The sequence below is a fragment of the Helicoverpa zea genome, chromosome 20, assembly GCF_022581195.2.
Source record: "Helicoverpa zea isolate HzStark_Cry1AcR chromosome 20, ilHelZeax1.1, whole genome shotgun sequence".
Classification (NCBI taxonomy): domain Eukaryota; kingdom Metazoa; phylum Arthropoda; class Insecta; order Lepidoptera; family Noctuidae; genus Helicoverpa; species Helicoverpa zea.
The window spans coordinates 2,545,592-2,662,696 of record NC_061471.1 but is presented as its reverse complement, the minus strand read 5'-3'; the positions used below and the strand labels follow the sequence as shown (position 1 = coordinate 2,662,696).

The window sequence follows — 117,105 nt, the reverse complement described above, 5'->3', positions numbered from 1 at the left end:
CCTTTAGCCGGAGCGACAAAGTAAATTTAATTTAGAACGTCATGTGGAGTGTTTGTGAATATCATGTCTGTGTTCGGAAATTATTTATTTATTCCTTTATTTCAGGCAACTAGTTCCCATAAAAATAGAAATACACATATTTCATTAACTGTACTTATAAACTAATACATAAAATTATTCATAGCAATATCATCATCATCCTCCGAGCCTTTTTCCTAACTATGTTGGCGTCGGCTTGCAGTCTAACCGGATGTAGCTGAGTACCAGTGTTTTACAAGGAGCGACTGCCCCATTCTGACCTCCTCATTTCCTCAAACCCTCAACCCAGTTACCAGGGTAACCCAATACTCCTTGGTTAGACTGCTGTCAGACTTACTGGCTTCTGACTATCCGTAACGACTGCCATCCGAAACACAGTCATCAGTGTCTAGAAAAGTTGCATTGGTACTTGCCTGACCTAGAAGCGAACCCGCGCCCCCTTAAGAAGTTGGTTCTTTGCCCACTAGGCCACCACGACGTCAATATCTATAAAAAATAATCAGCAGACTGGCCAGGGTTCGTGACGTCACCAATTGACGCCATATTGTGCTGGAGTGTCATGTTGAAACAAGTTGCGTGACGTCGCGAGCACTGGCTTCAGACAACTTAGCACTCTGGTATTAAAAATAACAATCTATACTAAAATTATAATGCTGAAGAGTTTGTTTGTTTGTTTGAACGCGCTAATCTCAGGAACTACTGGTCTGATTTGAACAATTCTTTCGGTGTTAGATAGCCCATTTATCGAGGAAGGCTATAGACTACTTTTTATCCGGGTTCGTGCACAGGTCCCCACGGGATGCGGGTGAAACCGCTGGCAGAAGCTAGTTTCTTTATATTTGTAATTTTTGATGACTGTTTTGTCGTTTAATTGATGCTTTGATCTACCTAAATAAAATTATTCAATGTTATTACAAGAAAGTTAAATGGATGTTTACATGCAATGGAATGAAATATTTTTTGTAATAACATCCATTTAGTATTTAAAAATTTTTGTGTGATAGGATTTTATCCTCCTTTCAACTTTAGGATTCTTTTGTAACATTCTGTATTTCTCCACTTCTGTGTGTCTTCTACTCATAATGTTAGTTAAAAACTTAATTTTATGTTAATTTAAAACAAAACATACCAATAAGTTATTTCTGTGCCATACCGTGAGAAATAGCGCAACAGCGATTTCTATAAACCCAATCCAACCTATCAGCTATAATGTTTAGGATACTGTTGGAGCTGATCCGCACCTTACTCACCAGGGTTGCAGCCCGCTTTCGCATTGTTGCATAGAAGAAATCTACATGTACATCAAACATCGCTACAGAAACAGGGCAGCCCCAGCAGCATCCTAAACGCACTATTACACTGAACGTGGAGACCGCTGTAGGACTTCCGCGTACATCTGGGCCACAGGCTGCAGGTGTAAAATATCGTGCAGTAAGCCCGAAAGAGAGTAACTTTTATTTCTGGCGAGCAAATCTGCGGACCAGCATGTTCGCTCTAATCGAAAACGCTCTCCGCTCTCGTTCTACATCAGCATCATCTTTGAGATCGGGGGTCAAGTATATATTTGAATTTGTGTATGTATAAAGGGTTTTTCGTTTAATTTTATTACTGGTATCGTCCACCGCTCTCAAATACCATAATCTCTGATTTGCTGCTATTAGAAATCAGACCATGTGTTCTGGCGTACTCTTCACACTGTGCAATAAGCCGTCAGAGACCACAAACCGAGGCACTCAGGAGCACCTTATCATCCGCATAACTTATATGGTTTACAGAAAAACCGTCTATAAAACAACCGACTCTGGTACTGCTGAGCTCCTCGATCATCTCATTCATGTAAAGGTTAAAAAGCGTGGGTGAGGTTAACCCCCTGCCTCACGCCGCATTCCAACCCATAAGAATGACAGAAGCCCATCGTACGTTATTGACCTGGTTTCCATAACATTCATATTTATTTAACACAAAAGTGTTTTGGTATTGCTTAAGCCTCAAAGAGAATGTGAAATGAAATAAAACAACAGTGACTATTATCTTAGAATTTAATTATATTTCTTCTTAAAATAAATATAAAAACATTATGTACAACTGGTCTGAATAATTTACATCTAAATAGATCCTAGGTAATTTCTACCATAGCGCTTGCAATACAGTACATATAAATATCACAATAATACTGCTCTTGAACAGAATTGCTGAGCTGGGTTCCTCACAATCTTCGTTGTGGGGCACTTGGTTGAAGTACGGATTGTGAAGTTCCCGCATGTTCTGTTCGAGTTCGTTGATGACGGCGACGCCTGAAGCTGGCATTGTTCTGTCAGTGCTCAGCTGCCATGCACGAACTGTGAGAGTAAATTAGATGCATTGATAAATAATTAGTTGAAAATCATGAAAGGTTTTAGTAGTCGTAGGAAGATTTGCCATCAACTGAGCTAATAAAGGATAGTTCTACAAGGTGTTGATTTGCATTTGTGCCATAGTTCAGGAGGAGGACATACAATACGTAAATAATCGATTGGAATTACAGTAGATGGGAAATAACTAATATGCACTGCTTTTTTTGTCATTGTAATGTCGTGGTATTTCCGAAGTAATCCAATTTTATGAATGAAATTTATGAGTGATCGTTGCGTATGCTTTGTGTTTGCGTTTGTGTGAGGGTGCAGCACGGTTTCAACGCCAGTAACATACGCGCCAAATTAAATAAGGCTAGATGACATTTACGGAATTCTGAAAAAAAAAATAAAGAAAAAAAAATACGTACCAATTTTTTAATTGATTTGGGTCGAGAATCATTAGCATAATTACCTCCTTGAATATGGCACGGATGCAAATCAACAGCTTGTATTTTAAGATTATCTACTGCATCACAATAGCTTAATTGGTAGAAGAAAATCACCATGTTGATGAACAACCTACCTCGGCGTCGTGTGCCAACATTTTCGCAAGAGTACGCGAGGGCATATTCGTTGTAGTTAGTCGCCAAAATGTATAGATCCATCTCCGTTGATTCTGAAAATGAAACCTATTTATAGCAAATGTTTGGAAAAAGCCAAAAATGTGCTTATAAAAATATTTTACTTACCACCTGAGTTCGCAGCAGGAATTTCTATAGTGATTTTTCCACTTCCGTCGGTAGAACTGACCCGACCTGTATAGTCCGTCGTCGCTAATTCTCCACCAACGACATCGAAGTCAGTAATATCCAGGTTACTAGTTTGTTCGTTAACTCTCAATCTAGTGCCACTGCAAGACCTGCCCTGGACTGAGTCGTATCGCCGGATGTGATACCAAGTTCTCGCAAACTGAAAATAATGTAAGAGGACATTATTGCAATAACTAAAAAGTTTGATTCTTCGCAATTTGCAGAATACGATTTTCAAACACTTACAGCAGTTACATTAAAGTTTTCAACGCCTTTAATAGATGTATCACAGCTTCCAGGCAACAGAATGGATGTGCCAAGTCCATCAATCACTGGTTCCGGGTAATAGAAGCAAGAATCGTCAGTCTGACTTGTTTCTTGGTAATAGGTTTGGTTGAGGCCCTGCGTGTCGCTGATCACGTCATCCATGATGTCAAGAGCGGTTGGGCTTAATGTGCCAGTTCTACTCAGTTTCCAACTGCCAACTGTGAAAAAAGACAAGCAGGATTGTAGAGATTTTGAACAATTATTTTAAAAAAGCTATTTAGCTTACTAGCTTCAAGTTTTTGAAATCAGATTTGAATTGTTTTTATTATCTTACCTTGTCTTCTTCCCTCAGGTAGGTTTGTGCAAGTGTACACAAGAGAATAAGTTGTATAATCTGTTGCGAGTACGTAGTAGTCTGAAATTCTGTTCTCTGCAATAAAATATTGTAATCCATTTCATTAAACCAGAAATATGTTAACTTATAATTCTTAATTAACATTAGTTTACTCTAGCATTATAAAATAATGCATGAACTAAAATATTTCGTCTCAGTGAGCCTAGTATTAATGTAATTTAAATTCTTACCACCACCAACGTTGAAAGTGACTCGCAGTACTCCAGATCCGTCGTTACTGGCAAGTACACCTTGGCCTGATATCGTTGATAAAGCCTCATTAACCACTTGGCTGTTGACTATAGAGATGGAATTGACACCATCACTAGAGTATGTGGCTCGGTTACATTGTCCAGTTTGAGCTGTTTGTGGGTATCTGGCCACTTCAATCCAATCTCCGAGATACTGTAAAAACAATGGATCAATGCAATTACCTAATATCCCACATACATATTGTTACTTCGTAAATTTCATAACAGCCGTGTTACACGATTAATTAGGTAGAATGTAATGCCATTTCAATTATGTAGTAGATCTGCTTCCTTACATTAGCAATACTGAAATTAGGCATTCCGGTGATAGATTCGTTACAAGGTCCAGGCAACACGATTGTTTCTGGGTTATTGAACTCAGGATAGTGGAAACAGTCTGCGTCAGTTTGGCTCGTGGTCTGGTAATACATTTCATGGAGCCCCTCTGTGTTAGCGATGACATTATTAATAGCATTATTCGCTTGCGGAGACAGTTCTGTGGTTCTACTCAGCTTCCAACTGTTCACTGTAAATAAATTTTCATTTAATTTCTGGTTGTCATATGTATTAAAACACTAACTGCTTCCCACACTTAGCTACCGTATCGATAGCAAACATGAATTTCTTTATAAAACATATTTATATTATTAAACATTAATAACTTTAAAGGTTTTGTCATGTAAGCGTTAGTTGTAATTGATAAAGTAGCTACAAAATTAAATGTTTCGGTGTATTACCTCGTCTGTTTCCACCGTCTACGTTTGTACAGCTGTACAAAAGGGCATAGTTTATGTAGTCTGTTTCTAGAACGGAGTACTCTGCTCTTCTGGTCTCTGTAATTTAAAGGTTACATTCACAATTTTTTTTTTATTTTATTCTATCAATACAACACTTACTTAAGGTTACTCTTATAATACGCAAGCACCTTTACTTCTGCTTTTTTGTTCTTATCGGGGTTGCTTTTTCGAATGCTGATATTTCAATAAAACTAGACTCTTTTTGATTATCGATCAATCAGCGGATTTATAATTTTAATCACTATGCCAACTAGTTCTAATAATTTGATTAGAATATAACGACTAGTAAATTAAATTTTATAATAGTCTTGGTACACGATTAATTAGGTAGAATGTAATGCCATTTCAATTAATATGTAGTAGATCTGCTTCCTTACATCAGCAATACTGAAGTTAGGATGTTTTAATATTTTCATTAAGATTTACAAAAATTGGTGAGATTTTAATGTTAGGGCTATTAATAAATAACTTACCGTCACCAACGTTGAAGGTAACTAATAGGTCTCCGTAGCCGTCTTGGCCTACAAGTGTAGCTTGGCCTGATATCGTAGCTAAATGCTCATTGATTACTTGGCTGTTTTGCACGTAGATGACATCATTAAGAGATGTGTATACGCCACGGTTACACTGGCCTTGCTGTGATGCTATTGGATATCTGGCGATTTCGTTCCAGATTCCAAGATACTAAGTAAAAAAAACCATTAAAGTAAATTAGTAAAACGTTTTCAATTTTAATCATTCAATCCGCGATGTAGAGGCAGTATATTTAAACAATCGTTGTGTTAAGTGGGACAGGGATATGTATTTAGTGAAACAAGATAGGTACTTACCTCTTTTGTGTTAAAGTTAGGAATTCCACGAATAGAATCATCGCAGGGTCCAGGAAGTATGATACTATCGGGAAGTTCATCGTGCACAGGATAGTGGAAGCACGCTGAGTTATCTTGTTTCGTGTATCGATAGTAACCCTCAAAGAGATCAATATTTTGGCTCACAAGCTCATCGATAATAATGTTTGCAGCTTCAGATAGTCCTGCTCGGGAGCGACTGAGCTTCCAACTGTAGACTGCAAACAATGATTTGACGGTAAACATCTAATAGAGAATTATAAGAGTAAGATAAATAACGTGGTATGAAATAAATGTTAGTTACTTTGCTTGCTGTTGGCGTCGACGTTTCTACAGCTGTATGCAAGAGCATATTGGGTATTATCGGTGGCCAATATGTAGATACTGTTGAAGGGAACTGAAATAAACAATGTAATGATTATTTAGGACAAAATTCTTGCTAATTTTTGAATTTAGAAATAATTGGAAGCTTCGTTTTAAATATGCAAATGACCATTAAGTTTGCTTGATTAGCCGTCAGTTGCACAAAGCTCCATTAAAGTTAAAGCTTCTTTAAATCTATTGCTGACTCTTTCTTTGTCAACAAAATAAAAAGATTTCATGAAGCTTTAATTTTAATGGAGCTTTGTGCAACTGACGGTATAGGTACTCGATTCATAGTAAAATTACTTATACAGGAAAATACTTTAGAGAGTATATCGTGGAACTTACCTTCACTGCTTTCAAACCTAATGACACCTCTCCCCGTGGCATCAACTTCGGCCACTTGATTTGTGCTCAACAATGCTTCCTCAATCACGCTTGTTTTAATTACATTGAAGCCATTACCATTCGTTAAATATTCGGTAGCCGTACATTCACCATTTTGTAGAGTAGATGGGAATCTAGCTACCTCATGCCATACTCCAGAAAACTAAAAACATTTAATAGATATCATTGATTAGAATTTAAATTATCTGCTATTAACGATTTATGGTTTCACTACTCACCGCGCTAGGACTAAATGACGTAACGGCTGGCACTTCCAAGTCAGGTAGACATTGGCCATTTAAAATGACGTCACCACCATTGTTGTCGGGGTAAAAGAAGCAAGATTCCTCAGAATGGCTTCTTGGGACATAGTAACGTTGCTCAAGCACTTGTACACTGTTGATTATTTCGTTGATTACTGGTGCAGCGGCTGCTGGCAGATACGGCGTTCTGCTCAATTTCCAGCTGTAAACTGTTCAAGCAAAAATTGATATCCCATGTTCTAAAATAGTAGCTCTTATTTGTATAACATTTTTTTCTAAGTTTTACCTGCTCTTGATTCTGAATCAATGTTTCTGCATGAATACACCAGGGAGTAGGAGTCATAATCGGTGGCCAGTACCCAATATTTAGTAGTGACTGCAACAGAAAATAGTTATATTGCAGTAAAACTCGTTGGAATAACGAACACAAGTGCACTAAAGACAAATATAATGGTTTCTACCTGGACCAGAGCTCAGAGTGAACGTCACATCGAATTTAGCAGAATTATCGGTAGCAGTTTGAGTAGCAGTGCCTGTCGTAGTCTGTAATACTTGGTTCACGACTTGAGTATTTTGAACAGTAATTGTTCCATCGGTATTGGTCGTGTATGTTACGGTGTTACAAGTACCAGACTGGAAGCTCGTTGGATAGGATTCAATGTCGTACCAGGTGCCGGCGTACTGTAGAAGATGAAAATATTTATTCTTGGATCGGGAATTATTGTTTGACCAAAGCTAATACACAGGCCCTATGAGAAAATCTTTGAGGCCAATTCGAGGATCAGCACATTTTTAAAGTTCATAGTTTAAACTCTAGTTAGGTATATATTTTTTATCACTTGTTACGTATGTCTAGTGAGACAGGATGTAAGTTGACATACCCTATCGGCATCGAAATTAGCAACAACGGGAATGTTTTCATCGCACTGTCCAGGGAACACAACAGTAGTGTCCTTATCAGGTTCGGGGAAGTAGAAACAGCCAGTGTCAGTCTGGTCCACGGCCTGGTAATACCGAGCATCAAGAACATCCACGGAGTTCATTATCTGGTTGATCGAATGAGTTGCATAGTCTGACAGACTGTCCCCCCTGCTCAATTTCCAGGTCCAAACTGAATAAGTTAAAATACAATATTGTTAAAATATGTGAAAACGCTGGACAATAATACCAACAATCTGATGTGTTTAGTCCTCAGTCCTAAAGCAGACTTACCTCTCCTGAGATCATCGGGTAGATTGACGCAGCTATACACCAAAGCATATGAGTGATAGTCTGTGCCCAAAATCCAGTATTCTACAGGTGTTGCGCCTAGAAATTAAATAAACATTTTTATTGTAAATCAAATTTAATTTAAGGCAGTGTTTTTTTTTATTCGGATTTAATGAAGTTAATAAATACCATTAGGGAAAGTAACAGTGAATTTTCCGCTTCCATCACTAGCTAATACCGCTGATCCTGTTATACTATTAAGCTGTTCTTCGACTACTTTTGTATTGTACACGACTACTGTGCCGTCATCATTTTCAGTGTACGTAGCAGCATTGCACGTTCCTTCTTGGAAATCAGAGTAATATGATTCAATTAATCGCCAACGACCCATGTACTGAAAATAAAAAAATAATTACATTTTGTCCTATTCAATTTTCAATTCTATGGATGATCCATTATATACCTCTAATTTTGCTTACCATAGAAACGTCAAAGTTCTGAACGACCGGTATGTTAGCGTCACATTGACCAGGGAATATAACAGGATCATTGGGGCCCAGAACGGGGTAATAGAAGCAAGCGCTGTCTGTTTGTGGGATGTCCTCGAAGTATTTATTCCTCAGTACATCAACGGCTGCCATTGCGTTGTCGATAGCCAGAGAGCCTGCAGCCGACAGTTGTCGACTTCTGCTGAGCTTCCAACTCCAGACTAAAATAATTAAAAAAAAAACACGATTACAATCAAATGTACTGTGGTAAGGCTTTCTGAAGCTATCGTAAAGTGTCTCAACTTACTTTCTCTCTGATCGCTGTTGATGTTCCTACAACTGTATACCAACGCGTAGTCAATGTAGTCCGTGGTCAAAATCCAGTAGGGTACCGGAACTGTAAATGAAGAAACAACGTTTAATTTACATTAACATACATACAACAACATACACTATGTACGGCATAAAAATGTGTAAAGCTGCGGTTACCTGGCGGTCCCATATTAATAAGGTTGATCTGCAGTTTTCCACTACCATCATCGGTAGCAAATGTCACTACTCCTTCTGCTGTGAATAGTCTTTGATTTATGACACTAAATGAATTTAACTGCATGCTTGTAGGTGACGTAACCGTGAACACCTCCCTGATACACTCGCCAGGTTGGTTATCCTTTGGATAGGAGGTAATCTCATGCCATGTGCCTTGGAACTGAAAATCAAATAGTTTTTTTAATAGACTCAACTTAGGCACAATAGTGGATGAAATACTTAATATATTTTGTAAATCTTACGCGATTCAGGTCAAAGTTCGGGACCGCTGCGATGTTATCATCACACTGTCCTGGGAAGATAACCGCTTGTCCTGGTTGTGGGTCAGGGTAGTAGAAACAGCCTTCAGGAGACTGATCACGATTTACGTAGTACCTCTGATCTAACACTTGGGTGTTACTCATAATGTTGTTAATAGCTGTTGCGGCAGCAGTAGATAACGACTTTGTTCTACTGAGTTTCCAACTAGACACTGGAAATTAAACAATTGTTATGATATTCTATTATCTTTCTTTTTTACCAGCGTTAAAGGTGTTATTTTATAAACGTCAAGCCTACCTGTCATGTAGTCAGCGTTCAAGTTTGTACAGGAATAAACAAGCGCATACGAATCGTAGTCGGTATCTAACACCCAGTAATCTGAAGTAACTGCAATCAGAAAGCAAAAATATTTGAAGTGTAAAGGTTTTTGCCCAGAAATAGATCCTGTTTGTTTCGTTCCAAAAACTTACACTGGTTATTTTGTATATTGAATGTAACTTTTAGTTTCGCACTTCCATCAGCAGAAGCTGTTGCTAGCCCAGTGATAACGTCCAGCTTCTGGTTGACGACGTGAGTATTGGTAACAGTAACCGAGGAGCTGTCGTACGGAGCGTAGAAAGCGTTGGGGCAGTCGCCATCTTGGAAAGGCACGGGATATGATTCAATGTCGTGCCAAAGCCCTTGATACTGAAATAAATATTAAGTTACAAATATAAATAGATAATCCCCTGATATTTTGAACTCAAATAGGCATTTTGAAAGCAACAGTTGATGAAAGTGATAGTAATTTTGAGCAAAGCTGATTTCACACACTTACCCGGGAAACATCGAAGTTGTTAACTACAGGAATATTCTCATCACACTGTCCACGGAACCTAACCGGAGTATTTCCGTCAGGCACAGGGAAGTAGAAACAACCCTCGGGAGTGCGATCCACAGTATAGTAGTAGGGCTGATGCAAGACTTCGATGGAATCCATGATTTGATTTATTTTGTCGTTTGCAGCTTGACTCAGGGTGTTGGTGCGACTGAACTTCCAACTCGTTACTAAAGACAAACAACATTTGTTTAGTACATAATCACGTCGGGTTTGACGCTTCTATGGAAATTGATATTTTATGCGATTTACCTCTTCTTTGATTGTTAGCCATGTTGACGCAGCCATAGTACAGTGCGTACGAGTCGTAGTCAGTATCGAGTACAAAGAGTTCATACGTCCGGGGTCCTTGAAAGTAGAAATGATTTGATTATTGTTAACGCATTGATATCCAGTAATAATATTATTATAATTACTTTATAAGATTTGTGTTAACTCTTTGTAATACTTACTCGATGAGTAACCGAAAGTGAGTTGTCCACTTCCATCGGTACTAGTAACAGTAGCAGTTCCCGAAATAGAACCCAGTGCCGCATTGACGACCTGTGAGTTGGTGACAGCGAGGACGTTGCTGGATTGTACTCTGTATTCAGCCACGTTGCACGTTCCACTTTGGTATCGGGACCCGTAGCTTTCAATAAGACGCCACTCTCCAGCGAACTGTAAAATGACATACATATAATGATATATAATTGGGAACTTCTTTTTTATTTAGTCTTTTATTTCACGGGCTTTTCATCTTGGAACATGCCAGCCCCGAAATGGTAATAGAAACATCCGCCTGACTTGTAGCTGGTTGCTATGTAAAGTGCAGCTTCTACTCCTGCATTAAAAGTCATAGCTATTATTTGTCGTTGAAGGTTACATACTTCATGTTGCCCTTGGAGAAATGAAATGAAATCGTACCCGTGTTAAATCGAAGTTGGGTATTCCTCTGATGTTCTCATCACATTGGCCCGGAAGAACGACATCTTGTCCGGGTGTAATGTCAGGCAAGTGGAAACAAGCAGCATCAGACTGGTCAATGTCTTCGAAGTATTGATTCCTCAGCACATCCACGGCCAACATTGCTTCGTCGATAGCCTGGCTACCAGCAGTCGACAGCTGTTGAGTTCTGCTGAGCTTCCAACTCCAGACTAAAAGAAATAAAAAATATCGTAAAAGTTTACTCAGAACACAAAAAGACGGAACAAGGACATAAGTTGTAATAAGGCTTTCTGAAATATCTTTGAAATGTCTTACTAACTTTCTCTTTGTTCGCTGTTAATGTTTCTACAACTGTAAACCAACGCATAGTCATTGTAGTCCGTGCTTAAAATCCAGTAAGGCACCGGAACTGTAAACGAAAAACAATAAAATATGAATTTATCAACTCATTTTGGTAAAAAATATTCCATGTTTAAACAAGATTTCATTACCTGGTGGTCCCATGTTAATAAGGTTAATTTGCAGTTTTCCACTACCATCATCGGTAGCAAAGGTGACTACTCCTTCTGCAGTGTATTCTCTTTGATTTATGACACTAAATGAATTTAACTGCATGCTTGTGGGTGACGTAACCGTGAACACCTCCCTGATACACTCGCCAGGTTGGTTATCCTTCGGATAGGAGGTAATCTCATGCCATGTGCCTTGGAACTGAAAGTCAAACCGTATTTCTTAAACTGCACTCAATAATGAATTGAATACCTACTAGATTTTGTAAATCTTACCAAATTCAGGTCAAAGTTCGGGACCGCTACGATGTTATCATCACACTGTCCTGGGAAGATAACTGCTTGTCCTGGTTGTGGGTCAGGGTAGTAGAAACAGCCTTCAGGAGACTGATCACGATTTACGTAGTACCTCTGATCTAACACTTGGATGTTACTCATAATGTTGTTAATAGCTGTTGCGGCAGCAGTAGATAACGACTTTGTTCTACTGAGTTTCCAACTAGACACTGGAAATTAAACAGTTGTTATGATATTCTACTATCTTTTTTTTTTACCAGCGTTGAAGGTGTTATTTTATAAACGTCAAGCCTACCTGTCATGTAGTCAGCGTTCACGTTTGTGCAGGAATAAACAAGCGCATACGAATCGTAGTCGGTATCCAACACCCAGTAATCTGAAGTAACTGCAATCAGAAAGCAAAAATATTTGAAGTGTAAAGGTTTTTGCCCAGAAATAGATCCTGTTTGTTTCGTTCCAAAAACTTACATTGGTTATTTTGTATATTGAATGTAACTTTTAGTTTCGCACTTCCATCAGCAGGAGCTGTTGCTAGCCCAGTGATAACGTCCAGCTTCTGGTTGACGACGTGAGTATTGGTAACAGTAACCGAGGAGCTGTCGTACGGAGCGTAGAAAGCGTTGGGGCAGTCGCCATCTTGGAAAGGCACGGGATATGATTCGATGTCGTGCCAAAGCCCTTGATACTGAAATAAATATTAAGTAACAAATATAAATAGACAATCCCCTGATATTTTGTGCTCAAATAAGCATTTTGAAAGCAACAGTTGATGAAAGTGATAGTAATTCTGAGCAAAGCTGATTTCACACACTTACCCGGGAAACATCGAAGTTGTTAACTACAGGAATATTCTCATCACACTGTCCACGGAACCTAACCGGAGTATTTCCGTCAGGCACAGGGAAGTAGAAACAACCCTCGGGAGTGCGATCCACAGTATAGTAGTAGGGCTGGTGCAAGACTTCGATGGAATCCATGATTTGATTTATTTTGTCGTTTGCAGCTTGACTCAGGGTGTTGGTGCGACTGAACTTCCAACTCGTTACTAAAGACAAACAACATCTGTTTAGTACATAATCACGTCGGGTTTGACGCTTCTATGGAAATTGTTATTTTATACGATTTACCTCTTCTTTGATTGTTAGCCATGTTGACGCAGCCATAGTACAGCGCATACGAGTCGTAGTCAGTATCTAGTACAAAGAGTTCATACGTCCGGGGTCCTTGAAAGTAGAAATGATTTAATTATATTTAACACATTGATATCCAGTAATAATATTATGTATTATAATTACTTTATAAGATTTGTGATAACTCTTTGTAAAAACTTACTCGATGAGTAACCGAAAGTGAGTTGTCCACTTCCATCGGTACTAGTAACAGTAGCAGTTCCCGAAATAGAACCCAGTGCCGCATTGACGACCTGTGAGTTGGTGACAGCGAGGACGTTGCTGGATTGCACTCTGTATTCAGCCACGTTGCACGTTCCACTTTGGTATCGGGACCCGTAACTTTCAATGAGGCGCCACTCTCCGGAGAACTGTAAAATGACATACAATTATAAATAATTGGGATCTTCTTTTTTATTTAGTCTTTTATTTCACGGGCTTTTCATCTTGGAACATGCCAGCCCCGAAATGGTAATAGAAACATCCGCCTGACTTGTAGTTGATTGCTATGTAAAATGCAGCTTCTACTCCTGCATTAAAAGTCATAGCTATTATTTGTCGTTGAAGTTTACATCGTTCATGTTGCTCTTGGATAAATGAAATGAATCGTACCCGTGTTAAATCGAAGTTGGGTATTCCTCTGATGTTCTCATCACATTGGCCCGGAAGAACGACATCTTGTCCGGGTGTAATGTCAGGCAAGTGGAAACAAGCAGCATCAGACTGGTCAATGTCTTCGAAGTATTGATTCCTCAGCACATCCACGGCCAACATTGCTTCGTCGATAGCCTGGCTACCAGCAGTCGACAGCTGTTGAGTTCTGCTGAGCTTCCAACTCCAGACTAAAAGAAATAAAAAATATCGTAAAAGTTTACTCAGAACACAAAAAGACGGAACAAGGACATAAGTTGTAATAAGGCTTTCTGAAATATCTTTGAAATGTCTTACTAACTTTCTCTTTGTTCGCTGTTAATGTTTCTACAACTGTAAACCAACGCATAGTCATTGTAGTCCGTGCTTAAAATCCAGTAAGGCACCGGAACTGTAAACGAAAAACAATAAAATATGAATTTATCAACTCATTTTGGTAAAAAATATTCCATGTTTAAACAAGATTTCATTACCTGGTGGTCCCATATTAATAAGGTTAATTTGCAGTTTTCCACTACCATCATCGGTAGCAAAGGTGACTACTCCTTCTGCAGTGTATTCTCTTTGATTTATGACACTAAATGAATTTAAGTGCATGCTGGTAGCTGAAGTTACTGTGAACACCTCCCTGATACACTCGCCAGGTTGGTTATTCTTTGGATAAGATGTAATCTCATGCCATGTGCCTTGGAACTGAAAAGCCAAATCGTTTTTTTAAATTCCACTTTGATACAATAGTGAATGAAATAACTAACGGATTATGTAAATCTTACCAGATTCAGGTCAAAGTTCGGGACCGCTGCGATATTATCGTCGCACTGTCCTGGGAAGATAACTGCTTGTCCGGGTTGTGGCTCAGGGTAGTAGAAACATCCCTGCGCGCTCTGATCGCGAGGCAGGAAATATCTCTGGTCTAATACTCTAATGTTGCTCATCACATTGTTGATAGCGTTTGCAGCTGCAGTTGGTAGCGTTCTTGTTCTGCTCAGTTTCCAACTTGTCACTGTAGGATCAAATTTAAATATTGTACATCATTTGAAACTAAATTTTTATTTATTTATTTACTTATTTATTTATTTATATAAAGGAAGACTAACAGTAACTAAATCATTCAATTACAGTTGAATGTACGAATAGTTTTTTTTTATTTGTTACCTACCTTGCACATACTCATCGTCTATGGGTCGACAGGAATATACTAGTGAATACGAGTCATAATCCGTAGCTAAGACCCAGTATTCCGATGTCACTGAAAATTTAATAAAACCCTTTAATAATTTATAGCAAAAATAATAATGTGCATACACAATTTTATCCAACTCGTAATTTGGATCAACGCGTTTGTGGTTCGGTTCTTACCATCAGTACCGCCTATATTGAAGGTTGCTTTGAGTTTAGCACTTCCATCTGTACTGGCTTCGAGTACAGCATTACCCCTTATAGACACCAGCAACTGATTAACTACTTGAGTATTGACTATAGTCACGTCATTGCCCTCAGAATACGTGGCTGTGTTACATGTCCCATCTTGGAAGTCCCCGGGGTATGATTCGATATCATACCAAGTACCCAAGTACTGGAATGAAAGAATAGATTTAGACTTAAAGAAGGACATCATTGAGGAACTACTACGTTTATTTGTGAACTCATGTTTTAATAAATGTTTTAATTTTCACTAACTTACCCTCTGCGTATTAAAACCCGTTACTACAGGAATATTTTCGCATTGACCTCGGAATCTGACGATAGAACTCGGGTCGGGTGTAGGGAAGTAGAAGCATCCAGTATCGGTACGGTCCACATAGTAATAGAATCGATTGTTTAACACATTTATACTGTCTATAACCCGGTTCATAGAGTCGATGGCATTTTGGCTCAGAGTATTATCACGGCTCATTTTCCAGCTGTAAACTAATAATATTATATAAATATTTTCGTTTACTGAAAAATTTCTTAAAATATTATAAATACCTATATGCATTTCTTAGTTTGGTACTTACCTCTTCTTTGATTATTGTTGATGTTAACACATCCGTATCCAAGAGCATATGAAATGTAATCCGTAGTGAGTATTTTAAACTCGAAGGATGCAGATTCTGAAAAGAAGTACAAACGTATAGGTACCTCTATTATGTACAGGTATTTGATAGGTATATATTAATCTTCACAGAATTCTGTTCAAGGGATACCGGAAGCTCTTCAATTCAAACTTACGACTGGGGAAGGAGAAAGTAAGCTCTCCTGTTCCATCGTTGCTAGAAATAGTAGCTGTTCCAGAAATCTCAGCGAGCTCTGCATTTATGACTTGCGAGTTGACAACACTTAGAGTTGTAGGGTTTTCCACGGTGTAACGGGCTACATTACATGTGCCCACTTGGAAGTCGGAGCCGTAGCTTTCAACGAGACGCCAGCGGCCAGAATACTGTAAATAGAGTCATTGAGTATCACGCCCGAAAATATATGCAGTATGTGTAACTAAAACAAGATCAATTTGCTTACTTTTGTGATGTCGAAATTCGGAATTCCTCTGATGCTAGTGTCACATTGTCCAGGAAGTATGACTGCCTCACCACGTTCAAGTTCAGGTAAGTAGAAGCAAGCTTCATCGGACTGATCAATTCTTTCAAAGTAAGTATCTTGTAACACAACGTTACTTGCTACAATACTCGCAATAGCTGTGTTCGCTGCTGCTGACAACTGCTTGGTTCTGCTAAGTTTCCAACTCCACACTGAAACGTTTATATTTGTTAAGAAATGACGATTCTAATTTTCAAGATGATATTAATTTGTGAAATATCTTTACCTCCTCTAAAATCTGAATTTAGATTCACACAAGAATATGCGAACGCGTAGTCAGTGTAATCCGTGTTGAGGATCCAGAATGGTATGGTTTTAGCTGAAAAAAAAAAACAACAGTTACAGAGTAGTGTTATATGGGTAAATGAAGAAAAGTATGTGAACCAGAAACAAAATTTTTCGTACCTTCACCATTGACTGTGATAGTAGCTGTCAATCTCCCAGCGTTATCCGTAGCGCTGGCTCTAGCTACTACTCCGTTTATGATTCCCAGAAATTGGTCGTTGACCGAAGAAGATTCCAGATTAAGACGTGTGTTATCGAGGGGTGTGTATTGATGATTGATGCAATGTCCTGACTGTTCTGCTTTTGGGTATGATTGGATCTCGTGCCATACGCCAAGGAACTGTAATAAATTGATTAAGAATATTTATCCCACGCTACAGAATATTTTCGAAGCAGATCCCGTGAAAGACGAGTAAATAAAAACTGGGACTTAGAGTTGTTTTTTTTTCTAAAATATCAAACATACCCTCTGCAAGTCAAAGTCTTGAACTACAGCGATATTCTCATCACACTGTCCAGGGAACACAACTGGGACACCAGCTTGGGCTTCAGGGAAGTAGAAGCATCCCTGTACTGATTGGTCCATGGTTTCATAGTATCGTGAATCAAGAACTGATACAGTATTTATTATGTTGTTTATTGCAGTTGAAGAGGCTGTAGATAGTGATTTTGCTCTACTCAGTTTCCATGAGCTCACTGAAAAGGATACGAAGTATTAGATATATAGTTACGATTAAAATTGCATACTTGTTATAGAGAGAGGAATTTGATATTACTTGTATGAAACTGACGTTAAAATTCTATCTCTAGTAAGTAAATCAACAGATAAACTGTTGGAAACGGCTGTTAAAAGTTTGAATAATCTCTTAGAGATCAACTGTTATTAGAATAAGATGTTAAATGTTTCAAGTAATAAAAAATCTGGGCATAAGAAAAAAGCATGGCCAAATACTCTACCTTGCATTTCATCAGCGTTTAGATTGGAACAGCTATATACCAAGGCGTAATTGTCATAATCAGTATCCAGCACCCAGTAATCACTTGATACAGTTTCTGTAAAAATTTAAAAAACGCTATAAGTATATTCCTAATGAACACACACAAACAAAAAACAAACATTCAGAGGGCTTTTCAGCCAGTCTTTGCCACTGTTTTTTTTTGTTTGTAAAACTTACGATCGCTTCCTGGAATGGGGAATGTCACAACGAGCTTAGCTGATCCATCAGACGCCGCAGGTACACCCACTGCATTCACAGTATACAACCTCTCATTGTTAACTTGAGTGTTAACCACGGTGACACTGCTGCCCACTAATTCGTAATCAGCATTACTGCAAGTCCCGCTTTGGAAGGCCGTTGGATATAGTTCGATGTTGTGCCATAATCCCATGTACTGTAATGAACAATAATGGTCAACGATTTTTAATACAATAAACTTCTCTAGCGCTATAAATTTTTTTGTTCAATAAATTAGAGTGAGAATTAGTTACAGTTCAGTGTAACATTTACATTTCGAAGTAAATGTTCTCATATTTTCATTGAGAACTATTCTTTCAGACTATATAAGTATATAAATTAAACTCTAGGAGGATCATAAGAAGTGCTGTTCATTAAACTTACTCTTTCAATATTAAAGTTCTGCATAGCTTGAACGTTAACAGATTCACACTGGCCTCTGAACACTACAGGCTGATTAGCCACGGGTTCAGGATAAAAGAAACAGCCTGCATCTGACTGGTCAGTTTGCTTATAATACTGGTAATTGAGATCCATGTACGAGTCGACTACTTGGTCAACTGTTGTTTGAACGGTTTGAGGCATTACTCGTGTTCGGCTGAGAATCCAGCTGTAGACTACAAGAAAAATAACATACAGATAAATAGGTAATCCTTATAAATCCGAAAGAGAATGATCATGTTTTCACATTAAAATGGTTGAATGAATTGACTTAATTTTCGGACTGGTGATAGGTGGGATACTGAGGACGGTTATGAGATCCATTTTAGTTGAACAACACCATCAAGTGTGTGCACATTTACATTAATGGAGTGCTAAGTAATATGCAAAGGAACTAACCTTGTTTGTTGGTAGGACTTGTATTAATACAAGTATAAGCAACTGCATAGGTGTCATAATCACTGGCCAAGATCCATAAGTCCTGTGGTGTATTAGCTATAAAAAGAATTTGATAAGTATCAGCTCATTTTCAAAGCATACCGAATTTCTTCAGATATTGCTCGTAAATACTTACTAGCTCCAGGAATATTTAGCACCACAGATAATTTGGCGCTATTATCAGTACTGCTGACTGTTGCATGTCCATCTAGAGTGAGCAGTTGTTGGTTCACTACCTCACTATTGACTATGTTGACCCCTTCATTAGACCTGCTAAACTCAGACCTGACGCAGGCACCATTCGTGTTAGGAGTTTCGTAGCTTGAAATCTGGTGCCATAAGCCTGAAAACTATTGTATGACATTAATAACGATTGAACATTTTTGACTTCAAATTGTCTTTAATTATGTTCATTCAATGAAACACTTAAAACTTAAATAACAATATGATGTTCTCATTTTAAAATATTGCTAAAGACAGATTTTTTTTTTATCATAGTGTGTTAAGTGACTAGTTGTTTAAGTAGTTAAATTAGTAAGTATAAAGCATATACTTACTCTATCTACGTTGAAGTTTTGTAGCACAGGAAGAGTTGGGTCACATTGTCCTGGTAATATGATAGGTTCACCAGGTTCAATGACTGGTAGGATGTAGCAGGCATCATCACTATGATCAATAGTTCTGAATTCTGATGATTGGATACCAAATGTATTTAAAATAGTTGTGTAAATAAGTGCAAGTGCCATTTCGCTGAATGCTCTTTCTCGTCCAAGTACCCATATGTGAACTGTGAAAGGAAAAGGAGGTTATTATGATTTCCATAACCGTTCCATTATAATAAAATGCTGTTGTTAATAGATATATTGTACTAAAATGGTACTTACTTCTCCTTTGTAGATTTGAGATATTTTCGCAGGAGAATGTAATGGCAAAGGTTGAGTAGTCTGTTGATCGTACCCAGAAGTCGATGGCTGAAAAAAGGGCGTTTTGTAATTAAAATTAGATATAAATTATCATAATCATTATCAGCCTTTTCACTGTCCTGTAGGGTACGGGACCTTTTCTCATACAGGGAAGAAATTAGCGTAACCATGCTTGATCAAGAGAGATTTGTGATTTCAGTGTATAAGATAAAATAAAGCTCATTTTTACAAATGAGTTCAGCTTAGCCGATTTGTTTACGCTTTTGTGATAATAATTGTAACAGCACAATGAAAAAAAAAACTGAGTTTAGTTATAGGTAGGTAATATTTCCAATCGCTATAAGAATCGTAAAAAAAAGTATTAAATACTTACGATTTTCAAAAGATGATATCGACAACTTGAGTTTAGCGGTATTTCCATCTTGAGTAACTGTGCCTTTTGCTTCTTCGTGGAAGTTTCGGTTGACAGATGAATGTTTTATATTCAGCACATTATTTTCGTTTGCTAGTTCATATAATGAACAGTCACCGGGTTGATTTGGGTTATCCAAACGGGATATTTCATGCCAGGTGCCTAAAAACTGAGAAAATAATACGAATGTCAAAAGTAGTCGTACAGGGATAGGTAAGACTAGATGTTGGTCTTACTAGACGAAGTTTAGAGAGTTGAAGAGTGATTATTTTCGTCATAGTAGTCTGTTAACTAGACTCAGTCATACGAGACGTCCAACCAACAAAGATTTTAGAGCTGTACGATTTTTTATTAAAATTCTCTGAGGACACTCTTAGGCACTTCATTACTTTTCCTATCTGGTCCTTTGATGGAGGTATGCTGTTATGATCATCATATCAGCCAATTGCCGTTCACTGCTGAACGCAGTCCTCCCCCAAAATAACAAAATATTGCGCAAATTGTAATTGATATTGGATGTTACTTTACAAACAGAAAATGATACATACAATGTGTAAATATCTAACTTTTTTTTCCTTAATCGTATTATTATAAAGTTAATTATCGTTTGAATTCTACTGACATAATTAGACATTCATAAGATGTTACGTTTCCGCTCGCACTATATGGATTACGAAGATAAGGCAGTATAATCTATTAAATTAAATTAGGCCTTCATTGACATAACTGAAATAATCTCTTAATCCCCTTCTGTTATCGTTCAAATATTTTATTTGGCGTTTAGATAGATTACCTATATATCTGTTAATTTGTTCTAGAATTACCCCATGCACACAAATCGTGCTTGACAACTTTTATCTGCTCTTCGCGCTCCAGATGGAAAATCTATATGCCTATAGCGTTTCCATCTTCATTTCATTATTTCTATTTATTCATTAAAGATCCATTTATTACCTTTGTAATATTAGTATCAGTAAAATTATATAGGTAGCAACGAGATCTCATATCTGATACGATTAAGGGATGACGTGAAAATATTATATCGATTTAATCTAATGTACGTGAATAAATGTAATTGGGAACGAAGATATAACAGTTGCAGGTGTTATGTTTTAGTGTGCTCATATTATATGGTACCTACGCCATTTAAGGAAATAATAAATTATCTTAATACAGCAACGGTCAAGTCTAAGCATGGCCTTTACAAGTTACGGTTACCGAAGTTTTGTAAAACTTGCCTTATTACTTAGTTCCTTAGTAGAACGGGACAATTCTTGTAGTTCTATTGAACTACTTGTAAATTTTCTTATTGTGTGTAAAGAGAACATTAATGGCCTTACTATAAAAAATTTAACAACTGTTTTACACTTGTCTAAAAAAAATGTATCTCCAAAATGAACCTTATGTCAACGTCATAATTTGACATTTTTTTAGACAAGTCTTAAACTGACGTTAAAGAGTTTTTGTGGTAAGACGCTAAAAGTTTACTAATATTTTAATTTTGTTATGCTTTCAAACCTTTTGTTATAAAAAACTGAAATATGATCGGTATTGATTCTATCCCTTCTTACTTTCCATTTGATATTTTACAATTGTAATTTTATTTGAAATTAAAATATGTATGAGTAGATAATAATGCTAATAATGCTACGATAAGTGATATAACAAGTGAAAAATAAAAATGTAAGGATCATTCATCATCTTCATTAGAATGACATATCATTAAAAACAATAACACTTGGTATAAAACTTCTTACACTTTCGAGGTCAAAATCTTCTTGTATCGGCACATTTGCATCACACTGTCCAAGTTGCACTATTTGTCCTACACACACACTTGATAGTCCAAGCAGACTAAAAACTAATATAATTAATTTTGACATCATAGGATCATAGTTATGTCCTGTCACATCACAATTGCCAAACTAATCAAATAATTATTTATCTGTAAAATTTATATAAAATCTTATCTATTATTTATTTATCGTCACTTTAATCGCAACAAATTGTATTGTCAAATTAAGTTTGGGGCTAAGACATAAAATGGCGGTCACCAACTTATTCTTAATAAGTTGTACATATCTACTTTCCTGCTTTGGGTTTTCTCACATCGTACATCGTAAACAAACTGAAGACAGTTTCATTAAAAGTACTAGAAAATTGAAAAAACAAAAAAAAAAGTTCAAAACGCAATTAATTAAAAGCGGATATTGCGCTTTCGTATGCATTACATTTATCAAAATCCTGTGATGGATGCACGATTACAATAAAAAAAAAATTATCCGTGCCCATATTTGATAAGTTTCGGTACCAAAAAAACAACAATTTGGACACACCTACTAATTTATTTTTAACATGGAACGTACATCATATTTTTTCTAAATATTAGGACCGGAATACCCAGTGGCATTGAACTTGTATGATTTAACACTCGGAAAATAAACAAGCGGCTACCTACGTGTTGCTAACTGGCCATACCTCCTGTGAGAGACTTCACAGTCGAGTGCAAACTTGTACAGTCAATATTTACTCTGTATTATGATTTATCTGTTATAGAATTTAAAGCAATTTCTTGAAAAAAAAACAAATGGTTGGAAACATAGATTCATACTTCCAAGAAAAACACTCCTCTCCTCTATAACTCTATAATATAATTTCATCAGATTCTGGCGAGTAGGTAGGTACTATTTTGGGCACCTAAATAAAAGGAGTTAATCGTACCTTTCTCGAAAAATAGGTTCTATGACAACCAAATATTTTTTCTAATCGGCTTAGCAGTTTCAAAGATTTTTTTTTTGACCTAAATGACTTTCAATTCAATAGGTCAAGTCGTAATCAGACAAATTAAAGAATGTGCGATTTGTGCCAATAAAATAATTATTAGTTTTGTATCCTGTCAATATTGACATTATCTTAATTGATGACAGGTATATGAAACGGAACACATGATTTATCATCTTTTTATATATAGGAAGGTATGGTATAGGTATAAGAGCAAATAATCTTGTCAACAACATGAATAAAACAGAAATCTATGGCCTTAAACTGACGTTTAAAAGTTTTTGTGGTAAGACGGCTAATGTTCCAAGTAGTTTTAAATTAGGTTTTGTAATTAGACGTTTCTATCGAGAAGTTTGAGAAAGCATCCTGAAGTGAAAGAAGAACTAACTTAGGACTTCACATAACAGTTGAAAATGAGAAGATTGTAAATAAAGAACTAAAAAACCTTGAAGGAACAAAAAAGTAAATTTCCCCAATTTACAATCTAATTACTTTCACGATTTTCCACAGACACAACAACCGAACAACTCTAAAAAACATTGTAATCTAGTTACATAACAGAGTTGATTCAAAACGTCTAGAAACGTCGTGGGGTGTTATTGACTCGGCTCAATTGGCCGCCAAATTGTAGAATCACTCTCTTCCTCTAAACTTTCCACGATGCCCCGTGCACATGATTCGTAACGTGTCCACGCTGTTCTTACGGAAATTTTATAATACACTAGTTGTTCCACGCGGTTTCACCCGCGTCCTAAAGAAAATTCACACCCAGAGGTAAAATAGTATATGCCCAGTACAGTACAGTAGGAATATACATACATATTTCTTAGGTTCTATGCTATTTCTGTGTCAAATTATAGAATCAGGTGTTAATTTGTGGAAATCCATAACAGAAAATGTTGGAAAAATATGTAGCGTTAATTTCCGCTTGTTGACGAGTCAACATGTCCTGAAGAAGCTTCGAGGAGAAGCGAAACACGTGTCGAACACGTAGGTATCTAACGCCTCGATTTACTGTCTCACAGAAATTAACGCTACAACGATTTTTTATTTATATTTACATATTACAATGCATATAAAAACTATCCTAGTAAAACAAAAAAAAAGCTACATGTTTTTCCTAACATTTTATTTTATTTATGTGTTCCAAGTGCTTAATTCATTTAGGCGAAAAAGTGCCACAGACAGGCAGAGCTACTTTTGCACTTATAACTTTAGTAACGATTTGTTGTGACGGAAAATATGAGTGATGGTGATTCAATAGTGTATTATAATATTAGGGACTGCGTTGGTTATATTATATTTGTTAGGGTCCTGGTGGCTTAGTAACAGCGGTTTGACTGTCGATCTATGCATTTGAATGGGTGGTGGTAATAGATATTATTATTTCAGCACTTTTATGCAAAGAGAGAACGTTCAGGTTCAGTATTTCGTAATTTTAACAGTTATATTAATTCTGTGGTGTTAAGGCAAAAGGGGATAAGTCAGAAAATGTGAAAAATGAGTTAATTACACAGTTGGGTACAAAATTTTACGAACTATCATGGTAAAAAGGAGATAAGTCAATATAATGTATTTTATTTCGTGAATCTCAAATAAAAAATACGAGTCTAGTCATAAATAGCAAAACCTAAAAAGTAAAAAAGAGTTTTGTCTAGTTATCTTCTTATTGCATACGTGATCCTTTACTTATAAAATTAGGTATAATGAGATAAGTCGACTTGTGCCTAAATTCATATTCGTCGTTCCGCGTTAGTTGCATTTCGCGCGCGAAGTTGACGTCTTTTTACTAGTGCAACGGTGCAAAAAATCCTTAAATTATGGTTTACGTGGGTAATTTGAGTGTTGAAACCTACAGAAATGAATAGGATTAACAAGTTCGATTTAACGTAAGTATGATGGATTTAAAACCTTAAAATTATGAGCTGATTCGGATCTGGAGGACAACCAGTATGGTTTCCGTAAAGGGCGTTCAACAGTTGACGCTATACTGCTTCCTCCACGCATGCGCGTGAGGGTCCTGGCGGTCCTGGCGGAGGAAGCAGTTGACCGGGGCGAGGTGGTTTTGGCGGTGTCGCATGACATCGCTAACGCGTTCAACACCCTGCCCTGGAATATCATAAAGGAGGCGCTCCGTTATCATGGAGTGCCAGGGTACCTCCGTCGCATAATCGGGGCCTATTTATCCGAAAGAGCTGTCGTGTACCCGGGTCGAGAAGGATGGAGTCGTCAGAACATCTCTTCCTCAGGGGTCGGTTCTCGGCCCTCTCCTGTGTGGAACCTTGGCTACGATTGGGTCCTGCGCGGTGCGCTTCTCCACGGCGTCAGCGTGATATGCTACGCTGACGACACGCTAGTCACAGCACATGGGTAGGCGTACCGGCAGGCGGCCATTTGGGCCACAGCCAGTGTCGCGCAGGTCATGGGTAGGTCTTGGCCTCGAAGTGGCCTTGCACAAATCCGAGGCCCTTTGCTTCCATGGGCCAAGGAAGAAGCCACCTCCGGGGTCCAGTATCGTGGTGGGAGGGGTTACCATCGCTGTGGAGCCGACAATGAAATACCTGGGACTCGTTCTCGAAAGTCGTTGGGACTTCGGGCCACACTTCCAGCGGCTCGCTCCTCGGTTGATGGTCGCAGCTACAGCGCTCTCACGCTTATTGCCCAACCTCAGGTGACCCAATACCTCCTGCCGGAGGCTCTATATGGGGGTCGTGCGGGCGATGGCGCTTTACGCCGCGCCAGTATGGGCGAACACCCTGACGGCCCGCAACCTTGCAGTGCTGCGAAGACCACAGCGAGCGATGGCCATCAGGGTTATAAGAGGATACCGCACGATCTCCTTCGAAGCTGCATGCCTCCTAGCCGGATCCCGGGACTTCGAGACCGACAGCCCTCGCGTCACTCTATACATGCCGCGAGGAAGCGGTGGGGCGGGCCGAGCGCCTCGTGCCTCAGCAAGTTGAGGTGCGCAGGGCAGAACTCGGCCAAGACCTCATTGCGGAATGGGAGCAGCGACTTGCGCGACCCACGGCAGGGCACGCCGCTCTCGCGGCGGTAAGGCCCATACTGAAGGAGTGGCTGGAGGGACGCCACGGCGCCTTCAGCTTCCGGCTGACACAGGTCCTTACCGGACATGGGTGTTTCGGAAAGTTCCTGTGTCGCATCGGTCGGGAGCCCACGCCCGAATGCCACCACTGTGGCATCTGGGGCAACGCAGCGCCGTGACCTAGCGGCAGCAGTAGACGCTGCGGGAAGTCTTTTGCTGCCGGCTGTCGTGTCCTGCATGGTCGGCAGCGAAGATGGATGGAACGCCGTCGCCTCCTTTTGTGAGGATGTGATGGTTTTAAAGGAGGCGGCGGAAAGGGAGAGAGAAGCTGCTTCCTCTCTCCCCGCCCGCAGCAGACGTGGAGGACGTCGCAGGCTGACTGATCTCCGGCCACCATAGGGCGCGGCCTGCGGTCGACAGACTAGGGGCGTCTGTCGTCCGATCAGAAACAGGCCTCGAAACGGTGGCGTTGTGTTGCGAGCGCCTCTTTTAGTGGAGCTTGCTGTGGCCGCTGGGTGACGGCCACAGCGGATGACGAGGCCCGCCTTTGAACATCTGGGGGGCCAATACCTGTCGGGGGTGCGGAAGAATGCTTTGGCGATACCCGTGCAGTCGACAATAGGTAATTGAAGGCAATACTGGGTGGGTTTTTAGCCGGTAAGAGTTCGGCACACCCCCTCCACCCACCCCAGGTGGAGGGAAGTCCATGAGGATTTCCCCCCTGCCAAAAAAAAGGTATATACGTAAATAATAATAGCAAATAAAGAGACGAGTCGTTCTAGGATTTTTTTTTTAATTTGTACCGTGTTATGGAAAAAGGAGATATGTCAGTTATTTTAATAATTAAGAAATAAAAATACTTTTTGGGTACATGTAAAAGACGACTAAATTAATAAATGAATATTAAAACAGAGTTGTGTTAATTATTTCTATACACTTTTGATTAAACTGCATTTTTATTACAAAACAAACACGCGTTTTTTTTATTAGCCCCTGGTGAAAAGTTGTGTTTTTTGACTCATCCCCTTTTGCCTTAACACCACAGAATTATAACTTGATGAGGTCCAATGAAATAAAAAAAAAAACAGTTGAAATTATCTAACATAAATATTATGTAATTATTGTGTGTAATAATATATTGCTTTTAGTTATATAATAAAGCTTTTTATCAAGCTATAAAAATATTTAACTATATCAAGATAATGGTAATCGTACGGTACCTGTAGGTATGGTCTCTATTAAGGTCCCTTTTGATAAGAATAGCATGCTATGATAATGTCTTATCAGAGTTTAGCTACTTTTAAACTTTGGTTTTCAAGCTATTAATAGACCCTGTATTGTTTAGCAGTTTTGGGAATTTGTTGTTATTTGTGTAAGTGACGGAATTCAGTTTATCGGGTAAATAACGACTTGGAATTATTTTTTATTTTATTAGCAAAAATAAATACAGTATTAGGATTTGTAAAACAATGAATCACATTACCGGGCCACCTATGTAAAACAGACCACCTCTAAAGGTAGATAAGCATACCGAACGCCTCTTTCAGGAACAAAGTAACGCCTAAATAAAGTTGTGCAATATTAGAATTTTATCAGTGAGTACATTCCTACACTCGAAATATAGCCATAATCTTGTGATTATCCATGTCAGTTTGTGAGAGCTTGTATCAGCATAATCACATCAAAGTCGGTTCAGCCCCCTGAGTTTGAAATAAAGATGCTCGGATTTTCTTACTTCAGACAGGTTTTTGACCTCTTGTCACAGTTTTATCTGTGTAGTTGAAAAACTAACCTAGGTTACAGAAGGTTTTAGAAGGCTAGTCTCTCGAACTCTCTAGATCAATTCATACACCTGTGTACAACTATCTTCATGATACTAAACAGAAATTGATGTTCTAAATTACCTACCAACGTCGAATCAAGTATCTATCTATATTTGCTATCGCGCAAATTGTAATTGAATTTTATATATATTGGGGATAATGACGTAATTGATAAACAAAATCCAATTACCTATTAACATCATTTGTTATGATTTTAATACATGATTAGATAATAAAATTTTCTTTTGATTTCACTTTTGACCTAACTTTGATACAAAGGGAGTTGTTTATATTTGGACCAATAAAATGCACCTTTGTGATGGTACCACAATGGTGCTTGCAATGCAATTAGTTTTGCCTTTATGGTCACTTTCCGCTCTATTTACCATGAACATCATAATTGGTTATGCCTGATCTGCGGCCCTTTGCAACGTGATTTTTTGTGGGAAACCCGCCATGTGTTAATGTCCTTATCCTAAGTACCTTTGTGATACTCTGATAGATAATATAAGGAAAAAAATATTGCATGTAATGTAATGATGATTGACATGAGCAATAGTTTATCTGCGTATATTTCTCGCAGGAGGTCGGGAATGTGTTTAATATAAAATTAAATGTAAAGTAACAATATAACTACCCTTAAATAGTTAACATCTGACTAGCTTTTTTCTAACTATGTTGGGGTCCGCTTCCAGTCTAACTGGATGCAGCTGAGTACCAGCTTTTTATAAGGAGCGACTGCCTGTCAGACATCCTCTTAAGATTTCCATTTCTGGGATTGTTTTCAACATTGAATCAATGTTTTCCTAAATATTTTAGAAATAATAAAACTTTTACTCATTTCAAGGTGTTTTGTTGATCTAACTGACATAGTTATGAAGAATTTAATCTTCCTATTCAAATATTTTGGTGACTAACTCGAATTCGCAGTTCGTACGAGTTAACTTGTCAAAATATTTAAGTGCTCTTTTCCTTATTTTCTGTTGTCTGCAGTTATTATTTATCTTGCACTGTAACATATCAACTTTTGACATTTTAATACTAAGGAATATTTTATATCTTCTGGATTTCATAACCTTTTGAAAAAAAAAAACAAAAAATAGTCCAGAGTTTTGGACATGTATCGATCAGCATACATGCAGCAAATATATGCTGCAAATATAATATTAGACGATTAAGGCTAACTATAGGTATACAATCTTATTGTGTCATAAATACTATTATTGATATTATCGTTGATAATATTTTCGCAATAGCGTTGACAAGATGATAAACAAAATTTTAAGTTATTTGTTACAAGTCAAGATTCAAGATACGAAAGATATTTTAAAAATCTATTTATTTAATTTAGGTAATAGGTCTTACCTGAGGGTATTGGGTTGCTCTTGTAAAACACTAATAGCCTCCAAGTTGTGCAGTTCAGCTGCACAAGGTTGGCTTGGAAGCCGACCCCAACATTGTTGGGAAAAAGCTAGGCAGAAGATGAGATTATGATTATGAAGTAATAAGAAAGTGTTGTATTTTTTTTAAGAATCTAAATAAGCATTGTGATCAATTTTTCTAGTAAGAGACTTACTTACGGCGAAGATTATTTCAAATCATTTAGAGAGATTATGCTCATTTCTTTAGTATAATAATTGGACACTTCACAGATTAAAACTAATTTGCTCCATGTTATATATTATTTGATCCATGGTAGCTAAAACATTTTTTATAACATTGTGAGATTTTCACTTAACGTAAAAAAAATAATAAGTTACAAAAAAAATATTAAAAAGCTCACGAGAACTTACTGCATGCCAAACTATGGTAAACAACTGTATCAAGTTAGACTAGAAATTGACGCCAGCATAGTTACAAAAAGATTAGACGGATGAATATTAGGTATGAACCCACCTTCCATCTGGAGCCCTTCGTGTAAGTACCAGGTCTTTAGTAACTCGTTAGAACAATCCCGTCGCCTCAGCAAGCTGTAGGTACACTATACAGGTAGACTTAAATGCAATCATGACGCTTAAGGAAAGTGCCAGTAAACGCATGCGACTGCTCTAGAAGCCTATTCGCTTCATCCTTTCGGTCGCAATTCCTTCAATTAAATAATCCTCGTATACGAATTGTCTGCCCCTGACCTCTGAAACAGCTACTATATAAGGATGACAGCATACTCACAGACGCCAGTTTATCTCTCACTACCGTCCACGAGAGGCGTTCACGACTTAATTTTTATACCAAAAAATATTTTTTGTAAATCTCAAAATGTTCAGATTCTTGATTCTTGCGTTTGTTGCGACGGCGTTCGCTGACACTCATGATGGACCCTGCCCTGAGGTCAAGCCGGTTGAAAACTTCAACTTAACTGCTGTGAGTAGAAACTGCGATATTAATTACTTTTTTCTGACCTGTACTGTACGCACAAGAAGAGTGTAAAGTGTTCAGCTTGAAATAAGAGGAAATATAATTGAAATTGGTCGAGTGGTTCTAGAAATACCATGAGAAAAATTTTAGTCAAAACTTTTCTCAGCTCGAGTATAGAAAATAAATAAAGGTAGCCTGAAAATGAAGGTATTTGATTTGAAAATGTCATCAAACTTTTTGCAGAGCACAAGATCCATTGGATTTTGTTTTGTATCTTTATTTGTTCGGTCACACAGCGAGTAAAATTATATTTTTTAGGCTATCATAAATATTTGCTGTCTGCCAATGTAATGGTGTGATCCGTTATCAAAATCAAACTGGATTAAACTGTCTTATTTTGTCTGAGCCTATTTTATCTTATCCGTTTTTCTCAGTTGGGAGTCTCATATCAATTCGTAAATTGATATCAGTATTCACTTTTTATTATAGTCATATTTTACAATGTTTCCACACTCTAGCCTAACCGTAGGTATATTTTTTAGGGTTCAAACATCTCATTTATAAAAAGTATTGGCTGATCAGCTAAATGGATTGTAATAAACTAAATAAATCACGCGATTATAAACTCGGTTGAACATATAGAAAATAATGTAATATAATAATATGTCACCACCGTTCTAATCTTCTCTTTTCTATGCAGCATAAGAACTAATATAATATAACGATGTATTCGTTTTAATTAATATTACTCTTAATTATTCACTTGGTAAAGTTGATGTTCCTGAAACTCCATCACCATCCTCCTTGTCTTATGTCAATCTTATTAAAATTTGTAGTCGACGCAGCATGTTTTCTCATTTCATACTCTTCTATCTGCCGTCATCTCGCAAGTAACATTCGTTGATATTCCTAAGAGAAGGCTAAAAGACAGACAGCAGCAATCGCTTAAATACTGCGTGTAGGAAAACATGAAAACCTTGGGAAATTGTAATGAAGCTGAAAAGCTTACCAAGCTGAATGTTACGCGCTTATTGTCTGTGTTCCTATATTTTCATGTTAAAGCATCTAATTCGATTCAGATTTATTACTTTACAATAGGCAGAAACAAATTGCTATTAAAGTAACAATTTATTTTCAAAGCAAAATATACATCTATATCCCTTGAAATGTGTGGATTAGCGGATTAGTTATAGCAAGTAACACAATTTTTTGTCTTAATATTTTCCTATTCTTCCGTCATCACCTAAGTATCACTTTTGTAACTCTTTTACAGTTTTACAGCCGCAGTTATCTACGTGACACAAACCGATTGTTATCAGACACTTATATCTGTTTTTCTCATAGTTATGACTTATTAGGAGTGGTCATGTTCAGCACAGAGGCGCGGTTTAGTTAAATATTTACTTTAAAATGGCTGGTTCTTATGGTATCTCATAAGATTTGTTCAAATAAAATAGCCTGATCAGTAATTTTTATGATGAATTTTATGTCGTCATAAAGTAAAGTTATGATTAACTAATGTCATGGTTTAATTCGTCGGTAGCCAACCCTTCTACCTACCTATCTTGCTAGTGTGTGTAAGTACTTACTAAAGCTGAGAGTTTGTTTGGTACGTTCAAGTACTAATCTCAAATGCGCACTTTTTTTATTAACATCAAATAAATAAACTGCGGAACAACACAATGTAAAGCCGTGGTTCAAGATCAAGGTCATCCAATTTGACCTTAATCCATTAAATGATTAAACTTGATGATTCACACACAAATAAACTAATTTACCGATAAACGGTGATCAATTAGGTGGTTACGGTGCACCCGGTTGATTACGGAATTGAATGATTCAGCTTACAAGCGACATCCATTGTTGAGCCAACCGTGAAGGTCGCGTTAAGTTTGCTTGTGGTCAATATTATGTCATCAACTCTTTATCAAAAAGCGTTTAGAGAGTTGAATATTGTTGAGCGTTGATTTTTGATCGAAAGGTTTGCCCGTTTGGAGTGAATTTCCATAAATAATATTTTGGCTCAATAAAAAATATTTATACCAGATTAACACTTAGTATACAGTCGGTAAGACGATAAGTTTAATTTTATTCGATTCGAGGGACAAGTTTTTTTCTAGGAAAACCATGGTAGTCTGCATAGTAGGTACTCAATATACAGGAGGAAGTCTTAATATTTTCTTACTTCTTTTGCAGTACCAAGGCGTCTGGTATGAAATTTCAAAGCTACCCATCGCGTCAGAAGGCAAAGGCAAGTGCGGCCAGGCTGAATACACCCTGAATGGTGACGAGGTCAAGGTCAAAAACTCACACGTCCTTGATGGAGAGCAGAAGTTTATTGAGGGCACCGCTAAGTTTGCCGCTGATGCCAACAACGCTGCCAAGCTCCTCGTGTCCTTCAAATTCGGAGGTGAGTTTTTCGACCTTGAAAAATAATCCGCATACATGCAAAAAATTTGCAAAGCTTTGTACATAGGTATAGTTTTTTATAGTGTAGAATGATAGGTACTATCTTTAAATCGTTTCAAATATTTTAATATGGATTAAGATTTCTTTGGATAATTCTTCACATATGTAAGATAACCAATCTGGAGGAAATGATGTAACTACTTACGTTAATTATTGTTATCCGGTATTACCTACGTTTCATGTCATAATCATATACTTTTCTATTCATATAGATAAAGTGCCTATATAATTTTGAAGGGATAAAAAACCCTCTTAGGATCATGTGTATTTACAACAACAACAACAAAAATTGCTTGATAACCCAATTACCAACTATCTCCTTGCTAAACTTACCGCAAACATATTACAAATACTCTATGACTATAGTTAATTTGGAGGTTTCCGCAAATGTATTACAAACATTCTTTGACTATATTTAATCTAGAAATCTCCCTAATATAATTCTCATTTTCGCAGAATTCGTATCCGAGTCTGGTCTGCAGATCCTGACGACTGACTACCACAGCTACTCTATTGCTTACAACTGCAAGTACGACGAGAAGACCAAGACTCACAATGGTATGTATTTCTTTCAGATACCACTAACTACTTCACTGAATGGGGATAAAATGGCGTGTAGTCTCTTTATGGTACCTCCCTTCTACAAAATCAGTTCAGAGAAAATAGGGGAACATAGATTTACTTGCTAGTCTAGTGGTTTCTGCTGACCATGAGGTCCTCAATTTAATACCCAAGGCAGCCAATCTACTGTTTTTTTTTATGGCTGGTACAGTCACCTTACTGCGTTGTACCAGCACAGACACAGCCCTCTTCTCATACAGAAAAAAATGAGCGTCTAGCACCACGCTCGATCAAGGATAACTATAGTTCAATTGATAGCTATAGTAATAGATTCGGCTTTAGTACACCGAGACTTTAATGTAGCAGGTGTATCGGTAATTTCCCGATTATAAAATTCTTAGTAAAATGTTAAAAGTAGATCAAGGTATTCGATATATGTTTTTTTTTTCTACTGTTAATTAATTTTTATAGGAAATCAGCAATATCTGCCGATAAGTTATTATCTATTTGCTACTTCAGTTAGTTTAGTGCGTTTAATAATTTCCGATTGCAGTCACACAGGATTTAGTCTAAAGTCGTATGTTTTGTGATTATTTTAACTTGGATACTCCATACTTCTAAATCCTCCTCAATTGGTTCAGCTGTTCTTCAGTAAAAGCAAACAACAAAAACCCAACAAAGTCTCTTTTGTATGCCTATTTTATTTATTTTAATCCCCATCTTAGGCTTTCTGATAGTTTTTTAGGATATTTTATATTATGACCTTTGTTCCCGAAAAAGAGTTTTGCGGCAAATCGTTAAAATTCATACTTATTTTATATTATGGGAGTGAAAAGAAAACTCAAGACCAACTAACTTGTTTGTATAAAATAAAGCGGATTCTGTTTATCGACATATTATATCTCAGAGCCTAATCAATATTTATCTATGACAGGACAAAAGCAAAGTTTTTTGCCGTTATCAGATTTCCTCAAGGCACGTTGACGTACATGCAGTATTTATCGGCTGATAGTAAAATTAATCACTACTGTATATTAATTAAATATTCAGACTTTTCTAGATTATGTAGGTCCCTACATGCATTCTTTTAGAATTGCTTCGATTTATAAACTTTGGTGGGGGCAAATCGTTAATTGATGATAATTCAACAATATGAGTAATATTTAATTTATGTATGCGACAAAGTGCTATAAGACCCTAAAAGCATATAAACAACTAGCTTCCGCTCACGGCTTCCTCCGCGTAGTGTTCGGTTATATCGCGTTTCCAAGAGAATTTTCAACTCTATGTCTGTACCAAATTTTATTAAAATCAGTTCAGTGGTTTAGACGTGAAAGCGTAACAGACAGACAGTCAGACAGACAGACCGAGTTACTTTCGCATTTATAATATTGGTAGGGATATGCGTGTCAATCAAATTATTTTAAATGCGAATTACGAAAGTGATCATATTTTCGTCCTACTTATATCAATCATCATCTGAACAGCCTTTTTCCCTATGTTGTGGTTGAGTGTCAGTGTTTTTGTAGGTCCTGGCTGTCATTTGAACATCTTTGGCCGTCGTTACGGGTAGCAAGAAGCCAGAAAGTCTGACAATCAGTCTTACCAAGGTGTATTAGGTTGTCTGGGGAACTGGTATGAGTATGAGGATGTCGAATAGGCAGTCGCTCCTTGTAAAATACTGATACTTAGCTGCATCCGGTTAGACTGGAAGCCGACCCCAACACAGTTGGGTTAATGGTTAGGCAGATAACGATATTTATTCATTCTTGTTAGTAGGTACTTGTAAAGACTGGTGACCCATTTTAGGAACTGATACACATAAAAATGAGCTACCTAGAACTAGTAGCAATACCTACGAAGTTTCAAGGCCATGTTCTCTTTAATGGAATATTGCTGTTTTTTTATCACAGATTATATTAAAATGATATTAATATTTTAATATCAGTCTCTTTATAACGTCACGTATAGATTGATGTCAATCAGCCTAGCTTTTATGTACTAAGTGTTAAGATTTATTACCTAGGTTTAACTTCCTAAAACCTCTTTTTTTAACGACATTAAAAATCATCAAATGACCCCTCCCGCTGTGGGTTGGCAGTGAGAGAGTGCCAGACTCTCACTGACTAAAAACCGTCGTGTTCTGTCGTAGGCCTTTTATGTATCAGGGCCGCGGTAATTCTTTCGAACATTCCCGCAGCCCCAGCAGACCTTGGCCCTGCTGGACTCCGCTGGGGCGTACCTGAGTCCTTAGGGCGTTATTGACAGCGAATATGCTATAACTATTTATATGTCATCATTATAAAAATAAATTGCATAAGATTTAAAAATTAACTACAAACTTATAGGTTTTGATATTTTTTCGTATTTCGTCTTGATGATTCATAGGCCTAATCATTATTATGCATGTATTAGTATGATATGAATCTTATTTTTATATGTTAGTATCTATACCTAGTTATACATGTAACAACAAGTTATTAAAAGATTGCCTAACACAAAAATCATGAAAACTTTAGATGTCTTATGCAATACAGTTCTATAGAAGACAATTATATTTCATCCTACGTTGGAGTATACGTACGTACGAATCATACGTACAATAGAAAAGTATTCGTCGAGTATAATTGCATCATATGCGTAAAAAACATGGTACATTCTATCCCATATCTCCCAACCTTATCGTTACCTATATTATTTTGCACATTTTTTTTGGTGGGAAATCTTAAAAATTACCCCTCCCGTAGTGGGTCTAGCGTGAAGATGAGTCAAACTTACTGACTAAAACATACCGTGTCTTCTGGAGCCCTTCTTGTATAATGGCCGCGGTTGTTCTTTTGAACAAGCCCGCGGCCCGCGGCCCATATTTTACCCCTTTTTTTTTCGCTGAGTAAAATATGCTATTACGCATGCCCAGTCGGGGGACGGGAGAGGGGTATGTTGACTCCCTGGTACAAACGTTCCCGGTAAACCCACTAAAAAGGCCCAGCGGCACTCCGGCCTGAGTGGAGCTACTGCCCGCCTCACGGCAGGCCCCTCATACCTCCCCTCAGTGGGGAAGCCCTTATTTTACCCTGCATTATAAAATACATGAAAGCCGGATCCTGTCGGATAATTAGTCACTTAAAAGCAATAAACCTGTACATACTTGTCTATGGACGATTGCATATCAATGCCTGATAACACGCGCTCAGCACACAATCTATTGGTTTACAATGTCACGTATTTTAGGAAGTCTTTTTACGATCCTGCTATTAAAGTTACCTAAATATTGCAGATAAATCATTAATTCCTCAATATAAATATATAATTGGCACCAAGTTGGGCACGTGATAGTCATTGTGCAATTATCTGAATCCTCTTTCTGATATGATGCATGAATCCGAATTATGGAAACCCCCGATTTGTTAATTTAAATGAAAGCATTTTCATTTTTATACATAGTAAATACTGGTATAGATAGGTACTTAGTGTGGTTTATTAAAAGAGATAAAACCAAATATTACATTCTCCCATGAACGTCATTGGAATTCAAATCTGGCTCTATAAATATTTTCATCTCAATCGGTATAACTCGTTTAAGAGTTAAATAACATATAATAACAAGATACATATCTCCTCAAACGATCTTCTATTGTTTTGAAAAGGCACCTATATTGCGGACATAAGTTAACTATAGGTACTGTTGGGCGATATCAATGAGGAAGTATGGGTTACTAGTGATAAAGGGCAAATAGGCCTATATCGATATTTTCGTTATCTGTAATCCATAACTGGCAATATGTATAAGGAAATCTTTGACTCTTTAAACTACTTCTGAGAAACGTGTATTAAAGATTTTGTAATTTGTATTGTTTGGCAAAGTCTTAACAAAATGTTATGATAAAGTAATCTAGTTCAGAAGACGTAAATGAGCTTGCAGTTTTTTTGATAATATGATTGGAGAGTAGTCCTATGAGGTCATCAAACTGCAATCGGACAATTGTTTATAAAAAGTGAATTTTATTATGTTTTCGGATTGAGGCACTGCATTGAAATGAGCCAATATTGGCTAGTAATGTTGTTTTTTTTTTTTAAATCCTGTGAAACGAGTAACTGTCTTGTCTTGGATGTCTTGTTTTGGAAATCGAGCGTGAGAAACCATTTACAGTACCATTATCCATTGTACACCAATACTGCAGAAGAGTCCTATAGTTCCCTGGTTTTGTGATAAATAAGTACTAAAATTATTTTTTCATTGCACATTACAGAGCAAGCCTGGATTCTCTCAAGGTCCAAATCCTTGGAGGGCGAAGCCAAGACCACCGTTGACGCGTTCCTGAAGGAACATTCCAAGGTCATTGACTCCACCAAACTGGTTAAAACTGATTTCTCCGAAGAGGCCTGCAAGTTCACCGGCTCCAGCGTCATGACAGAACAAACTGCCAAGCCTTGAATTTTTGAATTTCGAAGATCAATTTAAAATAGGAACGCAAAGCTATGGTGATATGAACCTTGTTTTTGAACACCAGTACTGATTCTTTTTGATTGTAGACTTTCGGCTGTTTTCAATATTCTGTCTATCGTTTGATTATGCTTACTATGAATGTAGTTACGTCGTCAGTTCAATCGCGACGTGTCAGGAACGCATTCTCTGAATGGCCGAACTATAGGGATAGAATTTACACCATTTACCCATACAGGTAATGTCAAATTCCTATCTTTAGTAAGCAAATCCGCGGATATGTAGTTGGGAACGGACCTTGTTTTCTATGTAGTTGATCTTAATATGTATTGTAGTAACTTATGTTTATTTTGTTGAAATTGTGAGTATTGATGTTTGAAGTTAAGGTTCTTCTTCTGCAAAATTGTTTTGACGTCAAGTTTAAGAGAATTTGATGATGCGAAATGCTCTCGAATATTTTTTACAGATAGTGCAAAATAATTGCAAAATATGAATACATCTTCAGATTTTCTATAATTTGACGTTAAATTAGATTCAGCTTTTGAAAATATTACGAAATAATAATGAGTGTAATTGTGACTGTCGTCACCTAGCCCTAAATATTATCAAATAATATTAATTTATTTTACAAGGCGCCACGATGACGGGCCTCTTAAGAACACATTAACTTTCTATTTTATGGATAGGGATATTTGACGGCTGACATGGAGTGCAATAAATACTTAACAAAATATTTTAAGTGTCTAAAAGTTTCTCACAGCAAAGCAATCAAACATCTGCTAAGCAGGACTTACAAGCCGTTGCCAACCGTTAAGGCAATTAGGACCTTGAGACAAAGGACTCAATATTGAATAGAAGTGCACATGTGCCAAATCCCAAACGGACCCCGACAGCGATGCTTAGAACAATTGAGAATATGTACAAAAAGACTAATAAATCTATCTTATAACAAATAGACGAATACGCGAAACAGGACCTTAAGAATAGGGTGGAGTCAGCGCTGAAGGTGGGACTTGCGAGGATGTAGGAAGGGATAGCAGGCCACAAGGGTTTGCAGGGAACTGAAGCAGGGACAGTTGGTCCTAGGTCGCGCAGTAGGCTAGTACTCTGACCGAAATTAGGAGACGCCTCATGGAGGCTAGAGCTAAGTTGTGAAGTAATAGTGAGTCATGAAAGCCAAGTGAATCTGGGGAGGCGAAGGTGCATGGTCGAAGTGATCTGCGCGAGAGTGTGGTATTGTGGTGGTAACTAAGTCGTAGGAGCGTATACCTAACACCCACGGCCGGTCATCCGGAGGAAGAAGGGAAACGTTCTTCGGGCAAGCGACAAGGAGGACTCGCGTGAGTAAGTCGAATAGGTCCGGGTGCAGGATATTGATCGGTGAGTGGTTTATATCGATGTTATGGGTATTACATCATTATTGTCTTTTATTTTAGTGTGCTTCATGCACTGCGTAGGGAATCGAGTAGTGCCCTGGTTCGGGATTACCACGGCGACTGCGTGACCACAGTTGTGGGACCTTAATTATGAAATTCGGCTGTGATCAACACCCCTAGGCTGTACTTTCTAGCTGCTCTGGTATTTAAACATAAACGTATTGCAAAGCGTGAGACGAGACTTGGCAATAGCGTAATGGTACTGTGCACTTTCGTAAGCGTAAGAATACTGAGCTTTGTTTTATGTAACGCGCTTCTATCTATGTATATATCTGGCATGTTCTCTCCCGACTACACTGAGGTATCCCAGACTCGCGTTTGGTTATAGGGAAACGGAGAAGGCCTTCTACTACACTTACAATAATGACACAGTTACACACCCATACCCTTGCCGTGGACTAGGGCTCCCACAAATCGAATACACAATTGGAGGGCAGAACCGTATTGACTGACCGCGGTTCATTATTACATAACGGCTCATGGCCGTATGATTTATGTTACGTCATTAAGAATACACGTTATCCCATAACAGGATACAATTAAACCAAACGCTAGTTACAGTTACTTCTTATGGACTGACAAACCGGCAGCTTCTTCTGTCTTGCATTTGTTGTACGCACTCTTCCAGGGAGCGGGGGTAGGCTTCACATACTTCCCCTAACAAAACTAAACCATAGACCCGTCCTGATGGACGCTAGGGACCGTGTCTTGCCATCACGCATACGGCTTCATGAGTCGATCAATGATTTTGTGTTGATGGTGAAACACGCAGACTGGACTAGGCTAGAACGGGGAGATTAAGGAAGAGGAAGTGACGAATTACCACTTCGGTGTATACCAGGTGTATTCATAGAGAAAGCTACCACCGACTGACCATACACTGCGCTTGCGCTAGTTTGATCTTTGTAAGGGTAAATCGGTCCGTAACGGGAATCCATCAATTGTACGCGTTCATTCTAACTGGAGACTTATCTTACCCAATGGCAGTAGTACTTCGCAGTACTCTGTCTTAGGATTGGGTGCGATATTTTATATATAGGGAACGTGACGGCTAGAACCTTCTATGTTAGCCCTAGACGTTCACGTGCGGAGTGTCAGCCACTCTAGGGTGGCTACACGTCACTAAACTGGGGATTGTAGCATTAGAGCAGTATATTATTATAACCTAAAGCGCAAGCTCTATGTATTTCTTCTGTTAGGTTTCGTTAGGTAGGTTTGCTATCCCTCTCACTCTCTAATAGTTTCTATAATTCAATTTGTACCCTGCATGTTAAGTCTGATTTGATTTGCTGACGTCTCGTCTACCCCTGCCCTTAGTTTTTATTAGACGGGACTAATGGTAAAGTTAATGCATGGTCCTCTAAGGTGGAAGAGCGTCCAGTAAGGTGACGAGCTCTACAGGGTTGCGCGGATGGCGGGGCGCAACCTCTTCCCCTTCGGGGGAAGCCTGCGGTATTTATATGTTAGGAAAAGCGAAAAATTTTACAGCCTAGGGGTTGATCAGGAACTGTTACATTTGGCGCTGCGTGACCAGGATTCTCGTCATTAAATGTACTGATTCACTTCAGTACAACGAGAATAAAAGAACTAAATCGGTTACTACACAAAAACACAACGTAGATTTGATTTCATACTTATGGTCCTTGACGAGGCATTACGGCAATAAAACAGCATTGGGTTCGATTCCCTGTGATTTTTATACAACGTGATGAACTGTGAGTTCATATGGCGATGATTACGGTTACGGGTTCGACTCCCTAACTGAAGTGTTGTATAAAACGAGTCATAATTACGACGGATTCTAGTTATGGGTTCGATTCCCTAACGAAGACCTAGACTCTGGCTAGAGGTGAAAGATGATGCAAGAATTAAGAGTTAACTACGGTTATGATTTACGGTAATGGGTTCGATTCCCATATGTTACCAAGGGCGTGAACTGCATATCCTTATGGATGGATTAATACAGTTGGAAATACAGTTGTGGGTTCGAGTCCCTAACAAAAGTGTGCAGCCTAGAGGTATTTATGTATGTGGTTTTAAGTATGAAAGAAATGAATATGTGAAATACTAAGATAGAAGAAATGGGCAGATGGCTAGAGGTAGGATGTTGGTTCTGAAATTTTGCTATAAGCGTAAAACTGTATAATGGCAATAAGCGTATTTGCATAAGCGTAAGGATAGAATTAGTGTAAGAATACTGAGCGTACTTTAAAGAAAATAAACGTCATGGCTGTAAACCCCGCTTCTATATAAGTATATAACGACGTATATTTTCCCGATTACATTGCGGAGAAGGCCTTCTAGAAATTACACTGGAGTAGGTAATAATACAGTTACACACCCACAAATTTGCCGTGGACTAGGGGCATGCGCTTATAAAATACACATCTGGAAGGCAGAACCGCATTGATAAATCATTGCGATATCATTTTGTCACAACCTTAGCACTTTGCTTCGGTCTGTGTGGTTAATACACTAATCTATATTTTTACACGAGTTCATAAAAATATAATTATAATTACTTTTAGTTTAACTGACGAACCGACAACTTCCTCTAGGTTGTATTTACGTGTGATTTAAATATTCATCTTTGAAATTTCTTCACACATAGGAATCAATATATTGTGTGGCTATTTGTAAAGCCTCTGTCTTCTGTAAATAGATACTTGGCTGGTTTTGTTTTAAATTCCAGGACACTAACAGACTTCATGTACGAGCCTACACAGTTTCGACATCATTTTTCTGCGTCGCTTGGGTTCAAAGTTTCATCAAAATCGTCGTGCGCGTACGTCGGCTGATGTACCTACGTACTAGCAGCCCTAGTGTGGATGCGGTTGCGAAGCTAAGTTGCCAAATTATTTAAGTTAATCGATAGTGCTTAATCATATTCCAGCTCGTGATGATTGAATCAATGTGGATATGAGCTATCACGGCTGTGTGGAATGCACAGTGTATCCTTTAATGACAGACTTATATTGGCATTTCCATTTAAATCGGTTAAAAAAAAAAAAAAAAAAAAAAAAAAAAAAGGGAACTGAATTAATGTTTGTTCAATGTTCTGTCTTATTAGTTGATTTACAACCGGCTCTATCCTCTTAGAATCGGAGGGGGGTAAACCCAGTTGGGACGAATTTTTACATTCTTATAAATAAATTATACAACTATCATTGGATTAACTTCCAATTAGAATCAACTTCTAATTAGTACATGTGCGAACTATTCCAGGATAAAAATGCTGCAATAATTATCACGACGCAACGGAGAGGCCTAAGTTCAGCAGCTGTAGTAGGCTGAGTTGATAAGGGAAGGTAACGCGGTGCCATAATGAAAAGCTCTAGTAGAAGAAACTCTGGTATGTATATTCAACTTATAAGCATGCGCAGATTCTTCTACTAGACCGAAACCAGAGTGATTTCATCAAAACGTTGTTTCATCTAGTTCTAGTACGAATCTTATTGGTGGAAATATTCCGTTAGACAAGCCTTATGTTTTAACTGACTGATGCTAGGAGCTCTCCGGCCTATTGTGAAATCTCATACGCTGTACTGCGTCACGCGTCTGATTTTCAGAGGGGGGAATGTGACTGTCGTCACCTAGCCCTAAATATTATCAAATAATATTAATTTATTTTACAAGGCGCCACGATGACGGGCCTCTTAAGAACACATTAACTTTCTATTTTATGGATAGGGATATTTGACGGCTGACATGGAGTGCAATAAATACTTAACAAAATATTTTAAGTGTCTAAAAGTTTCTCACAGCAAAGCAATCAAACATCTGCTAAGCAGGACTTACAAGCCGTTGCCAACCGTTAAGGCAATTAGGACCTTGAGACAAAGGACTCAATATTGAATAGAAGTGCACATGTGCCAAATCCCAAACGGACCCCGACAGCGATGCTTAGAACAATTGAGAATATGTACAAAAAGACTAATAAATCTATCTTATAACAAATAGACGAATACGCGAAACAGGACCTTAAGAATAGGGTGGAGTCAGCGCTGAAGGTGGGACTTGCGAGGATGTAGGAAGGGATAGCAGGCCACAAGGGTTTGCAGGGAACTGAAGCAGGGACAGTTGGTCCTAGGTCGCGCAGTAGGCTAGTACTCTGACCGAAATTAGGAGACGCCTCATGGAGGCTAGAGCTAAGTTGTGAAGTAATAGTGAGTCATGAAAGCCAAGTGAATCTGGGGAGGCGAAGGTGCATGGTCGAAGTGATCTGCGCGAGAGTGTGGTATTGTGGTGGTAACTAAGTCGTAGGAGCGTATACCTAACACCCACGGCCGGTCATCCGGAGGAAGAAGGGAAACGTTCTTCGGGCAAGCGACAAGGAGGACTCGCGTGAGTAAGTCGAATAGGTCCGGGTGCAGGATATTGATCGGTGAGTGGTTTATATCGATGTTATGGGTATTACATCATTATTGTCTTTTATTTTAGTGTGCTTCATGCACTGCGTAGGGAATCGAGTAGTGCCCTGGTTCGGGATTACCACGGCGACTGCGTGACCACAGTTGTGGGACCTTAATTATGAAATTCGGCTGTGATCAACACCCCTAGGCTGTACTTTCTAGCTGCTCTGGTATTTAAACATAAACGTATTGCAAAGCGTGAGACGAGACTTGGCAATAGCGTAATGGTACTGTGCACTTTCGTAAGCGTAAGAATACTGAGCTTTGTTTTATGTAACGCGCTTCTATCTATGTATATATCTGGCATGTTCTCTCCCGACTACACTGAGGTATCCCAGACTCGCGTTTGGTTATAGGGAAACGGAGAAGGCCTTCTACTACACTTACAATAATGACACAGTTACACACCCATACCCTTGCCGTGGACTAGGGCTCCCACAAATCGAATACACAATTGGAGGGCAGAACCGTATTGACTGACCGCGGTTCATTATTACATAACGGCTCATGGCCGTATGATTTATGTTACGTCATTAAGAATACACGTTATCCCATAACAGGATACAATTAAACCAAACGCTAGTTACAGTTACTTCTTATGGACTGACAAACCGGCAGCTTCTTCTGTCTTGCATTTGTTGTACGCACTCTTCCAGGGAGCGGGGGTAGGCTTCACATACTTCCCCTAACAAAACTAAACCATAGACCCGTCCTGATGGACGCTAGGGACCGTGTCTTGCCATCACGCATACGGCTTCATGAGTCGATCAATGATTTTGTGTTGATGGTGAAACACGCAGACTGGACTAGGCTAGAACGGGGAGATTAAGGAAGAGGAAGTGACGAATTACCACTTCGGTGTATACCAGGTGTATTCATAGAGAAAGCTACCACCGACTGACCATACACTGCGCTTGCGCTAGTTTGATCTTTGTAAGGGTAAATCGGTCCGTAACGGGAATCCATCAATTGTACGCGTTCATTCTAACTGGAGACTTATCTTACCCAATGGCAGTAGTACTTCGCAGTACTCTGTCTTAGGATTGGGTGCGATATTTTATATATAGGGAACGTGACGGCTAGAACCTTCTATGTTAGCCCTAGACGTTCACGTGCGGAGTGTCAGCCACTCTAGGGTGGCTACACGTCACTAAACTGGGGATTGTAGCATTAGAGCAGTATATTATTATAACCTAAAGCGCAAGCTCTATGTATTTCTTCTGTTAGGTTTCGTTAGGTAGGTTTGCTATCCCTCTCACTCTCTAATAGTTTCTATAATTCAATTTGTACCCTGCATGTTAAGTCTGATTTGATTTGCTGACGTCTCGTCTACCCCTGCCCTTAGTTTTTATTAGACGGGACTAATGGTAAAGTTAATGCATGGTCCTCTAAGGTGGAAGAGCGTCCAGTAAGGTGACGAGCTCTACAGGGTTGCGCGGATGGCGGGGCGCAACCTCTTCCCCTTCGGGGGAAGCCTGCGGTATTTATATGTTAGGAAAAGCGAAAAATTTTACAGCCTAGGGGTTGATCAGGAACTGTTACATAATGTTTTTAAATTCAAACACCTTTCGTTCATAGCGATGTATATAGAAAATTCTAATATTTTAGTCCTTAAGATTGATTGATGAACTAATTCCAAATAATTAGTGTGTATCAATGTAATCCATAAAAAACTGTCATTTTTCTATAAAAAATGTGAAATAATTGACAATACATAGCTATATCTGCTTAATCCAAAGTTGTTTTTAAATATTTATTCTGATAACAATCACTAATACTTATTTTAATCACCAGTTAATCTCTAATCACCAATAATACCATTGTAATAAAAATATAGTACGGAACATAGCTTAGGACTATTTATTGGATAATAAACTTTTCTACGAAATATTTGTATTTATTTACTATGAATTCAAATACAATTCTGGTCTTTATCCCGTTATATTGTAAGTTAAGCTTAATTTCTAGTCCCAGTCAAATGGAATGACTAGATTTTTTTATCTTAGCTTGAATTATCTCACTGCTGGGCAAAGGCCTCCCCATTTTGTCTCCACACTTCGCGATCCGTCGAGTATTCCCACCACTCAGGATTGTAGATGCAGCATTTATTTAGATTTATTTATAAAAATGGAAATGTCGTTCCTCATTTAATTTAACGACCTTCCTTCAGTTAGGTAAGTAGGTGAAAGAATTGATAACAATTTTTTCCTCAAGTGACATAGGCATCTTACTTAGAAATCGCATACTGAAGTGGCGTAATAAGGTTATTAATTAAGTAATTACGCCACCTATTTGTAATTAGGTAATCACGGAGGTCCATATATAGCTACTTACTTAGAGTCGTGGTGGCCTAGTGGGTAAAGGACCAACCTCTCAAGTATGAGGGCGCGGGTTCGATCCCAGGTCAGGCAAGTACCAATGCAACTTTTCTAAGTTTGTATGTACTTTCTAAGTATATCTTAGACACCACTGACTGTGTTTCGGATGGCACGTTAAACTGTAGGTCCCGGCTGTCATTGAACATCCTTGGCAGTCGTTACGGGTAGTCAGAAGCCAGTAAGTCTGACACCAGTCTAACCAAGGGGTATCGGGTTGCCCGGGTAACTGGGTTGAGGAGGTCAGATAGGCAGTCGCTTCTTGTAAAGCACTGGTACTCAGCTGAATCCGGTTAGACTGGAAGCCGACCCCAACATGATTGGGAAAAAGGCTCGGAGGTACCCATAGTTTAAATATATGTAGATATATTTACCGTGACATATCTATGGGTTGATAAATAAGCATCCGTATTCGCGACTTTAGCAGGAACGTAAAGTGCATTCGACAAATAAGTATTTTAAATAATTACACAGGTTTGTGTAGCTTAAGCATATTTTGTTTAATAGTCGGTGTATTTATTTATTAGTTTATACAGTCTGAATACAATGTTTATGTATTTATTGAAATAAAGAGCAAATACTGAGACAAAAACAGCCAGTTGGCGAATATTTTTTTTGTCATAATAGATTGGCTTTCCATTTCTGAAAGCTCCTATATAGAAGACAATAATGGTATGTTCCTTGTCTAATGAATATTGATGTTAGATTTCTCAGTTTTAAAAGCTTTATACATGTGTCGTACTGATTTTAAGAACCTATCAAGTGTAGAATTTGACAAGTGGGGGATAGAATGAGAACTCACTCGTTTGGTTTAAACGCACATACAAGAGTTTCCGGACACGTACATTGTATGAGCTAGGTAAGAAAGGAATTAGACTTCGTTCTCAGATATATCTAAGCTGACTACCTTATCAATACCAATAGTATGAATAACAACGTTCCGTTCATAATGAATGTTTAATGTTGAAAGAATTTTTTACCTTCCTTTGGCATACCCACACATTTTATAATATTTTATACGTACTTATGTTAGTGATTAAGTAAGTATTGTTTCTTACGGCATAATATGTTGTGTGAATCAGAGTTGAAGAATTTTATCTATAGGAACTAGGGAATGAATAGGTTATTTTGCAGATGTTTGTTTCCTCTTATAATAAATATTTTCTATTATCTACATCTATATTTTCTATTCTGCACTTGCAAGCAGCAAAAATGAATTATTTTAAGTCGAGCAGCAAAAATGAATTACTACCAATTCATAGCGTAATTTTAAGCCTATTCTTCTCTCAAGCATTAAGGCATATATATACGTTTGATTAAATAACAAACGACCCATTAAAAAATATTCCATACATCTTTAATCACAGTCTAATTTTACTCTTTTTATACAATTTTACCAGAAATTACTAGTAAAGAAGTCGGTCTCAAATTTCTTCGTGTATGCACAGCTGGCATCAGAAAAGTCCTTAAAGACAAACGATTGTCTATGTTCAGCCAGATCAGTGTATTTGGACAATGTATTTTCAACTTTTTTCAGCAATTCTCCTTGAAGCTTTTCCTTGCCACGGGTAAGCACCCATGTGAAAACTGAAAATTGAAAAAAATTGGTACATATTATTAATTTCTTTATGAAGTTGTATTGTTGTATTGTTTCATATTTTTTTAAAGTCACTATATCATTACTGTATTTGGTGGCCAGCAGATCACTTTTTATAGTTCAGGTGTTCTCGTAACTGTCTTATACATTTCTACTATGTCATACATTTCCATATAGTTCTTGTCCTTAGACATCGATAGCATAGGAATTATTTATGATTGGGTCAAAATACCGTAATGTTTCCTGATTTTTTCCTTCAACCATTTGCAAGTGTAAGCAATGGCGTAACCCTCGTAGTCAGTTGATAGGATGAAGAACGGGAACTGGAGGACTTTGTCTGAAAATAGAATAAACATAATTGCATCGTATTGTTAAAGCGATTTTTCATTCAGAATATGGTTGTCCAATTGATTAAAATAATTTATAGTAATAGGTGAGAGCTTCATATAAGACAATCCCGGGCGTTTGGGATCAGTTATAAAAAATTATTTTACGCATGATATAAGGAAATAGTTGCAATCCTAAGATAAGGTTTTAAAGATGACAATATTTTGTAAGCTATTAAAGTTTATCGACAGATAACTAGGACTTATTGAAAATATAGCGGATTAAAATATAAGTAGGTAATAACTTTTTGCATATTAAGACGACTAAAAATAACAGAAAATATAAACTAAGCTACTAATTAATATTAAATTAGTCCCAAAAATAGCCAGAAGAAAGAGCTGATTGAATTTGGTATGGTTGCGGACATTAATTGTCCGTAACTATTAAAAAAATAATTAATTAATGTCTATAATTTATTACCTGAAATAAATGTGTTTTATTTTATTTTTTATTTTATTTTTATTAATGGTCTAGCAATTTTCTTTTGTGATCAGCTAAAATAGGAAAGAAAAGAGAGAATAGGGAGAAAAGTGGCAATTTGCTCGTGTACTAATAATCTCAAACTTGACTGAGGCTACACTACGAAACTGAAAGCAACTGAACAAAAATGACTAACCTCCAGCCTCATGGCTCATTATAAACTGAGCTTTATTCCCAGCATCGAAGGTCGGGTCTACCCTGGCCTGATACGTCTTCTGAGTCCTATTGCCCTGGTCTAGCTGCACATAGGTTTCCTTGAACATGTAGCCTAGGTTGTCTTCTAAGAACTCGAGAGTTGAGCAGTCATAGATGTCGCGACCATCGCTTGCGTAGCTCGCTACTGTGTACCATAGACCTGCAAACTGTAGACAAGTACCTGTTATTGAAGATTTAGACAAGTACCTTAAATGATGTGTGTCCTAGTTCGTTATTTCTTCATAAAGAAATGCTTAAGCAGTTCCAACATATTATCTGCTCACGAAAGCTAGTCTGTAAAATATTTAGCAGTCCGAGAAACATGTAATTTCAGTTTATTTAGTAAACACTGACATTGTCCTTCAGTTTCTTTGCTGTGACTCATAACAATAGTTTCACTGAATATAGGTAACCTATATCTATAAAAATAAAACGGCTATTATCTATTTCATAAAAATGCCGACTGATTTTTGTTCAAAACAAAATAGTTGTTATTGTAGTCAGATTGTTATCTCATCTGATTATAATACACAATAGTTTAAAAAAGAACATTAAGCAGTGCTTATGACGATAACAGTATGAATACTGATCGAATATACCAGAGTAATATGTATAAGTCATAAGTCTTTACTGATATCTAGAGAAGAAAGTGCCTTTTGAAAGTGGTTTTCCGCAACAATAAAAACTGAATTGTTTAATTAATTAGGTGTTAATTTTCTCATGTAACAAATATTACAAAAAATTTAAACTCACCTTCGTATGATCCAAATTTTCCTGCAACTTGACATCAGGGCATTCGCCTAACAAAGTATATTCCGCTCCGAAAGCGGCCACAAAACACATTGAAAAAATTAGAATCAACATTTTAAAACAACTGAAGCGTCCAAGACTGAGATAAAGAATGATGTGTCCCGTCCCACACTTGTAATTATTCAATACTGACCCCAGACGTAAACCGTCGCGTATACTGTAGACTAAACAGTCGACCGACTGAAGACTCGCTGGTTGCAGAAAAAATATAAATTATTTTATTTATATACAAATGAATATATATAATACTAGCTTCCGCTCGCGACATCGCCCGCGTGTTTTGAAAAAAAAATGTCTATGTATGTTAATCAAGGGTATCACTTATCTACATACCAAATTTCAACTAAATAGTTCCAGCCGTTTTTGCGTGAAAGAATAACAAACATACATCCATACATTCTCACAAACTTTCACATTTCGACGGCTCCTAAGTATACTGAGTCAACTAACAAATTTTGCGAATTTCACTTTTTTGTGTATTTACAATATTGTTATTGTTATTTGTGTTAATACACAAAAAAGTGCAATTCGCAAAATTTGTTAGTTGACTCAGTATACTTAGGAGCCGTCGATTTATAGTATTAGTAGGATATTAGAAGAATAGTAGGATTAATTATAATTAGTAAGAAGTAGTCAAGTTTTTTTTTTAATCCCTCCGATACAGAACAAATACCTGATCGTACTAAATACTTATATCATCTTCATACTAATTTATGAGCCCAAACAAACTATCGGCCGACTAAAAGTTTGTAGTGTAGTAAGGATGGTTTATACTGAAATAGACGTAAGTAAATTGACCACGTTTTAAGCCGTAATGTGGACATCCTTTGGTATGATTTATTCGTTGCGTTTTTGTTTATGTAAGTTTTTGCGTTGTGGGAATAGGATGTGGTAATGTTGGCTGTTAGTAGGTTAGGCGGTCAGGTAGAGTGGAGTTAGGTCACCTAAATAAAATGGATCTATAAGTAGGAACTGAGATCCTCGGAAGGAATAAGATCGTCGGGGATTGCATTTTGTAAGATTTCCGTAAACGTATTATCTCTCGTTTTTATATTCTTCTCAGTGACCACGTATTTTTGATAATTTTACTACGGCTTATGGGATGTGAATAGAGACCATCTCATAATACATTTTTTTAAGACAATTAATATAAAATTGCAAATATCCTACTAGGTACCTACAAAATGTCCGTTACCTATTTAACTACCTACATTATGTACGCTACTTTACAATAATAAGGTCAACATATTAACACTCAATTTAACAGATTACAGGTTCGCAGAACAGGGAGTTAATAAACAACAAGATTGCACTATTACTAAGAAGTGTTTGTTAAAAATATTGCTCTAAATAAATGTTTGGATGCGTTGAGGAAAATGAAATACGCCCAGATAGCTTTGTTTATTAAAAAAATGTATATGGCAAGTAACATTTAAAAATGATGCGGTAACACTTGAATATTAAGAAGAATTTTCTGTGTTATATTTAAAGTCACGCTAAACTGCTGAATAGATTTGGATGGGAGTGTACAAAAATAAATAAATTCTTTATTAATCAACAATATTTAGGTACTCCGTGGCAAACCGTGTAGCTGTAAGTTTGGATTTGCATTTATACGATTATAATTATTGTAACTAATTCTTTTAATTCTATTTTCAATTTCATACAAATGGAAACTACGTAAATAGGTACTTACATTTATTCGAAAACCCTGTCGTATCTATACAAAAAATATATATATATTTGTCTTTGAATTTCGTAGAACTTAACATCATTAATGCCATATCAAATTACTAACTCTCTTATTTATTCACAGAAATATATTGTTGTTAAGTTGCTTACTTGAAAGTTATAACACCGTTTGAACTTAAAGATAACCTTAGATTGACTTATTAAAACAAAAACAATATTACTTGAATCATTACAGTTTAATTCTTTGAGTAAATTGAACGTTGTAATAATGCTGAAATTATTTATTTTGTTATTTGTTAGTGTGTGTGGTGTTTACGGGTATTTTACTCTGCCGGGAAAATGCCCTGAAAATGTACAGCTTCAGGAGGAGTTTCGACCTGCCGATGTAAGTTAAGTATTACTTGAAATATATTGACATTAAATGTATCTGTAAAACTCCGTAACTGAAGTACTTACTATATATTATCTACCTTAAAGAAAAATTAATGAATTGTAAATGGTACTTAACTGTAACTACTCATCTAAAAATTAACATATGTATTTGCTTCTTGCTTTCTGTTTTTGCAAAGAAAACTTACTGCCTAATCTCAGTTATCTCATTGCAGTTTACAAGCATAAACAACAGTAATAGTTTACTTACTATAGAATATAAAAATATGAATAAACGTACAATTGAATTCAGAAATACTTATTAAATTTTTCTTCATTCCAAAATAGTTTTTCAACAAATGGTACCAAGCCTACCACTACTCAAGCGACGGACAGAACCAAAACAACTGTTCGGTAATAGAGCTGCAGACAAGATCCACTGGCATCTACCTGAACCAGTCCAGGGTCGACCGAGGCCTGTTCCATCGCTACAGCATAGCGAAGGTTGGGATACCTCCTAGCATTGAAGATGGGGCTAGACTGGATGTTACGTTCAGTTTTGATGATGCGCCTAGGAGATGTAAGTTTTTTGTGTTATACCAATTTTTCGTTATCAATGCTCTTAATTAGTAAAACAAGTGAGCTAATTTAGATGACACTTGTGATTTTCCGCGGTTTCATCCTCCTTCAAGGAGAATCAGTACTCGCAATCGGGTAATAAGGGGCTTATGTCCTTTCTCAAGCTCTCAGTTTCCCAAAAGATCGATTCCGTTGAAGATTCCGTTGTTTGAGTTTGACTTGAAAGCGATACAGAATGATAAGCAGAGTTTTTCAGAAACCAGATTGGCCAGTTGCGGAAAAGTACAGAAGTGTGCCAGTGTCTATCAGCCATCAAAACATTCTTGCGCTGATAGACACTGGAGCTTATCTCCTGTATGTCTGAACAGCTGGCATTAAAGTTAAACATTAATTTTACTGTAGACGAAACGAAGTTTTGCATCAAGTCATACAAGATTGTTTACGAATACCTTCTCCAATTACGTAAAATCGAATCATATAATAGAATTCCACAGTGATATTATACCTTTTCTAATGTATAACAATAATGTTTTTCTAGTGATGAATAGGAGGTATCCCTTCCATGTGTTGGCTACGAACTACAACTACTATGCGACGGTGTATACCTGCAACTACAGCCCACTCATTGACAAGCATTTCAGTAAGTTTATACCATAATAAATAAATTATTATTATACATTATTATTATATATTATACATTAGGTATAATATTATACATTTACACCTTCTAAAATAATTAATAATATTAGTAAAAAATTGCATCAAAAAACTCCTCATCGTTGCCCACCGGGAGTGCACCCAAGAGACTAGCAGTATTGCCACGTTGGATGGCATAATACGTTGAATCAATAAATACTAATCAGTTATAGGAATTGCAATATCAATGAAGATTTTGATAAGTTAATTATTGTATCTTTTGATAGCATCCTGCTTTAGATATTTGGTACTTTGTGCAGTGTCGGAGCTATGCCCAATTGCAATGGAGCAAACGCTTTGCTTGTCTTTGTTTTATAACCATTGTTTTTTAAAACAGCAGTTGACCACAAACCCTTTAAAAATATGACATAATTTTTTTCCCAGCCAAGAAAAAACTTCTTTTCATGTATTTTATCATAATTTCCAGTTTACGTATGGATCCTATCAAGAAACGAAGTTCTGAATGACGTATCTAAAGAGCTGGCCATCAGATCACTTTCTCGGATCGGCGTGGATCCCAAGAAGCTGGTGAAAGACGACTGGTCCCGATGCTCGCCGAAGTATTACGAGGATAGACAAGCCGAACCGCTGACTTTTAGGACCCCTGTGTTAGTACGTTATTAAGATTATTAATGTTATTACTAAAAAGTGTTATTTTATTGTTTATTAAAATAGTGCAGTTAAAGTATGAGAAAGACTAAAAAAGTACTCAAAATTATTACTACGAAGAGGTTATTCACTGAACCCCCTTTGCCCACAATAACTACCTATCTATATGTTCATATTAAAATGTATAATGTATAAAATCTTCTCAATTTAGCTTGAAGTTATAATTGGTTGTGTCACTTATTCCTTCATTATCTCCGATAGACTGATGTGCGTTGACCATCATTGCAAGAACATCATTGATACAACAGGAGAAATGGTTATTTCTTTCTAAATGTCTATAATAAAAATAGGTACATATATATTATTGCTCCTGACTGTACAGACTATTGCAAAAATCCTTCCCAACACAAAAGATATACCATTATATCAAAGGCATTTAATTCTATAAATCTCCATTATAATTGACAGCTTGAACATGCGCCGTCCAGTGAGATGCACACTTTTCATTGCTCTGGTCCACTTCCTCAAAATATGCCATGTTCGCGTATGGTAAAGATCTGAGCTCATGGTTAACTTGTGCCATGATTGCCTCAGGCAATGTGGTTCTCCGTGACAGTATCCAGGCTGAAACTGAATTTAGACTTTATTGTAAAGGGGATAAAGTTTAGTTTTGAGTGTAGCTGCCACTGTTTTGTTACATATTTATTACATTTTCAAATATAAATTATAGAAAAAAAAAATACATTAAAAATATAAGAAATATAAACGTAACGTTAGAAATAATCATGCCAAATATCAAAAACAACTTTGTAAGTTACAAGTCGTCATTTTTCTGCTAGAAGTATAAACAATTTTTCTAGTTTGACATGAATACTAGCGCCATCTATTAGCAGTTGTGTAAAAACTTCTGAATCATTACAGAGTGTCTGAACTTAGCCTCTAGTCAGAATAGATAGAGATAAGGTGGCAGTAATATATTATTACTTACTGTATTTCAGTCCCATAGCCTCACTGTATTTGCAGCCGTAAACTATAGCGTAGTTATCGTAATCAGTTAACACCACATTCATTGGGATGCCGACTGGATCTGAAAATATGAGAAGAAATTATCATTTTTAAGTCATAGATTAACAAAATAGTTATCTGACATTTAAATTCCAGTTGTATGGTAAGGCCTATCCATACCTTCATACCTATTTAGTAAAAATGTTTGAAGTAAATAAAATGAGTGCACAAAGCGTTGTGTTTGGAGCCCTACGGTGACTAGAGCCACTGTAAACCCGCAGTCCTGGTTACCTTAAAGCCTAACATCTAATTAGAGACACCGACAAGGGCAAAATTTTACAGCTGAAGAATTTGTTGTAAAGGACTTAAGAAGGAACACGGTGGGTTTTAGACAGTGAGGTGAAAGTCACGCTGCATCCACAGTGGGAGGGGTCATTGGCAATTCACCATCAAAAAATAAAAAAGGCTTTTTATAGGTAACCATATTGTATGAAGTTAATATGTACGTATCCAATATTTATCGATTATAAATACCTACTGATAAAAGGTTGTTATTCATTCTTAGATATTAATAATTAAATATGCATTAGGTATTACTGTGATTTCATATTCCAGATTTCATTTACTGATAAATGTGCATACGTTTTGATACTGAAAAAGATACTGATTAAATAATGTACTTAATTGTTTTTTTACAAACAAGACTTTAACTGGTGTTACACGTTTTTTATTTAACGAAGAATACTGCTCTTAATATTGTAATTTATTTAAGTCAAAATTTTAAATAGGTCTTTGCAGGCTCTTATGAAACGTCACACTAGTTGCACGGTTCCAAAAAGTTGGTCTTATGGAGAAGAGCCGGAAAGAAACTTTATATATTATTCCTTGATCAGAGAAAGCTTAGCCAAATAACCATGAATCGTAATAACTCTTAGGCAACTTTTAGAATCTAGCGATTTATGAATATGTTAACATTTCTGTGCCCTTATTGTGCAAGAATCAACGACTAACTAGTAATTAAGTGCTTACAATTGACACTCAATTCAGAAAAACTATGAGTAAGAACGAAAAGAAAAAAAATACGAGGCACAAGTAATTTTACAGGTTTTATTCTTTATTTCTGGAATATCTAAATATAATCAATATGCCTTATAATAAAGATGTGAAAATTACATAGCCAGAGATGAGTTTTCAATTTAGGTAGTAAGTACTTAATAAGTACTGTTACTAAAATTATGTATAAGCAAATACGTTTAGCATTAATGCATTATGCTAATACTTGTATTTGTTAATACTCAAATAGTAAGTTGTGTAGAAACGGGTTTTATAACGTTATGAAAGCACTAAATATGTTGTTGGTACTACTTTCCTAAAAGTATGACTTTCAATATTTATTATCTTGATATACAAAGATTAGATATTATAATTACAGAGTTTATAAATAACAACGGCATAACAAATCTACATAGATGTTAACATCAAGGCCAAGAATAAGGTTTTGCTGTTAAAATAATAATTCAGGAATATTAAATGTATAGTTTTTATCTTACGATTTTAATTTTGCCCTTCTCCAATGCTATTAGGTATTTATTATTATTTTGAACTATACAAAATGTTAATATTCTAGCTCTAAATAAAAACATTGCTAAATTGAAATATTATGTTGTTACAAGAAAATCCTAACTAATATTATAAATGTGAAAGTAACTCTGTCTGTCTGTCTGTCTGTCTGTCTGTCTTTTCTTCACGCCTAAACTACTGAACCGATTTGTGTGAAATTTGGTACAGACATAGTTTGGAACTTGAGAAAGGACATAGGATAGTTTTTATTAAAAAAAAAAATAAAAATAAAAAATAAAATTTATTCCGGACATATAGCGCCATCTATTGGTCAAACCAAAAATATGCCGGAAGTCACTATTCCATGCGAACGAAGTCGCGGGCAAAAGCTAGTTAGAAATAAAGGTGAACCTGCAGACGTCTTTGTAGGTCCAAATGCTTGAAAAATGACATACATTAAACTTATAGGGCACTTTTTCTGCCTTTTTCCTAATATAGAATTAATTTAACTGTTACCAGCTGATGAAAAGACTCACCAATATTACTCTCCCGTATAACAAAAATCGCGTCATCACCAGGAACGTAAGTAGTGTTAAGATGTAACACAAACTGCACCCCATCCTTCACGAATACATGTTCGATCTCCAGGCGTCGCCCGCAGTATTGGATGCGTTTGTATGCGCAGTCCCCGTATTGTTCGTACCAGATCGGGAAGCGGAGGATTTCGTACCAACGCCCTTGGAACTGGAATGGATTTATTGAAGATATATGTAGGTAAAATACTAAACTGAAAACTTTACACTGCTACACATGTACCTAAATAAGGGCAGTTTAGAATTTTAAGATCACAAATTAGGTAAGCATGATTGGGTGGGGAGGTTAGGGCATGTCAAGGCTAAAGGACTTATCGGAGACGTAGTAGAAAGGAGACGACGAAGACAAAAAGATGGAAGAGGAACCGATTATGGTCATTACCGTAACCCAATAATTTAACAGTATTTTTTGTTAACAGTACCGACTGTTAAAACAAATTGCTATAAATATTATCACATATTAGGAGCAGCCTTACCATATATCAATCTGGGATATATCAGTACCTATAAGCAAATACAAAATCCACAACTGATCTTACACTTTTGTGACATCTAGTTACAAGTTACGGCTACATCTATACACTCACCTCTTCTATATCAAAATACTTCATAGTATCAATCTCGGGGCAAGCCCCAAACTGCAGCACCTGACTTCCACATAACGCACTAAATAAAACCACTAAGAAATTCACTAAAAACAATTGCCTACACATATTTATTTAATCCGAACTGTTGAGAGTAGTTGTCATGTCTGTTCTTAGAGAATCTGATTAGATTGTTCCTCGCATTTATCTCGAAGAAACTGATATTGAAGATGGACGATAGATCTGTTATCTTGGTTCATGATGATATTACTGTTTTGAGTGTAAGTGGCGGTCTTTTTAAATACCTACCCATATCTTCATATCACGACTCTTCTCAAGAACAGACTAAGTAGGCATATGAATATTGAAATTATGCTTACAGTTTGGCGAGGAATTTTCGGGCTAATGTGTTGGGTCAAAGTGCGACGGACCGACCGTGTACAATACAGTAGTTAGACAGAATTTTTGGTAAGAAAAATCTTGAAACTTTTTAACCTGTACGTAACAGAACTCTCGTTTTTGGTACAATAGGAGTATCTACTGAATAAAATACCTCTTACATAACATGTGATAAGGTTCAACGAAGCTGCAGAGTTGAATGCGATCTTTTCATCAATCAGTGGGAGATCATGTATGCAAGTAGAAAAATAATAAAAGCAATCTAGGAGAATCATCTTTTAAATTACGTCTAAGAATAAAATAATTCAATAGTCATTGCTGTATTGGTCATTCCTAATTGATAAGAAAAAAGTTTAAACTTATTCGAATGTTTAACAAAAGAAGACCTTTATTGTTTTTTTATAAATTCTTGAATAGCACGTGGTGGCAAAAACTGGTCCATTCTTAACAAGAGGAAGTAGACTTCCTATTTAAACGACAATAATAGAACATAACAAAAATAAATTCTTGCCTTTGATAGAAAAACAATCGTCATAATATTTTTGCGGAAACAAAGCAAACTATTTCTCTATTGTTTTTTTAATGTATGCATTGGCATACATTTAAAAAATTTGTCGTTCTCGGTTTGAGACTGATTAATTTGTATCTCATGAATTTTTAAGGCTACCAAATTCTATCTTCAAAATCGACTGCTTTATAAACAAACGGCTTCTGAGTAGTTCTTTTCTTCCTTGGTTTGATTGCTCTCAGGCATCTCCAAAATATATTAAAGAGTTTTAGGAAGTACAAGGATTGCTCTACCCAAAGTGAGAGAAGTCTTTAAAAGACACTCGAATCCATCAAGATATAAGTGCATGCCTGTGTGAGGTAGATGGTTCTCTCCCTTGAACTTACAAAGGCACATACTTATATTGCCCTTGGTCGCTCGGAAATTAAACTCCCTACGGATTGTGCGTAGACTATTTACTATTTATTGTCTATATATTATAATACCGGCATTACTATAGCTACATCGAACACACCTTGACTTACTCGAGTCACAACAAATCGGCCCGGAACTGAAGCCAACAAAAACTATTCTCTTTATAAGACGTGACTTTTTGCGGTCCGTCCCAGTTGCAAGCCAGCGTTGGCTTGTTGTGTTTGTCACCATGTTGGCCCAATGTTTGGTGTTGGCTTTAGCAGTGTTCAGGGTGCAAGGTGCCATGATGAATATGAGCTGTCCTGATGTGACTCCAAGGGAATTGGATTGGAAAGCGGTAAGTTTTTTTTTTGTATTTGGCAAAATTTTGGACTTATTAGAGCCTAATTTAAACTGAACCTTCCATCGTGATGTTAGAAAACATTTTAAGATAAGAAACTTCCTTATCCAAGAAAAGCGCTTCCTTATCAATTTAAAGAAATGTGAAAACTCCCATAGGTAATAAATTTGCATTTTTTTTAAACCATTTCTGTAATTCCTTTTGTAATGTCTTAGAAAAGAAAGTGTCTTCTATTGTCATCAAAATATATTTACAGACCTTTTCGAATTTTAATCTGAACAAAATCATTCCGTTTCTATGTATCAAAAAATTGTGGATGCAACTTTAACATACCCTTATCAGTATGCCCAGCTTTATGTACTGTTCACCACGACATAAATGTAGTTGATTAAATACAAAAACCATCACTCCGTCTCCAATCTTCAATGACTCCATCACCCAACCTTCTTTTTGCATATTCCCCAGCTGGACGGCATCTGGTACCTCACAGCCATTGCCACCGAAGACATGGTGGTCCAAGGCGACTGCGCCACCGTCCTATTCGACCATCAGAATACCACCGACGTCTCCATCAGTTGGATCACCAACAATACTGTGACGTATTACAACGGGTCTGTTGCTCTGATACCGGATCCCAACAGCAATAGTACTGGGGATCTATTGCTTGTTACTTATGATGGTAAGATTTGCTTGTATTTTAGTGTTTTTCGAGATTTTGTTTTGATAAGAGATATGGAGTTTCTTGCCGGCATGGAGTTTCTTGCTGGCTCTTCTCCATGAGACCAGCTTTTTGGAACTGTGCAAATAGTGTGACTTGTCATAGGTGCCTGCAAAGGCCTATGTGAAATAAAAAGATTTTGATTTTGATAATTTCTGGGTATGATAATGTGCCCTAAAGTACAGTGCTACATTTTTGCAAATAGTCGTTTTATTACATACATTTAACGTCATTGTAAGTGTTGATGCCTTATGTAAACATTTGTAGTATTTATTGAATGTCTTTCTAATACTTACGCTGTCATAACATAATCTACATAATGAGATTTTCTAGTAAACAATGTCTGTTTGTCATTACAATACTTTGAACTAGATTCAGACTTACACAAAACAGTTCATCACTATTTACACTTAGGTGCAAATTGTAACATTGGGGAACTAAATGAATTAGCGGCTATTCCATTGTATTGGAATTAGGTATTAGGTTTAAACTGACGTTTTTGTCAACAAAATAAAATCTGATTAACTTCAATGAAAGTCATTAGCCTTTTTACTGTCCCACGGCTGGGCACAGGCCTCTTCTCTCGAAGAGAAGGATTTAGCATTGCTGAAAAGTCGAAACTTTTTTTCTTTAAGTCAACATTTTATTTTCATCTACGATTCTTGAGAAATCACATACCACAAGTGGTGAAACAAACGTTATAGAACCCTAATTGGATTTACTTGATTAGATTAATTCGCTTATGCTAAAACTAGCGTTGTTTTAGCACATACTCATACTGTGATGGTTGGTTTGTTTACATTCTCAGGTAAACTAACAGCATAAATATATTGTATATCGTAGAAATATTTACCGCCTTCTTTAAATTCTATAGTATAAGTTTAGAATTATAATGTTAGTAAAACTCATCAACTATATACCAGCCTTCAGGATGCTGTTTGAGCAGGGAATCCCACTCGGGCTCTTTTCACACTTCTTAGATAATAATTTTATGAGGGTGAAGATTTTGTTTCTTTGTTTGGTTATACGTGATAATATCAATAACAACTCATCTTTGTTGTTGTAAAATATCTTAAAGAGCGTGATTTTATTCAGATATTGTAAGGGCTATATTTTAAGCCGGATTGGTCAAGTTGTTTTTTCGGAATACGAACGAAATGTCCTAAAAAGTGTTATGATTATCCTAGTCTTATTTTTGTCTTACTTACAATCTTTTCGTTTTTCTTTCACAGATGACAAGACTGAGACCTACTCGTTCTTGGACGTGAATTACGAACACTATGCCGTCATCTTCGCTTGCTACAATAATGACGATGGAAACAGCAGTACTTGTAAGTACATAGTTATTATTTTATATTAAGTTAAATTTATTTTAGGTAGGTATATAAAGGTTACTAAACTCTTAGCTATGTTGAGAAGGTTAATACGATCCTGCATCTTAAAAATAAACACTATTTTAGTTAGTAAGAGTAGCACTACCATGCTTTGTGCAGATAAGAACTTATAAAGAAATTACAGGTTGACATTTATTTAATATAATAATGAATTATATGTACATATTTACACGACCTTAAAATAAACTAATTTATATATACAAGTAATTAAAAGATTTCATATCGGGTACAAACAAACAAAAGAATGTTTCTCTTATATTAGTATCGATAGAAGCATTGACAAATTTCAATATAAACCCCAGTTCTGTTTGAATCCTGTCTGTAGGTATGTGTTTGCATGTGTTTGTGTCTATAAATTTTCAAAATGTGCTAATATCCTTTAGTTAGGGGAAGTACCTTTGTAGTTGTTATCTTTGATGTTATACCTAATACCTATATGGAATGCAAATTACCTTCACAGTGATTCAGCTAAATATGAATTTGATAAATTGTGCGATTAGTTCCAAATAAAGATAACCGCAGTTTAGAAATAGGCATTTTTAAGTAAATGATTAGAGAAATCTACCTATGTTTAGATTGTCATTAAAAATTGCACACTATTGCCGTGACAACTAAACATTGTTATTTATTAACACAGTCATTTGAAATTTCGAAAACGGTATTCGTTTTTTCCAGTGGAATCTTAGTTGAATGAATCAATATGTGTAAAATCTTCTTCTTCGTCCTGCCCTGCTCCCAATTTTATTTTGGGTCGGCGTAATATGTCTTCCGCTACCATTCTTCCCTGTCACTCATCATACTGACACTCTCTTCTTATTCATGTCATCTTTTCAATGTCGCTCAAATAGGTAGACACTATTGCATGAAGACAATATACCTGTCTGGTCTCAATAAAGTCTGCCATGATTTGTAGCAGTAACCACTACAATTGGATTACACGCATCGGTTGCACTGTTTGCTAGCACGCATAAATTACACGTGTTACTACTTAACGCTAATTCAAGGCACGCTAAGTGTCGTGTCAGCTGTGAGGATATAGTATGGATTAATGGTACATCGTAATTTGCAGTGCTGAAGTATTGAATGTCCCGTACCTACATATTAGTGAAGATCATGATAGGGTAAATTGGACCTACCACAATCAGTTTATTTAACTAGCATCAACCACAAGTCTAAAGAGCTGGTGATTGTGTCAAGTCTGATAAAGTAATTGCTTGTTCAGGTTAAACATCACGAAACAAGACTGAATTGCAAAATACTATATACCTGCTTAGACTTAGAAGTGGCACAGAGTGTACAGTATTTTTCATTGCAATTGAGTGGGTACTAGATTCAGCTACTAGTCTCAGCAACACCCGAGGACTTGTTATTGTAGTTGGTACAATTATAAGAGATGCAATACAACGTTTGAACTTAAGTAGATATTCAAATTCTAATCCATCTACATATTTTGGACAACATATAGAATAGATAGATAGAATATTCTTTATTGTACACCAATAGAATAAACATGACCTGAGATCCATATTTTTTAGTTATTACAAGTATCCATTCTAGTGTTAAATATCGGTCAATCACCAAGGCCAACTTGAGAAATGGGGAAAACTACAGCAAAACCATCCTCAAAGCAACTCAAAAGTGAGAAATGTCAATTACATTAAGTTTTTGCTTGTCAGCGGTAGTGATGGTAATTTGCCGGTCAGATGGAGGACGCGATCGGTCGCTTGGAAACTTGACCGATCCGAATGCCTGACAATTACTTCGCTTATTTGTGTGAATGGCACGTTAGGTTCCGTAGCTAGATCATAGAATATCTTTGGTTTTTTGTGGTCTTATAAATGTTCCGGTAAGAATTACTTGCGTATTTGGTATTGTTTTAATAATAGGCGGAACGGCGTGTTTGATAGAAATTCGTTTTGTTTTGAGAAAACTATAATGTATGACTCTTGATCGGAATTCTAACGTTTGGACCTTTTAGCCTCAAAAAAATGCCATTAATAATTCTTTCCCATTTTTTTACCTCTAATGTTTAGTATTTTGCACTGGCACTGGAAATCCAATGAACCCTATCCATGTTAGACATCCAATCAAAACTTTTTTGCTAAACCAATTCCAACATGCTACCTCTTTATCTAAATAATTGCTTTTATTTGGCCGACTGATTATTTTAATTAAAAGTATGTCTGCCAAAGAGTCTCCGATTCATTTCCGATACCGTCTTTAATGGCATAGTGATGATCTAGTTAATTTTTTGTAGATTATCGATAGATTAATTAAATAATCGAATCTTGAATCTTATCGATCGGTTCTATCGGCTGCGGTGTGCTTCTAGATTACTTTCTGCGTACACTAGTAAAAGATGCCGAAAGATTAAGTTTGTGGAAACATTAACCTTTTATTTGATTAAAGATAAATTAATCAGTTTCATTGTTAAAGGCTCGTTGTAAACAGGCGCATCCGGATTCATTACGACTATATTTTTATTTATTATTTGCTGCAAAACAGTGTTGCTATGTTTCGCTTTGAAGACCTTTAAGGCTCAATTTCTAATCGTTCATGACATTTTTTTTTGCATTTGAAATGAAATGTTTACAAAGCTTATATAAAATGGGTATTTTACATAAATAACGAACCACTTTCTAATTCCGTAATTCTTATCTTTCCAGATGAAATATGGAAGCTAACCCGTACGCCGCATCTGAAAGACACAGACGCCGAAAAACTCGACAAGGCAATTGCAAACTACAGCCTACAGGACACACAGTTTTTCACCTTTAACAACACAGAGGATACTTGCAGGGTTAACAGTGGACATCAGCTTGACACTTCAACCCTTGTGATGACGTCTGCAGCTGCGCTTGCGCTCTTTAGAAGGTTTTACTAATATGACGTATAGGCCCGAGGTCCCCGACAACATAAACATTCGTTGCCCTTAAAACAACTGTTTACTTTGAAAACGGAACTGACTGGGTTGAGGAGGTCAGATCAGAGCTGAACCCGGTTAGACTGGAAGCCGACCCCAACGTAGTTGGGAAAAGGCTCGGGAGATGATGATGACTTTGAAAACGGAACGAAAAAATTCATAGTTGCCAGTTGTTTTAAGAAAACTTACGTTTATATGTCGGCGAACTTGGCCAATAATATGACAGATGTTGTTTTGATTTTGGAATAAGCCGATAAAAAAATGTGATATTCTTTTGATGAAGGTGCGTTTTGGAAGCGAGTTGTCTTCTGCAACTGCCGACCGCACGTGCCCCAGTTGCACCACTGATTTGTATGTATTTGTAAGCGGTCAGCAGTTTGCAGTCGGCGGCTCGCTTCCAAAACGTACCTTAATGGAACGCGGATTTATTTGAAATATATACGGACTTTTCCCTGTTCAACAGGAGAAAATTTAAAAAGATGGGTATAGTTTTCTTGGTCTGGTACTTATTTAAAAAGTGAACTTTTTCACGTTGTACATTTACTGGCGTAGGTACTGGAGTAAAATATAAATGTATAGTAAGTTCAACTCAGTCTTGCACGCGGCCTTATGTGTGGGTAACCCTTGTACATACACAGTGACTTTGTGTGCGTGACAAGAGGTACAGTCGGGTACAAATACAGTTATTTAGGGGTTACGGCTGTTTAAAGAAAAGCAGTTATTACGTAATTTAATGTTTATTTATTTATAATGATTCTGAATCGCTACTTGAAAAATCAAATGATGAATTTTCGGATTCGCTACTCTCACCGAGGTAAATTATAAATTTTGACTCCATGTCAAAATGTCTATAGTATTTTTCTTTTTTCTTTTGTACATGTCGACAAGTATTACCCAACATCCCTTCATCAATATGACTTAAACGTTCATTTATGAGTTTCATTATTTCCGTCTTATTTTGGTCGACATTATGCGAAGCAATATTATTTTTTAAAATTCCCCACACATTTTGTTTACATTATTATACTAGATTATACGTCTTTTTACATTCTTAGTCCACACTTTTATTTATTGTCCGCGTACCCCAAGATCTAGAAAATATGTATGGAGTATTTAATTCATCTTAGATATTTCACCTCATTTATTTCTTAGATACTGTCAACGTCAATTTGAAAAAACTTATGAGAAAATAATGAAAAACTGTAAAATGTAATAATAAAAAGCTTTGAATGTTGTTTCATTTTTTGAAACGCTACCTGACTCCTTAAACATTTTCTCCGTGAAGAACTAGACATTTTCGTAAACGACTGTACCCATAACAAAAAGCGATAAGAACACGTCATGCTCGGACGACGTCACTGTCACACGAACGAAAGTTGTATATTTACAAGCCGACGCACACATAGGGCCGCGCGCAAATCTGAGTTGAACTATCTATAATAATTTATTTTAAGTTTAAGAATAAACATTATTTTGTTTGAAGGATGTATTTTTTCTTTTCATAATATAAAGCAGGTTATTCTTAAGATTCCAAAGTGTTAAGGCTTTAGAACAATACTTGGTCCTTGTTTTTACTTCGTTATCATAGCAACAACTTTTTCGTACCAACGAACGCACCAAGTACGAACCGAACGGAAAACTCGCCAGTGCAAAAAGCATTTCAATTGTCGTACAGACTACTTGGCCGAAATGTTTTGTAGGCATCAATCTTTTTAAGGTAGTAAGCTTATGCACTAAACACCTTTTATTAATAAACACGGAGTAAAGTTCATTCAAGTTTAAACCCATGAAAAGGTATCGTTATTCTTTCCTTACTCTTTGTGTAATATTAGTCCGTGTTAATTATAGGAGTGTAAAGGTACAAATTTCATAAATTTTCTCGTTTTTTATTTCAAGAAATGTACTTACCATAGGAACAGGTACTACCATCTATCCGAAGTTATTATAACTACTAAAGAAGGTGACTCTGTTGTTAAGATAAGAGCTACAGGTGTAGCACTCTGATAAAACGGGACCTACTGAAGCAATTTTAGTTCTTTCTACAAATAATAGAGGGCGCTGTTACAAGATAAAAAAGTTTGCTGAAAAATATTCAGGGTTATTAGGTTTAAAATGTAATTGATTTGTTTATACATTTATATTTATTACATACATAGCCTTTATTTAAAATAGTTATTTTATTTGATTAAACACTAAGTTGTCATGCAATTCGGTTATTTTAAACTGGTTAAATGTGTAAATCCGTGTGAAAATATATTCCAGAATTTTGAATATTTTATCCAACATCCTAAAGAATCAAAAAACAAACCCAATTTATTTTCCCAAAACTCAATTTTTCGATTAAAGGACCTCAGCCAACATAATCTGAGTAAATTCTTGGCTTCAAACAGTTCTGGTTGAACTTTATTACTCTCAAAGTTGAGGAGTTAGGAGCTCGTTGAGTTTTATAGCAGTTTTTGCAACCACCGAAGCGATTGGTAAAGGGGCTTGCAGACCCGGTTTTGTCGATATGTAAATTTCTTATCTCTAAACTGTGGGGAGCGGTTTGTGAGCATAATCGTAGGATTTAGGCAATGTGTTCTATAGGTTGATTGTGAAGCTCATTTGTTTTATCAACTTGCTTTTGTTTTGTGAGGGGAAATGCTATTGGGTGGCCATTTTTTCCCTCCGTTGCTTAAAACCTGAAAGATTTTATCACAGTTTCAACTCACAGTGCTCTGGTGAAAAGGTGAAGATGCTTATGTCTGTCTAACAGTAACGAATTTGGATCTTGTGTTTTGTGTACAGTACAAAGAGTTACTATGGCTGTTTTAGGACACTAAATTAAAGGTCTTAAGTAATGCAACTATTAAGTATAATGCACCGATGAAATACTCATGGTTTCATAGGTGCAGCAAAAGTACTTTTATTTAGAAAGAAGAAAGAAAATCAGGAAACGTCTACAGTTAAATTGCCTAATTTATTCAAAACAATCTATTCTATCTCAATTGCGTAAGTATGAGCACACCTTAACCAATTGATAGCAAACATTCACCTGTAGTTCTTTAACACCAAGTTACTTATTAGCGTTCTTATGACAACGTGTTAAAGTTCATTTTGAGAGGTATATTTTTTGGGAACTGATTTCAGAAGTACTGTATCGTATTGAGGAGTTGATTACCGTAATGTCTGCAGGTATAGCAGTTTACTCTATGGCAGTCCCAACGAGTAGTCGATAAATTTTTTGCTCTTTGCTAAAATATAAAATATTAACAATTTGGACGCTAATCGCAAATAAAATTGTTTCAAGTGATTGAATACTCAACTTAAAGTGTAATTCTATAAAAACAGTGTTAAAAAGTGTGTTAGTGAACATTTTTTTGGTGTGAACCGTTTAAAACATCGAACTTTGCGAAGTCATTCGGTGGGTGTGTGACTGGACATTATACGCATAGTGCAAGCTACTGTCGCGGTTACGCGCCGCGCATAAGTGTTATATCTGCGCGCGGTTACGTTCGGTGACGTACGCGTGCGCACACACCAAAGACTAAGTAACGAAGACGGCACAATAGTTTCTACCTAATTCGCACTGCATCTAAGAGGTCGATTATTTTTTTTTTTTTATTATATACACAATACCCAAGACTCGAAAAAAAGAAAAGAAAAAAAGAGAGAAAAGTCGTGGTGGCCTAGTGGGCAAAGAACCAACCTCTCGAGTATGAGGGCGCGGGTTCGATTCCAGGTCAGGCAAGTACCAATGCAACTTTTCTAAGTTTGTATGTACTTTCTAAGTATATCTTAGACACTAATGACTGTGTTTCGGATGGCACGTTAAACTGTAGGTCCCGGCTGTCATTGAACATCCTTGGCAGTCGTTACGGGTAGTCAGAAGCCAGTAAGTCTGACACCAGTCTAACCAAGGGGTATCGGGTTGCCCGGGTAACTGGGTTGAGGAGGTCAGATAGGCAGTCGCTTCTTGTAAAGCACTGGTACTCAGCTGAATCCGGTTAGACTGGAAGCCGACCCCAACATAGTTTGGGAAAAGGCTCGGAGGATGAATGACCCAAGACTCGTACCCTGCGGTCGCGTATTACCTACTCAAGTCCGTTCTGTCGGGAGTTCTCGAACCACTGTTTCTCAAAGTTCTTGGTGATGGATAAAATTTGCGATACCTGTAGTGAACGGATGTCGGATGGAGTATACTGCACTGTATGCTGTATGACAATGCACTTTCAATGCGCGGGAATTACTGAAGCTGGTTATCGGAAATTGGGGGACAGAAAGCTTACCTGGCGTTGCAACAAATGTAGGCTATCCGGCACGTCCCATCAACCAGTATCGCCTGCACCAAAATCACCAATCGCAGAATCAGCAGTATTACTGGAAATACGAGCGCTGTCTGAAAAGCTGACTCCGTTGGAGAGTCTAAAGGACGAAGTCTCAACAATGAGGAAGGAATTCGCTGATTTAAAATCATCACTTAGTAAGCAATTTGATGAGATTATAAATAAACTAGAAGATAAGTTAAGGGTAATGGAGCAACGTGTTGTTAAGGTGGAGTGTATAAAAGAAGACGTGGAGAAGCTTCAAGAACGTTTGATGAAACTGGAGGACGAATCCGAGGACAGAGACCAGTGGTCACGAATGAATAATATAGAAATAAAAGGAATAACGCAGCAAAACAATGAAAATCTGTTGGAGATAGTCGTAAAAATTGGCTCAAAAATTAACTACCCAATCTCAAAAACCCAAATAAATTTTGTATCAAGAGTACCAACACGCGAGAAGGACCGTACTAAACCAATAATAGTTTGTTTCTGTAACCGATACGTAAAGGAGGACTTCATTGCCGCCGCTAGACTGGAGGCCAAAACGTCTCCTTTGACAAACAGTGTCTTTGGATTATCCGGTAATCAAAAGGTATACATTAACGACCATCTTACCATTAAAAATAAATTGTTACTGTCCCAAACCAAGAAGTCGGCTGCTGCAGCAAATTTTCAATATGTGTGGATAAAACACGCGAAAATACATGCACGAAAAACGGAGACAAGTCCAGTTATTATTATAAAATCAGAAAAGGATTTAACAAAAATAGTGTAATTTACTTAAATAATACTCCTCAGTTTGAGAGCCGTAGATCACTGAGTCCAGCTTGCGTTTTCCTGATACTCATGTGTCCATGCTCATTGTGTTCAAATAAGCTTTATAAAAATATTTTAGTCGTTAGTATTGTGTTACAACTTGTTAATGACCTTAAGTACATAAAATTTGAGCTTTATTTTCAATACATCATTATGTGGCTTATTACTAATCACTTAACATTGCTAGCGCTTGGATACCGGTTGTCTTCTGTCTCCATTGGTGACCAAATATTTACACACTTATATTGCGCCATACACTGTGTCTGGTTGTGCCTGACTACTTGTGCTCCTACCGACTTATTTATTTATTTATAATTGTATATTAAAGAATATAATTTCGATTATTTCTAGTATTATGTTGAATAATATGGTTATTGTGAGACTCCGATATGTCCGTTAATATTTACTATCAAAATGTCCGTGGTCTGCGTACAAAAACGAACAGTCTTCTTCGTAATGTTAGTATTAATAACTATGACATTATTGTTCTCACAGAAACATGGCTTTCGGATGATATTTGTGATAGTGAAATGTTTGATAATAGGTATTTAGTGTGGCGTCGAGACCGTGACTATTCCCGTACTGTACAAAGTAGGGGTGGTGGTGTTTTAATTGCCGTAAGAAGTGACCTTACAGCTGTTGAGAGACCCGACTGGCGTAGTTCTGCTGAGGACCTTTGGATTTCATTGATTCTTAAAAGGTCAAGACCCTCGGTGACTTATTACCTTCATATTTGCACTGTTTACCTTTGTAACGAAAACCGTGGTAACACATATAATATACAGTTAAATAATTTCACAAATACCCTTAATCACGTAGTGTTATCAAACCCGAAGGATAAATTTATAATAGTGGGTGATTTCAATTTTGGCAGCTATGTGGACTGGATAAATGTAAGTACAAATAGTTTAGATCTAACCCCCATTAATATTTCCTCTCAGCAAATAAAAGACTTCTTTGATACCGTCATATTAGCTAACCTTTATCAATACAATAATATAAAAAATGTCAACAATAGGTTATTGGACTTAGTATTTTCTAATGATTCCGTTGGCGTCGCAGAATGTATTAATCCACTGGCGCTACCCGTAGACCTACATCATAAGCCGTTAATTATTAATGCAAATTTTGTAGAAATTCATAAACTGGTGGAGAAAAAAACAACCAAGTTTATATATTCAAAGGGTAATTACGAAGCTATCATAGATGACCTGGATCAAGTAAAATGGGATGAGTTATTACTGACAAAACCATTAAACGAGGCTGTGTCAACTTTTTATAACAAATTATATGAACTTAGAGATAAATATATTCCTATTAAAACTATAGCTCAAAGTTCACATCCTCCTTGGTATAACACAGCGTAGGTCAAAATGCTTAAAGAAAAATATAAATATCACCGCAGATACAAGACATATGGAAATATATCAGACTATCATTCCTTCTCTATATTGCGTAATCGAGTAATCGAATTGGAACGGTCTTGCTTTAGTAAATATATGGACAGAATGGAGTCAGCTATTATTAAAAACCCTAAGACTTTTTGGTCTTACATTAAGAGTAAAAAGAATAACAACATTTTTCCTAACGTAATGCGGTATGGTGATGAGACGGCATCTACTGGAGAAGGCATTAGTAATTTATTCGCTACGTTTTTTTGCTCTACTTATCAAGAACCAGACCCACTAACACCCGTGGATCCTTCTGACTTCTCCACAGATGATGATTCAGCATGCATAAGCACTGTTGAAATAAGTAATTCTGAAGTTTATAGGCTACTGAAGTCCTTGGACCTATCCAAGGCTGGCGGGCCTGACCAGTTAGCTCCTATTTTTATTGTAAACTGTGCAAAGAGTATTACCATCCCAATATGCATTCTATTCGAACGATCGCTTGCGGAAGGTATAGTCCCTAATATATGGAAGTCAGCCTTTGTAACACCAATTTTTTAAAAAGGAGACAAGACAGACATTGCCAACTATCGCCCTATTTCCAAAATATGTTTGATTGCTAAAGTGCTCGAGCGGATTGTACATAATAGTGTATACACTGCATTAAAATGCAAAGGACGATGGGCGTTTTGGTACCCTGTCCAACAGTGTTGAATCTAGTACCATTGCGTAGGTCTTGGCAAGGCAAAAAATGTTTACTATGACGACTAGTCCGAAATCCTTGTCCATTTCCCGTGACATCGACTAATAGAATGTGTAATGTTCATAAATCATCAACGTAGATGAAGTTCTTAAATCCAACTGTTTTGAATAAAAACTGGTAAAGTAAGAAAAAAACAGGAATTTGGCCTTTTTAGAATGTTTGCCTGCCGATTGATTTAAAAAAAGACTGTGCAAACCTTTGCAGTTCACGCAGAACCAGCTTATGTATTTGATGAAAGTCTTTCAGTATTTACAATCAATTGAGGTTAAAAAGTCAGGAGACGATGTTTACATAGTCCATATTACGACTCAATCTTGCTCCTCAAGAGGTGCTGAGATAATGGTGAATTTCTTCTTAAAAAAAGATGAATAGAAATGTTTTGAACTTTTGTCAAATCAGATGACGATTGTGTTTCCGTAGTATGACTCCATAGACTATTACAACCTTTAGATTATAATAGAGTGTATCAATCAATGTAAGATGTCTGTTAACTGAGTTTAAAATTATTACACTGACGGCATAAATGCCTCTTAATGAATTTGCATATATGGATGACATATTTGTTTCTATGTCGATTCAATTTTTATCGTTCTTGGATCGGACAGCTAATTGAGGCAAGCTCCATAGTTTTTATTATTCTTCACGTAAATACCTTTCTAATGATATATAATACGTTGCTGTTGGAGCGGGTACCAAATCCCATACAAAGTGCCCATTGTCCTTTGGTGAAGAGCAGCACGGCTTCATCAGAAATCGGTCTACTACATCTAACTTAATACTTTCGCATGAATATATCACTAAAGGCATGGAGCAGCAGGGACAGGTAGATGTAATGTATACCGATTTTAGCAAGTGCTTCGATCGCATAGATCACAGGGTACTTCTGGATAAGCTAATGAGAGCCGGTATACACGGTAGTTTATACCGCTGGTTCACTTCTTATATAGAAAATCGCACTCAAGCCGTGGTGCTTCGGGGTTATAGTTCAGATTGGGTTGCTATACCTTCAGGAGTACCACAAGGATCCATTTTGGGACCTCTTCTATTCACAATATTCATTGCAGACGTTAAACTCTGCTTCAGACACTCCTATGTCCTAATGTACGCAGATGACATGAAAATACATAAAGTTGTGCGAGACCTAGAAGATGTCAAATGCCTTCAATCGGATCTTGAACGGTTTGAGGAATACTGTAAGCGTAATAGGTTACAACTTAACGTGCCCAAATGTTTTCATATAACCTTCTCTCGGCGAAAAACAATAGTAAATGCGGCATTCAAACTTTAGCATCAAAATATTAATAAAGTTAGCAGCATAAGAGATTTAGGAGTAATACAAGATAGCAAGCTCTTATTTGATCAACATATAGACGTTATTGTAAAGAAAGCGGCGAAAGCGCTAGGATTCATAATTAGAAACACAGCAGACTTCCGTACTCTTAAACCTGTTAAAATCTTATACTGTTCCTTTGTACGCAGCCACCTGGAGTATGCCTCACAGGTTTGGAACCCTCAATACGGGATCTACACGTCTCGTATTGAGGGTATCCAAAAGAAATTCTTACGATATCTGGACTTCAAGGCAAAACAATGGTCTGAAAATTACACACATCGCTGTAAAAGGTATCATTTTCTTCCGCTGGAAACTAGACGTTATATTAATGACATATGTATGTTATTGAATATCGCTAATAGTACAGTTGATTGTCCTGAACTTTTAGCGAACTTATCGTTAAAAACAAACATGGGTGGACTCCGTCAGCGGCCACTGTTACAGGCACCTTTTGCAACGACAAACTACAGACGTAATAATTTTCTACTAAGGGCAGCTCGGAGCTTTAACGCAATACCACTAGATTTGAATATAGATCTGTTTTGCACAAGTGCAGGCACAGCAAGGCGTTTGCTAGCCAAATCTTTTTTCGACGCGTAAAATATTATGTTATTATCTATTGTATGCGATTGTATGCCATTGAGTCTTCAGTGTACTTATTGTATGTTAGCTTACCTATATGTGGGGGCTTCTTATTAGCAATGTGTTAAACTATTGTTACCATCTTGTCGTGTTATTAGCCTGTAAGCCTTCCTAGAATAAATAAATAAAATAAATAAATAAATAACACTAGACGTTAGCATTGGTATTCTTTCTACCCCTTCTGATTTGTCCGGTTAGTATGGACTTTAAGTAGATGATAGTTTGGGACTTGAACTTCTGTTGTCAAGCATTAAACGTTTTAAATGTAGCTTCCTTGTTGTAGGAAAGAATATGATGCCAATCAAACTTATGTGACCTATTCTTTTTCATTTACTCTACCTACAACATTTCTTCCAAAATAAATTCAGCAGCTGTTTAACCATGATGATTATAACAAACTGGAGAAAAGTCTGTTGATATGATGGTCATGATAGATAGGAAAAGGCTAGGCAGATGATCAATATCAACTCTGGGATCTGGTTGGGATCATGCCTGTCCATTTCTAAATTTTATATACACAGTGATGTGGCCGACGGAAATGCCAGAGGTACATACCGGGTACAAGGCTGGTTTAGCTCGAAATTTTGACTTGTATGCCTGTGGAGCGGATGTGCACGTCACAATAGATGTGGATTTTTAGCCGTGTAACATGTTTTCATATTTTTCAGCAAATAAAGTGTATAAATCTGAGGGGTTTTCAAAGCGTGGGTTTTTCGTGGCTGATACAATTATATGTGCCTCTATATTTTTGAACTCTCTGGTTTTTTCTTCCATGTGTGCGTCTATGGATTTTAATTTACAATAATGTCAGAAAGAAAAAATATAGTAAAAAGCCCTTGTCTCAACAACACTGATCTAACAGGCCCCCTCTGTTTTCTTCTTCTGTATTGTGTGTTTTTTCTTTTCTCACCTCTTAGAGCAGATAATAAAATTTTATTTCTTTCCTCAATACTGTCAAAACCGAAGAAAATATCTAGCAAAGACATCAGTCATGTTTAGTAACATTCTTGAATATGAGAAACAATCTTCCCAACCCCGAGAAAACTACAAAATACGATCTATCAAAACTTAAACGATCCATATACATTGTGGCTTCATATTTGTGAAACTCCATACATTTAAATTAAAAACTTCGCGAGCAGAGTCCGAATAATGAACACTGTCAAACTCGGCACTGCAAAGGGATAAATATTCAGTGTTTAGCGTCATGCGAATTGGCACAATGTCGTTGCATATGAATTGGCACGGTGTCTACATGTATGAATTGGCATGTCAGGCTATTTGCACTGTGGCGATAGATGCAACGATAGTGGTTGTGGGATTTATGTATGATCTGGTTTTTCAGTTTTGGGTTTTCAATTTTGTAGGATATTGGGCATAGTCTATACCAAATTTTATGTAGATGGGCTCTAAGATAGAAGTTATAACCAAGTTTGCTTTTTGAAGGAATTAAATAGTTTTTAAATGTGCTATTTTTATGTAACGAGGAAACGAGCAGATGGATGGAAGGCGATTATTACAGTCCATGGACAAAATGTTTTTTCTTAAGTAGACACAGTAATATTAATAAGCATTTATGATGTACCTACCTGGCGGAAAAATTCGAAGTAAAAATAATTTCTTCCACAAAAATTCTATATCACAGGCTAAGCTGTAGGATAGAGTGCGTTACCTACAAATCATAATAAAGAGCAAGGAACCCATAACTCGGGCATCGATTACGATGAGCATGTTCTGGGGTCCAAATGGCCCCCAAGGGACCTCCTATCGGCAGAACGTGCTGTGTTGCTGAAATTAAATTCGCCAATCGATACTGATATGGTAGGTATGTTTGTATACTTCATTTTTGTTGCGAAAATCTTGTTTGGATATGAGGTTGTCATAATTCGTTAGCTAGAAAATATAAACAGAAGAAGACACAAAGAATTAAAAAAAAAATTGGACGCTAAAAAAGGCTTTCGCACTATTGGCTGTCAAAGCAGTTTGAGCAAAGTGTTTCACTGAAAAATTGAAATTAGATTTTTTTCTGATTTACTCCTGGGGTTATTTGGCTATCAGTATAGGGGTAGTTTCCAAAATATAGTACATCTACTTGGACGTCCAATAATGGATCTTATTAAGGTACCATTACTAGCAAAATAAATTGAGAAAAGCAGTCTATTGTCTAGCTTCTTACCTATGTACTGCAAATAATAGCTTAGGTAAGAAAAGACCTTATTTTCCACGATTTCATGAGCAAAACTACTATTCAGCAATAATGTGTAGGTTGTACAAAAACTAAATATACCCTAATTTCCTCCCCTAAATGAGTGAGGTCGATAATTCTATTATTCTGACTCATTGTCGAGATTTTTCTTTGTCTTAAAAGAAAAATGGTGACCATTGTGAAGTAATGGAGGCACGGAGAGGCCAAAAAAGGCATTTAAGCTATTGTACTACAGAATTCTTTGGTGACATCATTTTAAGTTATTTAGACTGTATTTCTAGATTATTTGTACCGTTTGAAAGGAATATTTTGGGCCTCATTTTGAAGTTAAAGTGATCTTTTTAGTTGCCATGAAAAAGTGCTTTTAGAGAGAAAAATCTTAAATTCTGTGACTGGCATTTTTTTGGTGATTTAGTAGAAAGAAAGTTCTCTGAGCGATTTCTTGTCATTGTTATAGATTTATTAAAGCAAATGTGTTTGTGTCGCGCTGTTGAATAGGATCAGGTTCTGCCAGTGGAGTGATTGAAGTCCCTACGTTTTGGTCATCGATCAAACCTTTGTTCTGCTAATAGGTATGTACTCCAATATCCTTGTAACTAGTAATGTCAAACTTAATCTCGACAGTTGATTTGGAAGTTGATATACAGATACGATAAGTTTGCTATAAGTTAATATACAAAAAAAAAACAATATAGTAAAAGAGAGAGAAGTATCTATTAAGTTTGAAGTGAAGTAGAACTATCTAACTGCGAATGATTTTTGAAATTTAAGTCGTAGTAAAATTGAAGCTGCTGAATTGAAATAAACTTTATTGATTGCAATTCAGCATTTTTCCATTTGATAGGATTTATTATTATTTTCAGCTTTTCCTGTGGGCATTAAGATATTTACATTCTATATTATGGCAAATAAGCAGTTATTAAAAAAATATTTTTGTAAACTGTTGTAAAGTGTCTCATTGTTGAGGAAAAATATAACCTTCTTAATGTGAAGGCAGCAGAGCATTACACCACAATGCAAAAATCCGACACACCCATAAGAAGTCTTAAAGTACAAGAATAAATCTGCTTCCACTTCCAGAAATATTCTTAGTATTCTCTTCTGCACTGTTCGCTGGTCAGACACTAAGTATGCGATACATAAACGTCTAAATCCAGTTGCTACATAATTTGCCATCTCCTACAAACAATGTGTTTATTCGGGCGTTTGCGTTCAAGCTTCAGTGGTATGGACTAATAGAATTTACTTGTCTAGTCGAGAGAAAGGTCTATAATCGTGAGTATATAGTATTGTTGGAACTTATTTTTGGGATTGCTTAGAATAGTTTGGAAGTTGTAAGAACAACGCCTCTGAAAATTTTTTGCGCAAAAGATGTTCAAATTCTTAAAACTAGTAAAGATTATGGAGTTTCTTCAAATGTAATCTGTAAAATATTGGTGAGGTTGAGTTTCAAATTGCACACATTAAGGGATGTGTACATCCAAGAGTGGATTAATATAAATAAATTTTAAACCAAAAAGCTTTCTGATCATCTTCTACTTCATTTTACTCATTGTTAAAACCTTAACACACTCGAATACAAAATTTCCGAATAAAAATAATTAAAAACATATTATTAACGAAAGCAGGTACGAGTAGAGCTGGCAGCATCTTCTTTCATTTGATTTTATTCGTCGGCATGTCCCAGCTCTCAGCACAAACACTAGGTGCACTGAAAAAAGGATTAAATCGATCCAATTTTACCCAATACTTTGTTTGGTTCGGATTTTTCGACGGTCAACGTTCGAATGGCGAATTTCAGATGCATTGGGCTGTTTACGCAATTCATTTGGTAATTTTTGATTTTAAGTAATGTAAATGATTGTATGTTGTATGTATGTTTTAAATGGCCTGAAGTGTATGTTGAGTGATAGTGTGTGTTTCATTCAATAGTGAGAGAAGTTTCAACAGATGAGTGGTCTGGTATGATATGCTACATCGGGAGCACTAAGAACAATATGCCATGTTGTATCATAAATAATATCTTAAATACTGAAGACCTTGAAAAAAAAGCAAACTTAAAAACTTAATGCACAGAGTAGTTTGCATTTTTATAATCCAATATACTCGAAGTGCAATGATCAACGCTCCTACCAGACATCGAGCAATGCATCGAAACAAGAACATTCCCGCATTATTATTCAATTCGCCTCTCCAATAGAACACAATAAGCTCCGAGTCACAGGTTACCCAAACAAACAGGATTGAATAAAACGTACACCATTATTTTCTGCGACGCCACTACTCCGTTCTTTGTCCAGACTACGGAGGAAGGAAGTATACCGGAGATGCCGTAAGGTAGGTCAGGCGCCTTCTTGTAGGTCAAGTAACGTAACGTGTAATTAGCAACAGTAATCGCTGCTAGAACTGTTTTCTTGTCAGTAAGAAAGAAGAAAGATAGAAAGAAAAAATATTTATTGACACAACACAAGAATATAGAATAAAAATTGGTTGTCTGTAAAGTCGGTTTACTGACGATAGTTGAACGTGACAACGTCATAAGAAAATACTGATGGAATGGTTGCATTTTTCAAAAGAAAATTTTCATTTTATTTGTTTGATAGATATTTTGTATGGATGTAGAGAAGGAGGTTAATGGAAATCATAATTGAACTGATCAAGTTACATTTATTTGTACGCATAAATACAATTATGTCAATTTTTTTTAAATATATTTATTTATTTTTTCCTAAGTTCCCTAAGTAATTTCATACTGGATCAGTGATTTAAAGAAAAAAAATATATTGATTGATTTAATTGAGAAATGGAAATTGGGATCAAAAGTGTTTCTAATTTAAAATATAGGTTAAATTTTCTGGTTTGACAAGAAAAAACTACTTCGTACCTTGGTACTTTTCTTATTAACATTTTTTACCTCGAATTTAATTTATTCTTTAATTAAATGAAAAACATTTTTTATAAAAAAGAAAAATATATTTTATAAAAATTGGTGTCAATTAAATTGGCCCGAAGTGTTTCGTCGTCCTGACGTACGTCAACCGCAGCTAAGAACCAATCCCGAGTGACGGCTATGACGCGATGCGCTGCGGGCCAATCACCGCTTTACCGCCGCCCCCGCGCTCCCTTCATACCACCAAAGGGACCCAATAAATCACTTCTGCGCAGGTGAAAGTCAGGGCTCGACTTTCGTGCCGGTAACTGTACTTAACTAGCAAACGACAAGTCAGTACATGAACGCGCGATTGATTATTTAAAATGTGTAGGTAGTTATAAAAAGTAATCTCGTAATCGTGATTGCAACTACAATTTGTAGTTAGTAATCAAATTTTTGAACTACTTTTTACGATTATTTAATGTAATTTGCAGTTTTGATTACTAACTACAATATGTAGTTGTAGTTAGTAATCAGTAGTTAGATTTCATTTTGCCCAACACTGGCTATGCTCCATAATCATTTCGATCGAATAGTAAAGCAATTGATTTTTTACTCATCGTGAAATAGTTCTATTACCTTATTATTATAGTTTTGTTATAGCATAACCTACAATGGCTGCACTAGCGGACTGATGCTATTTATTTTAATTATGAAAGCACGAATATTCGACAATATATCACTGAACATATATTTAATATCGAAAGAATCATTACTTTTATCGTCGCAATTATCGTTGCTATAAACAATTTACACCACATTCACTTTTCACTGCACTTCATACTTGACGAGAATATGTAAATATATTATTGAATAGCAGTTGTTTACGCGGACGCATCGCTCACTCAAGTGGGAGAGAGACAGATGTCGAACGCTGCCGAACGCGTAGGCCGATTGTGCGATGGAACGCCTCAGAGCGAGGTAACGCCTCAGAGCGAGGTAACGCCGCATGAGTCATGTTTTTTCGTGCGTGCAGCCGGCTCCATCGATTTATAAGACGTTGTCACGTCAAAAAATGCAAAAATAACATGCTGCGCCAAATAGATCCAGTTCAGCATTATGGCAGACAACTTGTGCCTGACGTCAAATTTGTCAAAGATTGTTCTTAATTGATTGGTGATTTTATTTTAAAAATAATGGGCGGGTTCCACACAAGGCATGAAAGGGCGGAGCTAGTAACGTTCCTTGTCCCCCGAACACCCGCACTATGACGCGCTAATTTCTTATGAGATTTTGCGTTATGACATCTCCGCTAGTTTTGTTCTCATTGGCACACATAAACGCGTGACTGATTCCATACTGATGCGGCGTGCTTTCAAACAAAGTGCATTGAACCGGGGTTCACCTAGAAACTATGGGAAATAAAGGCACTCGTTTGGTGAAAATTCTTTTGTGCGAAGGTTGGCCTTTTTGCCATGAACATGTCTGGACTGGTGCAGGGTGCTGTTTTATTGTTTACTAGATTTCGTCCGTGTGTTGTTCCGTTTGGCGAAATGTGCTGCACTCGGGTAAATAGTAGGTATCTTTATCGATAAGGTATCACCTGTCTTTATGTTTAATTTCATGCTAAGTGGTCTAACAGACTTAGCGTGAACGTAAAATAAATAAATTCACATTCACATTTCTGATAATAGAAAGGGTGTAATATTCTGGGTATGTAGGTCCACCAAGTTCATTTTCCTGAAAAAAACTAGGGCTTGAGGATATTTATTTTCGTAGGGTTAGGCAAAACAGAAATCGAATAAGCCTCTAGTGATTTATTAAGGAACTGATGAAATAGCTCATAAACGCTCAATAGAAGATTTTGACATACCTATCATTCCAGAAAAAATATTTTTATATATTTATTTACACTACGCTTCCTGCCCTACGCCAGTCTCATACACGTTGCACAAAACGCGATGCTCCTGTCAAATTGGTATCGACCAGTTTCCATTTTGTTGAACAAAATATCGCACTATATTTCCAATACACTCGGTTTTTCCGGGACAAGTTATTAAAACTTGTATTCCCCACGCGTCGCTCCCGGCTGAGGTAATGACAAGTTTCCTGCGATAAACCGGGTGAACCGGGTACCGGGTAAACCGGGTAAACTTGCTTTTTATAGCGGCTAGTGCGATAAAATGTTTAAATGCTACTCGCGAGCTACGAGTTGTTTTGTTTTTAAATTAAGAAAAGAAAATCGGAGTTCTTTAATTTGAAAAGCATCTAGTGATTGGCCCTTGTGATTAAAATTGTGTTAAATGCAATGTGGATTACAATTTATCGACATTTTGTGAGGATTTATAAAAACATACCTGTATAGTACATCCTACTTATATTATAAATGTGAAAGTTTGTGAGAATGTATGGATGTATATTGTATGTTTGTTATTCAATCACGCAAAACGGCTGGACCGATTTGATTGAAATTTGGTATGTAGATAGGTGATACCCTGGATTAACATATAGGCTACTTTTTAACAACCCACCACGCGGGCGAAGCCGCTGGCGGAAGCCAGTATGTTTATAAATTAATGTGTGCCTCTCACATAGCATTTGAAAGTTCGCTGTTTTTGCTGTCAAAAATTGAGCGTATATTCTATCTATTCTAAAACCCTGCAGGCGTTTATAAAGCAAATTAATTCATGTAGGTAGATGCATGGAAGTGTAAACCCGACCACCTACAAACTTCCAGCGTGGATTGTTCGAGGAAGCCGCCGACTTTTCAACTAGCTAAAGAATTGTACGAAAACTTGCGACACACTGGCTTACTGGGAGACCAACTTTTATGTTTATTAAGAACTTTTTTAGCTTCGCGTTTGGTGGAATAGCAAATAGGTGTTGTTGGCGATGTTTTGGTTTATTATCTAGATTCGATTCTGCCAAAGGTTTCACTTGCTTACTGTGGGACCTTCCTCGAATCACTCCTGTATTTTTTGAGATTAGTACGTTTAAGCAAGCATTATGCCCATGCTTTTAACTGACCAAGTTTAAACTACTTAATTATATTTATTACTCATTATTGAATCGCATAATTTATGTTTTTTTTTTACATCAAACATTTCGTACTTACAAAATACTTTTTGTCACAATTCAATCAAACTTCGAACTAATATGCTATACCTAAGTCCAGGTTACTAGTTCACAAAACATAACAACCATATACGTTATTTAAACAAAAATAAAACTACAAAACAAACATACACCGGGCGACGTTCGTTCTTCAGTAATGGTTCAATAGCGATTCAATTTCAGACTCGTAGCAAATTTTCAAACTAGTTTCATATTTCTATTTCGCGCTTAGAGTTCGGCTTTCAACGGTTTTAAGCTAATGAGTTTAGTTCTATCGATAGGAAAACTGTAGAGAAACAATAACGCTTTTGTTTTTCAAACGAAATGTGTTTTTGTTTTTAGCTGGTCTTTTGTTTTAGGTGGTGTTAGGATTTTAGCTACATTTTAGTATTCCTGTGAAAATCAAACATGACTAATGGTTGCAAATTCACGGGAAATAATTTGAATCACTTACCGTGTCACGTGGAAGGCAAAATAATAGGAATTTGATATATTATTTTTAATAGGAATTGAGATAAAATAACCTTCTTGATAGTAAAAAGTCGAACTAAATAAAAATATGTTTCTATCGAAACGTCAGGTTTTTGAGTGTAAACATTTCCTCGACGATCGAGACAATATGATAAACTAATTGTTTTATGTATTTACCAAAGTCTGAAGCTTTTTATGAACGGACATAGGGACAGAAAAAGCGACTTTGTTTTATAATATGTAGTGATATTGTACACAAGGTATGACTGACCTATGCAAGGATTCAATGACCCGTAGGTACATACCGTCAATCGATCGACAACTTCAACTTAATATCTGACCTCATTAACAAAATACACAGACAATTTTCCCAGAAAATCCCGTTTCGAAATTCGAACACATGCTTTCAATTTTCTAGTAGCTCTAGCTCATGGAGTACGAAATGACTGGATGACTAGCGGAGGTGCCATTACGAAAAGTCGCCTAAGAAAGTACCTAGCGCACCAAAATGCGGGTGAGCGGGGGACGAGGAACAAACCGTTGACAGATGTCTCAAAGAACCCGAAAGCCTCGTTATTTCACTCGTAAATGATCATTTTGATCATGCCCACCGTACGAATTTGACCTTGAAGAATGTGCCTGATCTACCTGCATTATGTCATCTCCGCTCATCTTTCCTTACTCCATGCTCTAGCTGCACTTGAAACCGGGTCCTCATAACTTTAGTTCGTGTGTGCGAAACGCGAAAGCAATATCCGGTGATAGCTATTTTCGCGAACAATTAAGAGTAGTTATAGTATAGTTAGCTGTCAGGTACAGAGCTCTTTGAAATTCTTCTTCCGTGTAGCTTTAATCTTGGTTTTGATGCGTTTTGCTATAGAGTCACTTGAAAGGGATTACAGCTTTATGCTAGTACCAATATGGTGTGGTTTTCTTTGTGTACAAGTTAATAGTGGAAATAATGGTGGTTGTTTGGAAATAACTCCGTGGTTGATTAAGTTTGAATTTGAATTCTATTTATTGATTCTGGAAGTAATTGTTTAGAATTAGAAGCGGAATATGGTATTGACTATTGAAATATTTGATTGTCACAATGACTTTTGCTATTTGCACACTTTTGCTTTGTTTATGCGTTATAAAGTATTGTTTCGGCTCTATAAGATGGCAGACACTATTTAGAACCCAAAATGACATCCTCATACGACACACATTGAACAAATATTAACTGCCAATGTAATTTACAAATTATATCATAAAAATAAATATTTATAAGCAAAGATAATAGCGCAAACATAAAAAGTAAAAAAGGCCACACATGCGTAATTTGTTATTCAAAATGGAAAAATGTCGCTAATTACACAATAATCTGAGTTAAACATGTGTCGAGTTTCCATTTTTATTCCGCGCGTAATCCGTTTGAAACTAAGATCATTCAACCATCAGGAAAAGCCGAGGAAACATCAGGAAAAGATGAGCTCTATATATACAAACCATTCTGCTAATTTTTGAGGCAATTCAACCAAAATATAATTTTCAATTCTATTGTTCCATCTCAGAACATAAGCCTATTTTTAGTCAGAAAAGAATTAAGCATTGGTCACTACGTTTTGAGGTCAATTTGCATACCGTTGATTAGCGGTTCCCACTTACTCACGCTTGATTATGAACCTGTGAGTATGAGCTTAGCGATAGCGAGTGAGCGCAAGTCGCTAGTCAAGCCCTCAGAATTCCTTAAAATATTTTCCTACACATTTAAATGTGACCACATGTATCCAAGATATACTTAACAAAACACCCCTTGTTTTCCGTCTCCAGTACTTAAAGTATTCTAAGGATGTGCAAACACGTTTGGGGACGCGTCGTGGGACGATTTACTGCTTAGCACCCCACGGATTACCCACGTACTGTACCCTCGTATATCCGATGGGTCACTTTGCTTTTTTATACATATTTTAGGGCCGAAAAAAACCGAATTTACATTCTGTCTCGAAAGTTTGGATTGCATGTAGAACGTGTTAGAGATAAGTTTTACATAAGTAAAATTGTCAAATTGTTAAATTGTGGTAGGATGATATTTAGAAATGTAAATATTTTTAAATGGATCTAGAATGTTAAGCTCCCATTTAAACACCGGTTCTCCATCTCGGCCCATATGGAAATCAATTTCAAACAGTTAAAATGAAACATGGTCTTCAAACAATGAGGATATTATTCATCAATTTCATAAGTGGATTTAACATAAACGATAATTAATTCAAAAAAATATATACTAAAATTAAGATTAATCTTCTTTCAAAGAACAGCAAATTGAAGTAGTACAAGAACATAGTTCGCTACAATTGATCCCAAAGGAATTGGTAGAGTCGCGTCTACAGTGAACAACCCATAAACATTCATTCTGCTAAAGGTCCGGTTGACTTGTATCACTCGCTTGCAAAGGCATTTGAGATAATCTGCAAAAATATTAAACGTCATCATTTATGCTGAAAACTGGTGGCTAAAGATCAAATCAATATAAAATAATAAGGTTAAAAACTGCTCGGTTGGTCCGTGGATCAATTGATAAATTGGAATTTGTGGGTTCATGTTATCATTTAACACTACGTAAGTACCAACTAAAGCATGTCAGACTAAACTAAATTTTGTCGTGTCGGGGGACCACTCTAATTTATTAGCCTAACGTTAGAAGTAATTATATACTACTACATTACATATACTTCTTATAACTTTTTATACAATTTTGTTTAGATACGTGTTTTTTTTTATACGAATGTTGTAATTAGGTATCATTTGATTTATGTAAGTATTTTTAAAGGTAAAAAGCGGTCCCCCGACACGTCAAAATTTAGTTTAGTCTGACATGCTTTAGTTGGTACTTACGTAGTGTTAAAAGTTATTTTTTGCTTTTTATAGGGTTTAGCGTTTTTAACCTTTTGTCATAATAATTGCGTGCTTTTTTTTGGGTCGGGGTTTTTTTTAATTTATAATTTTATTTTATTTCATGCTTTTTGAAGGAGCTCCTTAATTTTTCCTTCTTTCATTTAATTTCTTTTATTTTAAGACGGGGTCGCTATATGCGATCTCGGCCAAAAGAAGCTGTTTAACAATCCTCATGACAAACCAGCTCTGGGAGAATGCATAGATTGAGAAACAACAAAGATTAACCTTTGGTCATTCTAGATTTTCAGCAAAAATATAAATCGGTTCATCCGTTTCATTCCGGCATTCCAGGGTTTCATCCGCCACATCCCATTTCCAGCATCAGGTTCTCGTCAATCAGAAACATGAAGAGAACTCGTCAAGACAAATTCAACGAGCCCAAACTCGATGGGTTTACTAAACGGCAGTTCAGGGTTACGTCTCCTATCTTCGTGTCATAACAGCAGACCAGCTCAGTGGTTCCAGAAGACATTAGTATTTCAAATTTCAGATCCCACATATGCTTGCAAGTAAACTGAGCGTGTAACATTCCTATCACACCTAACAAACGAGCTGATGACCTTGAAGACCTGAACCGATTTCCACCAAACATAGCTAAGAACACTCCCGAATGACATTCCTTTCAAAAAAAAAAACCGCATTACAATCGGATCATCCGTTTGGGAGCCACGATGCCACATACACACACACACACACACACACACACACACACACACACACACACACACACACACACACACACACACACACACAGACACGTCAAACTTAAAAATAACACCCCGTCGTTTTTGCGTCGGGGGTTAAAAATCATGGGCAGTCAGAAGCCAACAAATACTCAAAGGACCAACCTCTCAAGTATGAGGGCGCGGGTTCGATCCCAGGCAAGTACCAATGCATCTTTTCTAAGTTTGTATGTACTTTCTAAGTATATCTTAGACACCATTGGCTGTGTTTCGGATGGCACGTTAAACTGTAGGTCCCGGCTGTCATTGAACATCCTTGGCAGTCGGTACGGGTAGTCAGAAGCCAGTAAGTCTGACACCAGTCTAACCAAGGGGTATCGGGTTGCCCGGGTAACTGGGTTGAGGAGGTCAGATAGGCAGTCGCTTCTTGTAAAGCAATGGTACTCAGCCGAATCCGGTTAGACTGGAAGCCGACCCCAATATGATTGGTAAAAAGGCTCGGATGATGGGCAGTCAGAAGCCAGAAAGCTTGATAAATCAGTCTTAAATTGGCATCGGGTTGCCCGGGTTACCGAGTTGAGAAGATCAGACAGACAGTCACTCCATGTAAAACATCGCTACTCAGCTGCATCCCCGATTAGCCTGAAAGCTGACACTAAGATAGCTTTGAAGAACGTAGGCAAATGAATGATTACTTGTATTTGAAATTAAATCTAAGCTGTAACTCACTTGGACAGTCAGGGTTTTTCAGTCGCTGTAAACACACGGACTCTGCTTCCTCCATCGCTATATAGAACTTCTCACATTGGATGCTCGTTATAAATATAAGTAAAAGATTCTTCATAGACCATAGAAGTGTCAAGAAGCTCACAAAAGTAGCGGGAGAAATCTGATAACAATATTATATAAGGGCTTTGAATTTTTTCTAATATCAAAATACTAAAAAACTTCAAAAAGTTTTATTTACCTTATTTTGCTGTAAACGCATTTCAAAAATACTTAGCCCACGAAGTATCGAATCCGTTGTTCGACACATTATCTAGAAAAAAAATATGTATTAATTTTCCTTTTGGCATTTCAAATTGTGCGACTTCTTTTTATTTATAAATAACATGTAGGTACTTACAATATCCTTAAAACATAACGTAAATATTTTAAAAGCTCTCAAAATGTGTTGATACGTCTTGAATTTTTTCACGAAATATTCTTTATTTTGTTCCTCCTCATTTATATCTAGAAGACTTTTAGTCCATTCTTTGAGGTATATTACTAATAACGTCATAATACGCACAGAATAAATGAAATTCAGATCAAATTGAAGATTAGCAAAATATGTGCTTAAGTGGATAAAAAATATGCGATCTAGGCTCATAAGGAAACTTAGAAAGCTGACTAAAAATACTGAGAAAGTGGCTAAAAACCATATCCAACTCCAGATGATATAATTTTTGACTTTTTTAGTAATATCAATGCTTATGTGAAGTTCTTGGATCTTCAGAATGAGGGAGACTTGACGACGGCTATGCAAGACGTTGCAACTGGTGAACAATATGAAGTCAATATAATAGAAGAATATGGTTAGCGAGAAGAAGTACGATACGATAGACGTTGTTGTGTACTCATTTTGGCTTTTCGTGATCCCATAGCCAGACCAAACATTGCAAGCCGTGATGCCGAAGAATAATAATATGTGAATCTTCTTAGAAGATGGAGTGATGTATCCGTTTCTGATCTTGAATTTGGGAGAGCAGACTGCGGTGAGTATCACGTTGAAAGGCGTCACAATTCTTTGCACTTTTTTTTCTAATCTATTGTTGGGTAATATTTTAAATGCATGAATTGACTTCTTCCACATAGTTTTTAGTTGAGTTTGTGACATTTAAATGTTTTTTATTCTACCGTGCACACTGTTGGAACTCTGACAATAAAATGCCTCTAACAAGTCAGTCAAAGTCCTGATACTAATGTATGTGTTGATTGTATCAAACTAAATTAATTAATTTTCTTGACGAACCTACAATTGACGTGGACGTGTTTAACCAACACTGAAGCTAGCAAATAATAATTTATAGGTTTTGATTAGATTATTCACAAACATTTTTTTATCGACATTTTGATAATTTTTGGAAACAAGTGACAAATCTACCATTCATTTATGAAAGTAATAATGCAATGAAATTGAATTGAAATTTTTTAAATTAGATATAATTGATAAAGCACAGCCAAAAAATAGTGGTTCGTTTTTAAAAGAGGCCCTAAAATGATACCTTGTGGTACACTTTGAACTTATTTGACTTCACTACTGGATTTTTGTGACTGCATATTTAAAGACTTTTTCAACTGAAAAAAAATAATTGTTAAAAATATTAATTGTTACCAAAAACATTGCTTCATAAGAAATGACTGTAAAGATTGTCTTAAATGGTTTAAGACATCAAATGCTATATATGGATTCTTTGTTCTATATTAAATTATGTGTGAGAGTAATGTGTGATCCTTATCTTGAAGCCAACGCACCCTGTTCAAAGTATCAACTTTTTATGAATAGCAAGTTTATTAAAAAGATGTAGGATGAGTTAGCATATTTGAAATAGGACTCGTACTACTGACAATCACATTAATAAACACGGAACCAAAGAGTCATGCATGAAAAGTGTTATTACGTCAATTCATAATTAATTTGGTTTTTAACTTGCCTTCCCCAATGGCTTCACCTGCGTCCACTCACTGGTTGAAATAGCCGTTGAACCAGACAGCTTAATCTTTGAAGGAATACTGTTACTGTTACAGCCTTTTTACTGTCCCACTGCTGGGCACAGGCCTCTTCTCACACGGAGAAGGATTGAGCATTAATCACCACGCTTGCTCAATGCGGGTTGGTGATTTCAGACTTTGTAGTCCAGGTTTCCTCAAGATGTTTTCCTTCACTTTTTTATCTGCCATTGATGTCTAACATATACTTAGAAAGTACATACAAACTTAGAAAAGTTGCATTGGTACTTGCCTAACCTATGTAGAATCAAACCCGTGCCCTCATACTTGAGGGGTTGAATCTTTGAAGGTAAGTTTTGGAAACCATTCAATTCATGGAGGCATACAAAATGTTTCAAATTATAGCTGATTGAAAAGCCATCTTATAATTGAAGTAATTGAGCATCAACCACCATGGTGCTAGTTGTGTTTTGTTTTCACTATGACTGCCAGAGTTAGCAAAGTTAAGTTTTATGCGTCACGGAACCCTTTCGCTGGGCTCCTTATTCTGGGTGATTTTTTAATAAAAAACTTAACAATCTCGTAATGCTCTGAGTCCTGACCTGGTTGGTTAGGAAAATGCCGAGTAGCTCGTAATCATTTGTCTAGCATGTGGGTAATTTTATTGGAATCAAATTGCGCTACCTATAGAATCAGTGCGAGTCTGTCTAACCATCACAACGCAGTAACCCATCCGAAAACATAAAAGTTATTTCCAATGCATTATTCTTAACAGATATTATTTTGATTTATGATGTAATATTCCTTAATTTAATTCCAAATCAAGATCAAAAGCACATTGTAATTTAAACTCAGCTATCAATCTAGGTATGCGCGAAACTCGGTAACTAGCACGAAGGCAACTCGTTACGTCAAACTTGTTAGTCACCAAGTTTTGTCGCTTACCAGTTAGAATTAAACGTACTACGAAGTAGCTGCAAGAGACTTTGTTACCTGAAGACGGTGGAATATGTTCACGTAGTGCTCAAGGATTTAGCAGCTTATATAAAACTTTAGGTAGATCATGTAATACATAGTAGAGGTTTGCTGGCAAGTTTGTCAAAATTGCATGAGTTAGCGTGGACGATTTTATAACGTGAATTTATATAAGGTGTTTTCTTGACCGCCCTGATTTCTCACCCTTTTTTTATTCAGGTGTGCATACATAAACACAAAAAATAAAGAGAAATGAAAAGAGGTACCTATCATCCAGCATTGGTGGAGCGGGTGGCAGCGGGTAGTTAATAAAGGGCACCCGTTAATTGCCCTGATAATCTATTAAGAGGACGAATTGGAAATTTTGGCGCCAAGGATCTCAATTTTTCTCAGTAAATACAAAACGGATCAAAATACAACTTGGTTAGCTGAAAGTTCGTGATAAAAACTTTATTTTGTTAGACTTCAAAACATGATTAGGTAACTTTTATAACAGAGAAAAAAATATCAAACATACCTCTTTTTAAAAAGAGATTCACATATTATGGGCAAACGGGACCGATTTAAGCCTCTTAACTTTTTTAGTAGTTGAGTATATACATACTCTTTAAAATTGTAGAAGGAATTTTTATCAAATTATCATTTCTAAATAATAAAATTATAAAACCATTTTGTCGCTTACGGCGTCGTCCTAATTGGCAGCGATCGCACGATGGCGCGATGCGTTTTTCATCTCACGATCTCACTATCTCACTTGCGAGGTTCAAATAGGACACTCTGATGAAATCTGTATGTTTGAACTCATCGAACGACGAGAACGCATCGTGTCATCGTACAATCGCTGTCAATTAGGACGACGTCTTAGATGAAAAACGCATCGCGCCATCGCGCGATCGCTGCCAATTAGGACGACACCTACGACTTTTAGTTATAAGCTATTGTAATCCTCGCCCCGCTCAGACGCTCCGTCCCCTCTTGGCCCCTTAGATGCGCGTGCCGGTTATGGAATTATTGTTTACCAATTCGTCGCCTTAACTTACTCTAATTACTCTGAGTCCTTACCAAGTAGCAATCCTAAGGACGCACCTGGTCGTATCAATTAAAGACCAAAAAATAAACTAGATACTACACAACCATGTCTACCAATAAACAATAACCTATCTTGACATTGTGACGTCTAGTCATTCCTAAATCTATCTCGTATGAATATTTGAATAATTCAAGCACGCAGACACGGGGACACGTATAATTACAAGACTACATACACGCAGTCGTCGAGCTAATAAATCAAAAGGCATTAGAAACACAGTCTATTACACAGAGCTACAGTGGATAGGTTCTGATCTAGACTAAGAATAAATAGACAGGGAATTAATAAATATTCGAAATTTTGGCGGCAAGATGTGGCAATGTTGGGTGATTGAACAATTTTGCTGGATTACATTTAAGTTAGGACGCTCATCTTTATCAATGCCATTCATGAATAAGAAGGGAGTGGATGTTAGTATGAGCGCTAACAGAGAGAAATGGAAGTGGACAACATATTGCATCGACCCCAAATGACTTGGGAACAGAGCAGAAAGAAGAAAGAAATTCATCATACATCGTGATATAGTATGGCTTTTGACGATCTAAAACCATTTACAGTAAATGTAGTGCACAAGCGCAGACTCCGATGATACGGTAACTCAACACGCCTGAAAAGTGAGATCAGGTGTAAGACTGTAAGATATTTACGTACACTTCTGACCCATGTACAGAAATCGCACTTTGTGACTACAGCACCAACTTCAAGTTAATGCCAGGTCTACAACTCCAAAGGTCTGTAACCAATGCATCGCACCGTGTCCGTCTATGATTTACAGTATCGCCTCTGAAAATAACCCGCACGTGTTTTATTTATGGCCGGCACCTATATGGGGCAAGTTTCAAAGAGGATACGAATAACTTCGAATAAAACATTGGCAAATGTGTTGGCTATCCACTTAGTAATATCTCGCTTTTAATTCCCGGGGGTAGGTTTATTGCACCTGTTTGCATATGTTATTTTGTTCCCAGTAGTAAAATTTATGTATTTATTTAATGGTTGATAGTCATCCCTTTCTCAAAAATATACTAGCATCTTATCCTGATTTTGCATGCACATAAAACATAAATATACAACATGTAACGTAATTAACGCACACCCTCAAACACCCTAAGTAGAATATTATGTTATAATCATAATACATATACTGAATTTTTAATTTAACATGTATATGCATTGTTATTTACTAAATTAGTTATACCAATTCTTGGGGGACTTTTTGGTCATACTACTACGCACGCAAATATCGCGTCGCGCGCCGCTCGACTCGACACAACATTCCGAAACTACGGAAAAAGCCGACAATACACGAAGTCTTATTACTTTGAGTTACGGTCTATTTGAATTTGTTTCGACTGTACAGGGTTAATATGACAATAATTTCCGTAGTTTTAATTATTTTTGGGATAAAAAATAACCTATACAGGAATGAATTTTATCCAGTGCGCAAACTTTGTCAACTTATAGTTAAATAAGTTTTATAGATACGTGTATTTTTATTTTGTCGTGTTTTAGTACAAAAAAGAAAAGTTATTGATATCGAAAGATGTTTATTTTGTAACCGATTGTACGGTCACAGCCGTCATAGTAGGCACGGCGGCAACGCGAAACCGGTTTACTGACGCGAGCGTTGCTCGGCGCGCGTAAGAATATTTGGTATCCATATTTTGCTGATTTTAGGGCGGACAAAGAAATGAAAAAAATTTTTTACTGATGATGCAGATATGTTCTGTTAATGATTCTGGACCACCAGTTTTTTTTTGTGCACTGCTTAAAATTCATTCCTGTATTAAAAATGATATAAATCGATTCAGTAAACGATTCTGAACAAACTAATTTCAGGATGTGCGTTAATTAAGTTACATGTTATATATTGTACCTCATGAAAGCTTCTATCAATTGGTGATGGTTTTTGTGCTATGGTACAAAATGTATAAAAATCCATAAAATCCAGACAAATAATATACTTAGTGATGGAATTTTGCAGTTTAGATTTAGTATTATGCAGCTATTTCAAAAATTATCGAGTCAATGGTGGTGAAGGGTGAGAGGTATAACTCAGTATCTAACTTTTATATGGTGTTTTTAACAGACTTTGCGAAAAAGGAGAACATTCTCAATTAAGATTTGAAGAACCGGCACGCGCATCTAAGGCGCCAAAAGGGGACGGAGCGTCTGAGCGGGGCAAGGATTACAATAGGCGCGCTAGCTTATAACTAAAAGTCGTAAGCGACAAAATGGTTTTGTATTTGTAATTATTTAGAAATGATAATTTGATAAAAATTCCTTCCACAATTTTAAAGAGTATGTACATACTCAACTACTAAAAAAGTTAAGAGGCTTAAATCGGTCCCGTTTGCCCATAATATGTGAATCTCTTTTTAAGAAGAGGTATGTTTGATATATTTTTCTCTGTTATAAAAGTTACCTAATCATGTTTTGAAATCTAACAAAATAAGGTTTATATAATGAACTTTCAGGTAACCAAGTTGTATTTTGATCCGTTTTGTATTTACTGAGAAAAATTGAGATCCTTGGAGGCAAAGTTTCCAATTCGTCGTCTTAATAACCTTAATCCAGCCCACCACAAGCTCACATATAATAATTATTTCAAACTGTTATTATTTGCTCCACTTTAAACTAGCACAAACTATCTCAAGCTTGGTTTATTGGCACTATATTAATATCTGATGTCGCTTCGCGCTGCCAACTTTGCCAATCATAATGTGTTATGTGCTACAAATATTATGTACTCAGAGCAGGTTTTGCTTAAATTAATTACATATATATCATCATCATCATCATCATCAGCCTATCGCAGTCCACTGCTGGACATAGGCCTCTCCAAGTGCACGCCACTGAAATCGATTTTTGGCTTCTCGCATCCAGCTCCTGCCAGCCGTCTTGCGCAAGTCATCACTCCACCGTGCCTGAGGACGTCCTACACTACGTTTGCCGTAAATACCTCTACATATATATAGGTTTTTTAAAACCTTAAGGTTGTGTATTTTTGGTACACAAATAAATAAAATATATTTTTTTCCAGCATTGTTTGGGTATTGTAATTTCTATCTGCGTTCTAGGTAGGTACACAAATAGGTGTTTAAATTTTCAGTTAGGTAATTAGAAAATATGATTGGAATCAGATCGGATGACAGTCACCAAAAAAAAAAAACAGTGGCTATATACCTCACAGAAGTAAAATGGTTACCTATTATCCGCCTGTCTTTAGGGCACTATTGTCCTACAAAGTTCCAGTCTCCTACAATAATAACCAGCAAACTTTAATAACCAACTTAGCGTCTGTACAACGCGCTCTTTTTTCAAGAGAAATTATTATTATTTTCTGTTGCCCTTTGAGAGATTTCTTTTGAAGTAGATGGTACTCCAAATAGCCGGGTCATGGAGAACAAAATGACTTGCGGAGATGTCATAACGCAAAATCTTCTAAGAATGTAACGCGCCAAAATCTTCAAAGAAAATCTTCTAAGAATGTTCGGGGGATGAGAAACGTTACTAGCTCCGCCTTTACACGCCGTCTTTGGAACCCGCCCATTATTTTCAAAATAAAATTACCAATCAATCAAGACCAATTTTTGATAGATTGATTTTGTTCTAGTGATCAGTTATCACGCAAACCATACGTTACTTGACCTACAAGTACTACTACCTTCTTTATGGCATCTCTGATCTCCGCTCCTTTCTTTCCTCCGTGAGCCGGGTTCACCCCTCTCCCCACTACCGGGCAAAGGCTTCCTTTTGACCGTAGTTATGGCTTAAAAATAGATTAAACCGAAACGCGCTAAGCGGTATCGGTTGGGAAATTGCTTTAAGAAAACCCCCTTTGTGGTTGTTTGTTGTAAGTAGCTTTGGAGCATCCGATATTATTTTATTTTGTTTATTTGTCAATTGTTTTAAGAAGAAAACTTTTATATTTTGTATTGCCTTCCTGTGTTGTTCAAAACTTTTAAAATGTTGCATCAGTTTCAAAATCAAACGTAAGAACAAATGAATGTGGCTAGTTAGTTGCAGTCAATTATTATTTTAGTTAATTATTTTATTTGACGTCTTTATTTCATCCATCATCATTTAAAAGTTACCTACTCAATTTCAAAACGATATCAAAATATTTCAAAAAAAGAATCGAAACCAACATTCACATCAAAAACGCCCACCGAGAACTCGATACCTACGATACCTCGGAACCATCAATATCCCAGCACTCAGTTCTGAACCGCATATCTAACACTAGAGATATTACCAAGATATGATTCAAGCTAACATAGACAGACATAATTCAAAGCCAGAGCACTCGACTGAACCGATAGCTTGTAACTCGATTAGTCGGCACATCTGAGGCAATCGATACCTTAGTACATATTCCGAGCATCGTTACTTAGAGACGCATAGTCGTGTGTGTTGTCTGTAGGATGTTAAACTTATTGCTTGTAGCTAAAGTTTTGGTTAAAGTTTGTATCCTAAAATTCAAGAGCGATATGCATTTAACTTAATTTTCTACCCTTTTTGCTTAATATAAGTATAACTTTGATATCTCAATACTAAAATAGTGACATTAGTTAAATAAATGGGCTTTATAAGTCTATGGCAATTATTCCCATGATTTCAGGTGATGGCAATCCACAGGATATAGTAAAATTAACAATCCTCAACTTCTTACATTTATAAATAAGATGTATTATAAATCCCACAGAATTGGTTTTTTAATAATATAATCATTCATTACTATCACAATATGAATCCTTACCTTACCGTAACAATAGAGGAAGAGTAAAGCTTGAAACCCTCGGACCGAGCTTTGCCATAGAAAGAGGTGTCAGACAGGGCGATCCGTTATCCCCGAAGCTTTTCTTAGCTGTCCTTGAAAGTATCATAAGTAAGCTAGACTGGAAAGAAACTGGGTTACAGATAGATGGTGCATACATAAGTCACTTGCGATTCGCCGACGACCTTGTGCTTCTATCGGAGACAAGCTCACAGTTACAACTTATGTTAGAGTCCTTACATGCAGCCAGTGCAAAGGTAGGACTGCAAATGAATTTAACCAAGACTATGGCATTGACCAACAGATGCGAAATCCCTATAACAGTTAAAATAAACCACTGGAGTACGTGGACAGCTATATATATCTAGGGAAAAGAATAAGTTTTGACAAGACAAACAATGAAATAGAGATAAAGAGAAGAGCACAAAATACATGGAATAAATACTGGAGTTTGAAAGAGATTTTTAAAAGCAACCTACCTATGGCTATCAAAACAAAAGTTTTCAACTCATGTCTACTACCGTGTTTGACATATGGCTGTCAGACTTGGAAGTTCACTGCAAATGCAAAAAATACTATTAACACCTGCCAGCGCGGAATGGAACGTAGCATGCTGAATATACGAAGAATCGACAAAATAAGAAACACCACTATAAGAAGCACAACAAAAACAAAGAATGCTCTGTATTGTGCTCTAAAGCTGAAATGGAAATGGGCAGGTCATGTTGCCAGACTTACAGACCAGAGATGGACCGCAAGAATAACCAGATGGAGAGGCCCGCTAGGTAAAAGAAACAGGGGTATACACCACTATCACGCTGGGAAGATGAAATCAAAAGAACAGCTGGCCCACTCTGGATGCAAGTTGCACAAGATAGAGACAAGTGGAGCGCCTTGGAGGAGGCCTTTACCCGTCAGGGGGTTCCTGTAGAGTAAACAAACTAAATAAGCTACAATATAATATAATAGATAAATAGATACTAACAAATAAAGAACAATGTCAGACGTCCATAGTAACTTAGGCTCAATAAAAATATTTCATGTACAGTGAAAATTCTTACAGTTTTTTGTGTTTTTTTTTTTTTTTTTTTTTTTTTTTTTTTTTTTTTTTTTTTTTTTTTGAATTTTAATTATTTAGTTTTTTGTGTAGTTTAATGTTAAAAGCTTTTCTATGTTTTCCACTTTTGCATTGAACTTCTAAAAACCAAATTATTCCAAATTATTAAAACGAAAAACCTGAACTCGATAAACAAAATAATATGATATTTTTTTTGGAAAAGCTCTAGATAACAATTAAATATTTTATAAGAAGTTAGTATTTTATATTTAAATTTTTGTAGTAAAGAACTTTGTGTCCGTGAGAATTTAGTTTTAAAAGTTGATTGGGTGGGCCGAAACCTGACATTGTTCTTTAAGATATAGTGATTAATGAAACATATACCTACAATGTACAACACTAACAAATAATAGTTACTAACAATATATAGATAAATAAATATTATAATTAAATCTAAGATAAAGTACAATGCCTACTATGTCATATATGTATATACATGTAAACATGTCGTACAATATTGTAAACTGAAATCTACAGGAAATAAATAGGCTTTTTTATTTTTATTTTATTTTTTATGAACCCTTACAGATTAAGGATTTCAAATCGTACCAGTAAAATTAATGAAACTTTTTCATTTTCAAATATCGAAAAGTTCAAAATTCAAAGTCTGAAATCCTAAAAGCAGATTATATAATAAAGTTCATCAGATTTCCGTTTCTAGCCAGTTCTGAGCTATAAGCTGGACTGACCTAATGACCCGAAGTGACCTGATGCCCCAGGCAAGTTTGGCATGCGGTTCTGACAAAAGGTCAGACCCGTAAGATATTGAGTGGGAAGGCTTTTGAGAAATTTTATTTATACGCCTATAAAGATATCTGGGACATTAGTGTGGGTCGTTTATTAATTTTTAGTTTTGTCTTTGACGTTGGTGTGATTTTCGCTTTGGTAGATATATTTTTTGAAGTCAAAGTCAAATCATTTATTTCATTTAGGCAAGCACTTATAGACGTCAAAAATTATAAATAAGTTTGATTCTAGTTGTCCATTTTAAAAGTAGTTTCCTATGGAGAAGAACGGGCAAGAAACTTCGTGGTTACTCAACGTAGTCCTATAGGTAGGGAGTTTTTAACTGAAGTACATTCAACTATACATTAATTTTGATTAACGTTTTTTTCATATTTATCATTTTCAATATATATCATTTATTTATAATTTATCTTATCAATATATATGATCTATCTTTAGTTCTCATTATCTATCCATTCGAACGTAACTTTTATGATGATAACTTTCTGTCTACACGATTCTCATTTCTCCTCATACCATAGAGCGTCTATCAAAAATATCTCCTTATTTTCGTCAATTTGATCCACTCCGATGTACGTATAGGCATTGAAATATGATTTGTAGGTACGTATTTACTATTGGGAGTCAATATTGAGTTCCAAACTCAATAAGACAAAGCAGATGTTACTTGTTTATGTCATAAACTTGCAGAGCGAGACTTTGGGGTGTTGGGGTGTAGTGCAAGCTATGCGATTGCGATACGATTTGGATAGGTCTTTCAGCATGTATCGAACTATCACCGTACAGAAAATAAGAAAGGAAGTATACAAGGTAGTTACGTAACGTAGTACGTAAGGGTAGTACACAAGTAGTAATATACGGCTACACCTTGGTTTTAACTGTTACCGTTAACATACAAGCTGTTGATTTGCATCCGTGCAATATTCAAGGACGTAATTATACTAATGATTATCAACCCAAATCAACAAAAAAATTAGTGTTTTTTTTTTTTTTAATTTGGTTTTCGGAAACCCTTCAATGTCACCTAATTAAACTCGCCGCGTGTGGTAGTGGCCTTAAAACCGTGCTGCGCCCTCACACAAACGCAAACACAAAGCATACGCAACGATCATTCATAAATTTCATTTATAAAATTGGGTTACTTCTGAAATACTACGACATTACAATGACAAAAAAAGCAGCGTATATTAGCTATTATATACTGTAATTTCAATCGATTATATTATTTACGTATTTTATTTCAACCTCCCGAAATATTGCACAAATGCAAATCAACACCTAGTATATCATTATGCATGTATTTGGAAAGCCACTAATTTCAATTAAATTAGTGGCTTTACATTAACTGATTATTTCATTTGAACTGTTATATTTATAAGGTATTTGTTAATTGATGTTTGTTTACCAATTTAATGGATTTTATAATATAACATCTGTTTAATTAAAATCACCTGGTTTCATTAAAAATATTTTTGCGCGCATCCTTTGTTTATTTTCACTTAATTTAGTTTAGATCATTTTCATATTTCTTTATATTTTTTCATTATAGCCCTACAAATCTTCTCTCCTTTCTTAACATATCTTCTCCACTCTATCGCTTACACTATCCCACATACCTTACTCCCAATATTTCACATAAGCACTACGGCATTATTCAAATAGATTTTCAGCGCTGTGCACTCGGCATCGGAGCGTTGCGCAAATTATATTCCGATACTGTACTTGTTCAGTCGGCACTGGGGAATAGCAGCTGATTATCTGCTAGTAATTTTGTTGATAATCTATCTCCTCTCTATAAGCAACTCCAAGATAACTTCTCCAATCTATCGCTTTCACTACGAAACATACCTTACTCCCAATATTTCACATAAGCACTACGGCATTATTCAAATACACTCTACTCGCAGCGCTGCGCAAATTATATTCCGATACAGTACTTGTTCAGTCGGCACTAGGAAATGACAGCGTTTTACCTCATTATCTGTTAGTAATTTTGGTGGTAATCTGTTTTCTCTCTATAAGCCGCTCAAGATATCTTCTCCAATCTATCGCTTACACTACCCCACATACCTTACTCCCAATATTTCACATAAGCACTACGGCATTATTCAAATAGATGTTCAGCGCTGTGCACTCGGCATCGGAGCGCTGCGCAAATTATATTCCGATACTGTACTTGTTCAGTCGGCACTGGGGAATGGTACCGTGGCACCTGATTATCTGCTAGTTAGATAACGTGCATCGGTAGATGCCAGTGTGACATTTTCCCACATTAGCTGCGATTTTCATTGAATATGCAGCGTTTTGGGGTTTGTAATTGGGGTTATGTGACTAGACCTGGACTTTTGCGTATGGAGAAATTTCGTAGTAATGAGAGTCCGATTTCAAAATGGCGCAGTCGTGAGTATGTTTCGTGTGACAGAATACCTGTCGCTATAGGCCAAATTTAAAAAGTAGTTAGACCGGGTACATTTTTTTTAATACCAGTAGGTACTGAATGAAACAGAAACAAATGTAAGCATCCGCATTAAGAACCTCCTCCTTGTCCTGAAGTCGGTAAAAATATTAGTTTGACATTGAAACATTTTTTAATTTATAACCCAAATTGAAAGCAAAGCCTAAAGAAACATTAACAACTAAGCTATCCAAATGTCTACTGTTTAAAAAACAGCCATTACTTAGACGAGAACGCACAAACGTACGAAATCAAGATGTCTGCCTAATGACATCATTTTTCTCCTCCCCTTGATTTTCCATTCCTGTAATACGCACTAATTTTGAGAAAAAATCATTATGCAAAATAGGGGTGGGCGGCAATTGGTAATTATAAGTGGAGCTTTGCGTCCGTTTTCAGGATAAGGGTGCGCCTCTATTTATTATCTTGTAACAATTAAAAATGTTAAAATTAAAAATAACGAGTACCTGGTGTCTGACTTGTAAATGGAGGGTTACTTGCAAAAAAAAAGTTTGTTTTGATTTTTTTTTACAAAGGAATGAAATATTTTATTGAAAAATTATAGCAAATGAAATATATAAGATTAATTATGTATTTATAAAACAAATTTATCTTTGGTTCTTTCGATTAAATTGTATTATTTAAGTTTATAATTAAATATAAATAAACAAGTAGAATGTTGCTTTCTTTTTAAAAGGATTTTAACACACGAAAAACAAAAGCTCCTACATTTTCAAGACTTACCTACCTACAAAATAAAACAGTAGAAAAACAAGAAGCAATCACTTACTGTTTACCCAAATAAAAGTCAACGTCAGCAGTAAAATGACACAGCCTTCTTAAAGTCACTATAACGTTTTTTTCAGAAGGCCAGAAGACCTAATGCATGTGTGCCACAACCTAGCAACCTACGGAAGAACGAGAAGGGACAGACTACAAAATAGATACATCCTATCATAGTTAATACCGTGATCCGAGTATCGGACATAAAAAGAGGCAAGTACATAATATTCAGTCAAATTCACAAACGTTTTAGGGTACTTTCGGACATATTTGTAATATACACCCTCTTTTTAATTTGTTTAAGTTGAAAATTTAAAATCTTATTGTTACTTGGTTACAGTAACTACGATAACTAATCTCTTCAAAGAATTGAGACTGCAAATTTCAATAAAACCAATTGAATATCTTTCAGTGTACAAAAGATTTCTTATTAAACCTTCTAGACCATTCCATTCTACGCAAGGTGGCCATCCCACTGCAATAGCCGTAGATTACCGTAACAACCGCCGTACAGATTGCTCGGGTCATAACAGATAAACGTTGGTTGTAATTCAAGTTCCCTACTCCTCAAACGTACGGGGACGTCCCGCTTTGAACCGCAGTGTACCTGTGTAGTAAATTCAAGCAAAATTATATAGTTTGAGCAGAGTACATAGAATAAATGCAAGTAATTAATAACCTATGTTTCATTTGTTTATTTCAAGGTCAAGGTCAATTTTGAGAAAGGATATAAAAAACTTCATCTTCCTTAAACATAATATTCCTTCTAAATTATGAATTACGCCGCAAAAAAGAAATACCTACTTAATCTATTTAAGAAAGTAAAAGGCTGTTCGTACAATGAAGCTTTGAAGTCTCAGCGTAAGATGTAAGTCAACGAATCGAGTTCACTTAACGTGCTCTTCGAGGCACGAAAGAGTTTTGGAGTGTGAAAAATATGCATGATACTTTGAAAAATAGGTAAAAAATATAGCATAAATACATGTGAAAAATATAGGAGCTCGATTTATATAGTAAAGCATACCAATCGTGTACAAAAGTAATGCTACAAAATGTATATACATACATGTACATACACTATATTGAGTACTGGATGTTGATTTCATCTTATCGACTTATCATCATTTGATGAGTTTTGGTTGTGTTTTAGTAAAAAAGTAATTTTAAGTTAGGTCGAGCAGTAATCGTATAGGCAGAGAACTAAACCCTTAAAACTTTTAAGTCGCTTAAAACTAAAAATGTAGGTATTTACATCATGAAGGCTGACGAGTCTGTTTCACTTTATTCTATGGTACTTAGTCCCAGTGGAACCACGGTTATTTTATACCTATCTGTTATGGGTTTTGCCCTATTTATATGGCGATTTAGCTACAAAAGGAAACGGCTTTCAAGTATCCCATTTCATAAGATAGAGAAAAAGTCTGTGGCTACCATGATAGATAACTTTTGAAAAATTATAAACTGAGAATATTTTTTCAATCAAACAATGAGTTCTAATTATATACAATTTTTATAATTTCTACTAGAAGTGTTTAGTACTCTTTGCCCTGTAGCTAATTAAGTGCAATTATCAAAAACACATTGAGTCGTGAGTGTGTCGTTTTTTTTTGCTATTTTTTATTTATTTATTTATAACACTTTATGCACATTTTGCACACTTTACGGCGGACTTAGCGCCTTGGGCGTTTTCTCCCGGTCTACCTATTATATTAAGTATATTTCGATATTGACTTCTACATATTTAAAAAAAATACAGTTTGTTTGAATTTGTTTCTTTCTGGGTAAAGTGTATTTTTACAGTTTTTGAACATAAAAGTACACAAATTCGTGCATCACACAATTTTTCACTCTACGACTTTGTGTTAAAGGTTACATACAACTTTTTGTAAGCGAGGTAGATGGCTGAAACTCGCTAAAAACTGGACAACAGCTCAATAGATTTGCATTGAAAATGAGACTAGGGGTAAAACGTTTTATAAAATGTGCTAATACCTCCCTCTCTCGGTCGGCTGAATGAAATAGTTAAAGGTAAACCAGGCTTAGTTTTTAGTCAACGTTATTAAAGGGGTGTTTTTTAAATGGCCATTTAGAATTTATTATAATATTTTTCTCTTCTCAGTTGTTTTAAATTGATAAAAATATACTTCCTTTATATATATTTTTAAATATTGTGGATGCTTAAAAAACACAATTTAATATAAGGTTTTGCTTGATAGACTTTTTATAACGAGGACAGAATGAAATGTAAGCGAAAAACTCCAATAATTGCGCAGACTCCAAACAAAATTGGTAACAGGGCAGAAAGAAGGAAAATCTAGCTAACATTTCTTCTATACAAGACACAATTTCGTTGATCAGATCTGTAATCCTCACATTTCAGCTAAAGTTTCCTATGGGACCGGTGCTCATAAGTGAAAAGCTTCCTGTCATTACTTACATCCGTACATATTGCTGGACGTGACTCCAATTGAAACCAACTCCCCGTCTATGGGTATGAAAGTCTGTGTTATGTGCCTACGTCGTCTTATTTTATAGTTAAAAAGGGGTATATTATTCGGTTTTAAATAGCAAAGTATTTCTAACCATTATGCCCCTTTTTAACAGTAAAAAATTCTTATCGGTCAACTCATCTCATCAAAAATTTTGTTGTCATAATGATGAGATCCTCATTTATCTATACCAAAAGATACTCCTTAAAATATAAGCCTCAAATATCGAGCTCGTTTAAAATTTGCATCCTCACATCCTATTAGGTACTAACCTACATACCCCAAACTCAATTTACCAGTCAAATTTTATCTCAGCATCTAAAATATTACACATAGGGGGAAGTAAGCGCCCTCTAGCTAAAATCTGACTTAAAAGGCGCCCTCTAACTAAAATGTGACCTTTAACATTTCCCTGTATGTCTAATAAAAAGGCAAGTACAGATTTGAATATGCATTAGCGTTATTTTGTTTGCGCCCCTTTGGAGGTTCGTCCCTAAGGCAGGGTTGCTACACAACTTGTTTAAATATTTTATGCCGATAGTAAGTACTTCATGGATCAGTAAAATGTTGAAGTGATGGATTATCGAAAAATATTAGGCTTACATTTTTTCTTGTTTTTAAACTTTTGTCGATGGAGCTAGGTATATTTGGTGTTTGGTACATCGAGCAAAAAACGATCAAATTACGTAGTTCTTAATGAAGCCTGATTGCAAAGTTGACAGTAAAGTAAAAAATATACTGGAGTAATTGTACCGCGATACAACATAGTTAAATTAAAAATGACATATTTGACTCTAACACGTTAATAACTATTTCTGGTTTTAACAAAATCATTCAACATTTTTATAAATTACCTGAACATTATCCAGATTTTTAGGTCTGACAACCCTACTAAAAAGCCCCCATTAGGTGGAGTGTTATTTTAACGCCTACAAGTTCTGAAAGTGAAGTTTTGTACTTGGCCGTGTCATTAAGTGGCCGGAGACGGTTAATTATTACTGTTTCTAGAATGTTCCCCTTTTCAGCTTACAGTCGTATGTTTGTATTGTACAGGCCATTTTCTCTTATGCGAGGATAATGGGTCTCTTGTATCGGGGAATAAGGGAGTGATATTGCTTGTTGATTTCGATTGTTTAGTGGGTTAAGATCGGAGTTACGTTTATAAGTGATTGTTTCATATTAGTAATGATTATGGATCTCATTTTGGAATTTAGTGAAAATGTCGGTATTAACCGTGTTTTTTTTAATTATTTATTTGTATGAGGCTTGGGAAATTTTCCCGTAAGGAAAAATGTGATAGAAAACTGTAAAATATATTTTATTCTGAAGAAATTTAATTCAAAAAGAAAATATTTTCATGGAAAGAAAAGTGAAAGGCTGATAAAATTTTTAAATCACAGCTTTTTTCACGCATTTCTATTACGAATTGACATAACCACATAATACAAACTTCACGTAAGTCATGCTCTATAAACAACGCTATCATTAAGCCGACACACGCTTAAGATAACCGCAGTAAAAACTGGAACGAAATTTAACTGCTGTTACCATTTTGTTGAACGATCGTTTCAAAGCACTCAGAGCTCAGTGGAAGACATTATCCACACGTTCGTGGCGTAATGACCCTTCAAGGTTGGGGGATGAAACCGGGGATGGAATGAATTGCATTTTTTTTTAAATTATCTTTTTAAACGGTCTGACTGGGTGCGTCCACATCTGGCGAATGCGCCGCGAATGCGCAGCACGCGAGCTGTTCGCGAGCTGCGCGCGTGCATTTTTGTTCGTGCGCCGCTTCTGCGCCGCCCGCGCGCAGCTCGCGCGCGACCTAAGCGCCGCACGCGAGCGGCGCGCAGGCGGCGCGCGACGTCTGCCATCTTCGATAGTACTGAGCCAATATACGGAACTGTAAGGGCGAGAACTGATTGCGCGCAGATCGCGCGCCGCTCGCGCGCCGCTCGCGCGCTCTATACGAGCCTTGCGTGAGTTGCGCTAAAGAGGCGCACCGAACTATTGCAGTGACTGCACGCGCGCAGCTCGCGGACAGCTCGCGATCGGCTCGCGTGCTGCGCATTCGCGGCGCATTCGCCAGATGTGGACGCACCCTTACACTGATTTTATTATTACGCGCTTTTGTGGGAGATTTTTTTTATGAGGTGGCAACTTTGGTTGGTGTATCCGAACGTTCTGGGATTGCAGTGCAGTACAAAATCGAATACCTGGTAATAAATACAGTAGCAATTAAAAAAAACCTTTTAAAAGTTTAATTATTATAAAGCAAGGTTCTCCAATAACAATCCATAAAATGGCGATGCATAATGCAACACATTAAACTGTTATAATTAATGAGCCAACAAGCGGTTACTCCTGTTTTAACAATAAATCACCAAAAAGTGTTTTAATTGCAATCAATTTCAAAAACATAAATTCAATTTTACAGCCGCGTTTCCGAACGTTACCGCGAAATGTCAAATCGGGAGATGTCAGTGTCAGCGCGGGAATTAATTTTAAATATTCAAACATGGAACGCTGATATACCAGAATTGTATTAATTAATCAGTCATATAAGCCAAAAACATTGAATGGTATTAATTAGTTTAATCGCTGTTTGTTTTATTAACGTCTATTAACATTTTGTTTTTATATAATGTTATTTAATTGACAATTATTGTTTTAGTGCATGTCCCGCGCTTACATACTAGCGGATTTTCCGTGCGACACATTCCACGGTAAATAACTGGACCGAACCGGTTATAGTCAATATTGTTTGTTGTCGTGCTTATACGCAATTAGGGATCCGAGTGGAAAAACTTATCGGAATAATTCACTATTATGAAAGAAAGCACTATTGTGTGTTACACGAAGTTTAAATTAGTTTTGACAGAAATAGGTACCTACTATTATATTCATATCAATTTTTGTGACGCGCCAAAATTGTTTTGTTAAAACTTTTTGTTTACTAATAAATCACAATATTGAGAGAATAAATAAATTATGTGGAAAAATTACCAAAAATACAGTCCAAATAATCACTACTTCTTTGCAAGCAGAAAAACAAAAGCCGTTACATCGCACACACACTCAAGCAAATAAAAGTCCCGATTCACACCTAGCGTGGAATCGAATTCCTGATAATGAGTACAAAATGTCGCCGACTGAAAGTGCACTTAGCTGCATTACGCATGCAAATCGGAATCGTTCGGCGTCATCTGCGAGTTGGTAATCTGATTATGCGGGTCCTGGACGCATTGGAGGGTCTTCCAGAAGTTTCGGCGAGTTTATTTGGCGCTATGGTGTTGTACTGTGGTTTGGAGTTGCTGTTTTGGTTTGGTCCATTTGAGGGTGTTGGGTGTTTTTGTAAAGTAAATGTTATCGTTTGGTACTGTTCGATCTTGATTACTTATGTGAATATTTAGTATGATTGCTGTGCAGACTATAGAAAAAATGACTCATTCTGGTGTTCTTCCTTCTTTAATCCGTAACGTAGAAACCTTTTATAGTGAACGCGCCAAATGTAATTAGTTTAAGAATTCGGAATTTCGGAAGCCACGTTTTTATCATCCCGCTGCTGGGCTCAGGCCTCCTCTCACACAGAGAAAGATTCAGTATTAATCACCAAACCAACTAATATAATTTGTTTTAACAAAATGGTATTGAATCAGAACTTCTGAAATATCTGCACAAAACTTTCCAATATCGATGCTTTATGTAGTACATAGCTATCGCAGAACTGAGCATTATCTGATTATGTTAATGAGGATGATTTTAAACTTAATTGTTCCCGTTTGTGTTTTACGCGCTGATCAACCGTGCGGTGACAGCGGTAACTGGCAATTTCAAGTGTTTTTCAGTATTTGTGTGATATTCAATTACACAAATACTGAAACATAGTTGACGTAGTTGTGTTCTCTGCACAATGTGCTTGTGGAATATTATCTAAACAATTTCAATTAGTAATTTCTTCATCTGCGTATCCTTTTCTTACGGGCACTCTCTTGTTTAATTGGTACTTACTGGATCCAGTTAGCCTAGAAGCCAACTCCAGCATATGAAAAATGTGGTCAGTTCTTTGCTTGGAGCGACTTCTCACCGCAATTACCTGAACATCCCGATCTCTTAGGTACTTGGTAAGACTGGTTGTCAGACTTTGTAACCTCTGACTAAGCGTAACAACTGCCAAAGCTGAACATGGGTCGACGACCGTGCCAAGCGTCCCTCACCGAGTTACCTCATACTTAATAGACTAGTCTTTACCTTATTAGCTCTATGTAGTTGCCACTTTTGTGTTGTATTCTGCTGTACCTTTCAATTAGATATACTACTGCTAGCGTAATATGCAGTGTGAATGAACGAGGTTTTGTCCAACTTTTGTCTCTGTGCGTATTGAAAGTGTAGACAGGAAAACATTTGTCCACTATTACTGTGAGCGACGGTTTGTGAAATATTGTTGTCTATGGTTTGAAAGTTATAGAGCTTATTTAGTAAACAAAGGGCGACAGCGTCTCTCTTTTGCGTGCTAAATAATAAGGCAGGTTTTGTACTTTATATATAATTTACTCGTATCTATTAAAACATATTTTGTATTTACCTGACATTGAAATTTTAGAATAAACGTGTCTTTTATTACCAATGTTGATTTCCCGCTGTCGCACCTTTACTCGCGACACTTCCTGTGCGAACCGCTTTAAAAAAAGAGCGAAAAATCCCCTAGTATGAAAGCTCTGTAAAAGTCAACCTACACACGCATTTACATTATCAGGCGTAAAAAGATAAGTGCATCACAAATTGGATATGTGCCCAAATGAAATCAGTCTTCCATTCGAATTTTGAATTTGAAATTCGAATCACGATCGGGAACCTTCGTCCCGGGCCCACGTCAGCCGATATGTTTCGAACGCACTCGAGACGCACTCGGCTTGAATTTCATTGGATCACTTGGCAGTTGACAGCTTACATCCATATTAGACACAGATTGCTGTAATACTGGTCAGATACATCTTAAAATTGATCGCGATTAAAATATCAATCACAATCATCATGTGATTCAATGAGTGTCTGTCTGTTTTTTGGGCTATCATGCCAAAACTACCGAATTGATTTAAATTAAACTTCGCACATAGTTAGTGAATAGCCTCAAACAGGACATAAGCTTTCTATCGAAATGAGAGAAGTTAATCTTTTGGTAGTCAGAAAAATTCAGCAGCTGACGATTTGCCATCTTCAAAATCATTTTTTAGACTATGTCTATAATCACCATTCTCATTACTTAAAGTTACTTTTATTATTTATTCGCTGAACATATTTTTAGCTTTGAAGCGTCTGTATGTCTTACTAAATTCTAATTACAATGATGTTTCATATGCTGGAATGGAATTGGACCTTGATTAATTAATGGGTTCTCTATTTTATTGAGATTTATTATATCTATCACCATTATCTATCATCAAGATAGATATAATTAATGGCTTACAGTTGACATTCTTGATAGGATGAACACCATACCTGTTTATTTTTTCATTAGTCGTCAACATCGTTAGTGTGCCCTAGAATTATTCCTCTAAAATCATGTTCCAAAGTAAACGTTCAGTTATACTATTAACCGGTAACAGATTAGACGAAGATATTTTAAGAATCGTACGACCTTTCAACGTGGTCTTGACTGCCATCGCTTCTTCCAAATTCAAAATAAAGAATGGATACATCACTCCATGTAGAAAAACATTCCACTTATTATTATGTTTCAGTATCATAGCTTTAAAACTCTGGACAAGCTTTATGTTCGTGGTTGGTCGAGGGGATTTTAAGCATAAGAAAATCGTTGATAATTTCTTTTGCATGACTGTGTTCTTCTATTGTGTCAACTACACATTCCTTACCTACAATAACATCATGCATAGCTGTCATAACATTTCTCTCATTATGAAGATACAAGATATTAATAGGAACATTAATATCAGTAACAGTGTCCAAAGTTATGTTGTTTGGACATGGATATCGTTTTTAATAGCACTTATTTTGTTTGTATCTGACATATCTTGGTTTTTATCAAAAAGTGGTATAAAAGGAACTGTACATGTGAGCGAAAATATTCTGGTATTTCAATTTGATGTTAATTTTGTTTATGGGATTCGTCTTGTGACTTTGTTGGTTATGTACCTTAAAGAGTGGGCTAGAAATATAATTGTTATGAATGAAGAGCGACCGAATGAATATTTTGTAAGAAAATTGGAGACTTATGTAAATATTTTAGAAACTTTCAAACTATTTACTGTTTGTTTCAAAGCCATGGTAAGTTGGTTTTATAAACTTAGTCAAATGTGTAGTTAGTAAGTACTTGTCTAATGATAATTTTTTTGTTAATATTTTTTTAGATATTATGCCGAACACTGGACTCTTTTCTTCGTGGTCTTTGTATTCTGGAGATAAGTTTACTGCTCAGCGAAGAAGACGTAAGTTTATTTCCAAGTTTAATATTTTAAAGACGTAGTTAATTCCTTTACGAAAATTGACTTAATATAGAAAGTCTATTCATACTGCAATGGTAGAAGAGTGTGGAAGACGAAAAATGCTGCGCTAACCCCAAATACAATCCCAAAAAAAATGCGCTTTGGCCAGGAGAATGATAATGACTTAATATAGAAGCTAAGCTAGCTTAATATAGCTAGTGATATTCTGCATTAGTACAAAACATATTTTAATTTTGAATATTGTATTCTTATTACTTTCAGTCGTATTCTCTCACAACTATTTACATCACAATCTATGTTATCCTGTGGATAATGAAGAATCTTGCAGTAATAGTAATAACTAGTGTGCAATGAATAATTATTTATTTTTCGAGTAGCAACACTAGACTGAATGTTGTGAGCTTCATATTGATGTTTGACAGTGACAGTTGTCTGCGTCATTTCAATCTGTCAGTAGTGTGAATGTCGATGGAGCTCGCTCTCTTGCTCCTGAGACGTCGCCGGCGCCGGGTGTGCGCACTGACCGAGAAATATTAAGATGGCGGATGAACATCACCAACACGTGGATTCAAATCCGTTTGAATCTGCGATAGCAGCAGTGGGATTACCCCAAGGGGCAACCTGCGAGCCTACTGCGATGCCAGGTACACAAGAACATGGATATTTTACGTCCCAATCTACGGCGCGAGAGAATATGGCTGATGGAGCTGGGAATTCTAACCAACAACCTTCAACGAGTGCCGGCTTAGCTAGAAAACTGAAAGCGGTTTACACGGCAGTTTGTAGTAACAGAAAGGTTTCATGAACTTTTTCGTGACATGGTGGAGTACAAGAGCGATCTAGCTGCTACGAATAAGTTGGCGCTGATAGATCGGCTGGAGACTGGCTGGAACGAGTCCAACAAGTTTGAAGTTGTAGTTTCTGGTATTACGGATACCCAGGTACTTTCAGATTTACTTAAAAATACCCTAACCTCCTTTGTTTGATTGAGACGTTATAAGAATTACAAATTATTTTGCTTTTTGTTTTGATAAAATGATTGTGATTGTGACTCAACCCAAATAAGTGGATTGTAATGTGTGAGAACTTTTTATTACACTTTGACTGAAAGCTGTTACGCTTTGTCTGAGAATTTGACTGAAAGCTGTTACGCTTTGTCCGAGAATTTGACTGAAAGCTGTTACGCTTTGTCTGAGAATTTGACTGAAAGCTGATACGCTTTGTCTGAGAATTTAACTGAAAGCTGATACGCTTTGTCTGAGAATTTGACTGAAAGCTGTTACGCTTTGTCTGAGAATTTGACTGAAAGCTGATACGCTTTGTCTGAGAATTTAACTGAAAGCTGATACGCTTTGTCTGAGAATTTGACTGAAAGCTGCTACGCTTTGTCTGAGAATTTAACTGAAAGCTGTTATGCTTTGTCTGAGAATTTAACTGAAAGCTGATACGCTTTGTCTGAGAATTTGACTGAAAGCTGATACGCTTTGTCTGAGAATTGGACTGAAAGCTGCTACGCTTTGCCTGAAAATTAGTACGCTTTGTCTAAGGCATAGATTGGAAGCTTGCTGCTTGAACCGGTGTGTGGAAGCTTCTACGCTTCGTAGGCTTATTAAGCTAACGTGTTATCAAGGTCCTTATGTTGAAAGCTTCCACGCTTTGCGGGTTAATCATTTAAGTTTCTGAGACAGACCTGTTGTTTCTATGGTTTTAACGGACAACGCGAGAGCGCGTTGATTGTCAGTATGGCCGTGTCGGAGAATGAATAATTATTTATTTTTCGAGTAGCAACACTAGACTGAATGTTGTGAGCTTCATATTGATGTTTGACAGTGACAGTTGTCTGCGTCATTTCAATCTGTCAGTAGTGTGAATGTCGATGGAGCTCGCTCTCTTGCTCCTGAGACGTCGCCGGCGCCGGGTGTGCGCACTGACCGAGAAATATTAAGATGGCGGATGAACATCACCAACACGTGGATTCAAATCCGTTTGAATCTGCGATATATACATTGTAGTAGTTCTTTTGCCTAGTCTCATTAAAATCCATTTTTTCTGATGGACAACACAAATATTTAAATATATAACCCAAATACTTTCAAATTAGAATATTGGTAGGATATTAAAATGGAATTATGACTTTACATTGGTATATTTGTTTCCTTACAGAGAAAATCAATCGTCTTTGCAAGCAAGTAATTCGAGTGAACCGGACCTTCACTAAGATGAGTGCATGTAGACTGTTTACCATAGACGCCACTTTACCGATACCCTTGTCGGCGCTAATGGCTAACTACATCATTGTATTGATACAATTTGCTTTTCTTTAACATCATACAAAACTGCAAAAACGTGTTGTTATTTTGAGTGAATAACCTAATTACACGATTTTGAGATAAAATGCAGAGCAACCTTTCCTAATGATACAGTACAGCAAAACTAGTAAATCAAAATGAGTCAAGCTTTTGATCTCATTAACTACATTGTCTTATGTGTTTGAAAGGATCATCATCCTCCGAGCCTTTTTTCCAATCATGTTGGGGTCGGCTTCCAGTCTAACCGGATTCAGCAGAGTACCAGTGCTTTACAAGAAGCGACTGCCTATCTGACCTCAACCCAGTTACCCGGGCAACCCGATACCCCTTGGTTAGACTGGTGTCAGACTTACTGGCTTCTGACTACCCGTAACGACTGCCAAGGATGTTCAATGACAGCCGGGACCTACAGTTTAACGTGCCATCCGAAACACAGTCAATGGTGTCTAAGATATACTTAGAAAGCACATACAAACTTAGAAAAGTTGCTTAGGTACTTGCCTGACCTGGGATCGAACCCGCGCCCTCATACTTGAGAGGTTGGTCCTTTACCCACTAGGCCACCACGACTATGTGTTTGAAAGGATATGCTTCAAATAAATTAAATACTCTAGATTGAGTTCAATCATATTTGACCATTTAATTGTAAATAACTACAGTAACAGCCGCACAAAACATGCCATGCCGTGTTCTAATAATGCCAAAAAGTTAAGAGTACCACAGGGCACAACCTTAGGTTCACTTCTATTTATATTGGAAATGCCATGAAAAAGTGAAAAAAAAAAACATTAGACATATGAAAGTGTTTATGTCGCATGAAGTAACAATATTAAACATAGTCCGGTTTTTCCAATCAAAATTCATTTTTCGTCTCCAGCTCAAATTGTGACCTTGTACACTAATTATTTTAGGTTTTAATCACGTTAAGGGCCTGAAATATTCATTAATCATTTACAAGATATGACACAGAAAACAATAGCAGGATATTAAAATTGATTATGGAAATAGTTAGTTTATTTGTATCCTGACAATAAAACAGTCTGCTCCTAAAATCATGAAAGTTACCGTAGTTCGTCCATTTTTGTTATCACCTAGCAACAAATTAGATAAAGACATACTTAGAATTGTGAAACCTTTGGACATAATACTAACTGCTGTCTGTTCTTCTAAATACAAAATAAAAAATGGATACATCACGCCATGTGGACTGAATTATTACATATTGACGTATGCAAGTATTGGTGTATTTCTTGTCTGGTCGACCTATAATATGATCTCCATTAATATCGATGAATTAAATCAGAGAGCAGACTTAGCTGCCTACCTTTATTGTACTATGTTCTTATTTCACATTTCGTACGGGCAGTTTATCATCTACAACATTATTCACAGACAACATCACATATCCCTTATTTTGAAAATTCAAGAAATTTATAGAAGCGTCGACATCAGCAAATGCGTTCAAAATGTTGTACTTTGGAACTGGCTATCCTTTTTCTTAATGTTCTGCTGTATGATCCCAAATATAACATTCTTGTATTTGGGTCAGAATTTTGTATCCTATACTCATATTAGCAACCATATTTCGAATATTCTGTTTGATTTTAATTTTATATACGGAATACGTATCATTGCATTGTTGGTAGTTTTTCTCAAAAAGTGGTCTGAAAGCATTCTTGATAAAGAATTTAATTTTGAGAAAAAACTTAAGGCTTACCAAAATATTTTAGAAGCCTTTCAATTATTTGCAATTTGTTTCCAAGGAATAGTAAGTAGCTCCTTGTTATATCTAATTATCAAATATTAGACAAGTCATACGTTTTAGAAACAAAAAAAATGTTTTTTTTTTTAAGATATTATGTCGAATAACGGATTCATTTCTGCGTGGACTTTGTATCCTAGAGTTTCGTTTGCAACAACATGACGTAAGTAAAGCTTAAAAAATATATAACACACGATTCATACGTGTTATATTTTAGCTACTTTTTTATAGGCTGTCTTCTTTAACTTGCTTTCAGTTATATATCAGCTGCTTAAATAAAAGTTTCACAGCTCTAATGTGGATTATAAAGAATATTTCACTAATTGCCGCCATCAGCGTACACTGCGAGAAGTTCTACATAACCATGGAGGAAGCTACGTCTGTATGTATACAGCAGATTATGAAGCCAGATTGTCCAAGTGAGTAGGAAGATGCAACTCCATCAAAAAGAAAAATAAATAGTTTAAAAAACTAAAAAGCACGCTTTTTTACGTTTCTTAGCTGTTCATGTATTGTCATCAGAACTCAGAGCGTGTGCAAAATTTCTTCCTAATCGAAGGCCAGGAAGGTGGTCAAATTAAGATTCCAAGATTTTCATACATACATAGTTACCAGTTAAGCTTAAATTTAAAGCGTGTTAATAATAAAACACAATATTTTAAAGATGATGTTGAAAGAGCATTTAACGATGACAAAATATATGTAAACAATATTATATCTTGCAGAGACCATCCAACGCCTTTGCAAGCGCGTGACTCAACTAAACCGGAGCTTCGACAAGATGAGTGCTTTTGGACTGTTTAATATAGATGCCACTCTACCGATACCTCTTGCGGGGCTCATGGCTTACTACATTATTGTGCTGCTGCAGTTTCAATTTCTTTAAAAAATACAAAATTAAAAATATTATTTGTCATCAAAAATAGGTATGATATTAATTAAACTATTCATGATACAATTGACAACACATGATTTATTAACCAATATACAAGCTGTTGATTTGCATCCGTGCCATATTCAAGGAGGTAATTATGCTAATGATTCTCGACCCAAAACAATAAAAAAATTGGTACGTAATTTTTTTTCTTTCATTTTTTTTCGGAATTCCGTAAATGTCATCCAGCCTTATTTAAACTTGGCGCGTATGTTACTGGCGTTAAAACCGTGCTGCACCCTCACACAAACGCAAACACAAAGCATACGCAACGATCACTCATAAATTTCATTCATGAAATTGGATTACTTCGGAAATACCACGACATTACAATGACAAAAAAAAGCAGTGCATATTAGTTATTTCCAATCTACTGTAATTCCAATCGATTATTTACGTATTGTATGTCCTCCTCCTGAACTATGGCACAAATGCAAATCAACACCTTGTATAAAATTTATCAAGGTACGGGGACATTTTGATATAGTAAGTGAAAACATAGATGTAATCAGATCATAGATAGAATCAGATGTAATCAAACAGAATATGAATTGATATTTTCATTAGGTACAGTTCTATCTAATAAAAGTGACTAGTTGAAGATCAATCATCTTTATCTTGATACGAAACTCAAGGAGGTATGATTTAGTAAGGTAATGAAATAGTTATTTAATGTACAAACAGGAAACTCCTAATGCACTTAGTTAAATTACTACTAGAACCATATTAAGTTTATTGGTTTATGTAGTACGATCAAGATCTTTTACAAAGATGGCGCACAATTCTAGGCGTCTCTTCGAATTGGTGTTAAGAAATAAACTGGATGAAGATACCTTAATGATCATTAAACCTTTCAACATCTTTCTCAGTATATTTTTCTCTTCCAAATTCAAAATACAAAACGGTTATATCATTCCGCAAGACAAGACATACTACATTCTACCGTTCATTTTTGTTTCCCTTTTTAAGGGTTGGACCGTATATTATGTGTACATTTACAACCCGCCAATTTTGAATAACACGTTTAGGCATATTTACTTTTGGCATATTTTCATCAGCTACTGCATTTACTACTCATTGTTGGTCAATTGCAACATTGTTAATAGCCAAAACAACGTCGTGCTTATTTTGCGGATACAAGAAATTTTTAGGAGCATTCATTTGAAGGACGGTGTTCGCAGTTACGTTATTTGGAATTGGATTACGTTTGTTGTTTTGGCCTCTATGGAGTGTTTCTGCACGACAATTTACGCTAGAACAATGAATTTATTAAGTTATCTTAACTCTTTTGATATTTTACTAAGTATCTGCTATGATTTTAACGTAGCTTGCAGTATTCGTCTTTTAAAATTATTAACGTTAAATCTTGTGGAATGGAGTAATAACATACAGACAAGTAGTGACGAAGGAGAAAGTATCAATTATTGCAAAAGAATGTTTGTAGTTTATGAACATATAATTGAATCTTACAATTTGATTAAGGATTGTTTTCAAATATTGGTAAGTAATTGATTTCTCTCGAGGTGTAAGGCATTTTGATTTTGGTTATTTATCCTTCATAGTAAACCAATTGTTTCAGATATTATTACACATAGTGAGCACATTTACCTCTTCTTTCCTATGCGTCCAAGATCACTTAGTTGCGCTGATGCTGCAAAAACCTTCAAGGTATGAAAACGAAGTAAGTATGTAAACAAAGTTTTATAAATCGCCACAAATGCTATTATTCCATAACTATGAATTTTTGAGGCCGTAGCTAACAATCAAATGTCTTCTTTTCTAGTCCACATTCCTCCTTTGGTGTACATATTGTATAAGACTTGTTTGGGTGATGAAGGGTCCTGTAATGATTATTTTAATATGTGTGAATTTGGAGAAGTTCTACATATCTGTAGAGGAAGCTGAGAGTGTGTGTATACAGCGTCTCAAAAATTCCAGATGTTCAAGTAAGAACAATATCTAAATATGGATTACAACTAGAGAAATCACGATATTTTTGAAACAGTGTTCTTTAAACTGGTTAAATGTACGTTACGAATGCTAGATTTTGACTGCAGTCGCCCTTAGAAATCAATTGTTTTAATGCTGTCACGGCAGCTGCAGTCGACAGCCAGCAGTCAAAATGTCGAAAAAAATACTTTCGTCCCAAACATCTAGTCTTGTTCACCAACTGCCTTTACTATGTCTTTTGTACGACTTTGAGCTTTATTCTCCATCCTTCTCACAGTTCAAAATTAATTCACCCAATGTATGTTTTCCTCACAGAGAGCCACAAGTATCTTTGCAAGCGCGTGATACAACTCAACAGGACCTTTAGTAAGATGAGCGGGTGTGGACTATTTACCTTAGATGCTACCCTACCGATGCCTTTCATGGGAATCACGGCTAACTACGTCATTGTGCTGTTGCAGTTCGCTTTTTTGTAAATTCTTCACTTTATAATAAATGCTTTTAAAATGTTTTTAATATCATTGACTCACTAACCGATTTTCCGCGGTTTTACCCTCGTCTTGTAGGAACTACTGCCCTTACTGGAATAAAATATAGCCTCTGGTACTCAGGAGGAGAGTAGCTTTCCACAGTGAAAGAATTTTTCAAATGGGATCTGCAGTTTTGGAGCCTTTCAAACCAAAAAGATGTTTTCTCTTTATTATACATATTAGCATAGATTAAAATTATGAGTTTTGGTAAATTAATGATAATGCATGTACCATAATTATTGTAATGCTAGAAATTGGAAAACTACCTACTTAAAGAAATCGAAGTAATAATGATAATGATGGCATTGTAATCCTTTCAGACTCAAAATACTTAATTATATTAGATTAACTTTATGACAATGGTACACCCCTCAACTTTATTTAATTAACGAACAGTACAATAACTTCAATCTATAAACAATAGGAGTTTGAACAAACAACATGTGGTACTCACAACGTCCTTCTCAATTATTGTTATTCACTAACAAACTAGACAAAGATGTTCAAAGGATCTTAAAACCCTTCAATATCATTCTTACAATATTCTTCTCTTCCAAATTCAAAATTAGAAATGGCTACATCACTCCGTGTGACAAGAAATTGCATATAATTCTCTTTATCTGCATGATCTTCTTAAACGCGTGGTCTGTTTATGAAATGAGGGTGTATATCGGTGGCAAGACCAGCATTATCATTAACTCTCAAATTATTTTTTCGTTTTTATACATCATCTGCTTCTTTACCTACTTTATTCTTATCTTTAGCAACATTGCGTATTGCCAAAGCAACATTCTTCTCATTTACACTATCCAAGATATTCATAGGGCTATGAGAAATAGTAGTAGTTTCAAAAAATTACATTATTTGTAATTGGATAACCATTTTAATATGCATTTGTTTCGATATTCTTATCGTGT

General features: G+C 36.4%; 7 protein-coding genes across 10 annotated transcripts; 4 read left to right on the top strand and 3 right to left on the bottom strand.

The window, feature by feature from the left end:
* Positions 1–2,064: 2,064 nt before the first annotated feature.
* Positions 2,065–21,933, bottom strand: LOC124640271. Of its 3 annotated transcripts, none has more exons than XM_047177974.1 (58): positions 21,757–21,928; positions 19,961–20,168; positions 19,549–19,635; positions 19,222–19,451; positions 18,801–19,014; positions 18,626–18,721; positions 18,170–18,402; positions 17,726–17,942; positions 17,508–17,603; positions 17,017–17,246; positions 16,671–16,890; positions 16,492–16,584; positions 16,188–16,417; positions 15,903–16,110; positions 15,689–15,784; positions 15,373–15,599; positions 15,048–15,264; positions 14,848–14,937; positions 14,462–14,691; positions 14,162–14,381; positions 13,990–14,079; positions 13,650–13,879; positions 13,201–13,408; positions 12,996–13,091; positions 12,684–12,913; positions 12,337–12,553; positions 12,164–12,253; positions 11,848–12,077; positions 11,554–11,773; positions 11,382–11,471; positions 11,042–11,271; positions 10,588–10,795; positions 10,388–10,483; positions 10,076–10,305; positions 9,729–9,945; positions 9,556–9,645; positions 9,240–9,469; positions 8,938–9,157; positions 8,756–8,845; positions 8,440–8,669; positions 8,150–8,354; positions 7,964–8,059; positions 7,633–7,862; positions 7,213–7,432; positions 7,038–7,127; positions 6,728–6,960; positions 6,450–6,651; positions 6,043–6,135; positions 5,721–5,956; positions 5,364–5,574; positions 4,831–4,926; positions 4,390–4,619; positions 4,034–4,247; positions 3,783–3,878; positions 3,428–3,666; positions 3,122–3,341; positions 2,956–3,048; positions 2,065–2,378 (listed from the first exon to the last, which is right to left on the bottom strand). In XM_047177974.1, the coding sequence occupies exons 1-58, from the start codon at positions 21,883–21,885 to the stop codon at positions 2,167–2,169; spliced, it is 10,329 nt and encodes a 3,442-aa protein (XP_047033930.1). In that variant the 5' UTR covers positions 21,886–21,928; the 3' UTR covers positions 2,065–2,166. The 3 variants fall into 3 exon arrangements, with proteins under 3 accessions (XP_047033930.1, XP_047033932.1, XP_047033931.1); XM_047177975.1 differs by having other exon boundaries at positions 2,265–2,487; positions 2,884–3,048; positions 21,757–21,933; XM_047177976.1 differs by lacking the exons at positions 11,042–11,271; positions 11,382–11,471; positions 11,554–11,773; ... (4 more) ...; positions 12,996–13,091; positions 13,201–13,408 and having other exon boundaries at positions 21,757–21,926.
* A 7,875-nt stretch (positions 21,934–29,808) lies between these two features.
* Positions 29,809–45,214, top strand: LOC124640059 (bilin-binding protein-like). Of its 2 annotated transcripts, XR_006985520.1 has the most exons (6): positions 29,809–30,010; positions 32,201–32,414; positions 32,930–33,031; positions 37,285–37,614; positions 37,684–38,048; positions 44,870–45,214. XR_006985520.1 is itself a non-coding variant. In XM_047177660.1 (4 exons), exons 1-4 carry the CDS (start codon positions 29,906–29,908, stop codon positions 37,467–37,469), a joined length of 606 nt encoding a protein of 201 aa, XP_047033616.1. In that variant the 5' UTR covers positions 29,809–29,905; the 3' UTR covers positions 37,470–42,651. The 2 variants fall into 2 exon arrangements, 1 of the variants encoding a protein (XP_047033616.1); XM_047177660.1 differs by lacking the exon at positions 44,870–45,214 and having other exon boundaries at positions 37,285–42,651.
* Positions 45,215–47,036: 1,822 nt separating this feature from the next.
* Positions 47,037–49,367, bottom strand: LOC124640459 (insecticyanin-A-like). The gene is made up of 4 exons (XM_047178236.1): positions 49,114–49,367; positions 48,302–48,527; positions 47,531–47,635; positions 47,037–47,288 (listed from the first exon to the last, which is right to left on the bottom strand). The coding sequence occupies exons 1-4, from the start codon at positions 49,222–49,224 to the stop codon at positions 47,095–47,097; spliced, it is 636 nt and encodes a 211-aa protein (XP_047034192.1). The 5' UTR covers positions 49,225–49,367; the 3' UTR covers positions 47,037–47,094.
* Positions 49,368–50,862: 1,495 nt separating this feature from the next.
* Positions 50,863–53,154, top strand: LOC124640407 (insecticyanin-A-like). The gene is made up of 4 exons (XM_047178168.1): positions 50,863–51,247; positions 51,580–51,811; positions 52,349–52,450; positions 52,934–53,154. The coding sequence occupies exons 1-4, from the start codon at positions 51,131–51,133 to the stop codon at positions 53,128–53,130; spliced, it is 648 nt and encodes a 215-aa protein (XP_047034124.1). The 5' UTR covers positions 50,863–51,130; the 3' UTR covers positions 53,131–53,154.
* Positions 53,155–53,534: 380 nt separating this feature from the next.
* Positions 53,535–57,060, bottom strand: LOC124640408 (lopap-like). The gene is made up of 4 exons (XM_047178169.1): positions 56,861–57,060; positions 56,217–56,424; positions 54,104–54,202; positions 53,535–53,745 (listed from the first exon to the last, which is right to left on the bottom strand). The coding sequence occupies exons 1-4, from the start codon at positions 56,984–56,986 to the stop codon at positions 53,558–53,560; spliced, it is 621 nt and encodes a 206-aa protein (XP_047034125.1). The 5' UTR covers positions 56,987–57,060; the 3' UTR covers positions 53,535–53,557.
* Positions 57,061–58,376: 1,316 nt separating this feature from the next.
* On the top strand, positions 58,377–64,031 carry LOC124640164 (insecticyanin-B-like). Its single transcript, XM_047177833.1, has 4 exons — positions 58,377–58,515; positions 58,984–59,197; positions 60,469–60,567; positions 63,297–64,031. Exons 1-4 carry the CDS (start codon positions 58,408–58,410, stop codon positions 63,512–63,514), a joined length of 639 nt encoding a protein of 212 aa, XP_047033789.1. The 5' UTR covers positions 58,377–58,407; the 3' UTR covers positions 63,515–64,031.
* A 3,574-nt stretch (positions 64,032–67,605) lies between these two features.
* On the top strand, positions 67,606–68,824 carry LOC124640189. The gene has a single exon (XM_047177855.1). It carries the CDS (start codon positions 67,685–67,687, stop codon positions 68,633–68,635), a length of 951 nt encoding a protein of 316 aa, XP_047033811.1. The 5' UTR covers positions 67,606–67,684; the 3' UTR covers positions 68,636–68,824.
* The last annotated feature ends 48,281 nt before the right edge of the window (positions 68,825–117,105 follow it).

What these genes read in the sequence shown, in the direction of transcription:
- LOC124640407 (XM_047178168.1), top strand. Translation starts at nt 51,131, where the DNA reads ATGCTGAAATTATTTATTTTGTTATTTGTTAGTGTGTGTGGTGTTTAC. An exon ending in AGGAGTTTCGACCTGCCGAT is followed by an intron (nt 51,248 to 51,579) that starts GTAAGTTAAGTA and finishes ATTCCAAAATAG; the next exon opens with TTTTTCAACAAATGGTACCA. An exon ending in ACTCATTGACAAGCATTTCA is followed by an intron (nt 52,451 to 52,933) that starts GTAAGTTTATAC and finishes CATAATTTCCAG; the next exon opens with TTTACGTATGGATCCTATCA.
- LOC124640459 (XM_047178236.1), bottom strand. Translation starts at nt 49,224, where the DNA reads ATGTTGATTCTAATTTTTTCAATGTGTTTTGTGGCCGCTTTCGGAGCG. An exon ending in AATGAGCCATGAGGCTGGAG is followed by an intron (nt 47,636 to 48,301) that starts GTTAGTCATTTT and finishes TTCTATTTTCAG; the next exon opens with ACAAAGTCCTCCAGTTCCCG. An exon ending in AAAAATCAGGAAACATTACG is followed by an intron (nt 47,289 to 47,530) that starts GTATTTTGACCC and finishes TTCAATTTTCAG; the next exon opens with TTTTCACATGGGTGCTTACC.
- LOC124640189 (XM_047177855.1), top strand. Translation starts at nt 67,685, where the DNA reads ATGGATAAAATTTGCGATACCTGTAGTGAACGGATGTCGGATGGAGTA.
- LOC124640408 (XM_047178169.1), bottom strand. Translation starts at nt 56,986, where the DNA reads ATGTGTAGGCAATTGTTTTTAGTGAATTTCTTAGTGGTTTTATTTAGT. An exon ending in AGTATTTTGATATAGAAGAG is followed by an intron (nt 56,425 to 56,860) that starts GTGAGTGTATAG and finishes AATCCATTCCAG; the next exon opens with TTCCAAGGGCGTTGGTACGA. An exon ending in TATACGGGAGAGTAATATTG is followed by an intron (nt 54,203 to 56,216) that starts GTGAGTCTTTTC and finishes TCATATTTTCAG; the next exon opens with ATCCAGTCGGCATCCCAATG.
- LOC124640059 (XM_047177660.1), top strand. Translation starts at nt 29,906, where the DNA reads ATGTTCAGATTCTTGATTCTTGCGTTTGTTGCGACGGCGTTCGCTGAC. An exon ending in AAAACTTCAACTTAACTGCT is followed by an intron (nt 30,011 to 32,200) that starts GTGAGTAGAAAC and finishes CTTCTTTTGCAG; the next exon opens with TACCAAGGCGTCTGGTATGA. An exon ending in GAAGACCAAGACTCACAATG is followed by an intron (nt 33,032 to 37,284) that starts GTATGTATTTCT and finishes TGCACATTACAG; the next exon opens with AGCAAGCCTGGATTCTCTCA.
- LOC124640164 (XM_047177833.1), top strand. Translation starts at nt 58,408, where the DNA reads ATGTTGGCCCAATGTTTGGTGTTGGCTTTAGCAGTGTTCAGGGTGCAA. An exon ending in GGGAATTGGATTGGAAAGCG is followed by an intron (nt 58,516 to 58,983) that starts GTAAGTTTTTTT and finishes CATATTCCCCAG; the next exon opens with CTGGACGGCATCTGGTACCT. An exon ending in CGATGGAAACAGCAGTACTT is followed by an intron (nt 60,568 to 63,296) that starts GTAAGTACATAG and finishes TTATCTTTCCAG; the next exon opens with ATGAAATATGGAAGCTAACC.
- LOC124640271 (XM_047177974.1), bottom strand. Translation starts at nt 21,885, where the DNA reads ATGATGTCAAAATTAATTATATTAGTTTTTAGTCTGCTTGGACTATCA. An exon ending in AGACGATGAGTATGTGCAAG is followed by an intron (nt 14,692 to 14,847) that starts GTAGGTAACAAA and finishes TTGATCCTACAG; the next exon opens with TGACAAGTTGGAAACTGAGC. An exon ending in TAACAGCGAACAAAGAGAAA is followed by an intron (nt 11,272 to 11,381) that starts GTTAGTAAGACA and finishes TATTTCTTTTAG; the next exon opens with TCTGGAGTTGGAAGCTCAGC.